This window comes from Mesoplodon densirostris, chromosome 9 (genome assembly GCF_025265405.1).
Source record: "Mesoplodon densirostris isolate mMesDen1 chromosome 9, mMesDen1 primary haplotype, whole genome shotgun sequence".
In the NCBI taxonomy this organism is placed as follows: domain Eukaryota; kingdom Metazoa; phylum Chordata; class Mammalia; order Artiodactyla; family Ziphiidae; genus Mesoplodon; species Mesoplodon densirostris.
Window position 1 is genome coordinate 52,903,367 of NC_082669.1, and position 144,179 is coordinate 53,047,545.

A 144,179-nucleotide genomic window follows, 5' to 3' on the forward strand; every position below is an offset into this window, starting at 1 on the left:
TTACAGTTAAACTGGTTGTGTCTTATTTTAAAAATCCTCTACCACTCCAACATTTTGAAGATATGCTCTGTATTATATTCTTACCGTGTTGTAATTTTGCCTTTAATTAAGAACCTATAGTCAATTCTAGGCACCAAAAAGTTTTTTTTTCCCCCACAAAAATACTCAATTGTCCCAGAACCATTTATTGAAAGGGAGTCCTTTCTCCACCACCATTATGGCAATGGCAGTACCACCATCGCCACCATCGCCATAAACCAAACCTCCATATAATTAAATGCTACACTGTCTTAATGACTATAGTTACGTTACTGACCAGAGTTCTTCGAATCTTTAATCAACAGAAATTAGTAAGAGGCCAGACAAATTCGGGCAAGGCTTTATTGGGACTCGTGCTGCAGCACAAGGGAGCGAAAGCAAGCAACAGTTTCCCTTGATAGCTCTCTGGGGTGTGGGTGAGCTGTCCCTTAAATGGGGTGAGGGTAGGGGCAGGTCCGGGGGTCGGACAGGAGGGGCGGCTTGGGTGCCCACCCCTTTGGTGGTGCTGGGATCATGTGCAGTAGGCTGCTTTTGCTCCCAGCACCTCAGAAGTGGCGGTTGGGTTTTGGTCTTTTTTGTTTCTTGTTTTTCATAATTTGCCCCAAATGTACATGCACGCAGTTACTTTTCAGTCCCTTGTAGTTTTTTTGTATTCTGCTGCTTGAGGAGACGTTTGTCCAGGTGCAAGCACTGCAGCGAAGGGTCCCAGGTCCCAGCCTGTCTCAGTTATGTTTGGATATCTCACAGGCAGGGTAAATCCTATTACATAGTTCTTCTTAGAGTGTGCCTTGGCTATTCTTGGTCTTTGCATATCCATATAAATTCTAAAATGTGCTTGTCAATTAGAAAAAGATCATCTGGAATTTTGATGAAAATCGCAATGAAACTACAAACCATTTGGCGATACTTAAGATATTTACAATATTCAATCTTTAAATCTTTGAGCATGGAGTACAACTTCATTTAAGTCTTCTTTTAGTGTCTTTAAGTGAAATTTCACAATTTTCTCCAGAGAGTTTTGAATATTTTTTGTGAAACTGCTAAGTATTTAATACTTGATATTATTTTAAGGATACTTTCATAAATTTTCATGTTGTTTGTTGCTATATAGGAATGCAATTGACTTTCATATAGAATTTTTGCATCTAACAAACTTGCTAAATTCTCTTATTCATTCTAATGATTTATAGATTCCTTTAGATTTTCTACATATATGATATTATGAGACTAACAGTTTTGACTTGAAGAGCAGTGATGACAGACATTCTTGTCTTTTAAGCTCGGAATTATTTATTTATTGAATACTTGGCAGTACTCATGAAAGAAGTTATTTAGGCCTAGAGTTTTCTTTCTAGGAATATTTATTAATTTAATAACTGTAAAACCATTCTTCTATTTTGGTAAGCTATATATTTCTAAAAATGTGTCCATTTCTTCTACATGATACAAATTTATTGGTTTTTAGTTGCTCATATTTTAAAATCACATAGTTATGTCCTCTTATTCACTCCTGATATTATTTGTGCCCGCTCTTTTTTTTCTTAACTTCACCAGAGACTTATCACTGTTGTCTTTTTTCAAAGAATGAACTAATGCTTTTTAAAAAAAATTTTCTGCCCTTATCTTGATTTTCTTCTTTACTTTGAGATTATTTTATGTTGTTTTTCTAATTTATTAAGTTAGATGCTTCTCTCATTAATATTCAGCCTTTTTCTTTTCTTTCTTTCTGCTAGACACATTTAAGGCTATTAATTTCCTTCAACTACTACTTTAGCTACAACCCACATATTTTATTAAGTATTCCACTAGTGCTCAGTTTCACTTATATTCTAGGATCCATTAGGATTTCTTGATTAATTCATGGGTTATTTGGAACTGTTAGCTTCCTAGAATATGGGGTTGTTTAATCACTTACTTCCCAGGTAAATAACAATTTAAAATGATCCTCCTAGTAAACTGAACCTTTCATTTTATGAAGTTACTTTCTTTAGCAATCTCTCTGCCTTAATCAGTTTTTTTTCAAATATGTATATAACTACATCAGCTTATTTCCGGTTGGTATAACTTTTACCATCATTTTACTTTCAAACGTTCTGTATTTTATGCTTTAGGTGTGGTCTCTTACTGTAGCATATAATTGGTTTCATTTTTTAACCAGTTTAACAATCTGCCCTTAACTGGATAACATAGTCCATTTACATTTAAGATAATTACTGACATTTTGAGTTATATCTCTCAATTTTTATCTCTCTACTTATCTCCTCTTCTATGTTTTTTCTCTTTCCTTATTTTATAATTATTATTTTTTCCTATTTCATTTTTCCCCTCTACTAGCTTGGAAGTTATATTCTCATTTCTATGTAACAACCACTAACATGTTATACAGAAATGAGTTACACACTAGAAATCACATTTCCACTTAGTTAATCAGTACTTTTATTCTCTTCTCAGTCCATCCAAACTTAGAGTACTTATTCCAATCACTACCATACCAACTTACATATTGTTTTCTAAATCCCTCATTTCTTAACCCCAGGAAACATCATTATTATTCCATATGGTAATGTTCCTTTAGATTAATCTATATTTACAACCATCTTGGTCCCTTATTCCTCTTTCATCACCTTTCTACTATACAAAGCACATCCTTTAGAATTTCCTTTAGTAAGAACCTGCAGGTGGCAACTGTGCTCATGCTTCGTTGTCTGAAACTGTCTTTATTCCACCGTCATTCTTGAAATATATTTGCTAAGTATAGAATTTTAAGTTGAAAGTTATTTTTTGCTCACGCATTAGTTATCCAACTGGGTTCTGGCTCCCAAATCAGCTAAAGAAAAGTCTAGCTGACGTAGCTCTGAAGGTTATCCGCGACTTCTGTTTTAGCTGCTTTTACAAGTTTTTGTCTTCAGCATTCCACTGTTTCACTGCAGTTTATCTAAGTGAGGATTTCATATTTATCCCACTTGGGATAGATCTGTGGACTGGTATTTTTCATTGATTTAAAAATTCTCAGCAATGATTTCTTCAAATATTGCTTGTTCCCCATCATCTATTTGAGACTATTATTAGCTATACATTAGACCCTGTTTTAGCACCCAGATAACTTGAATTTGGGGTGACTTCACTTTGCACAAACACTGGAGCAGGTTTGCTTCTGGCTCACTCTTATCCTGATGGTGTAGTCCTTAGTGGCTGGCTTTCTCCACTTCTGGAGGGCTGTATGCTTTGTCCTCTGCCTACTGTTCCAAAGGACTATCAAAACCAAAGCTGAAATTCGCCCTCAGAGCCAAAGGGGCTTCAGCAGTTTCACTTAGATATTGGCCTTGTATTTACTTAATCTCTTAGAATACTGCCAACTCTAAATGCTTCTCAAAAATGCTTTTATATTCTACCTAAAAGTTTTCATTTTCACGAGGAGAAATGCTCAGATTAACAAAGTCTTCCACATTACTGAAAAGGAAATCTAACGTCTTTGTGAAATGTTGTCTATTTTGTAGCATCCTTTTTGTGCTTATCAGTGTCAAGTAATTTCCCATGTCGTTAAAAACCCTTTGTAAATCTAAATTTAAATTGTTTGACTATACGTGTTATCACAACTCACTTAAACTTTCTGATGTTTGGGGAATTTCTGTTCTCAAATTTTGACGCTTTTAAACACCAATTCTAATAATACGTTTATATCAAAAACTTTGTCCACATTTCTAATTTTTCCCCCCTTAGGACAGAATTCTAGAAATAGAGTTAATGGGTCCAAGAGGTATGATAATTTTTAAAGTTCTCAATACACACTGCCAATTTCTATAAACTGTACTAGATTCCCCTCAACCACCACCACCAATGGTAAGTTGATAACTGAACAATCTCTAGATCAGATTTGCATGTCAATAAGGCAATGTTTACAGCCAAATGGAGAATAATATATTAAGGAGTATGCCAAAGACAAGGAAGCCATATATAACTTACTACAGAAAAGGAAAAAAATTCTGTCTGAAATATCAGACTAGGTAGAGAAAAGGTAGTGATTCTGAAATAGTAAAGCAGTAGAGTGTATCAGTTTTAACTATATAACAAACCACCACAAAACATATAGTGACTTAAAAGGACTACCATTTATTTAACTTACAATTGGCAATTTGGGCTGGGATCAGCCGGGCAGTCCTTCTAGGCTTGGCTGAGCTTATTCATGTAACTGCAGTTGGCTGAGAGCTGGCTGGTCTAGGATGGCTTCATCTCTGCTCCACATTCTCCACAAGACCAAGTTTGTTCACATGGTAGCTGGGTAGGTTTCCAGTAGTGCAGGTAGAAGTGTACAAGGCTCTGAGGCCTAGAGCCTGAGTTGGCATACTGTCATTACCCACATTCTTTTTAGCAAATCAAGAAACAAGGCCAGTTCCAGGTTTGGGGAATTCTAAAACACATGGAATTCCTGACGGGAGGAACTGCAAAGTCACACTGCAATGGGCATGGGTACTAGGAGCGATAGAGAACTATGGCTATTCTGCAGCCACCACATGGAGTTGTCAGAATTGAATAATGAGGGGGAGGCCTCCAGGAAAATTGTGAAAATCTAGGCTAAATTACAGAATTCTGGACTGAGTATATGTTAATATCATTCATTCCCTGAGGAGGGAAGAAAAGTAATTTTAAATATGAGTTGGAAAATGCCAAACAATTTTAAACACAGATCTGAAGGTAAGAAATGAGATTTAGGTTGGTCTTATAGATTTAAGAGTATAGCTAATATCTGAAGCAATGGATGTGTAAAGTAGGAGTCCTAAAGACGAAATCCCAGAGAACATCACTTTTTTAAAAATGAGAAAAATTATAACCTAATGGAGAGTTAGGCAGTATACAAACCAAGCAGGAGTGAGTTAAAAGCAGGAGAGAGTAAATAATACTATCAAGCCTCATAGGATAACATATCAATCTTTTTTTTTTTTAATTTTTAAATTTTTGGCTGCATTGGGTCTTCGTTGCTGCGTGCAGGCTTTCTCTAGTTGTGGCGAGTGGGAGCTACTCTTCATTGCAGTGCGCAGGCTTCTCACCACAGTGGCTTCTCTGGTCGCGGAGCATGGGCTCTAGGCTCACAGGCTTCAGTAGTTGTGGCTTGTGGGCTCTGGAGCGCAGGCTCAGTATTTGTGACACACGGGCTTAGTTGCTCTGCAGCATGTGGGATCTTCCTGGACCAGGGCTTGAACCCGTGTCCCCGGCATTGGCAGGTGGATTTTTAACCACTGCGCCACCAGGGAAGTCCCTAACATATCAATCTTATACTGATTAATACCCTATTAATTTTGGCAAGTGAGTGGTTACCTTGGTGAGAGCAGATGAGGTAAAAGGAAAAGGAGACAGTGACATTGAGGGTATTGCTAAATGGCTGGATGAAGTGAAGGATCACAGAAACTAGGGGAGACTGGGATGGAAATGAAGGCAGTAAAGGAATGATACTGAACATACTGAGTGGTCAAAAGACTAATGAGGTCACAGTTACAGACCACTCTCTGACATGCTGCTGATTCCATCAGTTCCCACACTCTTAGTGTCTCAGTATTTACATAGCACACCTACAGCAAACAAAACCCCACAACAGTTTCACTACACACTTCAAACAACTCAGTAGGCATGTAAGTACTAACAAACAATTCAGCACCTACTGGACACTACACAGCTTCTCAAACACTGTAATCATACTGGACATTTTCTGTCACTAATTTTTGTGTGGTATTTGCTTTTCTCACAGCAATTGCTAAAGCCCAGGTTTACAAAGATACATCATTCAAAAGAATGTTGAAATACAACAGTAAAACTGAAATACCTCAAGCTAGTAACTGTGTGGTATCCAATAAATATGGCTGTGATTTCCTGAAAATTTAAAAATATCCTGCAGCGCCGCTGTGGTTCTCTGTGGTGCCCTGGGGCATCTCAGTTCATATTTTGGGAACCACAGCTCTCTCCTCTGTCCTTGCTTTATTTCTTCATAGTTCTAACCACCCTATTTTATTTATGTATTTTGTTTCCCTCCTTTAGAATGTAAATTCCATAGGGATAGACATTTTGTCTTTGATAACTGCTGTATCCCAGTCTCTAAAATGATGCCTGGCATATGAAGGTTCTTTAGTATTTGTTGAAAGAATGCCCTGGTGCAGGAGTAGAAAACTAATCACATTAAAATGCAATGACAAAAGCATGGAATGTAGTAATTCATAATTTCAGAATTGGAGCTTTATTCAGTTTTGAATAAAGCAGGTTTACCTGTAGCCAAGAAAATGGGTGGTTGGATTAGTGAAAGTGAATAATGAACCATCAAAGAACCATCTGGCTACTAGGTAAGTCAACCACATAGATTAGTACTAATGTCACCAAAATGATGGCAAGACATGAGATGAAGAGGTATGAGCCAGGTACTAAAGAACAAGAAAATGTATAACCAAAAAGAAAATACTACAAATGAAAGAATTCTTAAGTAAGGGTGACACAGTGACGGGTTGAAAGGGACAACAGGAGGGGGTTCTATGTTACAGTGAGTTCTAAAGGATCCCCACCTCCCACATCACAAGACACAAAGAAGCAGTGTCGGGCTTCCCTGGTGGCGCAGTGGTTGAGAGTCCACCTGCCGATGCAGGGGACATGGGTTCGGGCCCTGGTCCAGGAGGATTCCACATGCCGCAGAGCAGCTAGGCCCGTGAGCCATGGCCACTGAGCCTGCGCGTCCAGAGCCTGTTGCTCCGTGACGGGAGAGGCCACAACAGTGAGAGGCCCGCGTACCGCAAAAAAAAAAAAAAAAAAAAAAAAAAAAAAAGCAGTGTCCTCACAGGTGTTAGGTTTCTATTAACCAAGAAGATGAAAAAGATAGTACTATAAAGAGTTTGAGGATGTAACATTCGTTCATGATGAAACAGGGTTCCTGAATGCACAGTTAAGACTAACTTCAGGGCAAGTGCTTTATCTTATTCATTGTTTTATTCCTGGAGCCTGTTATAATGTAAAGACTAATTACTGATTGACTTATGAGAAAAGACTCACTGATCAGTCTATAGACTGATCAGAAAGGAATAGAAGAAAGGACTGAGGGACCCAGCAGCTATACACATAGAGAAAGCACAAGACAGAAGAACAGAGCAAATATGAATTAATTTTTTAAAAAGCTGACATAAACACAATTGCATCTGAAAAATGATCACTTAAGAATCTCAGAGTACAGGTCATGAAGAACCTAGGGGTAAGATGGGAATAAAGACACAGACCTACTAGAGAATGGACTTGAGGATATGGGGAGGGGGAAGGGTAAGCTGTGACAAAGTGAGAGAGTGGCATGGACATATATACACTACCAAACGTAAAATAGATAGCTAGTGGAAAGCAGCCGCATAGCACAGGGAGATCAGCTCGGTGCTTTGTGACCACCTAGAGGGGTGGGATAGGGAGGGAGGGAGAAGCAAGAGGGAAGAGATAAGGGAACATATGTATATATATAACTGATTCACTTTGTTATAAAGCAGAAACTAACACACCCATTGTAAAGCAATTATACTCCAATAAAAGTGTTAAAAAAAAGAATCTCAGAGTACACATACATAATTATATATGCAAGTTCTTTTAGTGTACAATATTTTTTTAAATTCATAATCCCAGTCACATTCTAAAATGCTTATTTTTTTTTCAGTGTATAAATCGACTTAAGTGTAAGTAAAAAATGAAAGTGTTTTTATCTCCCCATGAATTAGGCCAAACACCAGAGAAATGTATTAATAAACATTGTAAAATCTAGTAGACAAATGGTAATATGTATAATACTGAATCCTAAAGCTTCTTTTTAACCTTTCATTGTAAATAAACAATGACTCAGGGAGAAGGGACATTTAAAAGAATAATCATAAGTATTATTAAAGCAGAAGTGATGAAATTTTCAGGATAACAAGGTATTTAAATACTAACCTTGCTGGACTTGAGCTCACCTCCTCTCTCAAAAACTCCAAAATCACAATCAACTGATTTTTCAGCAGAAACTCTGCAGGCCAGAGGGAGTGGCACAATATAATTAAAGTGATGAAAGGAAAAAACCTACAATCAAGAATACCCAGCAAAACTCTCATTCAAAGTTGATGGAGAAATCAAAAGCTTTACAGACAAGCAAAAGCTAAGAGAATTCAGCACCACCAGATTAGCTTCACAACAAATGCTAAAGGAACTTCTCTAGATGGAAAAGAAAAGGCTGCAACTAGAAACAAGAAAATTATGAATGGGAAAGCTTACCAGTAAAGGCAAACATACAGTAAAGGCAGGAAATCATCCACACACAAATATATCAAAACCAGCAATCATGAAGAGAGTTACTAATGCAGGATATTGGAAATGCATTTGAAATAGAGACCAGCAACTTAAAACAATCTTGTATATATATAGACTACTAAATCAAAACCTCCTGGTAACCGCTTTACCATGATAAACCAAAACTATGATGCACACACAAAAAAGAAAAAGCAATCCAAACACAACCCTAAAGATAGTCATCAAATCACAAGAGAAGAGCACAACAGAGGAAGGGGGAAAAAAAGGGCCTTCCCTGGTGGCAAAGTGGTTAAGAATCTGTCTGCCAAAGCAGGGGACACAGGTTTGATCCCTAGTCTGGGATATGCTGCAGAGCAACTGAGCCTGTGCTGTAGAGCCTGCAAGCCACAACTACTGAGCCCACATGCCACAACTACTGAAGCCTAGAGCCCGTGCTCTGCAACAAGTCACTGCAATGAGAAGCCCACACACTGCAACGAAGGGTAGCCCCCAGTCACTGCAACTAGAGAAAGCCCACACACAGCAACAAAGACCCAACACAGCCAATAAATAAATAAATAAAAGAAAAAAAATTTAAAAAGAGGAAAAGAAGAAAAAAGACCTACAAAAACAAATCCAAAACAATTAACAAAATGGCAGTAAGAACATGCGTATCGATAATTTCCTTAAATGTAAATAGATTAAATGCTCCAACCAAAAGACAGACTGGCTGAATGGATATGAAAACAAGACCCCTATATATGCTGTCTACAAGAGACCCACTTCAGATCCAGGGACACATACAGACTGAAAGTGAGGGGATGGAAAAAGATATTCCATGCAAATGGAAATTAAATAATAACCTCAGAATTCTATATCTATCAATCATTATCATAATAAATATACTTATAAAGCTAAAGCCATGAAGCTAATGCTTAAACAAGAATAGCATTAAAACGAATTTATACATAAAAAAATTTTTGGCAAAATTTCACAAGCTTGTCCATTTTAGAGCCATTCTTTCTTGTTCAATCCAAAAAACAAATCCTATCCTTCAAATGCTGTTACTTCAATAATGTAAAGTTTCATCCACTTATGATCCTGATCTGTATATTACAAAGAGCATTCATCCCCAGATAAAAGAATATTTCATTAACACCAGGCATTCTCAAAGCCTAAAAGCTTAAGAAATAAATTTTAAAAACCAATGATAGTTAAAATAAGGGGCTCTGAAATGCTTTGTTAAACTTTATTGTATGGACTAAAATTTTGGTTTCCTGGACTCAGTAATACTAAACTGCCTATTGGGTTTAGTGGCTTCTTGCATCAGCTCCTGCAACTGTCCGATTTGCTCATCACGAAAGTCATTAAGTCTTTCTTCTGGTAGGGAGATTCCAAAACATGCTTTTTCAGTTGAATTGTGTCTGTTTTCATTAGCTTGTTGCCATAGCACTGCTGCATATGCCTAGTAAAAAGAAAAAAATTGAAGGTCATAGATATTAAAATGAGATCTGTATTCATTCATTTAATGTTGAAGAACTTAAAGAACTCTATCACTGAGTCTTGTGCATTTGGCAAATAAGACGCGGACAACATAGAGCTGTGTCTTTACTACTCAGTGATAATTTCAAATACATAATCTTATTTTTAGCATTTTAAGAGTTTTATTACCAAAGTCCTGAATCTGGAAATCTAGAAGGTTCAAGGCAGGTAGAAGTGGTCCATGAATTGGCTTCAGGAGCATGCATAAACCACCCAAAAATCATACACAAAATTGTATGTACACAAACATGCACATAGTTCTGGGGCCATAACTTTCATCAGATTTTCAAAGGGGGAGCCATGGGTCTTATAAAGTGGGTCTCAAAATTCTTTAGGTTCATTCCCCTGTCTTCAGTTTAAAAACTAATTTAAATCACACTTAGAAAAAATTTTCAAACCTTTAAGCTTTCAATATTTAACAATCATCTTTGCCAGAAAAAAATTCTACATTTTTCACACTGTAATTTTTCTCTCATTCAGTCTTCACTTTCAACTTAATATTCCAACTACCATTATCTAGCACAGATTAATTAAAAGCAGATTCTCACTCTAAAATCAGTATTTTAATCAAGCAGGAAGTACCACTGTATTTCAGTTCATGAAGTTAAATTATGTGCACCCTCTGGGTAAGTAAACAAATTAGTTAACTCTGGATAATGCTGCTATTGTATCTGGTTTAAGATAATTAAATTGCTTATAACTGTTAGATACCAGCATCACCAAAGAAACTTTAATTTCAGATATTCCAAACCTTTATTTGAATTGGAAATAATATCTTTGTCACATTTTACAGAAACCCATTTCATATAATACCAAAAAATTGCACACACCCTAGGGCTTTATAAATTCCACTTCTAAGTATATGCCCCAGAGCATAGTTTGTCAACCTCAGTACTATTAACAAATTGTATAATTTGGATAATACTTTGTAATGGAGTGGGTGGGAATCTGTTTTTGCATTGTAGGATGTTTAATAGTGTCCCTGGTCTCTACCCACTAGATGCCTGCAGCACCCCTCCTCTTAGTCTTGATAATCAAAAATGTCTCCAAAGACTGCCAAATGTTTCCTTGCAAGCTAAACTGCCCAGGTTGAGAACTACTGTCCTAAAGACACTTTCCAACATGTGGACAAGAGGCATTCAAAGAATGTTCATTGTGGCATTCCTTATAAAAGCAAAACATTGTTTATTAATAAACAAAGTGTTTATTTAGATACTTCTTTATAACCCATTAAGTGAATTAAATGTCTATATTAACATGAATAAATCTCTAAAATAATCAGAATCCAAAAAGCAAGTTAAAAAATTTATTCATTTGTAGAAATAGAAAAACCAATACTCAAATTCATATGAAAATGAGAGGCCTTGAAGAGCCAAAACAATCTTGAAAAAGAAAAAAACAAAGTTGGAGCATACACAGTTCCCAATTTCAAAACTTACTGGCTTTAGGGTAGATATATATAGACCAATGGAATAGAACTGAGCATCCAGAAATAAACCCTTACATATATGGCCAACTCACTTCTGACAATGGTGTCAAGTCCATCAATGGGGGAAAGAATATCTCTTCAACAGATGCTGGGAAAATTGGATTTCCACATGCAAAAGAGTAAAGCTGCATCCCTACCTCCCACCATATACAGAAATTAACACAAAATGGATGAAAAACAAACATAAGAGCTAAACCCATAAAACTCCTGGAAGAAAACAGAGGTAAATTTTCATGACCTTGGATTTGGCAACAAGTCTAAGATATGACACCAAAAGCATAAACAACAAAAGAAAAACTAGATAAATTGGATTTCATCAAAATTAAAAACTTTTGTGCATCAGAAGACACTCAGTGAAAAGAAACTGCAGAATGGGAAAAAATATTTGCAAACTATATGTCTGATAAGCATTTAATAACCAGAATATGTCAAGAATTCTTACAACTCAACAATAAAAAGACAACTCAAAAAATGGGCAAAAGACTTGAGTAGACATTTCTCCAAAGATATATAAACCATCAACAAGGACATGAAAAGAGACTCAACATAATTAGTCATTAGAGAAATGAAAATCCAAATCACGAGATACCACTTAATACCCATTAGGATGACTATAATAATAGACAATAAATAAAAGGAAAATAACACATATGGGTGAGAATTTGAAGAAACTGGAAACTTGTACATTGCTAGTGGGAATATAAAATGGTATAGCCACTGTGGAAAACAGTTTGGCAGTTCCTCATGAAGTAAAAGAATTACTGTATGATCCAGCAACTCCACTTACAGATATATACCCCAAATAAATGAAAGCAGGAACTCAAACAGATACTTGTACATCCATGTTCATAACAGCATTCATTATTCACAACAGCAAATATGTGGAAACATATCCATCAACAGATGAATAAATAAAATGTGGTATGAACATACAATGGAATATTATTCACACTTTAAAAGAATTTGATACATTCTACAACAGAGATGAAACTTGAAAACATTATGCTAAAACTGAAATAAGCCATACACAAAAAAACAAATATTGCAGGATTCCACTCATGTGAAATATGTAGAACAGGCAAATTTATAGAGACAAAAGTGTAATAGAGGACACCTGGGGCTGGGGGAGAGGGAGTGAGGATGTACTGCTTTTGGGGCACAGAGTTTGGGTAAGAAAAAGTTTTGGGTATAGACAGTGGTAACCGATGAACAAGACTGTAAATGCAATTAATGCCCCTGAGTGGTACACTTAAAAATGGCTAAAGTGGTAAATTTTACGTTATATGTATTTTTACCACATTAAAAAAAAAGCTATGCAAGGAGTTCTACTCCCATTAATAGTGGAGTACCTTCTATCAGACCAACCCTCCTGCAGATAACATAAAGTCTACACAAAATATAATCAAACAACAATCCCAAGACACTGGAGAGCAACCAAATCAGAAAGTAGAAAGGAATCGACAGAATGGAGAATGGCAGGGAACACAGGGTTAGATTGCCACTTTTACGGCATTTTTTCTGAGGGAAGATGCCAGTTGGTGCTGCAAGGTTACTGAGGACTCAGAGCACAATGTGGGAGAACAGCAGCAGTTGGAAAGTAAGAAAGGGAAATCTCAGAAAAAGAACTACTAAAGGGGAACCCCAAATTCTGCAAATAAACTCTGCCAAAATCTCTGGCTAACCCCTTAACTAAGCATGCTCACGACAGACTAAAGACCAGCTAAGGCAAAAAGAACTAAATAGACACTTCTTGTCAAGGGGGACACAGAGCTTGGAATCTGAGTTCTGCCAAGTTAACTGCTTGATAAAACAAAAATCAATACACTTTGGAAGAACATAGTGGAATAATGTCTCTACAATGTATCTATCATTCACAGTGTCCAGAAAAAAATCCAAAATTACAAGAAACATGAAGAAACAGAAAATGTGACCCATAATCAAGAGAAAAGGTAATGCCTGAAATGGTTCAGACATTAAAACTAGCAGCAAAGGATTCTGAAGCAGTTATTATTTATGTTCAAATACATAAAAGAAAATGTCATAATAAATGCATAGATGAGAAATCTCAGCAGAAAATGAGAAACTGTAAGAACCAAATGAAAACTCTAGAACTCTAAAATGCAGTTATCTGAAATTTTAAAATCCTCACTGAATGGGCTTAACAGCATACTAGAGATGAGAAAAGAAAGATTCAAACAATTTGAAAGTATGTCAGTAGAAATTATCCAACCTGAAAGTAAAAAATATTTTTAAAATGAACTTAATCTATATTTCTGTTTTTGTGCCAGTACCATACTGTCTTAATTACTGTAGCTGTGTAGTATCGTCTGAAGTCAGGGAGCCTGACTCCTCCAGCTCCGTTTTTCTTTCTCAAGATTGCTTTGGCTATTCGGGGTCTTTTGTGTTTACATACAAATTTGTGATTTTTTTGTTCTAGTTCTGTGAAAAATGCCAGTGGTAGTTTGATAGGGATTGCATTGAATCTGTAGATTGCTTTGGGTAGTAGAGTCATTTTCACAATGTTGATTCTTCAAGAACATGGTATATCTCTCCATCTATTTATATCATCTTTAATTTCTTTCACCAGTGTCTTAAAATTTTCTGCATACAGGTCTTTTGTCTCCTTAGGTAGGTTTATTCCTAGATATTTTATTCTTTTTGTTGCAATAGTAAATGGGAGTGTTTCCTTAATTTCTCTTTCAGATTTTTCATCATTAGTGTATAGGGATGCAAGAGATTTCTGTGCATTAATTTTGTATCCTGCTACTTTATCAAATTCATTGATTAGCTCTAGTAGTTTTCTGGTAGTATCTTTAGGATTCTCTATGTAGAGTATCATGTCATCTGCAAACAATGACAGTTTTACTTCTTTTCTGATTTGGATTCCTTTTATTTCTTTTTCTTCTCCAATTGCTATAGCTAAAAGCTCCAAAACTATGTTGAATAATAGTAGTCTATGTTGAATAATAGTGGTGAGAGTGGGCAACCTTGTCTTCTTCCTGATCTTAGTGGAAATGGTTTCAGTTTTTCACCATTGAGGATGATGTTGGCTGTGGGTTTGTCATATATGGCCTTTATTATGTTGAGGAAAGTTCCCTCTATGCCTACTTTCTGGAGGGTTTTTATCATAAATGGGTGTTGAATTTTGTCAAAAGCTTTCTCTGCATCTATTGGGATGATCATATGGTTTTTCTCCTTCAATTTGTTAAGATGGCGTATCATGTTGATTGATTTGCATATATGGAAGAATCCTTGCATTCCTCGGATAAACCCCACTTGATCATGGTGTATGATCCTTTTAATGTGCTGTTGGATTCTGTTTGCATTTTGTTGAGGATTTTTGCATCTATGTTCATCAGTGATATAGTAATCAAGACAGTATGGTACTGGCACAAAAACAGAAATATATAGATCAATGGAATAGGATAGAAAGCCCAGAGATAAACCCACACACATATGGTCACCTTATTTTTGATAAAGGAGGCAAGAATATACAATGGAGAAAAGACAGCCTCTTCAATAAGTGGTGCTGGGAAAACTGGACAGCTACATGTAAAAGAAGGAAATTAGAACACTCCCTAAAACCATACACAAAAATAAACTCAAAATGGATTAAACGAAAATGTAAGGCCAGACACCCTCAAACTCTTAGAGGAAAACATAGGCAGAACACTCTATGACATAAATCACAGCAAGATCCTTTTTGACCCACCTCCTAGAGAAATGGAAATAAAAACAAAAGTAAACAAATGGGACCTAATGAAACTTAAAAGCTTTTGCACAGCAAAGGAAAACAAGACCAAAAGACAACCCTCAGAATGGGAGAAAATATTTGCAAATGAAGCAACTAACAAAGGATTAACCTCCAAAACATACAAGCAACTCATGCAGCTCAATATCCAAAAAACAACCCAATCCAAAAATGGGCAGAAGACCTAAATAGACATTTCTCCAAAGAAGATATACAAATTGCCAACAAACATATGAAAGGATACTCAACATCACTAATCATTAGAGAAATGCAACTCAAAACTACAATGAGATATCATCTCACACCAGTCAGAATGGCCATCACCAAAAAATCTACAAACAATAAATGCTGGAGAGGGTGTGGAGAAAAGGGAACCCTCTTGCACTGTTGGTGGGAATGTAAGTAAGTTGATACAGCCACTATGGAGAACAGTATGGAGATTCCTTTAAAAACTAAAAATAGAACTACCATACGACCCAGCAATCCCACTACTGGGAATATACCCTGAGAAAACCATAATTCAAAAAGAGTCATGTTCCACAATGTTCACTGCAGCTCTATTTACAACAGCCAGGACATGGAAGCAACCTAAGTGTCCATCAACAGATGAACGGATAAACAAGATGTGGCACATACATACAATGGAATATTACTCAGCCATAAAAAGAAACGAAATTGAGTTATTTGTAGTGAGGTAGATGGACCTAGAGTCTGTCATACAGAGTGAAGTAAGTCAGAAAGAGAAAAACAAATACCATATGCTAACACATATATATGAAATCTAAAAAAAGAAAAAAACAATTGGTCAGAAGAACCTAGGGCCAAGACAGGAATAAAGATGCAGACCTACTAGAGAATGGACTTGAGGATATGGGGAGGGGGAAGGGTAAGTTGTGACAAAGTGAGAGAGTGGCATGGACATATATACACTACCAAACGTAAAATAGACAGCTAGTGGAAAGCAGCCACATAGCACAGGGAGATCAGCTCGGTGCTTTGTGACCACCTAGAGGGGTGGGATAGGGAGGGTGGGAGACGCAAGAGGGAGGAGATATGTGGACATATGTATATGTATAACTGATTCACTTTGTTATAAAGCAGAAACTAACACACCATTGTTAAGCAATTATACTCCAATAAAGATGTTAAAAAAAATGAACTTAAGATCAATTATCTGTGGGACAATGTCAAAACTGTGTTTTAATGGAATCCCAGAAGAAAATGAGGCAAAAATTTTTTTGAAAAATAAATGTACAGGTTCAAAAAGCTTAGCAAGCCCCAAGCAAGATAAATACAAAATGAAGCCACACCTAGGCATACAGTAGTCAGATTGTTGAAAAGGACCCATAAAGTAAAAATCCTAAAAGAAACTTATATAGTATGACCATATGTGTAGAAAATATATATTCTTTAGAGTTATATACATATGTTCAAAATGTATGAAAACAAGCATGGAAACAACAGACACCAATGTCAGGATACTGATTTCCCCCTTCCTGTTTTTCAAGGCAAAGACTGGGGTAAAGTTTTAGCTGTACTTTTAGTATTCTATTTGCTTTTTAAAAGACTGACTTAAGCAAATACTGTAAAATGTTAGTATTTGTTAAATCTGGGTGGTGGATACATGAATGTATTTTATACAATTTTCTTCTTCCTATATTTTGGAAATTTTCATTATTTTACACTTATAAATTTAAGTATACAAAATTCTAGAACATTTCACTGGGGTATAATTTATAATAATTAAGGTAACAATCTAATGCTTATCTTAAATTCTTATGTTTCCTGAGAAAACTAGAAATGCATTTCACACAGAAGTGTGAGGAGGAGGTCCCAGTTCAAGATGACAACAAAGAAGGCTCCTGAACTCTTCTCTTCCCACAAACACACCAAATCTACAGCTATACATAGAACAACTTCCTGTGAAAAAAATCCAGAAACTAGCTGCATGACTCTTACATATTGGGTAAATAAGAAAAAATCCACACTGAAAAAGGTAACAGAGGCTGAGACACAATCTCCCCATAAACCCCAACCCAGCACTGAGGATCTGCAAATAGGTGGGCACCATCCTGGCATGCTCCCATTGCCCTGCCACAGGTTGTCAGTATCTCTATGAAAGAAGCTTGTAAGGCTGGTCTAATAGTGATGAACTCTTTCAGCTTTTGCTTCTCTGTCAAGAATAAGTCCATATCTATCAATAGTTATTTTAAATGTCATGAACTAAATTATTCAATCAAAAAACACAGAGTAGCTGAATGGATTAAAAAAAAACAGACATAACTATATGCTGCCTACCAGAGACTCAATTCAGCTTTAAGGACACAAACAGACACGTGGAAAAAGATATTCCATGCAAGTGGAAACCAAAAGAAAGCTGGGGTAGCTATAGTTACATCAGATAAAACAGACTAAGACAAAGACTAAAAGAGAGACAAGGAAGGTCACTGTATAATGAAAAGGGGGTCCATCCAAAAAAGAATGGCATTTTTAATATGTATGCAGCAAATATTAACAGATCTAATGAGAAAAACAGGAAATACAATAATAGTAGGGGGCTTTAATACCATACTTTCATCAATGTACAAATAATCCAGACAGAAAATCAGTAAGAAAACATTCAAGTCCATCTGGTGTAACATGCACTTTAACAAACATTTACAGAACATTTCATTCAAAAGCAGCATAGTACACATTCTTCTTAAGCCCACATGACACATTTTGCAGGATAGATCTTATGTTAGGACACAGATTAAGAAGACTGAAATCATATCAAGCATCTCTTCCAACCAAAATGGTATTATTATGCTAGAAATCAATTCCAAAAAGAAAACTGGAAAATTCATAAATATGTGGTGATTAAATACCATGAAATTGAACAACCAATGGGTCAAAGAAGAAATCAAAAAATACCTTGAGACAAACAAAAATGGAAATACAACACACCGAAACGTAGAGGATGCAGCAAAAGCAGTTCTAAGAAGGAAGTTCATAGTGATAAATGACTACATTAAGAAAAAAGAAACATCTCAATAAAAAAAACCTAACTATATACCTGAAGGAACGAGAAAAAGAAAAACCTAAGCCTAAAGTTAGTAGAAGGAAGAAAATAACAAAGATCAGAGCAGAAATAAATAAAGACAAGAAAGGACAATACAAAAGTTCAATGAAACTAAGCTGATTTTTTGAAAAGATAAACCAAGTACACATACCTTTAGCTAGATTCACTAAGGAAAGAAGAAGACTCAAATGATATTAGACATGAAAGAGGACAATACAACTGTTCCCACAGAAATGCAAAGGATCATCAGAGACTACAATGAACAATTATCCGTTAACAATTTAGACAACCTACAAGAAATGGATAAATTGCTAGAAACATAAAACCTACTAAATAAGACTGAATCATGAACAAATAGAAAATCTGAACAGACCAATTAGAAATAAGGTGATTGAATCAGTAATCAGAAACCTCCCAAAAAACAAAAGTCCAAATGGATTTACTGGTAAATTCAACCAAACATTTAAAGAATTAATACCAATTCTTTTCAAACCCTTCCAAAAGACAGAAGAGAAGAGAACACTTCCAAACTCATTTTACAAGACCAGCACTATTACTCTGATACTGAAACTAGACAAAACAAACAAGAAAAGGAAATTACAGGCCAATATTCCTCATAAACATAAATGCAAAAATTCTCAACAAAACATTAGCAAGCCCAATATAACAATACACTAAAAGGATCATAAACCATGATCAAATGTGATTTATCCCTGGGATGAGATGGTTCAACATCAGCAAAACAATCAATGTGATACACCACATTAACAAAACTAAGGATAAAAATCATGTGATCATCTGAGTAGATGTCGAAAAAGCATTTGACAAAATTCAAATTCAATTATGACAAAAACTCTCAACAACTGGGTACAGAGGGAACATGCCTCAACATAATAAAGGCCATATATGACAAGCCCACAGTTAATATCATACACAGTGATGAAAAACTGAAAGCTTGTCCTCTAAGATCAGCAATGATAGGAGGATGTCCATTCTTGCCACTTTTACTCAACATACTACTAGAAGTCCTAGCCAGAGCAATCAGAACAAAAAGAAAAAAAAAAAAAAGAAAAGGCATCCAAATAAAAAAAGTAGTAAAGCTGTCATTATTTGTAAATGACATACATAGAAAACCTTAAAGACTCCAAGAAAAAACCTTATACATGAATCTGGTAAAGTTGCAGGATACAAAATCCATATACAAAAATTAGCTGTATTTTTATACACTAGTAACGAACTATTAGAAATATTAAGACAATCCCATTTACAACTGGATCAAAAAGAATAAAATACTTAGGAATAAATTTAACCAAGGAGCTGAAAGACCTGTATACTGAAAACTGTAAGACATGGATGAAAGAAATGGAAGAAGGCACAAATGAAGAGATACTCCATGCTCACGGACCAGAATATTGTTAAAATCCATACTACCCAGAGCAATCTATGTATCCAATGCAACCCCTAACAAGATTCCAATGGCATTTTTTTCAGAGAAATACAGTAAACAATACTAATATTTGTATGGAACCACAAAATACCCCAAATAGCCAAAGCAATCTTGAGAAAGAACAAAGCAAGAGGCATTACACTTCCTGCTTTCAAACTATATTACATAGCTTTAGTAATCACAACAGTATGGTATTGCAATAAAAAACAGAAACAGATCAATGGAACAGAAGTAAATCCGTGCATATGTGGTCAACTAATTTATGACAAAAGAGCCACAACTATACAATGGAGAAAGGACAGTCTCTTCCTGGATAAAGAAAATGTGGTATACGTGATTTTATATATATACTACCATATATAATACAATATATATATACACGCACACACACAAAGGAATATCATTAAGCTATTTACAACAACATGGGGGCATTGTGCTAAGTGAAATAGGTCAGATAGAAAAACACAAATATAGTATAATCTCACTTATATGAGGAATCTTAAAAAAAAAAAAACCTCACAGATTCAGAGAACAAATTGGTAGTTACTAGAGGGAGGGAGCTGGGCAGAGAAGGGAGGAAACGGGTGAAGGTAGTCAAAAGGTACAAACTTCCAGTTATAAGATAAATAAGTCCTTGGCATGTAACGTATACATGGTAACCATAGTTAACAATACTGTATTGTATATTTGAAAGTTGTTAAACAGTAAATCATAAAAATTTTCGTCACTAGAAAAAATGTAAATGTGTGGTGATGGATGTTAACCAACTTATTCTGGTAGTCATTTCACAATATATACATACATTAAATCATTATGTTGTAGACCTAAAACTAATACAATGTTATACAATCATCCCTTGGTATCCACAGGGTACTGGTTGCAGGACCCCCTGTGGATACCAAAATCAAAGGATGCTCAAGTCCCTTATATAAAATGGTGTAGTACAGTTGGCCCTCTGTATTAGTAATTGCAGAACTCACAGATACAGAGGGCCAACTACATGTCAGTTATATCTCGATTTTTAAAAATCTGGTAATTCAAGCCCATATTAGTTTGATAAAATGCCAAAAAAAAAAAAAAAAAAAAAGATCTGGGCTTCCCTGGTGGTGCAGTGGTTGGTTGAGAGTCCGCCTGCCGATGCAGGGGACACGGGTTCGTGCCCCGGTCCAGGAGGATCCCACATGCTGTGGAGCGGCTGGGCCCGTGAGCCATGGCCGCTGAGCCTGCGCGTCCGGAGCCTGTGCTCCGCAACGGGAGAGGCCACAACAGTGAGAGGCCCGCGTACCGGAAAAAAAAAATAAAAGATCTAAGGGGAATGATCAGTGAACATTTTGAGTGTAAAGACTGTCACAGCAGGGAAAAAGAACACCCTTCCCCCCTGCTGTCACCCTCTATTGCCTACCAGTCTGCCCTATGCACTTTCAACATTCCTCTATTGACAGGATGCAAGAAAAATGTCAAACAAAAAACCCAAAAACTTTAAGACAATTTGTATGTGTCCAGATACAGGGAGAAGCAGCAATAAAATATTAATTTTCTGGCTCGATCCCCTGCCAAGAAAACCTACCTAGAGGGAGAAAGACAGAATAGAAAAACATCTCATATGAGCTACAGCACCCTTTGGTTTCAAGCTTGTCATGCTAGCCTCTAAGAATAAAGCTATCCCAGAATTTTCCTAAAGTTAGAAGACTCCTATGATTTGATCTCTTGAACCAAAATGAATGCACAGTGCTTCCTCAGGTAGCAGAAAGCCATCAAAGGAAGACTCTTTGAGTATGGGGAGAGAAGGTGTAGTGGGTTGAATGGTGTCCTCCAAAGATAACAAGTCCTGATTCCTGAAAACTGTATTACCTTATATGGTAAAGGGTTTGCAGATGTATTTAAATTACGAATTTTTGAGCTGAGGAGATTATCCTGGTACCTAAATACCATCACAAATGTTCATAAAGGAGAGAGACTGAGAGAAATCAGACACACCAGAGGAGAAGGTACTGTGAAGATGGAGACAGTTTGGAATGACATGCAACACATCAAGGAATGCCTTCACCCACCAGAAGCTAGGAGAAGCAAAGCACGGTTTCTCCCTGAGAACCTCCAACATCTTGATTAGGACACAGAGCCTCCAGAACAGTATGAGAATAAAATTCTGTTGTTTTAAGTCACCAAGTTGTGCTAATTTGTTACAGCAGCTCCAGGAAACTAAGACAGCAGTAAACTACAGAAACATGATGTTAGAAAAGGCTTGTAACAGGAAAAACTACCCTTCATGCTATGGTAACAACTTGAAGTGTGGCTTGCTAATTCTCTTTCTCACTAGAGTTTTTAAAAAGGCAGAGAACCTAGAGTACCAGAGTACCTAGTCTTATCAGTGACAATAATTAGAAATATTTTAAGAGACTAGTTATGCCGTCACTGTACTTTCTTATTCTTTATGCATTAAACTTGTCTATAGTCTGAATCCAATTGATTACCATTAAATTACTGGTAACAAAGTAGATAGAATCTTTTATAACATGACTTTAACTTAAAAGATAAAAATAAACTGTCCATCTAATAAAATTACCTCTAAAGCAAAGTATCAGCAAAATGCAGGCAAAGACTTTTTTTGTGTGTGTGGTACGCAGGCCTCTCACTGCTGCAGCCTCTCCCGTTGTGGAGCACAGGCTCCGGACGCGCAGGCTCAGCGGCCATGGCTCATGGGCCCAGCCGCTCCGCGGCATGTGGGATCCTCCTGGACCGGGGCACGAACCCACGTCCCCTGCATCGGCAGGCGGACTCTCAACCACTGCGCCACCAGGGAAGCCGAAGACTTTTTTAAGAATAAAAATGAACTGTATTCGTTTTTTTTTTTTAACCAGCTTCGGGACTTAAAAAACTGAAGGAATAACTCAACAAGAGAAACAACCAGATATTATGGGCCTCCTGATGGAAGCACCTAACACAAAAATCTATCTACACTGAATATCCTCTACATTTAACCCAATTTACAGAATATGTTAAATATCACTATGGAAATTCAATCAGCAGAATCCAGACTATGAAGAGCTACAAAAACAAACAACCCCAGTCTTAGAGCTAAGAAAGAAAAAATAACTTTACAGTGGAGAAACCTAGAAGACACCACATTAACCAAATGATCAAGATTAACATTACCAGTAATAAGTGATACTGAAAACATCATGGTGGAGTAAGATGCTCCCTTTGTCTCTCCTCTTCAATCTGCAAACTCTAAAACATATGCCCTCAACAAAGGTACCTCTGCCCAACACATCAGGATTCCAGAGATCCACATATCTGTACATCTAAAGGTGGGTAGACTGGAACACATAGAGAAGACAGAACCAGAAGAAGAGCAAAGGCAGTGCCTGCAATCCCAGCTACCTGGTTGTGGCAGCAGAGCCCACAGCCCCAGGGAGCCCCGTAACAGCAGAGGAGGTAGCACACATGACTCCAGATACCTGGCCCCGTTGGCACTCCTGGCCATGGTAATTGGGCAGCAGCAGCAGAGGGGCCTATGACCACATTCCTCCAGCCACAGAGACACCCACCACTCTGACCCCTTACTCAGAGCAGTGGTGCCTGCAAACACGACAACCCCAGACACAGCAGAGGCAACCTTGCCCCAGCTCCTCCCCATTCCCCTCCCCCCACAGCAGCAGAGCCTGTGGCTTGGGAGATCCTGGACACAGCAGAAGCACTTACCATCCCAGTGCCCCTGGTGGCAATGCCAGCAATAGCGCAGCAGCAAGGCACCAACAACCCTCGAGGCACAAGCAGCAACAAGGTCAACTGGCAACACCTATGACAGGTGGTAAAGGGTGGAAAGTGCCAACTCTCAAATATAACCAGAGGCAGCTAAGGTAAGAAAAACAAAAAACTTGTGTCATAGTGTCACCCACTGGAAAACAAAAGAAAGGACTCTGATTTCTAACCTGTTGAATCCTTAGAATTAAATTAAAAAACCAAAACTAAAACCAATAACTTTAAAGAAGAAAGATGTTTGCTATTTCAAATGCACCAGCAGAGGAACAAGTCATCAAGTACCATGAAGAACCACAGTAACACTATATCAGCAGTCCCCAACCTTTTTGGCATCAGGGACCAGTTTTGTGGAAGACAATTTTTCCATGGACCAGGGCTGGGTGGGAATGGGAATGGTTTCAGGATGATTCAAGCACATTACATTTATTGTGCACTTTATTTCTACTATTATTACATTGTAATATATAAAGAAATAATTTTACAACTCACCATAATGCAGAATCAGTGGGCGCCCTAAGCTTGTTTTCCTGCAACTAGAGGTCTTGCCTGGGGGTGATGGGAGACAGTGACACCTGAAGTGTGTTGCTTATTTCCAGTGTACTCCATAAGATGCAGCTTAATTGTCACTTGCCACTCACTGATAGGGTTTTGATATGAGTCTGCAAGCAACTGATTTATTATGGTCCCTGTGCAGTCAAACCTCGCTGCTAATGATAATCGGTATTTACACTAAGCATCACCGCCTCTGCTCAGATCATCAGGCATTAGATTCTCATAAGGAGCACGCAACCTAGATCCCTCACATGCACAGTTCACAGTAGGGTTCATGCTCGTATGAGAATCTAATGCTGCTGCTGACCTGACAGGAGGCAGAGCTCAGGCAGTAATGCCAGCAATGGGGAGCAACTGTGAATACAGATGAAGCTTTGCTCCCCTGACCAGCGCTCACCTCCTGCTGTGCAGCCCGGTTCCTAACAGGCCGCAGACTGGTACCAGTCTGTGGCCTAGGGGTTGGGGACCCCTGCACTATATCACAAAAAGAGAATGACAATTCTCCAGAAACCAAACTTAAAGGCATGTAATATTGTGATCTAACTGATAGAAAAGTCAAAATAGCTGCCACAAAGAAACTAACAAACTTCACGAAAACTCTGAAATGAGCTCAGGAATAAAATTAATGACAAGAAGGAATACTTTACCAAAAAGATTGAAAGGTAAAAGAACCAAACAAATTCTGGAGATGAGGAACTCAATAATCAAAGTGAACACTGCATTAGAAAGCACTAAAAACAGAGCAGACCCCATGGAACAGAGAATTAGTAAGCCTGTAGATAGAAATCTATAAATAATATAGGTAGAAGAAGAAAAAGAATGAAGATCCAAAAAAATTGAAAAATAAAAAAGAATGCCATTCGCAGTGACATGGATGGACCCAGAGATTGTCATACTAAGTGAAGTCAGAGAAAGACAAATATCATATGATATCACATATGTGGAATCTAAAAAAAATGGTACAAATGAACTTACTTACAGAACAGAAATAGTCACAGATGTAGAAAACAAACTTATGGTTACCAAGGGGGAAAGGGAGAAGGGACAGATAAATTGGGAGATGGGGATTGACATAAACACACTACTATATATAAAACAGATAACTAATAAGAACCTACTGTACAGCACAGGGAACTCTACTCAATACTCTGTAATAACCTATATGGGAAAAGAATCTAAACAAGAGTGGATGTATGTATATGTATAACTGATTCACTTTGCTGTACAGCAGAAACTAACACAACATTGTAAATCAAATATTCAATAAAAATAATAAATAAATATTTTTTAAAAAGAGGAAATTCTCTAAGAACTATCCAACTCTTTTAGGAAAGGCAACATTAGGATAATGAGCATTCCAGAAGGAGAAGGGAGGGAGAAGGAAACAGAGAGTTTATCTAAAGAAGTAATAGCTGAGAACTTCCCAATCCTGGGGAAGGAACTGGATATACAAGTCCATGAAGCTAAGAGAACACCTAATTACCTCAATGCAAAAAGACTTTCTCCAAGACATTCTACATTTAAACTGTCAAGTCAATGGCAGGGCTTCCCTGGTGGCGCAGTGGTTGGGGGTCCGCCTGCCGATGCAGGGGACAGGGGTTCATGCCCCGTTCCGGGAGGATCCCGCATGTCGTGGAGCGGCTGGGCCCATGGGCCATGGCCACTGGGACTGCGCATCCGGAGCCTGTGCTCTGCAACAGGAGAAGCCACAGCAGTGAGAGGCCCACGTACCACACACGCACACACAAAAGTCAATGACAAAGAATTTTAGAGGCAGCTGGGGGAAAATGTATGATAACTGACAAAGTAACCACCACTAGGAAATGAGCAGATTTCTCACCAGAAATTCTACAGTCCAGGCGAGTATGAAATGACCACCTCAAAATTCTCAATGATAAACACTGTCAGCCAAGGACACTCTATCCAGCAAAGTTATTCAGATATGAAGGAGAAATAAAGACTTTCCCATCTCTGAGGGAGCTCATCAACACTAGACCTGCCTTACAAGAAATGTTGAAAGGAGCTCTTCTACCAGAAAGAAAAGGCCAGAGTACACAAAACTTTGCGTAAAGTGATAAATCTGAACATTTCAACTCTACATCAGAATAGGTTTTTTAACACATTATAGAATAAAGGTTAAAGAGGAAAAAAAGCAGCAAAAATAACTATAGCTACTTCAATTTGGTAACAAACTCACAATATAGAAAAGGATAATTTGAGACAACAAAAACAAAGGCAGCAGGGGAGAGGAAAAGGACAGAACCCATATAGGCAAATGAAGACAAGATGCTGTCATCACAAAAAGGACTATTTTACCTATGAGACATTTTATACAAACTTCATGTTAACCACAAAATACAAATCCAGAACACAGACACAAAATATAGAAAAAGAGGAAACTGAGAAAACATAGAAGACCACCAAAGGAAACGTAAGGAAAAAGAAACAATGGAGATAGAGAGCAACCAGAAAACACAGCATAAAATGGCAATACTAAGTTCCCATTTATTAATAATCATCCTAAATATAAATGGAATGAATTCACCAATTCAGACACAGAGTGCACAGATGCATTATAAACACGACCCAACTATATGCTATCTCCAAGAGACTCATCTCAGCTCTAAAGACAAACTTGGGCTCAAAAGTGAAGGGATAGAAGATGATACTACAAGCAAATGGCAGCCAAAAGAAAGCACACATAGCCATAATCACATCAGACAAAATAGACTTCAAGCCAAAAAAGGTAACAAGAGACAAAGACGGACATTAATAATGATAAAGGAGATATTTCATCAAGAAGACATAACAGTTATTAATGTAAATGCACCTAACATAGGAGCACAAAATATATACAGCAATTATTAACAGACCTAACAGGAGAAATTGACAGGAACACAATAATAGTAAGGGACTTTAACACCCCACTTACATCAACAGATAAATCATCCAGACAGAAAGTCAAAGAGGAAACAGTGGCCTTAAGTGAAGCACTAGACCAGATTGATTTGATATGTTTTTATAGAACATTCCATCCAAATGCAGCAGAATACACATTCCTCTCAAGTGGACATGCAACATTCTTAAGGACAGACCATATGTTGGGATGCAAAACAAGATCAATAAATTTAAGACCAAAATCATATCAAGCATCTTTACTGATCACAGTTGTATGAAATTAGAAATCAACTCTAAGAAGAAAACTGGTAAAATCAGAAATATGTGGAGACTGAACAACAGGCTACTGAACAACTACTGGATCAATTAAAAAGTCAAAGAAGAAACTTAAAAATACCTGAATAGAAATGAAAATGAAAATACAACATACCAAAATCTACGGGATACAGCAAAAGCAGTGCTTAGAGGAACATTTATAGCAATATAGGACTACCTCAAGTAACAAGAAAAAATCTCAAATAAATAAACTTACACCTAAAGGAATGAGAAAAAGAACAAACAAATCTCAAAGTCAGTAGAAAGAAGAAAATAAAAGAGATCAGGGGAGAAATAAATGAAATAGAAACTAAAAGGACAAAAGAAAAGATCAATGAAACTAAGAACTGGTTCTTTTAAAAGATAAAATCAACAAACCTTTAGCTAGACTCACTAAGAAAAAAGAGAAGGCTCTGATAAATCAGAGATGAAAGATAAGAAATAACAATGGATAGCACAGAAATACAAAGGATTATAAGAGAACATTATGAACAGCAATATGCCAACAAATTGGACAACCTAGAAGAAATGGACAAATTCTTAGAATCATACAACCTTCCAAGACTAAATACTGAATAAAACAAATCTGAATAGGCCAATTGCTAATTAAGAGATTGAAACACTAATCAAAATCTCCCAGCAAACAAAAGTCCAGGACCAGACAGCTTCACTGGTGAATTCTACCAAACATTCAAAGAAAATTTGATACCTATCCTTTTCAAACCCTTCCAAAAAACTGAAGAGGGAGGAATGCTTCCTAACTCACTTTACGGGGCCAACATTGCTCTAATACCAAAACCAGACAAGGACAACACAAAAGAAAATTACAGGCCAATATCTCTGATGAACACAGATGTAAAAATTCTCATCAAAATTATTAGCAAGCCCAATACAACACAAGGGTAATACCCCATGATCAAGTGGGATTTAGTCCAGGTATGAAGGATGGTTCAACATCATCAAACCAATCAACCTGATACACCACACTAACAAAATGAAGGATAAAAACCATATGATCATCTCAACAGATGCATAAAAATGATCTGAAAAGATTCAACACCCACTTATCATAAAGTCTCTCAATAAAATGGGTACAGAAGGAATATAGCTCAACATAACAAAGGCAAACCCACAGCTAACATCATACTCAATGATAAAAAACTGAAAGCGATCCTTCTAAAATCATGAACAAGACAAGGATGCCCACTCCCAGCACTCTTATTCAACACAGTATTGGAAGTCCTAGCAAGAACAACTAGGCAAGAAAAATAAATAAATAAAAGGCCTCCAAACTGCAAAGAATGAAGCAAAACTGTCACTATTTGCAGATGACATTTTATTTAGAAAACCCGCAAGACTCCACCAAAGAACTATTATAAATAATAAACAAATAAAGTAAAATTGCAAGATACAAAATCAACAAAAAAAAATCTGTTATGTTTCTAACACTGAGTTAGCAGAGAGAGAAATTAAGAAAACAATCCCATAAAAATGTTATAGACAAAAGTTACATGTGCTTTTTCTTTACATTGTTAATTCATGGATTTATCATTTCATACTCTGCTCTCTATTAAATATTTCATCATAAAATTAACCCATATCATTAAAATTCATCACAAACTTAAAGAAAAAAGAAAATCCCACTTACAATCGCAATAAAAAGAATACAATACCTAGAAATAAATTTAACCAAAGAGATGAAAAACCTATACACTGAAAACTATAAGACACTGTTGAAAGAAATTGGTGAAGACACAAGTAAATGGAAAGATAGTCAATGTTCATGGATTGAAAGAACTAACACTATTAAAATGTCCACATTACCTAAAGCAATCTATGGGTTCAATGCAATATCTATCAAAATCCCAAGGACACTGTTCATAGAAATAAGACAAAAAATTCTAAAATACATATGGAACCACAAAAGACCCCAAATAGTCAAAGCAATTCTGAGAAAAAAGAACAAAGCTGGAGGTATCACACTCCCTGATCTCAAACTATATTACAAAGCTATAGTAATCAAAATAGCATGTTAGCAGAAAAACAGATACGCAGATCAATGGAACAGAATTGAGAGCCCAGAAATAAACCCCTTATATGTGGCCAACTAATTTATGACAAAGGAGCCAAAACTATACAATGCGGAAAGGACAGTCTCTTGGGAAAACTGGACAGTCACATGCAAAAGAATCCCTATCTTATACCATACACAAAATTAACTCAAGATGTATTAAAGACTTGAATATCAGACCTGAAACCATAAAACTCCTAAACAAAAACTATAGGCAGTACACTCTTTGACATCAGTCTTAGTACTATCTTTCTGGATATGTCTCCTCAGGCAAGGGGAACAAAAGCAAAAGTAAACAAATGGGATATCAAACTAAAAAGCTTCTGCACAGCAAAGGAGACCATCAACAAAATGAAAAGACTATCAAATGGAAGAAGATATTTTCAAATCACATATTTGATAAGGAGTTAATATTCAAAATACATAAAGAAGGCATACAACTCAACAAACAACCTGATTAAAAAATGGGAGGAGAGGGCTTCCCTGGTGGTGCAGTGGTTGGGAACCTGCCTGCATGCAGGGGACGCGGGTTCATGCCCTGGTCCGGGAAGATCCCACATGCCACGGAGCGGCTGGACCCGTGAGCTATGGCCGCTGAGCCTGTGCGTCCGGAGCCTGTGCTCCGCAACGGGAGAGGCCACAACAGTGAGAAGCCCGCGTACCGCAAAAAAAAAAAAAAAAAAAAAAGGGAGGAGAAACTGAATAGACATTTTCCAAAGATGGCCAACAGACACATGAAAAGATGTTCAGCATCACTAATAATTAGAGATACGCAAATCAAACCCACAATGAAATATCACCTCTTGACTGTTAGAATGGCTATTGTCAAAAACAAGTGTTGGCAAGGATCTGGAGAAAAGGGAACCTTTATACTGTACTGGCAGGAATGTAAATTGGTGCAGTCACTATGGAAAACAGTATGGAGATTCCTCAAAAAACAGAACTACCATATGATCCAGCTATTCTACTTCTGGTATTTATCCAAAGAATATGAAAACACTAATTCAAAAAGAAATAAGCACCCCTAATATTAATGGCAGCATTATTTACAACAGCCAAATATTGGAATAACCTAAGTGTCCATTAACAGATGAATGGATAAAGAAGAAATGGGGTGTGTGTGTGTGTGTGTGTATAACCATTCAGACATAAAAGAGATGAAATCTTGCCTTGTGACAACATGGATGGACCTTGAGGGTATTATGCTAAGTGAAATAAGTCAGAAAGAGAAAGACAAATATATGACTTCACTCATATATGGAATATAAAAAACAAAATAAACGAACAAGCCAAACCAAACAAAAAACAGAAACAAACACATAGGTCAGAGAACAGATTAGTGGTTACCAGAGGGGAAAGGGTTGGCAGGGCAGGGTGAAATGGGTAAAGAGGATCAACTGTATGGTTACAGGTGGAAACTAAATTTTTGGTGGTGAGCACAATGTAGTGTATAGAGAAGTAGAAATATAATGTACACATGTTTAAAACATATATGAACTTATAATCCAATGTTACTTCAATAAAGAAAAATAATACATGATATTAATATCATGACCCTCAGATAATTACACACTGAGATGGGTATATAAGCTCTGTAATATTCGTCTCAGTAATATACAGCCTCAATCTAATCATAAGAAAATATCAGACAAACCTCAATTAAGAGACACTCTAGAGGGACTTCCCCAGTGGCGCAGTGGTTAAGAATCCGCCTGCCAATGCAGGGGACACCACTTTGACCTCTGATCCAGGAAGATCCCACATGCCACAGAGCAACTAAACCCATGTGCCACAACTACTGAGCCTGCACTCCAAAGCTACGAGCCACAACTACTGAAGCCCACGTGCCTAGAGCCCATGCTCCGCAATAAAGAGAAGCCACCGCACCGCAACGAAGAGTAGCCCTCACTCGCCACAACTAGAGAAAGCCTGTGCGCAGCAACAAAGGCCCAACGCAGCCATAAATTAATTAATTAACTAAAAAAAAAAAGACACTCTAGAAAATAACAGATCAGGAATCTTCAAAAGCTTTAATGTCACAAAAGGAAAAACTAAGGAACTATCACACATTAGAGGAAACTAAGGCTGCATAACAACCAAATCCAATGTGTAATACTAGATTAGGCCCTAGAACAGAAGAAGAATATTAGTGTAAAAACTGGTGAAACTGAATATACGTAGTAACTAATATTGCACCAATGTTAATTGCTTACTTCTGATAATTGTACTATAACTCTGTAAGAAGCTAAAAAAATAAGGAAAAAATATCTAAAAGAGATTTAATGGACATATCAACTAATCACAGTACATCAGTTTATTTGGATTCTTATTCAAACGGAAGTGCTATTAACAAATAGACAACTAGGAAATTTAAAAAACTGATTAGATGTTTGATGATACATGAATTAGGAATTATTTCTAATTTGGGAGGTATTATGGTCATTATTTTAAAGTCTCTTAAATATTGAAATATTTGTGAATAAAATTATATGCTTGTGATTTGCTTTAAAATAACCTAGGGGTGAGAGGAAAAGTAGGTGGGAGTACGGATGAAACAAGACTGGCCTTAAACTGATGCTAAAATGTTGGAAGCCAAGTGATAGGTACATGGTGGTTCCTTATATTCTCTCTATATTTGTATACGTTTGAATTTTTTTCCATTAACTAAAAAAAAGTACATATATATACACATATGCATATATTAACATATAACTTAAACAGAATTAACTGTGTACAAATAGCATTAAACTAAAACTATTCCCATCACTTATAAATTTCAACTATGAGTATGAAATTTAACTTACCTCCAAAGCTTCCCAGACACTGAAACGCTACCATTGGTCTAATCTAACCCCAAGCCTGCAACTCTAGAGAGTGCTCTCATGTTGCTTTAACTTCTCAAACCAAAAATCATAGCTCTCAATTCTTTTTGTTTCAATGAGTGAGAGATATTAGGTGTCTTCAATGCTAAATTTAAATTATTTATGAATCAGCACAGAAAAAAGCAAACTTTCATTCAGATTCGAGTATTATTTGTTCTTTGCCGTCTCAACTTCTAAAATACCCTTTGGGGTTTTTGTTTGTTTTTGTGGATTCAGCAGGGTTCATATAAGAAAACTAGTTAGCTTTGAGGGTATCTTTTCTCAGTCCTGAGAACTTCGTTTCCAATGAGGTCATAATGATTACCTGGGTAACAAAGTTTCATCCCTTTTAGTTCTTGTTAATTAATCTTATTTGAGCCTCAGTCTCTCCTGCACCAATTAACCATTTCCTTAGGTTTCTCCTTCTTCTCTATCAAGTGTTCATTAGAGAGCACACTAAGGTTCTTTAATTTTAAAAAACCCTACATTCATCATCCATTTTTCTTTTTTCTGTTTCTGACAATATTCTTAAACACCTTAGAATTACTGTAATTTTTAAGACAGACACATTTTTAAAATCTAAGTAAAACATACCAAAATCATTTTTAAATAGGCTTCACAACAATTTCCTCACCAAAAGAATAGAATTTTGAATTCATACTTTAACACATGCTTGTGACTGTTGATTAAATTTACTTTGTGCACCACTTAATTACCATTTGTATTTATAATTAATGTGAATCACTGAATTTGTGCTACCTGCCCCACAGGCTAGCATCAAAGTAGAATAAAATTCCTTATACACCGAACATACAAAACTTGAGACTGATTGGTTCTTATAAACAAAGCTGGGCCACAATTTTTTAAGATGCCAATGAGAAACACAGTTGGTAAGAAGAGAATGGGATTGAATATGAGATGGTGATAGAATATCAGAAAGCTCAGAAGCTACAGATTTCAGAGAATTGAGACTTTAAGTGCAAGTAACAGGAACATGTGTGCAGAAAAGATACTGGACATATTCATATCTTTTAAAAATCCATGTATATAGAAAAAAATATAAGGATTGGTCAAATTAACTATGGTACATCTATTCTATAGAATAGTATGCAGCAGTTAAAAGGAATAAAGTAAAAAATGTACTGACATAAAGAGCTCCCCAAGACAAGTAAAAAAAGCAACTTGCAGAATATTATGTAAATACAATTCCATTTGCATATGTTTTTAAAATATGTACAAATTTATATATGTAATAGAATTTTTATATATTTATGTAAACACAGAAGCTGAAAGAATGCCCACAAAAGTTTGGGGGGATGTCTTTCATATTTTGTTCTGAACATCTCACCTCTGTACTGTTTTGATCTTTTATAATGAACATTATTTTAATAGTTAATATTATTTAAGTAGTTAAATGGGAGGGAAAGAAAGCAAAGAGAAGCTTATATGAGAAATTTTGGAATGGAGGAAGTTACAACTCTGCTTTTTCATGATTTATCCTAACAGCAGAGACCAAATCAATTTGCCTATTGTGCTTAATGAACTTGGCCATAAAGATTAACAAAAGAAAACTCAAATTCCATTATTTTGTTTAATCACATACATACTACTTGTCCTTCTTTGTTCTTTAGAACAAAATTACAACTAAATATCCCAAAAGCACAGTCAGAAATACTTGTTCTTTCTTTTTTCAGAACACTTTTGATTCTGTAAGAAACCATGATATATGACAATCCAAACCGTCAAACTCTGTAAATAAAAGGATTGCGTCCCAAGAGGATATTCAAACTTAGAAAAGCATTTATCATAGACCCCCTTTAATGAAACCAAATGGTTTAAGATATCTTTCTTTTGAACTATATAAATCATATTATTAATTCCATTACAAGATAGGCATATATGGTGCTGCCATGCCCACAATTTCCTGGAAAGCTAAAATGACAATAATTTTTCAGAGTTTTGGCAAACTACTTATACTCCTTCAGTGTAAACTTACAAAGAGAAGGACAACTACTAGATCTAAAAGGAAAAAATTACCTTTCTGCCCAAATTACTGGATTATTTAAAAATTTTATTTAGCAACATTGAACCAATAAACTTAAGTTTGGAGCATTTAGTCAAGCTTTCCCCAGAGAACTGATTAAAAATGCCTGGCCGCCTCCTCCTCCTCAAGGAACAAAAACAACAAAAACAGCAGCTCTGTAAGAAACCTGAAAGTTACTTGAATTACAATGACTAAATTCAAAGACACCTTGGGGATTTGAAGCACAGCTGCCTAAGTCATTAATACAGAATACTTTATATTACAGGAAAAAAAGGCATCCATGTTGTCAATAATAATAAATTTGATTTCTTGGCTCTCTTTAATCAGGTTTTATGATTTTCAAGTCACTGATGACAGATTATCCCTTTTTATAGCACAAAAAATATCAAATAACCACCTATGCTATTTCTTAGCCCCTAAACACTTTTATTACATCACACTGACTCACAGAATACAAACAAACAAGAATAGAAAGTAGCACCAGGCCTTCACTGGTGGCGCAGTGGTTGAGAGTCCGCCTGCCGATGCAGGGGACATGGGTTCGTGCCCCGGTCTGGGAAGATCCCACATGCCGCGGAGCGGCTAGGCCCGTGAGCCATGGCCGCTAAGCCTGCGAGTCCGGAACCTGTGCTCCGCAACGGGAGAGGCCACAACAGTGAGAGGCCCGCGTACCACAAAAAAAAAAAAAAAAGAAAAAAGAAAAGAAAAGAAAGTAGCACCAGTGTCACCAATCAGTGTATTTCTCAGGTGGCCATGAAGCTGGGCCTCCCTGGAATCAAGGTCCCCAGGTTCCTCTGCCCAGTGCAGTAAAGCAAACTCAGGTCTCACCTATGACTCCAGGGATGAACAAAAAAGGTATTAATTACTACCTAAAGCAGGAAAAAAAGACCGGAACAAGAACATGGAAGATTCTTTGTTAGGAAAATAGTAAGGAAATGTAGACGATCTGGTTCATAAATGCTCCTTACACTTGTTTACTATGAATTCTGTAGACACATACAAATCAAATATGTCATGATGGCAGAAATGAGACATCAGTGCAAATAAATAAGCACATTCCTATTTATGAAATTCATTCAAAAGTTCCTAGAAGCCTAATAATAACAGATTGTACTTAAGGTAAATATTACATAACATTTTACTTAAAGGCAACTCTTCACCACCTAAAAATAGATTCACAAACGTAATTTTAAATATACATTTTCCTGACCATTTAGAGAACTATGGAAGTAAATGGATATGTACATTTTATGCTTTATATAGTAACTTTATTCTTTTGTGATATAATTTGCCTAAGTCTTACAATACTTATGTTATAGATAATAGAATTAAATCTATAATACTGTGGCTCATTAACATGGGACACTGAAAAATGATTTAAACAATGTTATCAAACATTCCAATTAACTGGACATCATTATTAGACCTACCAAATGTGTACCGTACAAGATTATTGTGAGAATTAAATGACAAACAGTATTTTTAAAAGGTGTATGTACCCAGGCTGTAAAATACTGTAGAATTCTCTTGGGGGTTATGTATCTTTGGGAGTACTCTTGCCTGAAATGCTCTTCTTGTGGCTGGCTGCTGCTTCTCCCTCAGGTCACAGGCTTAAATGTCACTTCCTTAGAAAGGGCTTCCTTACTCACCTATATAAACCTGTTACTCTCCTTCTTGGTACCCTAAATTTCCTGCTTGGCACTTACCCTACTACTCTAATATTATTTTACGTCACCCCTGGAATGAAAAATCCACAAAAAAAAATAGGGACACATCTATCTTTTTCACTACTGAATTCCCTTGATCTAGCATGGTGCCTAGATCAAAAAAAGTGCTCAGTAATGATCATCTTAATGATGAATAAATGAATGTTGTCCAAACGTCTAACAGAAACCACTTTTCCAAGCACAATGTCAAATGCCTAATCTTCAAATACACCTATTTTTTAATCTAGTTTTTTTTGAAGAATTCATAATATAAGATTTTGATATTTTCACTTTATGGAAACAACCATACTCCCCTCAGTAATCTATTTCTTACTGATGACATTTTCAAAGATTATCTTCTCTGCTCAGTGGTTCTCAAACATTTTGGTCTCAGAATACCTTTGTACTCTTTTAAAAAAACAAAGAATTTTTGTTATGTGGATTTTATCTATCAATATTTACCATATTAGAAATTAAAAGACTTTAAATTAATTTAAAATAATACTGGCATTAGCCATGAACTCATAAATTTGACAAATAAACTCATAAAATGGCACATTTTTATAAAAAACTTTTCCAAAAACAAAAAACCTCTTAGAAAAGTGGCACTGTTTTCTGGTTCTGCAAATCTAATGTCCGACTTACTAAAAGACAGATGGGTTCTCATATCTGCTGTGATATATAATTGTGGTTGAAGTATATATGAAGAAAATCTACCCTCACACCGACATAACAGTTGGAAAAGGAAGTATAGTATTTTAATACTTTTTCTGATAACTATAGATATTATTCCTTGACACTACACCAAAACTGGACAAGCGGTAGTTTCTGAAATGTTAGTTGCAATATACCGTATCAATGAACATTTTTCCTCTATTACATAAAAATTCATTGCTGTATTTCACCTTTTGAATGAATTTTTTAATCCATACATAATTCTGTAATATCATGCATTGGTCATTTGGAAAACATTGGCTTATGCTGATCTCCCAAATGCTGACATTTTATTATAGTATATTATATATATATATATATTTGTTAATATCACCACTGATAAAATGAGGGAAATCTTTAAGTGTTGGGAACTGTCAAGCTTACAGTGGTAGATATAACCTTTCCAAATCCTAATTTTTACTTGAAAGCTCAAATTTTATCTTTGGCAATAAATGTCAGTTATTTTCCATGAAGTGACTGGCTCATTCCAGTCATTTTTGAGAAAATGCAAATACCCAAGTCCGAATAATGATTGTCACGTTGTTTTTTTAGATAAAAATGGTGCACAATTTAAAAAGTGACTAACATACAATTCAAATATATACATAAATGCTTTTACTCATGACAATCATGATATGTCATGAGTAAAAAACCATGAAACCAAAGTGCTTCATGAGTGCTTCCCATTCTTTGGTATGAAACCAAAGTGCTTCATGAGTGCTTCCCATTCTTCTTTATTAAAAAGACATGCACTCAAAGATCAAAATTTAATAAAATTAATAATCTTTACTGTTTCATTAAGACCAGTATTAAAATCAGCATTGAAAAGCACAAGTGCAAGGCAGATGAACAGAATATTACCTGTGTCCTGATGCAATTGTGCTCAGGTGCCAGCAGTTTTACCCATCATTGGTTTTGCACCACCAGTTCCACTGTTAAGAGACTTTCCCAAAGTATCTTTCATGGATCTCTAATCCCACTATATGCTCTTCCTTAGAAAAGAGAATTCTCTGTTTAGGGGTATTTGGAATATGCTGCACACCATGTGCCATCTTAGAGATTATTCATTAGTACATTAAGGGTTTGAAAAGTACCAAAATTTTTTTTTAAAAAAGGAAAACTATAAAACTGTTTAATATAATGTTCCAAAAACATGTCTATAGAACCTCTTCAATGAAGAGATTAAAAAGATCTCAAAGCACACACATGAAAAAAACATTACTATGATCAGCAACTTTAAAGTGACGATTCCAACTTGCCTCAGAGAAGAGCCACTAGTCTTTCCAATTTTGCATTTTTCTTTCATTAAATGCTTACTTTAGTTGTCAATTATCTAACTGCTATAAGGATTTAACAAAAATAAAATCTAGGAGAGGACCTTCAAGATGGCAGAGGAGTAAGATGTGGAGATCACCTTCCTCCCCACAAATACATCAGAAATACATCTACATATGGAACAACTCCTACAGAACACCTACTGAACGCTGGCAGAAGACCTCAGGCTTCCCCAAAGGCAAGAAACTCCCCACGTACCTGGGTAGGGCAAAAGAAAAAAGAAAAAACAGACAAAAAAATAGGGATGGGACCTGCACCACCAGGAGGGAGCTGTGAAGGAGGAAAGGTTTCCACACACTAGAAGCCCCTTCACTGGTGGAGACAGAGGGTGGCGGAGGGGGTAAGCTTCAGAGGCACGGAGGAGAGCGCAGCAACAGGGGTGCAGAGGGCAAAGCGGAGAGATTCCCGCACAGAGGATGGGTGCCAACCAGCACTCATCAGCCCGAGAGGCTTGTCTGCTCACCCGCAGGGGCGGGCGGGGGCTGGGAGCTGAGGCTTGGACATCGGAGGTCGGATCCCAGGGAGAGGAATGGGGTTGGCTGCATGAAGACAGCCTGAATGGGGTTAGTGTACCACGCTAGCAGGGAGGGAGTCTGGGAGAAGTCTGGAGCTGCCGAAGAGACAAGAGACCATTGTTTCGGGGTGCATGAGGAGAGGGGATTCAGAGCACAGCCTAAACGAGCTCCAGAGACGGGGGCGAGCCGCGGCAATCAGCGCAGACCCCAGAGACGGGCATGAGACGTTAAGTCTGCTGCTGCAGCCACCAAGAAGCCTGTATGCGAGCACAGGTCACTCTCCACACCTCCCCTCCCGGGAGCCTGTGCAGCCCACCACTGCCAGGGTCCCATGATCCAGGGACAACTTCCCCGGGAGAACACACGGCCCACCTCAGGCTGGTGCAACAGTCATGCTGGCCTCTGCCGCCGCAGACTCACACCGCATTCCCTACCCCGCCCCACCTGAGTGAGCCAGAGGCCCAGAGTCAGCTGCTCCTTTAACCCCTCCTGTCTGGGTGAAGACCAGATGCCAGAGGGCGACCTACATGCAGAGGTCGGGCCAAATCCAAAGCTGAACCCAGGAGCTGTATGAACAAAGAAGAGAAAGGGAAATGTCTCCATGCAGCCTCAGGAGCAGTGGATTAATTCCCCACAATCAACTTGATGTACCCTGCATCTGAGGAATACCTGATTGACAACGAAATATCCAAAAATTGAAGCGGACTTTGGGAGCAACTGTACACTAGGGGTGTGCCTTCTGTGTATAATTTGTTTCTAGCTTTATGTTTATCTTAGTTTATGACCTAGAGCTTATTATCATTGGTAGATTTGTTTATTGATTTGGTGCCTCTCTCCCTTTTTTTAATATACATATTAGATTTATATATATTACATTTAAATATTTATATATTTTTTCTTTTCGTGACTGTGTATTGTATGCTTCTTTGTGTGATTTTTGTCTGTATAGGTTTGCTTTTACCATTTGCCCTAAGGTTCTGTCTGTCCATGATTTTTCAGTACAGTTTTTAGTGCTTGTTATCATTGGTGGATTTGTTTATTGGTTTGGCTGCTCTCTTCCTTCTTTTTAAATTACTTTTTTATTTTTTATTTTTATTTTTTTTTTCTTTTTTTTTTTTTTTTTGCGGTATGCGGGCCTCTCACTGTTGTGGCCTCTCCCGTTGCGGAGCACAGGCTCCGGATGCGCAGGCCCAGCGGCCATGGCTCACAGGCCCAGCCGCTCCGCGGCATATGGGATCCTCCCAGACCGGGGCACGAACCCGTATCCCCTGCATCGGCAGGCGGACTCTTAACCACTGCGCCACCAGGGAGGCCCTATTTTTTATTTTAATAAGTTAATTTTATTTTTCCTTTTTTTTTTTCTTTTCTCCCTTTTCTTCTGAGCCATGTGGCCGGGTGTCTGGCCTGAGCCTCTGAGGTTGGAGAGCCGAGTTCAGGACATTGGACCACCAGAGACCTCCTGGCACCTCGTAATATCAATCAGTGAGAGCTCTCCCAGAGATCTCTGTCTCAATGCAAAGACCCAGCTCCACTCAACAACCAGCAAGCTCCAGTGCTGGACACCTCATGCCAAACAACTAGCAAGACAGGAACACAACCCCACCCACTAGCAGAGAGGCTGCCTAAAATCATAGTAAGTTTACAGACGCCCCAAAACACACCACTGGATGCAGTCCTTCCCACCAGAAAGACAAGATCCAGTCTCATCCACCAAACACAGGCACCAGTCCCCTCCACCAGGAAGCCTACACAACCCACTGAAACAACCTTACCAACTAGGGGCAAACACCAAAAACAATGGGAACTACGAACCTGCAGCCTGCAAAAAGGAGACCCCAAACACAGTAAGTTAAGTAAAATGAGAAGACAGAGAAACACAGCAGATGAAGGAGCAAGGTAAAAACCCACCAGACCAAACAAATAAAGAGGAAATAGGCAGTCTACCTGAAGAAGAATTCACAGTAATGATAGTCAACATGATCCAAAATCTTGGAAATAGAATGGAGAAAATACAAGAAACGTTTTAGCAGGACCTAGAAGAACTAAGAGCAAAGAAACAATGATGAAAAACACAACAAATGAAATTAAAAATTCTCTAGAAGGAATCAATAGCAGAATAACTGAGGCAGAAGAACAGATAAGTGACCTGGAAGATAAAAGAGTGGAAATTACTATAGCAGAGCACAATACAGAAGAAAGGATGAAAAGAATTGAGGAGAGTCTCAGAGACCTCTGGGACAACATTAAATGCACCAACATTCGAATTATAGGGGTCCCAGCAGAAGAACAGAAAAATAAAGGGACTGAGAAAATATTTGAAGAGATTACACTTGAAAACTTCACTAACATGGAAAGGAAATAGTCAATCAAGTCCAGGAAGTGCAGAGAGTCCCATACAGGATAAATCCAAGGAGAAACATAACAAAACACATACTAATCAAACTGTCAAAAATTAAATACAAAGAAAAAATATTAAAAGCAGCAAGCGAAAAGCAACAAATAACATAAAAGGGAATCCCCATAAGGTTAACAGATGATCTTTCAGCAGAAACTCTGCAAGACAGAAGGGTGTGGCAGGACATATTTAAAGTGATGAAAGGGAAAAAATTACAACCAAGATTACTCTACCCAGCAAGGATCTCATTTAGATTCGACAGAGAAATTAAAACCTTTACAGACAAGCAAAAGTCAACAGAATTCAGCACCACTAAACCAGCTTTACAACAAATGCTGAAGGAACTTCTCCAGGCAGGAAACACAAGAGAAGGAAAAGACCTACAATAACAAACCCCAAATAATTAAGAAAATGGTAATAAGAACATACATATCAATAATTACCTTAAATGTAAGTGGATTAAATGCTCCAACCAAAAGACACAGACTAGCTTAATGGATACAAAAACAAGACCCATCTATATGCTGTCTACAAGAGACCCACTTCAGACCTAGGGACACATACAGACTGAAAGTGAGGGGATGGAAAAAGATATTCCATGCAAATAGAAATCAAAAGAAAGCTGGAGTAGCTATTCTCATCAGACAAAATAGACTCTAAAATAAAGACTATTACAAGAGACAAAGAAGGACACTACATAATGATCAAGGGATCAATCCAAGAAGAAATCACAATTGTAAATATTTATGCACCCAACATAGGAGCACCTCAATACATACGGCAAATGCTAACAGCCATAAAAGAGGAAATCGACAGTAACACAATAAGAGCAGGGGACTTTAACACCCCACTTTCACCAATGGACAGATCATCCAAAATGAAAATAAATAAGCAAACAAGAGCTTTAAAATGATATATTAAACAAGAGGGACTTAATTGATATTTACAGGACATTCCACCCAAAAACAACAGAATACACTTTCTTCTCAAGTGCTCATGGAACATTCTCCAGGATAGATCATATCTTGGGTCACAAATCAAGCCTTGGGAAACTTAAGAAAACTGAAATCGTATCAAGTGTCGTTTCCAACCACAATGCTATGAGACTGGATATCAAATACAGGAAAAAATCTGTAAAAAATACAAACACATGGAGACTAAACAATGCGCTACTAAATAGCCAAGAGATCACTGAAGAAATCGAAGAGGAAATCAAAAAATATCTAGAAACAAATGACAATGAAAACACGAAGACCCAAAGCCTATGGGATGCAGCAAAAGCAGTTCTAACAGGAGAGTTTATATTAACACAATCCTACCTCAAGAAATATCTCAAATAAACAACCTAACCTTACACCTAAAGCAATTAGAAAAAGAAGAACAACAACAACAAAAAAAACCAAAGTTAGCAGAAGGAAAGAAATCATAAAGATCAGATCAGAAATACATGAAAAAGACATAAAGGAAACAATAGCAAAGATCAAAAAACTAAAAGCTGGTTCTTTGAGAAGATAAACAAAATTGATAAACCATTAGCCAAACTCATCAAGAAAAAAGGGAAAAGACTCAAATCAACAGAATTAGAAATAAAAAAGAAGTAACAACTGACACTGCAGATATATAAAGGATCATGAGAGATTCCTACAGCAACTATAGGCCAATAAAATGGACAACTTGGAAGAAAGGGACAAATTCTTAAGAAAGCACAAACTTCCAAGACTGAACCAGGAGGAAATAGAAAATATACACAGACCAATCACAACCACTGAAATTGAAACTGTGATTAAAAATTTTCCAACAAACAAAAGCACAGGACCAGATGGCTTCACAGGTGAATTCTATTAAACATTTAGAGACGAGCTAATACCTATCCTTCTCAAACTCTTCCAAAATATAGCAGAGGGAGGAACACTCTCCAACTCATTCTACAAGGCCACTATCACACTGATACCAAAACCAGACTAAGATGTCACAAATAAAGAATATTACAGGCCAATATCACTGATGAACATAGGTGCAGAAATCCTCAACAAAATACTAGCAAACAGAATCCAACAGCACATTAAAAGGATCATGCACCATGATCAAGTGGGGTTTATCCCAGGAATGCAAGGATTCTTCAATATACACAAATCAATGTGATAGAGCATATTAAAAAATTGAAGGATAAAAACCATACGATCATATCAATAGATGCAGGAAAAGTTTTCAAAAAAATTCAACACCCATTTATGTTAAAAAAAAACAAAACCCTCCAAAAAGTAGGCATAGAGGGAACTTACCTCAACATAATAAAGGCCATATATGCAAACCCACTGCCAACATTGTTCTCAATGGTGAAAACTGAAATCAATTCCACTAAGATCAGGAACAAGACAAGGTTGCCCACTCTCACCACTACTATTCAACATAGTTTTGGAAGTTTTAGCCACAGCAATCAGAGAAGAAAAAGAAATAAAAGGAATCCAAATTGGAAAAGAAGTAAAGCTGCCCCTGTTTGCAGATCACATGATACTTTACATAGAGAATCCTAAAGATGCTACCAGAAAACTACAAGAGCTAATCAATGAATATGGTAAAGTAGCAGGATACAAAATTAATGTACAGAAATCTCTTGCATTCCTATACACTAATCATGAAAAACCTGAAAGAGAAATTAAGGAAACACTCCCATTTACCACTGCAACAAAAAGAATAAAATACCTAGGAATAAACCTACCTAAGGAGACAAAAGACCTGTATGAAGAAAACTATAAGACACTGATAAAAGAAATTAAAGATGATACAAACAGATGGAGAGATGTTCTTAGATTGGAAGGATCAATACTGTGAAAATGACTATACTACCCAAAGCAATCTACAGATTCAATGCAATCCCTATCAAACTACCAATGGCATTTTTCACAGCACTACCACAAAAAATTTCATAGTTTGTATGGAAACAGAAAAGACCCCAAAGCGCCAAAGCAATCTTGAGAAAGAAAAATGGAGCTGGAGGAATCAGGCTCCCTGACTTCAGACTATACTACAAAGCTAAAGTAATCAAGATAGTGTGGTACTGGCACAAAAACAGAAATATAGATCAATGGAACAGGACAGAAAGCCCAGAAATAAACCCATGCACATATGGTCACTTTATCTATGATAAAGGATACAAGAATATACAATGGAGAAAAGACAGTCTCTTCAATAAGTGGTGCTGGGAAAACTGGACAGCTACATATAAAAGAATGAAATTAGAACACTCCCTAACACCAACACAAAAAGAAACTCAAAATGGATCAAAGACCTAAATATAAGGCCAGATGGTATAAAACTCTTAGAAGAAAACATAGGCACAACACTATGACATAAATCACAGCAAGATCCTTTTTCACCCACCTCCTAGAGAAATGGAAATAAATACAAAAATAAACAAATGGGACCTCATGAAACTTAAAAGGTTTTGCACAGCAAAGGAAACCATACAGATGAAAAGAGAACACTCAGAATGGTAGAAAATATTTGCAAAGAAAGCAACTGACAAAGGATTAATCTCCAAAATATACAAGCAGCTCATGCAGCTCAATATCAAAAAAACAAACTACTCAATCGAAAAATGGGCAGAAGACCTAAATGGACATTTCTCCAAAGGAGATATACAGATTGCCAACAAACACACAAAAGGATGCTCAACATCACTAATCATTAGAGAAATGCAAATCAAAACCTCAATGATGTATCACCACGCACTGGTCAGAATAGCCATCATCAAAAAGTCTACACACAATAAATGCTGGAGAGTGTAGAGAAAAGGGAACACTCTTGCACTGTTGGTGGGAATGTAAATTGATACAGCCACTATGGGGAACAGTATGGAGGTTCCTTAAAAAACTAAAAATAGAACTACCATATGACCCAGCAATCCCACTACTCTTTTTGAATTATTGTACCCTGAAAGAACCATAATTCAAAAAGAGTCATGTACCACAATGTTCATTGCAGCACTATTTACAACAGCCAGGACATGGAAGCATCCTAAGTGTCCATCAACAGATGAATGGATAAAGATGTGGCACATATATACAATGGAATATTATTCAGCCATAAAAAGAAATGAAATTGAGTTATTTGTAGGTGAGGTGGATTGACACAGTCTGTCATACAGAGTGAAGTAAGTCAGAAAGAGAAAAACAAAAACAAATACCATATGCTAACACATATATATGGAATCTAAAAAACAAAAAGGTTCTGATGAACCTAGGGGCAGGACAGGAATATACAAGCAGACGTAGAGAATGGACTTGCAGACACGGGGAGGGGGAAGGGTAAGCTAGGACAAAGTGAGAGAGTAACAGTGACATATATACACTACCAAATGTAAAATAGATAGGTAGTGGGAAGAAGCTGCATAGCACAAGGAGCTCAGCTGGGTGCTTTGTGACCACCTACAGGGGTGAGATAGGAAAAGTGGCAGGGAGACACAAGAGGGAGGGGATATGGGGATATATGTATATGTATAGTTGATTTACTTTGTTATACAGCAGAAACTAACACACCATTGTAAAAAATTATACTCCAATAAAGATGTTAAAAAAATAAATAAAAAGAAATAAAATCTATAAAAACAAAACAACTGAAGTCTTTTTGATTTCTATTTGGGAGGAAACATATCAAAATGAGATGTATGGGCAACTCAGTAAGATATAAAATAAATGAGATAAAACTATTAGAAAAGAGGAAAAGTGATTTGTATATAATATAGTTATCAAGAAAACTTTAAAAAACTGACTAAAACTATTAGGATTAATACAGGCACTCAGGAAAAAGGAGTTAGTACCAAAATGAACAGCACCACACACACACACACACAAAAAAATCAAACACATACCTGTGTTAATTCTCCCCAAACTGATTCACAGATTCAATGTAATCCCAATCAAAATTACAGCAAGGTGTTTGTAGGAATTGACATGTTGATTCTAAAACACATTTGGAAAGTCAAAGGAACTAGAAAAGTTCAGTTTTGAGAAAGAACAACAAAGTTGAACGACTTGCTTACTTGATTTCAAGACTTCACTATGAAAGTACAATAATCCAGACAGTGTGGTACTGGCAAAAAAGACAGACACAAAGAACAACAGAATGAAATAGAGAACCCAGAAGTAGCCCCAACAGCCAAATGATTTTTTACATGGCACAAAGGAATTCAATGGAAAAAGGATCATCTTTTCAATAAAATATACTAGAACTGAACATTTATATGCAAAAAAGTGAAAACTCAATCCTTCCATCACACCATGAGCAAAAATTAAGTCAAAATTAATCATATACCCCAAAGTTAAAACCTCTAGAAGAAAAACCAAGGAAACATTTTTGTGACCTTGGGGTCACAAAACTTTCTTATATACAACACTAAAATCAATCCATATAAAAAAAATTGATAAACTGGGCTTGCTTTTCTAAAGGCACGGTTAGAAAAATGAAAAGGCAAGCCATAGATTGATGAATATGTTCATCAAAACACATCTGACAAAGGACTTGTATTTAGGACATTTAAAGAATTCTCATAATTCAGTAATAAAGAGACAACTCAATTTAAAAAGGAGGGTGTGGCCGAGAAAGGGTTAATTTCCAAAATATACAAACAGCTCATACAACTCAGTATCAAAAAAATAAACTCAATCAAAAAATGGGCAGAAGACCTAAACAGACACTTCTCCAAAAAAGACATACAGATGTCCAACAGGCACATGAAAAGATGCTCAACATGCCTAATTATTAGAGAAATGCAAATCAAAACCACAATGAGCAATCACCTCACACTGGTGAGAATGGCCATCATTGAAAAGTCTACAAATAATAAATGCTGGAGAGGGTGTAAAGAAAAGGGAACCCTCCTACACTGTTGGTGGGAATGTAACTTGGTGCAACCACTATGGAAAACAGTATGGAGATTCCTTAAAAAACTAAAAAAAAACATGATCCAGCAATCCCACTCCTGGGCATACATCCAGAAGAGACAAAAACTCTAATTTGAAAAGATACATACAACCCAGTGTTCACAGCAGCAGTATTTACAACAGCCAAGACATGGAAGCAACCTAAGTGTCCATCAACAGATGAATGGATAAAGAAGATGTGGTATACATATACAATGGAATACTACTCATCCATAAAAAAGAATAAAATATCGCTATTTTCAGCAACATGGATGGACCCAGAGTATATCCTAAGTGAAGTAAGTCAGAGAAAGTCAAGTATTATATGATATTACTTACATGTGAAATCTAAAAAATCATATAAATGAATCTATTTACAAAACAGAAACAGACTCACAGACATAGAAAATAAACTTATGGTTACCAACGGGGATGGCAAGGAGGAATAAATTAGAAGTATGGGATTAACAGATACACACTACTACTATATACAAAATAGATAAGCAACAAGGATTTACTGTATACCACAGGGAATGAAGTTCAATATCTTGTAATAAACTATAATGGAAAATAATATGAAAAAGAATATATATAACTGAATCACTGTGCTATACACCTGGAACTAACATGATATGGTAAATCTACTATACTTCAATTTGAAAAGAGGGGAGGGGAAGGAGGCAAAAGATATGAACAGATACTTCACTGAAAATATAGGGATCGCAATAAGCACATGGAAAGATGCTCAAAATCATTAGTTATCAAGGAAATGCAAATTAAAACCACCCTGAGCTATAACTACACACACATCAGAATGGCTAAAATGAAAAGGACTAACCATACCAAGTGTTAGCAAGGATGTAGAACTTGAACTCTCAAACAGTGCTGGGGATGATGTAAAATGGTACAACCACTTTGGAAAAGAGTAGGGTAGTTCCTTAAAATGTGAAAAAAATGACCCAGCAATTTCAATCTTAGATATTTACCCAAGAGAAATAAAAGCATATGCCCACACAAAGACCTGTACACATATACTCACAGCTGCTTTGTTTATAATAACCAAAGTTGGAAACAACCCAAATTGTTCAACAAGGGGTGAATGAATAAACAAATTCTGTTATGGCCAATGTACTATTACTCAGCTACAACACTGATAAATCCCCAGAATAATTATGCTGAGTGAAAGCCAGACAAAAACAAGTACTTACTGTATGATACCATTTATATAAAATTTTAGAAAATATAAACTGATCTGTACTGACAAAAAACAAACAAACAAACCCAGTGCTGTCCTGGGCCCAAGAGGGAAGGTGGAGTGCAATAAAGAAAATAGAATAAAGTAAGGCACAAGGAATCTTTTTGGAGTTATTTTCTACATTTAAATATTATTTGAATGAGCCAAATGAGGGAGTGTAGAATTATCATTATGACAATTATGTTACATGAGTTACCCAGAATCTACATATCTATAACTAAACCAAAAAACAAAAATAACTCAATCACTAAAGGAGACTACATGATTAAGCATACAAAAAATGAACTTAGGATATTTATTCATAGGTTTAAAAAGACATAACAGGAAGAGGGAACAAAAATTAGTAATCTTTTGTTACTTTAGTAGTGGTGATGGCTTCATGGGTATATACATAGGCCAAAATTCATCCAATTATACACTTTTAATATGCGCAGCTCACTGTACATCAATGGTACCACAGTAAAGCTGTTAAGAAAAAGGAACTAGCCAACCCATCCTTACCTACTCCCTATTCGCAACCTGATGCCATTGGAGGGGGGAGGGTTCAGAAAATTAGCACGGAAATAAAATTAACTATAATAAAGATAGCAAGAATACAGTGAAATAAGAATGCATATAGCCAATTGATGTAATAAATCATAGGGAACAGAAACAGCTTACATCACTGATACACTGATCAAAGAAAATAGAAAAAAAGGAAGATAATAATATACAGAATTCAACATTATACTTTGGTTTTTCTTCTTAAATTGATACATCCCCCCCCCAGTTATCTCATTTATAGAAGGTAAAAAAAAAATCACAAAAACATACAAGAACTAAAATGATAAATTTTTATAATTCATTTCTTTTTCACTCTACAGACACGTATTTTGTAAAGAAAAAGCTGTATAAATTCTATATATTTTTCTAAAACTCAATTTTCTGTATTTACCAATAGAGGATTTTTTTTTACTATCCGTTTACCTACAATGCAGGCTAATTCCATATTTTTTTTAAAAAGAGAATAAACAATTATATAAACTAAGAAAAATGATGCATTCAAATTATACTTTCGTGTAAACTTTTTAGAAAATCTTCGAGATTTTATCAAGAAAATAAAACGAGCAGTATGTTTTCTAACTAATTACTGCTTAATATTCTGGGTTGCATGAAAAAATCCATAGCAACCTACAAAATTCTCAGACACTCTCCAAAGCAATCTATTAAAAAATCAAGTGAGTTAGTCTATCAAGTTAAACAATGTATTTTAAAAATCACAGATGAAATTGACAGTAATTCCACACTTCAAATTGGGGTTGTGTGCCATGATCCAAAGCAGGCTATTATTACATTAAATACTACTTATTTCTGAAAGATAAATTTTAACAGAAAATTAAAATACACTATGTCTTAACAGTTATTTTCTACATTTAAATATTATTTGAATGAACCAAATGAATGAGTGTAGCATTATCATTATGACAATTATATTACATGAGTTACCCAGAATCTACATGTCTATAACTAAACCAAAAAACAAAACAAACAAAAATAACTCAATCACTAAAGGAGACTACATGATTAAGCATACAAAAAATGAACTTAGGATATTTATACATAGGTTTAAAAAGAAAAATAACAGGAAGAGGGAACAAAAATTAGTTTATAGGGCTATGATTTTTAAAAAAGTAATAAAAGGCATGAGGAAAACACAAAGCCAAAGTGTAAATCCGTCTGAACACATCCCTCTTTAACTGCTCTGGCATGAAAAAAGGCACTGAATATTGTAAAATGTTACCAAGTATTTTCAAGTGAGAGGGTGCCTAGATCAGCCAAATGAGTATTTTTATCCTTGAACACGACCTTCGAGTGGAAGAAGGTTTATCACTGTAAAAGCTCTTTTACATTGCTCTGAGTATGCTTAATGAATAACTTTCAGACATGCATTTGATTCCTCAAATTGCAAGAATGGTAACTATTATTTCTACTAATCTATAAGATCCTTCATCATCTGGCCCCTGCTGATGTCACCAGCCTCATTAAAAACTGCCTATAGTTCCCAAATATATTCCTGCTCATTCATGCATCAACATCCATATATTCCCTCTATGTGGACTGTCCTTATTTATTTCATGGCATACAACTTCAAGACTCAGCTCATCACCTTCTTCTCCATGATGTCTGTACCCTCACTCTAGGTTTGCCTTTAGTGCTCTGCTGGCACTCTGTACACATTTCCTATAACACACATCTTAAGGAAGTTCATATATGTTATGTTGTTTGTGTTAGACTTTGAAGGTTTCACAAAAGAAATGGCCAATTTAACACCACAGTCTAAATTACCACAAAAACACAGAGAACTTGACAAATCTGAATGAACTTGCAAATTTAAACATCAGATTTCAGACCCTGATTTATCCCAATAAAATGAGGCTATTCCGTGAGGATTAATATAAACATGATTATTTGAGAGTGGTTTTAATTTCTCCTTTATACTGTTTTATAAAATCTCCCCTAATATCTATCACTTTAGTTTTTAATCAAAAAATATTATTAAAGAGGCAGAAAGTTCTCTTTAATCCCACATGTGAAAGTCAAATGTTATTTTTCAAATAAATAAAATACTTAAAAAACTGCCTAACAGAATACTAAACAGTAACCAAAATGAAAGTGAAACAGGCAACAAAACAAACAGGAAAAAAGTTTCAGATACTCTAATTTGAAATCAAGAAATTTATTTTGCCTGTTTATAAATACAAGTGTATGTAGTCTGATCTCTTAAAAATTCAACCTCAAAGCAGTTCTAAGGATGTCCATGCCTTCCTCTTCTCTTTCTCTCTATACATGTAAAACCTACATCACTAAAAATAAGTCTCTGTAGTAAATAATTTATCACATCAGTTTCCTTTAGCTTTTATTTAAAGGATAGTATCAATGTAGCCACTCTGTATATGTGTAAACTTTTTCAAATGATGACAAATCTAAAAGACTGCTTAACAAAAAACCATTGTTTACAGATGATGATTCTCATGGAGACACTGTCTCTTTGCATTTCAGCCAGCTACAGTTTAATCTTTTAAAAAGTGAGTTATTCCAATTGTAAATATTTATGCACCCAACATAGGAGCACCTCAATACATAAGGCAAATACTAACAGCCATAAAAGGGGAAATCGACAGTAACACAATCATAGTAGGGGACTTTAACACCCCACTTTCACCAATGGACAGATCATCCAAAATGAAAATAAATAAGGAAACACAAGCTTTAAATGATACATTAAACAAGATGGACTTAATTGATATTTATAGGACATTCCATCCAAAAACAACAGAATACACATTTTTCTCAAGTGCTCATGGAACATTCTCCAGGATAAATCATATCTTGGGTCACAAATCAAGCCTTGGTAAATTTAAGAAAATTGAAAGTGTATCAAGTATCTTTTCCCACCACAATGCTATGAGACTAGACATCAATTACAGGAAAAGATCTGTAAAAAATACAAACACATGGAGGCTAAACAATACACTACTCAATAACGAAGTGATCACTGAAGAAATCAAAGAGGAAATTAAGAAATACCTAGAAACAAATGACAATGGAGACACGACGACCCAAAACCTATGGGACGCAGCAAAAGCAGTTCTACGGGGGAAGTTTATAGCAATACAATCCCACCTTAAGAAACAGGAAACATCGCGAGTAAACAACCTGACCCTGCACCTAAAGCAATTAGAGAAAGAAGAACAAAAAACCCCCCAAAGCTAGCAGAAGGAAAGAAATCATAAAGATCAGAGCAGAAATAAATGAAAAAAATGAAGGAAACGACAGCAAAGATCAATAAAACTAAAAGCTGGTTCTTTGAGAAGATAAACAAAATTGACAAACCATTAGCCAGACTCATCAAGAAAAAAAAGCGAGAAGACTCAAATCAATAGAGTTAGAAATGAAAAAGGAGAAGTAACAACTGACACTGCAGAAATACAAAAGATCATGAGAGATTACTACAAGCAACTCTATGCCAATAAAATGGACAACCTGGAAGAAATGGACAAATTCTTAGAAATGCACAACCTGCCAAGACTGAATCAGGAAGAAATAGAAAATATGAATAGACCAATCACAAGCACTGAAATTGAAACTGTGATTAAAAATCTTCCAACAAACAAAAGCCCAGGACCAGATGGCTTCACAGGCGAATTCTATCAAACATTTAGAGAAGAGCTAACACCCATCCTTCTCAAACTCTTCCAAACAATTTCAGAGAAAGGAACACTCCCAAACTCATTCTACGAGGCCACCATCACCTTGATACCAAAACCAGGCAAAGATGTCACAAAGAAAGAAAACTACAGGCCAATATCACTGATGAACATAGATGCAAAAATCCTCAACAAAATACTAGCAAACAGAATCCAACAGCACATTAAAAGGATCATACACCATGATCAAGTGGGGTTTATTCCAGGAATGCAAGGATTCTTCAATATACGCAAATCAATCAATGTGATACACCATATTAACAAGTTGAAGGAGAAAAACCATATGATCATCTCAATAGATGCAGAGAAAGCTTTCGACAAAATTCAACACCCATTTATGATAAAAACCCTGCAGAAAGTAGGCATAGAGGGAACTTTCCTCAACATACTAAAGGCCATATATGACAAACCCACAGCCAACATTGTCCTCAATGGTGAAAAACTGAAACCATTTCCACTAAGATCAGGAACAAGACAAGGTTGCCCACTCTCACCACTCTTATTCAACCTAGTTTTGGAAGTTTTAGCCACAGCAATCAGAGAAGAAAAGGAAATAAAAGGAATCCAAATTGAAAAAGAAGAAGTAAAGCTGTCACTGTTTGCAGATGACATGATACTATACATAGAGAATCCTAAAGATACTACCAGAAAACTACTAGAGCTAATCAATGAATCTGGTAAAGTAGCAGGATACAAAATTAATGCACAGAAATCTCTGGCATTCCTGTACACTAATGATGAAAAATCTGAAAATGAAATCAAGAAAACACTCCCATTTACCATTGCAACAAAAAGAATAAAATATCTAGGAATAAACCTACCTAAGGAGACAAAAGACCTGTATGCAGAAAATTATAAGACACTGATGAAAGAAATTAAAGATGATACAAATAGATGGAGAGATATACCATGCTCCTGGATTGGAAGAATCAACATTGTGAAAATGACTCTACTACCCAAAGCAATCTACAGATTCAATGCAATCCCTATCAAACTACCACTGGCATTTTTCACAGAACTAGAACAAAAAAATTTCAAAATTTGTTTGGAAAAACAAAAGACCCCGCATAGCCAAAGCAATCTTGAGAACGAAAAACGGAGCTGGAGGAATCAGGCTCCCTGAATTCAGACTATACTACAAAGCTACAGTAATCAAGACAGTGTGGTACTGGCACAAAAACAGAAAGATAGATCAATGGAACAGGATAGAAAGCCCAGAGATAAACCCATGCACATATGGTCAACTTATCTTTGATAAAGGAGGCAGGAATGTACAGTGGAGAAAGGACAGCCTCTTCAATAAGTGGTGCTGGGAAAACTGCACAGGGACATGTAAAAGTATGAGATTAGATCATTCCCTAACACCATACACAAAAATAAGCTCAAAATGGATTAAAGGCCTATATGTAAGGCCAGAAACTATCAAACTCTTAGAGGAAAACATAGGCAGAACACTCTATGACATAAATCATAGCAAGATCCTTTTGGACCCACCTCCTAGAGAAATGGAAATAAAAACAAAGATAAACAAATGGGACCTAATGAAACTTCAAAGCTTTTGCACAGCAAAGGAAACCATAAACAAGACCAAAAGACAACCCTCAGAATGGGAGTAAATATTTGCAAATGAAGCAACTGACAAAGGATTAATCTCCAAAATTTATAAACAGCTCATGCAGCTCAACAGCAAAAAAACAAACAACCCAATCCAAAAATGGGCAGAAGACTTAAATAGGCATTTCTCCAAAGAAGATATACAGACTGCCAACAAACACATGAAAGAATGCTCAACATCATTAATCATTAGAGAAATGCAAATCAAAACTACAATGAGATATCATCTCACACCAGTCAGAATGGCCATCATCAAGAAATCTAGAAACAATAAATGCTGGAGAGGGTGTGGAAAAAAGGGAACACTCTTGCACTGCTGGTGGGAATGTGAATTGGTACAGCCACTATGGAGAACAGTATGGAGGTTCCTTAAAAAACTACAAATAGAACTACCATATGACCCAGCAATCCCACTACTAGGCATATACCCTGAGAAAACCATAATTCAAAAAGAGACATGTACCAAAATGTTCACTGCACCTCTATTCACAATAGCCCAGAGCTGGAAACAACCTAAGTGTCCATCATCAGATGAATGGATAAAGAAGATGTGGCACATAGATACAATGCAATATTACTCAGCCATAAAAAGAAACGAAACTGAGCTATTTGTAATGAGGTGGATAGACCTAGAGTCTGTCATACAGAGTGAAGTAAGTCAGAAAGACAAATACCGTATGCTAACACATATATATGGAATTAAAAAAAAAGTCATGAAGAACCTAGGCGTAAAACGGGAATAAAGACACAGACCTACTTGAGAATGGACTTGAGGATATGGGGAGGGGGAAGGGTAAGATGTGACAAAGCGAAAGAGAGGCATGGACATATATACACTACCAAACGTAAGGTAGATAGATAGTGGGAAGCAGCCGCATAGCACAGGGAGATCAGTGCAGTGCTTTGTGACCGCCTGGAGGGGTAGGATAGGGAGGGTGGGAGGGAGGGAGATGCATGAGGGAAGGGATGTGGGAACAGATGTATATGTATGACTGATTCACTTTGTTATAAAGCAGAAACTAAAAAAAAAAAAAAAAAAAGACTTGAAGAAGAAACACAGCGAAGGAAAAAAAAAAAAAAGATTTGAAAGGTGTACTTGGGCCGGAGATTGTAGAGAATTGGGGTGCCTGATTTAAAATTAGTTAAATGGTGCAAACGAACTTATTTACAAAAGTGATATAGAGTCACAGATGTAGAAGACAAACTTACGGTTACCAGCAGCGAAAGGGTTGGGGAGGGATAAATTGGGAGATTGGGATTGCCATATACACACTACTATATATAAAATAGATAACTAATAAGGACATACTGTATAGCACAGGGCACTCAATAATCTGTAATGACCTATATGGGAAAAGAATCTAAAAAAGTGTGGATATATGTATATGTATAACTGATTCACTTTGCTGTACACCTGAAACTAACAACATTGTAAATCAACTATATTCCAATAAAAATACAAAAAAAAAAGTTATTCGACTGATCAAAGAGCTCCAAGCTATTGCTTTCCATTAAAATTTCCTCATAGCCATGATACATCATTTTAAACTATGTTCCCTAATATATTTATTTTGCCATCTTTCCTGTAGTTTAAGTTCACCATATAGTTATTTACACGATAATAATACATTGCTTCAGTAGGCAGCAAATTATAAGAAATTATGTTAGTCTGTCCTCCCTCCTTTCCCGAACTGGTAGACTAGTTTCACTCTAAAACTTCACCCCCAGTTATTCACTGTGAACGACTCAAAACAATTCATCAAGATGGCTGGTGGCCTAACTGTCAGAGCTATACAAAAGAACCATGAATCGCCCTGTGTTTAGTTTGGAGGTAATTATTACCTTTCCACTATACATTTAGAAACAATGACATTAACACAGTCATTCTCTTATGTTAGAAACCACAATGGTGTCCTAGTTCGAACTGGATCAAATTTAAATTCTATCAACCAACCCCAGTTAACCAGTTCAAAATTACTTTCAACTTAAATTTAATTGGTATTCCTTACTCCCACAGTTATTTATTTATTTATTTATTTATCTATCTATCTATCTATCTCCAACTCTACTCTGGCATTTATCAGTTTTATTAATGTTTTTATTTATATACCTATCACAGATACTGGACCTAAAGCTCCTCCTTGGAAGGGAAGATGTTTTATTCACATAATAGACAATGAACAATCAATGAATGAACTAATAAGCAAGCAAACACCAAATCACCTTTCTCATTTGATCCACCTCTATATCTGCTTTATCCTGCTTCTACACTTTTACTCCAGCTATTCTCTCCACCTGAAATGCCATCTCTTTTCTTGTTTATTAATCTAAAACCTTACAGGATGATAGGGAGACCAAGACTGAAACTGCAGCTATAAAAGCCCTTTGTGTTTTGGGATTCATACTTTAAAAAGAACAACAATACTAGACAGCTAATTAAATAAGGTATCAATGATATATATGTTAAATCAAAATTATTTATTCAATCTATTTATTTGCATATTAGAAATTTTTATGCTTTCCCCTTTCCCTTTTCTGTACTTCAACCAGATGCTTACCAATTTTTCTTCGTTATAGGTAATATGCATACAGTAAAAAGGCATTTTTGTGTTTATATGTAAGATCTATCAGCTGAACATCTAATTATGTGACTTAAAACTTAATAAAAATTGATTGTCTTGGGCTTCCCTGGTGGCGCAGTGGTTGAGAATCTGCCTGCCAATGCAGGGGACATGGGTTTGAGCCCTGGTCTGGGAAGATCCCACATGCTGCGGAGCAACTGGGCCCGTGAGCCACGATTACTGAGCCTGCACGTCTGGAGCCTGCGCTCCGCAACAAGAGAGGCCGCGATAGTGAGTGGGCCCCGCTTGGCACAACCACAGAAAGCCCTCACACAGAAATGAAGACCCAACATAGCCATAAATAAATAAATTTAAAGTAAAAAAAAAAAAAAAGTGATTGCCTCTGGGAAGCAAAAATGCAGGAATGGAGAAGGATAAGATAGGGTAATGATTTTTTTTTAATTATAAATGTTTTGGTACTACTTGACTTTTGAAACTATGTAAACTTAAAACTGAAAAAAAAATTTAAAAGAACATGTGATGATATTGCCTCTCTGGCAGGTAGGGTAGGTGTTTGTGAACTAGAACCAATTTTTCCATAACCCTATATCTAATTGCCTCTTAGATTTCCAATCTGCCTTCATTTTTAAAGTGTAGTCTTCCTTCTGATTTTCCTGTCAGCCTTATCTGTCTTAAGTCTATGAAACAGGAAACAGTCAGCGCCAGCATCACCTGGGAACTTGTTAAATACGCAAATAATGTCTCATCCCAAATCTTCAGAGCAGACACTTCAATTGGGATCCAGCAATCTGTGTTTAAGAAGCCCTCCACATGATTCTTATGTACACTAAAGTTTGAGAATGACTACTATAATGGTTCAACATTCTCTTTTCCTGACTCCTTCCTTCACAAAGGCTGCAATCTGTCAATTTCCACACAACCATGTATGTAAGTGCACAGCCCACACAGAAGATCAGTTCTGCTTAACATAAATACCTGGGGAGAAGCCACCAATTATGATAAACACTGCTCTTTATTCTGCCCTCTAATATCCAGGAACTGATAGGTGTTTAATGATAAATTTGAAATGTCGTGTTTAATGAAAAGAAATAGTACGAAAAGGATGCCCTGAAGAACTTGTCACCAAATAAAAGTATCCTTTTTAACTGGAAGGTACAACAAAGACAACTACTCTAACAGTAAAAAACTGGGTGTACATAAAATATCACATTTTTGACCACTTTTACTTACCTTCTCTTAATTCTTACAATCAAATAAAACCACAGAACATATCCTATAGCATATGTTCATAAATGCTAATAAACCAAAACATAGCTTCTAAGGATTATTTTTAAATTAAAATTTTAAAACTTTATAATAGCAAAGAAAGACAGCTTAAAGTTAATAAAGGATTCAAATAAAAATGCTATTTTTTTAAATGTCACATCATAAAGTGTGTTCAATACTTCACAACAATAAATATTTGGAAAAGTCAACTCCCATTCTAAAGATAAAAAGCTAATATGGACCCTGGAATATTACTGAAATCAACTGAATGTCTGCTGGAAAAGAAAGTAATATAGTTAAATGGACCTTAACTTAGTACCAACGTAAATTTCAACAGAGGTACTGTGATCATAATGTTGGTAGTTTTAGTTTCTAAAAAACTATCAGTATAAAATTAAAGTGACTCTAAAGGCCAGAGTCTTACTTAGCAAGATTTTTTTGTAATTTTATTCTACTTTGGTATATCTTAAATTTCAAAAAATTTTAAACAAACACAAAAATATTAACATTCAGATACTATCAAGGGCTTGGAGAAGGGTTACTTTCTTCAATAAAGTCTTTATTCAATATGTTAAAATGGCAATTTAACATATTCAATATGATCTCAGGATGAAAATAACAGACGTATAATTCATTATTAATGTAAGAACAACATTCTACAATATACACATTTCTATATATCATATTTAGCACAGGAAAATTTCTGGGATATTCATGGACATAAACATGTTAGCCTAGATTTACTAGAAGCTAAGAGGTGCATGTTACGTTACATGTATCAAATAATCCCACCATTATTAAGTAAAAATTCTACACTTTAATCACAATAAAGAAAAACTGGACACATTTGCATGATGGTCAATCACTAAAATGACTCAAGACGAAAACCATGAAAAAATTTCTGATTATTTATAATGCATGCACCTACTCAAGCTCAACTGTAAGTTCTGGTTTACTCCTCATAAATGTTATACCATACTGTAGTAAAATCAGCTTAAGAAAAATAATTCTCTTTTACAAAACAAAAGTGCCATTTCGGGCCTTCCCTGGTGGCACAGTGGTTGACAGTCTGCCTGCCGATGCAGGGGACACCGGTTCGTGCCCCGGTCCGGGGGGATCCCACGTGCCGCAGAGCGGCTGGGACCGTGAGCCATGGCCGCTGAGCCTGCGCGTCTGCAGCCTGTGCTCCGCAACAGGAGAGGCCACAACAGTGAGAGGCCCGCGTACCGCAAAAAAAAAAAAAAAAAGAAAAGAAAGTGCCATTTCATATAGTCTTATCCATTCTTTTTAAAGAAAATAACTTCTCAAACAGAATTAGGAACCTATCTTTAAAAGCCTCTTAAATACAACTATAAAATTTCGAAGTGTAAAAATTATTAATTTCCATAACAGCAATTCTTAATCATCAGAATAATGAAGAGACATACAGGTCACACAGGGTTAAATTTGATGTACACTCCTCCTAGGTGAACTGGACCTTAGGATCTTTTTCCAAAGGCAGCCTGCCCTGCTAGACCACAATTTTAAACAAGTTGAGATCAGAACCACTACAGCTACTAAAAATCTTAGTCCCTACAGGTTCCAAGAAGAATGAGACAATGACTGAGTAAGTAGGCTGGACCCGTCTCCCATGCTGCCAAGTGAGTAAAGGGGAACGCTGCCAGCATGCTGTAATTGTCACCTTCCTTATTTCCCAGTTAAGCTCATATTAAGACAGTAAGAAAATGCAGAGAACTGGAGATGCTGCACTCCACAGGATTCCTGCCCCCATGTCCCTTAACAAGTTTCCCCATTTCACTGAGTTAAGCCCTGGGCTTATAATGAAACCAGCCTTCAAGGCGTGCACATATTCTCCAGTGCATACAGATTAATGTAAGTTTTTATACTACTCCTCATACAATAGAGTAAGAATACTTTAAAGAATACATATTCACAAAATTGGATATTCAACTCTAAACAAAATTTCCTTAAAACCCCTATACTTCATTAGTCGATATATAAATTAACATGTTCTAAACCAATATGCTAGGGGAAAGGCTTTTGGTGTTTCTCCTTTAAACAACACAGTCTAGAGTATACTGTCCTATTCCAATTTTTTTTAATGTTATTACTTTGGTAAAATACACATAGGGAGCAATTAAAACTTTCATGACCATATTCTTTCTTTTACAGTCTAATTATGGATTGATTTTTAAAAGACAACTTACGAGTCACTAGAGAGAAATTATTTTGCAATTCCCAAGAGGTTATGATTCAGTCTATATTTATGAACTACAATTTTGAAATTTAATGGGATTTTTGGCAGTTGCAAATAATTAAAGCCTCTGGTATTTCACCCTGGAAATTAGTGACGTATATTGGAATTTTTAATAAATTTCATCTCATTGCCTTTTCATAAATGCCTATAACCTGTAATAAACGGCGTTAACTATGAGAGAAGTAAAAACTGGAAGGGAAAGGAGAATGAGAAGAAGTGGAAAACGGGGTAAGATTGGGTTGAATACTTGAAGGACTGGCTAGATAACAAAGTTTTGCTAAATTGGTTGTTCAAGATGATTCAGCAGAGATTAAAAAACTCTGGCATTAATAGTAACTACAAATAATCTACCTGAGTTTGAGGAGGGCTAAGAAATTGGGAAAGTAAAAGAAAGGTAACAAATCAGTGATTCTCTGATAAAAACTAAGCAGAGAAACACTACTATTGATATCATTCCTTCTTCCAATCCCAACCAATGGCAGCTAATTGTGAAGTAGAGTCCCAAAGACTCTATACACTAAATATCTTTTTCAGAAATGACAAACTGGCACAAGGAGAAATTAATGTGTTAGTTTACACCAAATTCCAAAAATAATTTTCCCATTTGAAAAAGTTCTACTGCACCGCACCAATTTCAGTTTCATTTTACACAACTATAGACTGTTCTCCAAACCTAAGGCCTATTCTTTCTACAAATTTGCTTCTGAGTTCCAGAGGTTCAACATTACCAAATCCAAACTCTAATCTCAAACCCTGACACCTCTGCCTTTCACTACAGTTCCACATTTACAACTGCCTACGGTCCATCTCCATTTGGGTACTTTTCCATTAGTATCAAATGGGTAACATCTCCTTGTCATTATCACCTCTTCTTTCCCAATGTCCTCAGGATAGAACCATTCTTAAACATTAAAAATCATAGAACCAGATGTCAGCAAAAATGGTGGAGTAGGGAACCCCCCAATAGTTAACTCCTCCACAAAAGCAACAAATACACTGGCAAAAATTGTCAAAACCAACTTTTCCAGAATTCTGGAAACGAATGGAAAGCTTGCAGTAACCAGGTAAATGTTTAGTCAAGGAAAAATAGCTGAATCTCAGTCAGAGAGCCTTGGGCTGGTCTTGAAGACAACAGCTCACGGTCCCAGAACGGGTACCCAGTATCAGAGGGAACAGAACAGACCTTATTCTCAAACAATTGGGATTATTTTTGTGAACTGTTTGGTGACTCCCTGGAGGAGCAGCCTTCCTTTATCTCGTTCGACTCGGAAATCACCCAGTGCTGGGGGACCACCAAGGCACGTTTGTCAAAAACATGTAAGGCAAATGTACACTGATACCTGGGGCAAGGGATAACAGTTGAGGCAAGCAACAGACTAACCAAAAACCCTAGGAGGAAAGGCTGAGGAATGAGATGCCTTTGGGGAGTAAGGGTTTTGAAAAACATCCACGTATTTCTGAGAATTTAAAAGGTCATGCAAATGGCCACATGTCTAAAATGTTGATGGAGTTAAGATTCCAGAGTCACTGCTTAGAGGAGATCCTTCTGGGAAAGCTATCTGAATAGGAACATCTACACAAACTTCTTAGGAGCAAGACATAAATTTTTATATTAAGCCACCGAGATTTGGGGATTATTTGTTACAGAAGTTGGTGTTAATTCTATGGGTAATTCAGACCTAGAATCTAAAAAACCTAGAAGATATGCATGCTATTTTGCTGTAAAATAAAGAACTTGTTTAAAGAAAAATGAGTGACTTCTTTATACTATGTTCTTGTTTAATTAGGCTCTTAGCAAATATATTTTATTTATATTGTTGACTAACAAAAACATTAAAAGGAAAAAAATACCAAAAAATAGGCTGTTTAAATGTGTTTACAGATAGATATACTTTCCAATAAGTTACTTAGAGCAGTGTATGTTGGCCAGCCCAACCAAATCTTATATTTCATAATATAAGTCATTAGGTAAATGGATTATATGTGCTCAAATGTAACTTTGCTAGAATCTATCTTACAAGGTGAGTTTCATCTGAATCAGAGTTTTTTTTTTTTTTATATATATATATATTTTTGATTTTAATGCTTGGCTTATTTATTTATTTATTTAGTTATTTATTGGCTGTGTTGGGTCTTCGTTTCTTTGCGAGGGCTTTCTCTAGTTGTGGCAAGCGGGGGCCACTCTTCATCGCGGTGCGCGGGCCTCACACTATCGCGGCCTCTCTTGTTGCGGAGCACAGGCTCCAGAAGCGCAGGCTCAGTAGTTGTGGCTCACGGGCCTAGTTGCTCTGCGGCATGCGGGATCTTCCCAGACCAGGGCTCGAACCCGTGTCCCCTGCATTGGCAGGCAGACTCTCAACCACTGCGCCACCAGGGAAGCCCCTGAATCAGAGTTTTAGTATTAACATCTGGCAGAAGTAACTGTGAAAATAATAACTATGACTAGTTTCAAGCTAAAATTGTAGAGTAACATAGTCAATACAAATCTATTCAAATCCATTCAATTACTCTTCTGAAAATGCTTTAGATGAGGAATATATGACAAGAGAATAGCTCTGAATAATAAAAAGAGAATCATTTGAAACAATGGGAAGGCAAAGTAACGAATGGAAAAACATGCAATTGTTAACAGTTTACCTGGAATGACCAAAACCTGCATTCATCTTAAATAAACTTTTTTTTTTTTTTTTTTTTTTTTTTTGCGGTACATGGGCCTCTCACTGTTGTGGCTTCTCCCGTTGCAGAGCACAGGCTCCAGACACGCAGGCTCAGCGGCCATGGCTCACGGGCCCAGCCGCTCCACGGCATGTGGGATCTTCCCAGACCGGGGCACGAACCCGCGTCCCCTGCATCAGCAGGCGGACTCTCAACCACTGAGCCACCAGGGAAGCCCCTTGAATAAATATTTTTAAACCAAAAAATTAACAAGTTTCACAAAATTCACTAAAACATATACATAAAAAAAAATTCAGGAAACAGTATCTCAAAAATGTCAAACAGACATAAAATACTAATAACTTCCTTGAGCATGCTGCCATATGTCACACTTGAAAGTATCATGAGAGCTTCCCTGGTGGCGCAGTGGTTGAGAGTCCGCCTGCCGACGCAGGGGACACAGGTTCGTGCCCCGGTCCGGGAAGAGCCCACATGCCTTGGAGCAGCTAGGCCCGTGAGCCATGGCCGTTGAGCCTGCGCACCCGGAGCGCTCCGCAACGGGAGAGGCCACAACAGTGAGAGGCCCGCGTACCGGAAAAAAAAAAAAAAAGTATCATGAATTTCTTCTCCTTACAGCAGCATCAAAATGCCAGTTACTGAATTTTGCAATTTACCTTTCATATTTAGAGACTTAGCATTTAGTATTATATAGTTAATGTTAGGTTGGAATTTTCAGACTATTACATAGACCATAAATGCTGAAATAAGTAAAAGTCACATAGAAATATTATATAATGCTTGTAATACTGTATAAAATGGAATATATTATACTTATTTTCCTTAAAAAGATTATGGATACCCCCAAGATCCCCCCGAACAAAACATGTATCGTTAACTATTACATTTGTGAAGTATAATAATATATAGTAGCATAGCTTGCCCAAATATTGCTTTACATAGAATCCATTAACTGGAATCCCTTAACAACAGGAATCAGTCATAAATGCCTAGAGATATATGCCTCACTTTATAGTAGAAAATTCTGAAAAAGTTTCATGAGTCAAATTTTGATAAGTTGAAATATATTAAATGAACTACAGAATGAAAGGGTTTCTTCCTAAATACTTTGTTAATGTTTAAAAATCCCTTCGGAGATAAAATAGTCCTAATTAATCATGATTTAGCTTTATATGCTATACACTGGATTTCCTTAAAATGATCTTGGTCTATATTATTTTCTAATTTTTTTTCCAGTGTTACAGCACATGCATCTTCCCATTTCAAAGAATTACTCATAAACATTGGGAAAATAGGAGAGTGTTTATAAGATGAAAAGAAATGAAGACTTGTTTTGAAAAAAAGGCAAAAGAGCGAAAGCATTCATCTATATTCCTGGAGAATATACATGCCAGCCTCCTACAAGTACCCTCCTAATTAACCCACTCCCCAGAAGAAAATTTTTAAGGCAAGTAATCTAGCAATGGCTGGGATTTCTATATGGATTCCCAGGTTCTAACTAACTGGAATGTAGTAATGTACATCTAGTCTTGTTATCAGAAAACAGAAGGAAATGTCATAACAAGGAAACTGTGCACAAAGGAATAATAATGTGAGAAAGTCTGGAGAATATAGAAAAGAATCAATTTAGGGAGGCAGTAAAATGATCTCTGAAATTCTTCCAGTAGATCATTCGTCTCCAGAGCAGATGTGAGCACCTCAGGGATACAGGGATTACAGCAAGGCAATCCACTGGGGTAAAGGAAGAAAATATCAGAATTTCTATTTAAGTTTTTCATTCAAATATAAGAGAAATTTTATTTTATTGCTATTTAAATTACAGGCTGTCACTGGCATCCTCATAACTGTGTAATACAGTCAAGGTCATGCAGGATTCAGGCAAAAAATAATATGAGGTTAGTTCTCCAGTTCCCCCATGTCACCAAACTGACAGAGACCTCTCCCTATAACCCGTGCATCTGCTTCTGGTATACAATATTTGGATGTGCTCCAGTGTGATGGGTCAGTTAAGTAGATTTATCATTTATATTATCTAGTTTAATTAACTCATAAAATGAACAATGGCTTTAAGAGATGCCTATAGAGAAACTTCTGGTTGAAGACAATATTAATAATGCAAGCACAAGCAAAGAAGATAATGGAGAATGGACACTTTTCCAATGACGAGTACAAGCTCATCAGCCACATTAACAAGGTAAAAACAATGGCAATAATGTACCTTGATATGATGTGATGAGAATGGCATTTACTTCTTCTGTGGTCTTCCCCCACAAAACCTGTAATTTCAAGTCTATTCATGAGGAAAATATTAGATGAATCCCATTTGGAGGACATTCCACAAAACACTTGACTTATACTCCTCAAAACTGTTAAGGTCATCAAAAACAGGAAGAGCCTGAGAAACTGTCACAGTCTTGAAGAGGCTAAGGAGACATGTAATATGGTCTCCTGGATGGGATCCTAAATCAGAAAAAGGTCCTTAGGTAAAATCTAAGCAAATATGAATAAAGAATGGACTTAGTAAGCAACAGTGTACCAAGACTTGTTCATTAGTTGTGACAGAGGTGCCATACTTTTTTAAAAAAATGGAAATATAATCAGACCTAAAAAAAATCAGCCACAAATTTTCAGAAGTATCAAGACTATTTGAAATTCAAATTGACATCCACTGTTGTTAATGATGAATGCTCTACCCTAAGTTATAATTTGCTGCAGATATTAGCTAACCATAAGACATGTTCAGATTTTATAATAAATATATATACACATATGTAATACATGCTCCAAAAGCTGAGACCACAATTCTAGAAAATAAGTAAATTAACTAGATGTGATACTACTATTCATATCTCACCAATTATTTACTGAGCACACACTTAATGTGAAGTACTAGAGATACAAGGATAATAACACAATTTGATTCAAGGCAGCTTATAATTTAGTGATGAAGCAGACAAGTAAGAAAGGTAATTAGCATACAACATAATAATGAAGAGCAATGAGTACATAATAATCGCCATAAATAGAAATGAACAGAGTTCAATGGGAGAACTTGGGCTGAGAAACGAGACATGGGGCAGAGAAGGTGTCTAGGACAGGGTGCCATCTAAGCTGAGTCTACAAGAATAAGAAGTTGATTAAAGCTAAACAGGAAGAAGGGTTCCAGAAACAAGGAACAGTAGGCACAGGAGTCTAGAGCTACGTTGTCCAACAGAGTAGCACAAACCAAAATGACTACTGAGTACTTGAAATATGATTACTGAGAATCTGAATTCTTAATTTTATTTCATTAAAATTTAAATTTAAAAACGGAAGCAGTTCAGCTTGGTAAAGATGTCAATGCTCCCTAAATTGATCTCCCCAAGTTTTAACACGATTCCTACCAAAATCCCAGAAATTTTTTTTTTTTTTTACACATAGACAAACTTATCCTAAAATGTATATGGAAAAGGAAGGGCCCTAGAATGGCCAAAACAGTTTTGAAAAAGAAAAATAAAGTGACAGGAATCACACTTCCTGATGTTAGGGCTCACTATATCGCCATAGCAAACAAGACAGTGTGGTGAAGCATAGACACAAAGACCAATGGAAAACAGAGAACCCAGAAACAGACTCACAGGAACATACCTAATTGATTTTTTAGGTACAAAAGCAATTCAATGGAAGAGAAACAGTCTTTTCAAGAAACGGTGCTGAAGCAACTCGACATCCATAGGCCAAAAAATGAACCTTGAGTTAAACCTCATACCATATGCAAAAGTTAATTCAAACGAATCACTGCCTTAAATGTTAAATGTAAAACTATAAAACTTTCATTAAAAAAAAAACTGGAGCAAATCTTCAGGACCTGGGAGTAAATGAGGAGTTCCTAAACTTGACACCAAACATATGACCCATAAAAGGAAAAAAACAGTAAGTTGGACTTCATCAAAATTTAGAACTTTTTCTCTGAAAAAGATCTTGTTAAGAGGATGAAAAACAAACTATAGAAAAAATATGTACAAACCATGTATCTGACAAAAGACTAGTATCAGAATATATAAAGAATTCTCAAAACTCAAGAGAAAGAAAATCTAATTAGAAAATGCACAAAAAGGCATGAACAGACATTTCACCAAAGACAACATACAGATGACAAATAAGCACATGAAAAGATGTTCACCATCTTAGTCTTTAGGAAAATGCAAATTAAAACACAATGAGATATCACTACACACATATCAAAATGGCTAAAATTAAGAACAGCGACAATAAACACTAATAAGGATGTAGAGAAACTGGTCAATTATACATTACAGATAGGTATATAAAATGGCAGTCACTCTAGCATATAGCTTGGAAATTCCTTTCAAATGGACTTACCATATACCCCAGCAATTGTATTCTTGGGAATTAACCCAGAAAAATGAGGACATTTTATATAGGAGTTTATATACAAATGTTCATAACAGTTTTATTCATAATAGTCAAAAACTGCAAACTACCTAAATGTCCTTCAGTGGACAGTGTTTTAACAATGGTTAAACCAACTGTGGTACAACTACACCATGGAATATTACTCAGCAATAAAAAAGGAACTGTTGCTACACAAAGCGGTTTTGAATTCCCTCAAGGGAATTGTGCTAAGGGAAAAGGCAAACCTCAAAAAGTTACATGATACCATTTATATAACATTTCTGAATAACAAAATTATTAAAATAGAGACCAGATTAGTGGCCAGGGATTAGGAATGGGGTAAAAGTGCCTACAAAGGGGTAGCACAAAAAAGCCTTCTAGTGATGGTACATATCTATCTTCATTGTGGTAGTACTTACCTATCCATATGAAATCGCACAGATCTATAACACACACGCACACACACACACACACACACACACACACAAAGTGCATTTGTAACTAGAGGAATATGAATAAGTTCTCTGAACTGTAAATAATGCCAATTGCTTGGTTTTGATATTGTACTATAGTTATACACGATGTTAACACTGGGCAAAGATGGGTCAAGATCCCTGTACATTTCTTTGCAACCTCCTATGAATCTATAATGAATTCAAAATAAACTTTAAAAAAAACAACTAGCATAAAATATCTTCCCAGTAAACACAACTTTCTTGTTTTGATTTCGGTTTAACAGTTGCTTTGTGTAAGATATCATTATTGTATTATACTAAGGGAAGGGGAGTGCAAGCATTATTTCTAGTATTACACACAAGCATATTAACCAATCCAGTTAGTGTGAATGGATTGGTTCAGCTCAAGTGATGTTTTTATAGGCACCAAGGTAACGTGTATTAGAATACTTTACGCAAGACAGAATGACTTACAGTGATACCTATTAATTGGTAATTAAATCAAAATACTTTTAAAGTTAAAATATAATTAAATTTGTTTTTTAAGCTTAAAAAATTTAGTATGGACAACTTTTAAAATTTAATAGAAACGCATATTATTGATGCAGAATCGAGTAGATGCAAAAGCTAGTACGATAACCAAAACATTAAAAAAGAAAAAAAAAAGGACTGGAAGAAGGTACTACAAATTTCATGATGAATGGCAACTGCAATTTACTGGAGCACAGCAAAATGAGAAGGCTGTTTGTTTTTGTGCTGCTTATTAACTTACAGCCACAGCTCCCAATTCGCTCAAAGCCTGCTCTGTGAAATGCATCTGGGCCCTTTAACTATTCTTCCTTTGCCAGCAGGCTGGATGTTAAGCTGTGTCAGGAGAGGGCATGGGAGAGAGTGCAGGAGGAAGGTTTTGCCTCCTTATTCTGGAGTGCTTAAGCGTGCACAGTTTTCTCTAGATCTGCTCCTGTAGCACTTGCATCTCCTGCAGTGCCTGGTAGCCAGCAACAACCAGCAGCCCACAGCTCCTCTAGTCACCCCCCTCAGAGGCCCCCAGTGAGACACCTCCCTGTAAACAGCTTTCCTCAGCATCCTTAGGTGCTAATTTCTGGCAAGTTCTGCCAACAGCGCACCACAGCAACTTCTCTGCCATCCAGACAGCTATTGCTGTGCCCTCTCCAACAAGGTCTGGCTCTCAGCTGGAGTGGGAGGACATGGCTTTGTGCACTCTCCCTCAGCCCTGAGGGGAGCAGTTGCTCCTTTTATGTTACTCCTATTCTCTTCACTTCTTCCTAGCCAATCTCTTGTTATTCCAATCTCCTGTTATAATTACTAATGCTTTATATTACACTTTCCTATTCAAATTACTGTGTGGTTTCCCCTGCTGATTGGTCCCAGTCATGTAAAAAAAAAAAGTATTTTTAAGATAAGAGACAATCTAAAGAGACATTTTTAGTAAACAGTGATTTTGATAAGTTTCCTTTGAAAAGTTAAAAAAGAACTGATAAAATTAGTTACCTAAAATCAGAATTACATGTCAAGTAAAGAAATTTTAAACAATTTTTAATAGGATCTGAGCCTGTAGCTTTGGCCAGCTATGAAAGAAATAAAATCAAGTGCACTGAGGCACAGAGGGTCCAGAGATATAACTCCTTCTGGTTGGGAGTAGAACAGTCAAGTAAGTTTTTGACTCTACTTCCCTTACCAGATACTTAGTCTACCAGGCAGTTGTGCTCTGGTCTGTGCTTCACCCAAATACAAAGCTGCCATTCTGTAGGCTCAGCAGGAAACATGGGAAATTATAGGTTAGGTACATGTGAAATATGTTAAGGGAAATAGAGTATATAAGGAAAAAACATAGAGTTCGAACGTACCAGGGTAGTTTCGTCATTTAACATACAGCACAAATCTACAACTATTTATGTATATTGTCTGGCAACGCTTTTTTATTTTGTCATCGACTCTCTTGGCACCAATGTTAAAAAAAAATGCATCTTGAATAAAAAATTAAGTACAGAATTTCCATTTCTTAAAAAAATTTGATAATAAATGTGCAACATGGACACTACTGCAGGCAATATCACTGACCACATGAAAAGCAGCAGATACAAATTCACTGATTCAGCACTGGTATCTACTTTAAAGTTATAATGAAGTATTTTAAGAAGACTGTGCATGGAGACAACCTAACGTGTAGCTAGAGATACTATGTTTACACATTACACTAGAAGCATTTTTTAAAATTAGATCAAATCCCTAATCGTCTAAATTAATTTTACTCATTTCTACTCTAGATTATCATATGCTTAAATAAAAAGCAATCACTGTTAAACTGTTTGCCAGAGAGTAACTTTGCAAAAAGTTAAATGATGTTAGCTTGGTATCAGTGTTACCAGATGCTTCAAATAGAAAACCAATTAAATAATAGCTTGATTTCTTTATCCAATTCATGGAATCAAAGTAAAGCTATTAGAAATTCATTCTTAAAGGTGAAATATCTGACACTATTGAGCTCCTATAAATTCTGTTTAAAGTTCAACACGAGGGCTTCCCTGGTGGCGCAGTGGTTGAGAGTCCGCCTGCCGATGCAGGGGACACGGGTTTGTGCCCCAGTCCGGGAAGATCCCACATGCCGCGGAGTGGCTGGGCCCGTGAGCCATGGCCACTGAGCCTGCGCGTCCAGAGCCTGTGCTCCGCAACAGGAGAGGCCACAACAGTGAGAGGCCTGCGTACCGCAAAACAAAAACAAAAACAAAAACAAAATTTCAACAGGAAAGATAAAATTACTTGTTTTTACAGTGATAACATGAATATAAATTTTGGTAGAGCAAAATGCCAAGAAAAAATGTTATTATTAAATTTAGAGACCCTTAGAGAAGCAATGTACTTGGCATTGGTTGTGGTATGTACATAATTTATAACTATGCCCAAACTGTGATATTCTACTAATCAAAGCAGAATCTGTTGTCAAAACTGATACATTTTTTTAAAACTCTGTAGTTTATACAGAAAGAATAATCTACAAAATCTTTATAACAAGCCTGACATTGAATGCAACAATTCAGCACTGCTGTACGAACTTTCTCTTTGTGCTATCACGTACGAATTTTAGAAATACTGGACCTTTTAAAAACCTCAGCCCTCCAGGGCCCCCCTCCAGCTGAGTGGGTCCTGGGGGCATGGGAGTGAGGGAGAGGGGGAGGAAAAGTGGAGGTGTGAGGGGACCGGCACCCATGAGGGGTGGTGGGGAGGGGTGGTGGCGGGAGGAGTTCCCACACTGAGGGGCCCCATCCACAGAGCGGGGATTCACAGGAATGATGAGAGACCATCCAGGGATCAGAGGGGAATGCAACCAGCGTTTCCCCTGTCCACTCAGGCCCCCACGAGCCTGCTGGGGTCCCAGGACTGAACCTCTGCCCTTCAGGGCCCCCTCCATCTGTGCTAAGCCTAGGCCCCTCCCCCCCCACCTAAGCCCCACCCTGCCTGAGCCCCACCCTCCCACCCCCCACCAAGGCCTTTTCTGGTCTTTTTGTCTCTTGTTTCATTTATATTTTTATTTCTTCTAACATATTTTTTGTTTTTCTAATTTTATTTTATATTTTATTCTTTGTCATTTTTTTTTTTCCACACGGCTTACAGGATCACAGTTCTCAGGCCAGGGGTCAAGCCTGAGCTCCTGTGGTGGGAGCACTGAATCTGAATTGCTGGACTAACATAGAACCTCAGACACCAGGGAATGTTAATCGGTGTGAGGTGTCCTGGAGGTATTCATCTCAGCACCAAAACCCAGCTCTACCCAAATGCCTGCAAACTCCAGTACCGGACACCTCAGGCCAAACAACCAGTAAGACAGGAACACAGCCCTACCCATCAAAAAAAAAAAAAAAAAAAAATGAGATGACAAAAAAATGTTACAGACAAAGGAGCAAGGAAAAAACTTACAAGATCAAATAAATGAATACAAAACAGTCAACCTACCTGAAAAAGAATTCAAAGTAATGACAGTAAAGATAATCCAAAATCTCAGCAATAGAATGGAGGCATGGATTGAGAAAATACAAGAAATGTTTAACAAGGATCTAGAAGAACTAAAGAACAAACAGTGATGAACAACACAATAAATGAAATGAAAAATGCACTAGGAGGAATCAATAGCAGAATAACTGAAGCAGAAGAACGAATAAGGGGGCTGGAAGATAGAATGGTGGAAATAACTGCTGAGGAACAGAATAAAGAAAATAAACATAAAAAGAAAAGAGAACAAACTCAGAGACCTCTGGGACAACATTAAACACTAAAACATTTGAATTATAGGGGTCCCAGAAGAAGAGAAAGAGAAAGGGTCTGAGAAAATATTTGAAGAGATTAGAGTTGAAAACTTCCCTAACATGGGAAAGGAAATAGCCACCCAAGTCCAGGAAGTGCAGAGAGTACCATACAGGATAAACCCAAGGAGAAACACATCAAGACACATACTAATCAAACTAACAAAAATTAAATTCAAAGAAAAAATATTAAAAGCAGGAAGGGAAAAGCAACAAGTAACATACAAGGGAATCCCCATAAGGTTATCAGCTGATTTTTTCAGCAGAAACTCTGCAGGCCAGAAAGCAGTGGCAGGATATATTTAAAGTGATGAAAGGGAAAAACCTACAACCAAGATTACTCTACCCAGCAAGGACATCATTCAGATTCCACGGAGAAATCAAAAGCTTTACAGACAGGAAAAAGCTAAGAGAATTCAGTACCACCAAACCAGCTTTACAACAAATGCTAAAGGAACTTCTCTAGGCAGGAAACAAAAAAAAAAGACCCAGAAAAACAAACCCAAAACAATTAACAACATACATATCAATAATTACCTTGAATGTAAATAGATTAAATGCTCCAACCAAAAGACACAGAGTGGCTGAATGGATACAAAAATAAGACCCATATATATGCTTGTCTACAAGAGACCCACTTCAGACCTAGGGACACATACAGACTGAAAGTGAGCAGATGGAAAAAGATGTACCATGCAAATAGAAATCACAAGAAAGCTGGAGTAGCAATACTCATATCAGATAAAATGACTTTAAAATAAAGACTGTTATAAGAGATAAGGAAGGACACTACATAATGATCAAGGAATCAATCCAAGAAGAAGATATAACAATTACAAATATTTACACAACCAACACATGAGCATCTCAATACATAAGGCAACTGCTGCCAGCCATAAAAGGGGAAATCAACAGTAACAAAATAATAGTAGGGGACTTTAACACACCATTTACACCAATGGACAGATCATCCAGACAGAAAATAAATAAGGAAACACAAGCTTTAAATGACACAATAGACAAGATAGATTAACTTGATATTTATAGGACATTCCATCAGAAAGCAGCAGAATACACTTACTTCTCTAGGGCACACAAAACATTCATCAGGATAAATCACATCTTGGGTCACAAAACAAGCCTTGGTAAATTTAAGAAAACTGAAATCGCATCAAGCATAATTTTCGACCACAATGTTATGAGATTAGAAATCAATTACGGGAAAGAAACTATAAAAAACACAAACACATGGAGGCTAAACAATAAGCTACTAAATAACCAAGAGGTCACTGAAGAAATCAAAGAGGAAATCAAAAAACACCTAGAAACAAATGACAGTGAAAACACAATGACTCAAAACCTATGGGACACAACAAAAGCAGTTCTCAGAGGGAGGTTTATAGCAATTCAATCTCACCTCAAGAAACAAGAAAAATCTCAAACAACCTAAGCTTACACCTAAAGCAAACTAGAGAAAGAATAACAAAGAAAACCCAAAGTTAGTAGAAGTAAAGAAATCATAATGATCAGAGTAGAAATAAATGAAATAGAAATGAAGAAAACAACAGCAGAGATCAAAAAAACTAAAAGTTGGTTCTTTGAGAAGAGAAAGAAAATTGATAAACCTTTAGCCAGACTCATCAAGAAAAAAAGGGAGAGGATTCAACTCAATAAAATTAAAAATGAAAAAGAAGTTACAACAGACACTGCAGAAATACAAAGCATCATAATAGACTACTACAAGCAACTCTGTGCCAACAAAATGGACAACCACAAAGAAATGGACAAATTCTTAGAAAGGTACAACTTTCCAAGACTGAACCAGGAAGAATTAGAAAATATAAAAAGACCAATCACAAGTAATGAAATTGAACTGTAATCTAAACTCTTCCAGCAAATAACAGTACAGGACCAGATGGCTTCACAGGCGAATTTTATCAAACATCTAGAGAATAGTTAACACCTATCCTTCTCAAACTCTTCCAAAAAACTGCAGAAGGAAGAACACTGCCAAACTCATTCTATGAGGCAACCATCACCCTGATACCAAAACCAAAGATATCACTGAAAAAGAAAGTTACATACCAATATCACTGATGAACACAGACACAAAAATCCTCAACAAATTTCTAGCAAACAGAATCCAACAACACATTAAAAGGATCATACACCATGATCAAGTGGGATTTATCCCAGGGATACAAGGATTCTTCAATATGTGCAAATCAATCAATGTGATACACCATATTAACAAACTGAAAGAAAACCACACGATCATCTAATAGATGGAGAAAAAGCTTTTGACAAAATTCAACACCCATTTATGATGAAAAATGGGTTTCTCCAGAAAGTGGGCATAGAGGGAATCTACCTCAACATAATAAAGGCCATAAACGACAAACCCAAAGCAAACATCGTTCTCAATGGTGAAAAACTGAAAGCATTTCCTCTAAAATTAGGAACAAGACAAGGATGTCCACTCTCGCCACTATTATTCAATAAAGTTTTGAAAGTCCTAGCCATGGCAATCAGAGAAGAAAAAGAAATAAAAAGAATACAAATTGGAAAAGAAGAAGTAAGACAGTCACTGTTTGCGAATGACATGATACTATACATAGAGAATTCTAAAGATGCCACCAGAAAACTACTAGAGCTAATCAATGACTTTGGTAAAGCTGCAAGATACAAAATTAATGCACAGAAATCTCTTGTATTCCTATACACTAACAATGAAAGATCAGAAAGAGAAATTAAGGAAACAATCCCATTCACCACTGCCACAAAAAGAATAAAATACCTACAAGTAAACCTACCTAAGGAGGCAAAAGACCTGTAACTCAGAAAACTACAAGATACTGATGAAAGAAATCAAAGATGAAAGAGACAAATGGAGAGATATACCATGTTCTTGGATTGGAAGAATCAATATTGTGAAAATGACTATACTACCCAAAACAATCTACAGATTCAATGCAATCCCTATCAAATTACCAATGGCATTTTTTACAGAACTACAACAAAAAATCTTAAAATCTGTATGGAGACACAAAAGACCCCGAATACCCAGAGCAATCTTGAGGGAAAAAAACGGAGCTGGAGAAATCAGACTCCTTGACTTCAGACTATACTACAAAGTTACAGTAATCAAGACAATATGGTACTGCCACAAAAACAGAAATACAGATCCATGGAACAGGATAGAAAGCCCAGAGATACACCCATGCACCTATGGTCAACTAATCCGTGACAAAGGAGACAATGATATACAATGGAGAAAAGACAGCCTCTTCAATAAGTGGTGCTGGGAAAACTGGACAGCTACATGTAAAAGATGAAATTAAAACACTCCCTAACACCACACACAAAAATAAACTCAAAATGGATTAAAGACCTAAATGTAAGACCAGACACTATAAAACTCTCAGAGGAAAACATAGGAAGAACACTCTGACATAAATCACAGCAAGATCTTTTCTGACCCACCTCCTAGAGTAATGAAAATAAAAACAAAAATAAACAAATGGGACCTAATGAAACTTAAAAGCTTTTGCACAGCAAAGGAAACCATAAACAAGACAAAAAGACAACCCTCAGAATGGGAGAAAATATTTGCAAACGAATCAATGGACAAAGGATTAATCTCCAAAATATATAAACAGCTCATGCAGCTCAATATTTAAAAAACAAACAACCTAATCAAAAAATGGGAAAACCTAAATAGACATTTCTCCAAAGAAGACATACAGATGGCCAAGAGACACAGGAAAAGATGCTTAACATCACTAATTATTAGAGAAATGCAAATCAAAACTACAATGAGATATCACCTCACACTGGTCAGAATGGCCATCATTAAAAAAATCTACAAACAATAAATGCTGGAGAGGGCATGGAGAAAAGGGAACCCTCTTGCACTGTTGGTGGGAATGTAAATTGATACAGCCACTATGGAGAACAGTATGGATGTTCATTAAAAAACTAAAAATAGGGCTTCCCTGGTGGCGCAGTGGTTGAGAGTCCGCCTGCTGATGCAGGGGACATGGGTTCATGCCCCAGTCCGGGAAGATCCCACATGCCGTGGAGCAGCTGGGCCCGTGAGCCATGGCTGCTGAGCCTGCGCATCCGGAGCCTGTGCTCCTCAACGGGAGAGGCCCGCGTACCGCAGAAAAAAAAAAAACTAAAAATAGAACTGCCATATGACCCAGCAATCCCACTACTGGGCATATACCCTGAGAAAACCATAATTCAAAAAGACACATGCACCCCAACATTCACTGCACCACTATTTCCAAGAGCCAGGACCTGGAAACAACCTAAATGTCCAAAAACAGATACCGGATAAAGATGTGGTACATATATACAATGAAATATTACTCAACCAGGGCTTCCCTGGTGGCGCAGTGGTTGAGAGTCCGCCTGCTGATTCAGGGGACACGAGTTTGTGCCCCGGTCCGGGAGGATCCCACATGCCGTGGAGCGGCTGGGCCCGTGAGCCACGGCCACTGAGCCTGCGCATCCGGAGCCTGTGCTCCGCAAGGGGAGAGGCCACAACAGTGAGAGGCCCGTGTAACGCAAAAACAAAAACAAAAAAAAAAAAAGAAAGAAAAAGAAATATTACTCAACCATAAAAAGGATGAAATTGAGTCATTTGTAGAGAGGTGGATGGACATAGAGTCTGTCATACAGAGTGAAGTAAGTCAGAAAGAGAAAAACAAATATTGTATATTAACACATATATGTGGAATCTAGAAAAATGGTACAGATGAACCTATCTTCAGGGCAGGAATAGAGATGCAGACATAGAAAATGGACATGTGGACACAGTGGGGGAAGGGGAGGGTGGGACGAATTGGGAGATTAGGATTGACATATATACACTACCATGTGTAAAACAGATAGCTAGTGGGAACCTGCTGTATAGCACAGGGAGCTCATTTTGGTGCTCTGTGATGACCTAGATGGGTGGGATAGGGTGTGGGGTGGGAGGGAGGTCCAAGAGGGAGAGGATATATGTATACATATAGCCGATTCACTTCGTTGTACAGCTGAAACTTACACAACATTGTAAAGCAACTATACTCCAAAAAGAAAAAAAGTTAAAAAAAAAAAAAAGACCTCACACTTCCACTGCAGGGGGCACAGGCTAGATCCCTGGTTGGGAAACCAAGATCCTGCATGCCGAGCGCCACGGCCAGAAAAAAAAAACATTTATCAAAAAGAGCTACTAGAAATGGAGATAAAAAGACAGTACCTGTTAAAATATTGTGGCTTAAATATTTATACAATTCCAATACAAAATATATTGATTTGAAAATATCCTCCATCGAGCAGAATTTGCCCTGAGCTCCTTTGATATCTCAACATTTATAGAAAGTTTTCTCAATTAAAGAAGTCAATAATTCAAATGCATTAGTCATAAAATGTAACCTTTTTTTTTTTTTTTTTTGCGGTATGTGGGCCTCTCACTGCTGTGGCCTCTCCCGTTGCGGAGCACAGGCTCCGGACACGCAGGCCCAGTGGCCATGGCTTATGGGCCCAGCCACTCTGCGGCATGTGGGATCTTCCCGGACTGGGGCACAAACCCACGTCCCCTGCATCGGCAGGCGGACTCTCAACCACTGTGCCACCAGGGAAGCCCCATAAAATGTAACTTTGATAAAGCTTGTTGCAAGCAATTTTAAGAAAAAAATTTAAATAACAAAACCATATTGCAAAACCTATATTCTTCAGAAAAAATGACACATTACAGACAACAACATCTAAAAAGAAAGTACTTTAATATATCCCAAGAGTAATTATTCTGTTTATGTTCTTTTTGTAATGGTCATATAATCATTATAAAGGTGATTTTCTTGGCCTTAAACAGATATATATAATTTTCACATTTTAAAAACTTATTTTTGAGAACAGTTTTCATAAAGAACTATTTTATAGCTCTATCAATATAATAAACCAAATCTATAAGTCAATAAATATACATTTCAGATGTGTGTGTTTTATGATTTTATTTTAGTACTTCTAAACTTCCAAGTGTCCCAATTTTAACAAATTATACAATCAAATTCAGACATAAGATAAAACTGCATATTGAAAAAGACCAGATCAACTATACTTCAATAAAAAATTTTAAAAAGCTTAATGAACATCAATATGTAAAATAGGAGGAACGGGGAAGATGGTGGAAGAGTAGGACGCGGAGATCACCTTCCTCCCCACAGATACATCAGAAGTACATCTACACGTGGAACTGCACCTATAAAACACCTACTGAACGCTGGCAGAAGACCTCAGACTTCCCAAAAGGCAAGAAACCCCCCAGGTACCTGGGTAAGGTAAAAGAAAAAAGGAAAAAAAAAGACAAAAGAATAGGGACAGGACCTGCACCAGTAGGAGGGAGCTGTGAAGGAGGAAGGTTTCCACACAATACGAAGCCCCTTCGCGGGCGGAGACTGAGGGTGGTGGAGTAGGGAAGCTTCGAAGCCGCGGAGGAGAGTGCAGCGATAGGGGTGCGGAGGGCAAAGCAGAGAGATTCCCGCACAGAGGATCGGTGCCAACCGGCACTCACCAGCCCGAGAGGCTTGTCTTCTCACCCGCCGGGGTGGGCGGGGGCTGGGAGCTGAGGCTCGGGCTTCGGTTGGATCCCAGGGAGAGGACTGGGGTTGGCAGCATGAACATAGCCTGAAGGAGTTAGTGCACCACGGCTAGCAGGGAGGGAGTCTGGGAAAAAGTCTGGAGCTGCCTAAGAGGCAAGAGACTTTTTCTTCCCTCTTTGTTTCCTGGTGCGCGAGGAGAGGGGATTAAGAGGGCTGCGAAAAGGAGCCCTAGGGCTTCCCTGTTGGCGCAGTGTTTGAGAGTCTGACTGCCAATGCAGGGGACACGGGTTCGTGCCCTGGTCCGGGAGGATCCCCCATGCCGCGGAGCAGCTGGCCCCGTGAGCCATGGCCACTGAGCCTGCGCGTCTGCTCCGCAACGGGAGAGGCCACAACAGTGAGAGTCCCGCATACCGCAAATAAATAAATAAATAAATAAAATAATAAAAAAAAAATAAACAAATGGGACCTAATGAAACTTAAAAGCTTTTGCACAGCAAAGGAAACCATAAACAAGACCAAAAGACAACCCTCTGAACGGGAGAAAATATTTGCAAATGAAGCAACTGACAAAGGATTAATCTCCAAAATTTACAAGCAGCTCATGCAGCTCAATAACAAAAAAACAAACAACGCAATCCAAAAATGGGCAGAAGACCTAAATAGACATTTCTCCAAAGAAGATATACAGATTGCCAACAAACACATGAAAGAATGCTCAACATCATTAATCATTAGAGAAATGCAAATCAAAACTAAAATGAGATATCATCTCAAACCAGTCAGAATTGCCAACATCAAAAAATCTAGAAACAATAAATGCTGGAGAGGGTGTGGAAAAAAGGGAACACTCTTGCACTGCTGGTGGGAATGTGAATTGGTACAGCCACTCTGGAGAACAGTATGGAGGTTCTTTAAAAAACTAAAAATAGAACTACCATATGACCCAGCAATCCCACTACTGGGCACATACCCTGAGAAAACCATAATTCAGAAAGAGTCATGTACCAAAATGTTCATAGCAGCCCTATTTACAATAGCCCGGAGATGGAAACAACCTAAGTGTCCATCATCGGATGAATGGATAAAGAAGATGTGGCACATATATACAATGGAATATTACTCTGCCATAAAAAGAAATGAAATTGAGGTATGTGTAATGAGGTGGATAGACCTAGAGTCTGTCATACGGAGTGAAGTAAGTCAGAAAGAGAAAGACAAATGCCATATGCTAACACATATATACGGAATTTAAGAAGAAAAAAAAATGTCATGAAGAACCTAGGGGTAAGACAGGAATAAAGACACAGACCTACTAGAGAATGGACTTGAGGATATGGGGAGGGGCAAGGGTAAGCTGTGACAAAGCGAAAGAGAGGCATGGACATATGTACACTACCAACCGTAAGGTAGATAGAAAGTGGGAAGCAGCTGCATAGCACAGGGAGATCAGCTCAGTGCTTTGTGACCGCCTGGAGGGGTGGGATAGGGAGGGTGGGAGGGAGACGCAAGAGGGAGGGGATATGGGAACATATGTATATGTATAACTGATTCATTTTGTTATAAAGCAGAAACTAACACACCATTGTTAAGCAATTATACCCAAATAAAGATGTTAAAAAAAATCTAGAAACAATAAATGCTGGAGAGGGTGTGGAGAAAAGGGAACACTTTTGCACTGCTGGTGGGAGTGTGAATTGATACAGCCACTATGGAGAACAGTATGGAGGTTCCTTAAAAAACTACAAATAGAACTACCATATGACCCAGCAATCCCACTACTAGGCATATACCCTGAGAAAACCATAATTCAAAAAGATACATGTACCAAAATGTTCATAGCAGCTCTATTTACAATAGCCCAGAGATGGAAACAACCTAAGTGTCCATCATCGGATGAATGGATAAAGAAGATGTGGCACATATATACAATGGAATATTACTCAGCCATAAAAAGAAATGAAACTGAGCTATTTGTAATGAGGTGGATAGACCTAGAGTCTGTCATACAGAGTGAAGTAAGTCAGAAAGAGAAAGACAAATACCGTATGCTAACACATATATATGGAATTTAAGAAAAAAAAATGTCATGAAGAACCTAGGGGTAAGATGGGAATAAAGACACCGATCTACTAGAGAATGTACTTGAGTACGGGGAGGGGCAAGGGTAAGCTGTGACAAAGTGAGACAGTGGCATGGACATATATACACTACCAAACGTAAAATAGATAGCTAGTGGGAAGCAGCCGCATAGCACAGGGAGATCAGTGCAGTGCTTTGTGACCACCTAGAGGGGTGGGAATAGGGAGGGTGGGAGGGAGGGAGATGCAAGAGGGAATAGATATGGAACATATGTGTATGTATAACTGATTCACTTTGTTATAAAGCAGAAACTAACACACCATTGTAAAGCAATTATACTCCAATAAAGATGTTTAAAAAATATGTAAAAATAAAATAGCTTCTTGATACACATCATTTAAAAAAAAAACAGAGGGCCTCCCTGGTGGCGCAGTGGTTGAGAGTCCGCCTGCCGATGCAGGGGACACGGGTTCGTGCCCCGGTCCGGGAAGATCCCACATGCCGTGGAGCGGCTGGGCCCGTGAGCCATGGCCGCTGAGCCTGCGCGTCCGGAGCCTGTGCTCCGCAACAGGAGAGGCCACAACAGTGAGAGGCCCACGTACCGCAAAAAAAATTAAAATATAAATAAATAAATAAATAAATAAATAACAGAATGTTATTAGCCAAAATAAAAATTGCCATGTTATTCCCCCCTGTCTTTTTTAACTAGATCATCTATCACTTAGTGTTCAAAAAACAAACAAAATACCTTGGTCTATTTACATTTTCACAAAATTTCCATATCTTTATTTTGATGTTTTTCAGGTCACTGTTCATCTAATTCATGCTTTCAGAAGTAATCTACCATAACTATGTAAAAGCCGCATACTCTTTATAATTTTATGCAAAGTATACTGCTTTATAAGAACCACAAACATCAACTCAAACACAGTAATGTATTTGGTAGCTATCTGCCTTGTAAGACTGTGAACTCCAGCAAATGAAAATTACATCTGGTGAAATTTTTTTTTTAACACTATGAATTATCAATGTTGAGGGCAGTATATGAAGCATAATAAAAATTTAACAAACATATACAGAATGAATGAATTTCTCTTTTTTTTTTTTTTTTTTTTTTTTTTTGCCACACTGTGCGGCATGAGAGATATTAGTTCCCCAACCAGGGACTGAACCCTAGCCCCCTACATTGGGAGTGTGGAGTCTTAACCACTGGACCGCCAGGGAAGGCCCCAGAATGAATGCATTTCTTAAATTAAGACAGGGAAGATTTCAGAGAAGACCTGACACTGATAGAGAAGGGAGGCAAAAAACAAAACAGTCAAGAGAGCATGAGGTGCATTCACACAAAAGAATGTACGTTGTATCAGTTCCTTAATTTCTAAAATAAAGTTGAACAAAAGTCCACATATTTGGTTTCACACATTTATCTATAAATAGTAAATAACTGAACTCAATCTCCGCTAAACCGGCTTACTAAGAAAAAAGACATTTACCAAAACAAGTATTTAAAACACTATTCAGGGGAAACCCATGAAACCTTCAAAAATGAATTTAAATTATATAAAGAAATTGGGAAAAAAATTATTCTTTTTAAAATTTTAAAATTAGTGAAAACATTTAAAATGTTCTAAATAGCAATAACCATCTCTATCAGACAATACAAGCATGAAAATTACTAGTAGAAATATGAAAAGACACTATTTCAGATAAAATTGAAATACAAAGTTTTCTGAATTTCATTCAATAACATGTTTCCAGATATCTTCTGCCATCATGTGGAAATTTTTGAAATTACACTTAAACACAAAAAAATCCTGTATCTGACTGGAGTATTCCAGTCAATACTAGAAGGAATGAATGAATCCGGTTGTAAACAAGGTAAATATTCTTAGAAGAATTTAGTGAAAATGACCATGCACAGTTGCTCCTAGTTTCTCTCTTCTTCCGGAGAGAAGATGGTGTTCATTGTAGCTTAAGGAAACTGCATGACAGACACTCAACTTCTTTTTCTGTTTCCAAGATTCTTAGCAATTATGCCTGTCCTAGGACTCTCCCAGTTCATGATCTTAAATTTCCTAAATACTCTTTAATTATCTCTCTCCATTCTTAGGCACTTAAACCACTATATTAAATGGAAAAAGAAACAGATATTAAGCTACTTTAAATTGTCTTGAATCATTAGGAACCACAGACGCTTGATACAAGTTTTACACATAGCAAAAAAATATATATAGAGAGAGAGAGAGAGATAGATATAGATATATAGATATATATATAAACTGAACCAGGACATCCCTGGTGGTGCAGTGGTTAAGAATCCGCCTGCCAATTCAGGGGACACGGGTTAGAGCCCTGGTCCAGGAAGATCCCACATGCCGCAGAGCAGCTAAGTCCGTGTGCCACAACTAAGCCTGTGCTCTAGAGCCCGCGAGCCACAACTACTGAGCCCGTGTGCCACAACTACTGAAGCCCACATGCCTAGAGCCCGTGCACCGCAACAAGAGAAGCCACCACAATGAGAAGCCCGCTCACCACAACATAGAGTAGCCCCCACTTGCTGCAACTAGAGAAAACCTGCGTGAAGCAACGAAGACCCAACGCAGCCAATAATTAATTAATTAATTAATTTTAAAAAACTGAACCAGCTATTCATGCGTTCATATGCCTAGTGACTTGACAGCATATCTAGATAAAAACATGGATTAAAGTGCTTGGAATAAGCCTAGTACACTATGAAATATAACACTGAATTCTCATTTATTTATGAAATACAATTTAAGAATTCCCATAATCAGGCTAAAAGTCTTTGCTTAAGCTATTAATCTTTATAAACTATAATTCACATATTTGGTTAACTTTTTATCCAACATGTTTGGTCTTCATCTGAAAAATCACACATTTTTCTTTTGAAGGAAAAAACCAAGATTTACTGAGCATCTATCATAAGCAAAATACTGTCCTAGGAGCTTTAAGGTACACAAAGATACGTAAAACATAGTTTTCGTCCTCAAGGAATTTACCCTCTACTAGCACCAAAAAGGATGTACACAAATAATTATAATACACTGTAGAAAGCATGAAGAAAACAAAAATACAAAATAATGTTTTAGGAAATTAGAAGACAGAGTTTTGCTTTTTACTGGGAGAATTAATCAAGAAACGGTTGATAGCAAAGGATTGGAGCTGTTATGAAAGACATTTTAGGATTTGCCTATACAGAAAAAGACAGGAAAACATTTAGGGCAAATGAATAGTGAGGCCAAGACAACTTAAGGCCACATTCAGAGAACAATGCTCAGTTGAGTATGACTGGAACTTAGGAAACTTGACAAAGAATACTGAGATGTAAGGTAGGAAAAACATATTCAAGTCAGATTTTGCATAGTTTTGAACTTGGGTTCAAGAGAGGTCAGTGGGAAAACAGTGATGGCTTTTTACGAGGGCAATAATATGATCAAAGTTGTGTTTTATAAGCTGACATTTAAAAGGGACTAAAGGCAAGATTATTTATGAAATTACTACAAACATCCAGAGGCAAAGAGAATGGAGACAACAGCTCAGAGTTCTGATATGGTAAAAGGAATCAACCAGATTTGGCAACTAATTGGATATGGAAGATAGGAAAGAAGGAAGAATTAAGAATAATGAAATTACAAAATTTGTTTTCAGTACCTTCAAAACTCCTTCCTATCAAATCTCCTTCCTACCACACGCTACAGCTAAAATAGTTAACACTTATTGAGAACTTACCATGTACAAGGCAACTATTGTGCCTATATTATCTTATTTAATCCTTAACCTTTGAAGTAAGTGCTGCTGGTATTCCCATTTCACTGATGAGGAAACTGAGGCTTGGAGTGGTTAATCAAAGTATCCAAGTTCACACAGTAAGTAGCTGGATGTTAATCAATGTCACTGTTAATCATTAAAGTGTTAGCTGCCAATAATTTAAAATGGAATCTCTCATAGGGTAATTATATTTTAAAAAGAAACTCAAAGATAAAAAGATATTCAAAATCCAACAGAACAGAGTCAGATTAAGGAACAGCAAGTGACAGGGTAGATATACTGGTTAGAGAACTGCCTAACAATCATAAATTGAATGGCTAAGGGAAAGAGAAGTTTCCTCCTGTAATCACACCACTCTTTGTTTGCCCTGCTGCCAGAAGACCAACATTCTCATCTACTACTCTTTAGAGTACAGTGAGTCTTCTTCTATCTTATACAGACTTGTACCACACTTATGAACTCCTTACGGATACTGACCATTAATCTCCGTATCCCCTGAAAAATAGTAGGCACTGAATGAACCAGTGAACAAATAAACTCAGTTGGGCTCCTCCTGTCTAGCCCTCCCAGCCTCACACAATTCAAGACCTACATTTGGAACAATTTCTCCATGTCCCACCTTGAACTTGTTGCTGAAACCTCTCCTCCTGATTCCTTGCTTTCTTTCCAGTTTTTGTCCTTAATAATGTCTTCTAGATTATCCCTGACACTCAACTTGGTAAGGCCATGAACAAACAAATGGCTGGCCTTATTTATATTACAAGACGTGTCTCTACTAGATCCCAGGACATTTCCAAAGGTTCTCTAACCCACTGACTTCTTTCTCAGTTATCGAGGAAAGGCTTTACTTTCCATGGAATCAAATAGTACCCATGTTAAATCATCAGAGGCTTCTCCTTCGACTGACTATCCAATAGGTTGTGCAGCTGGTCTAAGAGATGGGGCCAAGTTCCCAATGCTCTAGACTTTAATTTGTATATACTTTCCCAGAGAAACAGTATAACAAATAGTAGTAAGGCTCCCAGACAGCCCTGCAGAAAAAGTCTATTTAACCACAGTACAGTTAAAATATTACACAATGGCAATTACATTTTTATTTTTTCATCATAAATATACCATATTTATGCTATACTGTGGACTAAATAGCTGTTTATGGTTAATACTGGTTAACAAGATTTCAGTATCCAAACTAAAAGAAGGATGAGTTATCTATCATCCAAGTATCAAGGAAAGGAGTAAACTGCTGGGTATCACGAAACTACAGTTAAGCAGAAAGCTAACAAACATAATTAAAAGCAACATATACATCTACCTCTATAAGTACAGACTAAGATAAAGCAAAATTTTTAAAGAAAAAAATCATTAAGATTTGAGATTCCAGTTATGCTTTTAAGAAAGAAAAGATAAAACTACTAAATAACTTTTTAAACTTTATATAACTTCACACTAGCTCTATTACTATTTAAGAAAATATAGTTTAAAAATATACTACAGGGCTTCCCTGGTGGCGCAGTGGTTGAGAGTCCGCCTGCCGATGCAGGGGACACGGGTTCGTGCCCTGGTCCGGGAAGATCCCACATGCCGCGGAGCGGCTGGGCCCGTGAGCCATGGCTGATGGGCCTGCGCGTCCGGAGCCTGTGCTCTGCAACGGGGGAGGCCACAACAGTGAGAGGCCCATGTATCACAAAAAAAAAAAAAAAAAAAAGAAAGAAAAAAAGATAAAAATATACTACAGTTCAATCTTAACATATGAACTTCTTGTCACCCCTTAAAGGTGTAGAGCATATTTTGATAGCAAAATGCTATCTAAAATATGCTTTAGTTGAAAAGAATAGAACTAAAATAATCTGGTATGTCTTACTTATCAAAAGTGCCACATCTGAATTTGTTCTTCACAAACAGAAATTAAATTTTCTTCTTTTTAGACACATGTATCGACATTTGTAGACAAACCCTATTTAAAACAAATTTCATGTATGCAAATGCAGGTTTACACAAAGAAGGAAATTATCGGCTGATTATTCATTTTACAAAACGATTAACAAAAGAATTTCTTTAAATAGTTAATCTGCCAGTATACTTAAAATACAGTTAAAATTTTTAAAAATCAACTTATAAACAATTTTTCAGAAATGCACTCATAGCATAAAAGTAGTTGCAAAAGTATCAAGCTTCCAAAATGTTATTATTACAATCTTTGTCCCAATCGCTTGACTAACCTAGCACGTGACACAAAAAGATTAAATACAATAGCTGAAAATGGCACAGAAAAGCAAATTTTATATAGTTCTTAACTATATACATGTATGTCTATCATAATCATTAATACTGGTTTCTTGTTAACTGTTTCTTTACTGTGTGCAGTAAAATTGCACACAGAGCCTAGCAAACAATGAATCAATATGGCTGAAGGTGACCTAAGAAACGACAGAGCAAAGGGTCTTCTCTGCCTTCATTGTGCAGGCAAGCCAGAGGTACAAAAGAAGAAAAATCCAAGAGATCCCATCAGCGTTGCAGCTTGTTTTTGATTTTTCCTTTGCAGTTTTCTAAGAAGTGCTCTGAGATATAGAAGACAATGTCTGGGAAAAGGAAATCCAAATCTGATGATCCAGAAATGGAGCATTTTGGAACAACTAAGAGAAGCAGGAAGTATCCTAATGCTCCCGAGTAGCCTCTACTGGGAGTGTTCTGTTCAGAGTTCCACCCTGAGATCAAATCCACAAACCCTGGCACCTCCACTGAAGACCAAACAGATGTGGAGTAATCTGAGAGCAAAAAAAGCAGCCTTACAATAATAAGGTAGTGAGGTTGAAGGAGAAATAGGAAAATGGTTTAGCCAACTCAGGAAAATCTGACGGTGCAAAGGAGACAGATGTTGCCTAAAAAAAGGAAGATGAAGAGGATGACAGGAGGAGGGAAAGAAGAAGGGGGTTGTGAAAGAGGAGGATAGAGAAATAAACTTGAGTATCTAACTCCACATGAATTCCAGAGTAGGGAAAAACACAATAAACTTCTTTGAGATGGCTCTGCCCTCATTACATTTAATTACAAAATTCAAATATAATCATATTGCAGTTTCTAGAAGTGCACTAGAAATTTTAAATAGTTTACATGAAGTAGCCAAGGGTGTTATTAGTACCCTGAAACTATATCAAAGTTGTATATATTTCCAAATATTTTAAAATAAGACGTTTTTCTCACTCTGTGCATCTTGCTTAGCCTAGTAAAGACATTTAAATATGTTCATGGTGTTTTTTAAGTGGTGTTAACTATGGTTATTGGCTAGAAATCCGGCATTATCAACTGTACGTATTTATACCTTATAGAATAAGTAGGCAGCTAGGCTGGGAAGTGTGAGGCAGTGAACAAGCTACCTTTTGGAGGGGTTAGAGCTTTGGGTCTGTGCTGTGAGGCTAGACCCATTGATGCTGCATGCTGATGTTATTATAGCTGTTTGTCTGTTTGTTTATAAATTTATTTATTTATTTATTTATTTTGGCTGCATTGGGTCTTCGTTGCTGCGTGTGGGCTTTCTTTTTAGTTGCAGCGATCCAGGGCTACTCTTCGTTGCGGTGTGCTGGCCTCTCATTAAGGTGGCTTCTCTTGTTGCGGAGCATGGGCTCTAGGTGCGTGCGCTTCAGCTTTTGTGGCACATGGGCTCAGCAGTTGTGGCTCACGGGCTCTAGAGCACAGACTTAGTAGTTGTGGCACACGGGCTTAGCTGCTCCGCGGCACGTGGGGTCTTCCCCAGACCGGGGCTCGAACCCATGTCCCCTGCATTGGCACCACTGCGCCACCGGGGAAGCCCTATAGTTGTTTTTATATATACGTATTTGCCATGCCATCAGCTGCCATTCTTAGTGTGGAAAGGGGAAAGTTCCTATGAGAAGTGTGTGATTTTTTTTTATTCAATGGGATAGTTTTAAACAAACTAGACAACTTCATCTTCAGCAAAGTGAAGAGTCACTGCAGCAAAGTCCAGAAAGCTTTGCTACTTAAACATACAATATATACAACATTCTGCTATTTTTTATGTTTATAATGATGAAATGTTTTTTGGAAAAAAAATAGACCATGTATATATTTAAAATCTATTCAAATAAAGCATAAGTATTTTAGTGTTTGAAAGCTTAGGAGTCAAAATTCAATTTATTTTAGAAATGCTTCAAGTTCTACTAATTTAGGATTAGGGAAGACCAAAAACTTCTAAATAAGATAAATATGATCCTCCCTTGGGAACTGAGCTAAAAAAATCCACACACAATGAGAAACATCTGAATTCTCTCAGGCCCAGAAGACCAATTAGGTAGCTTAATCTGTCAACACACTGATAATAATAATAATGCTTTGGCAGGAAAAAATGTGCTTAAAATAAAAATAAAGTATCAAGAGGGGGCAAACTTCCTAATGTGTGTTCAGCACTGTCCAGGAAAAAAGGGCAGTGAAGCATGAGGACCCACAATGTTTTCTACTGTAAACTAAACGGATGTTTTCTACTACAAGGCCTGATGAAAAATCTCTCATGCCTACCCAGTTCCCATTATTTTAATTCCGTGTTTACCAGGCAACCTTCTAAACATTAATTCAGTTTCCTAGAAAGCTTAATAGAGGTCCACAATCCCTTATTTGCAATTCTGAAGTCAAAGAAGTTTCAAAAAACAATAGCTCTTTCAGAGCTCATCTGGTAGCAAATCCGGACCTAAATGGAATTATGTGAAGCGTTTATTTACTCTGCTTAATATGAACAGTCAAATGCTTTACTGCAGAAATATTAATGTACTTGATTACAGGGTACCACTCCAGATCCCACAGGGGTGTGTCTTAAAATTCAGTCATACTCCTTCTCACCTTTCTAAAATCTAGAAAATTCTAAGTTCTGAGACACCTCTGAAAGAAGTGTCCCTGGATCTAAATATGAATATTCTGACTCCTGGAAAAGGAGAGCCCTCTTCATCAGCCCCCACTCCCCAACCCACAGAAATCAGCATTCTAGCTTATACTTCAGTATTACATAAATTTAGTTAGTGTGAATCTGAAGTCAATATTCGATCATCTCTGGGTATGTTGATAAAGTCCAATTCCAAATGTACAAGATCAATTACCAGGACTTACAATGACAATCTTGGGTGGCACAAACCTACCTAGAATTTCCTTCCTAAGCCTACTGGTTTCCAAGCCACCTTCCATCCTCTCTGTCTCACTTGCCAGAAGACAAACCAACAGTTAACCAATTTCCTCTGCCAGTCCTAATACACTGTCAGCCTTCATGCAACCTTCTACAATACTTAGACAAAGAAAAAGTAAAAAATTAAAATAGATTTCTAACAGTTATTAAGTAGCAACTTAATTTTCATTAAATTAAGTTATTGGAGAATTATGACTATTTAAGTATGATCTCTAAGAAATTAACATGAGAAGATTCTTCACATTGCTTAAAAAGACTTAAAACTATACCAGATAGATGGCCCTGATGACTCTTTTCTGATCTCAGTTTAGAGCCCTAAAGATTCTAAATTCTAAATATGTCTTCTAGTGGTTAAGGAAAAAACAGTAACTAGATAAAGTTTAATTTTTAATCTATACATGTTTATTCTTTCTCAGCAATGCTTTGTAGTTTTCAGCGTAGAGGTCTGAACATCCTTTGTCTGAATTTTCCCTAATCGTTTCATATTTTTTGATGGTAAGTGATATTTAAAAAGTTTAATTTCCAAGTTTTCACTGCTAGTATATAAAAGTACAGTTAATTTTTATATACTGATCATGTATCATACAACCTTGCTAAACTGACTTAAATTCCAGAAGTTTTTTAGTAGATTACATCAAATTGTCTACATAATCATATCTGCTGTGAATAAAGGCAGTTTTATTTCTCTCTTTTCAGTCTGGATGCCTTTTATTTCTTCTCTTATTTCAGTGGCCATTTACAATACTGAATAAAAAAGTCTACACATTTAGATTGTTTTAATTCTACAAAACTCAGCAAGAAATAATTAAAATATATAGCTGACGTTATTTATTAAACATGAAGAAGTCTAAGTTTAACCTACAAAATTTAAAGGGCAAAATTAGGAACTATATTTATAAGGTGCTAGTTGACTCATGTATGTGTTTTCCTGTGCTTTGTGACACAAGACTGGTAACAAAAATGCTGAGTATATCCAACTGCATTGTTTAAAATCACATTTATTGGCTTTCTTATAATTACTAAAGTAGCACATGATCTGGAATTCTGAGGTACAAGGAAGAAAATTATAATCATCCTTAATCCCAGCACCCAAAGATAAACACTGTTTATTTTTAATTGTATCATGAGCAGTTTTCTATATCATTAATTCTTCTGAAACACCATTACTAAGAGCTGCATACTAACCCATCCATCATATGGCTAAATTATAATTTCATTCTTCTACCATCACTGGACATCTATACTGATTTAAATTTTTCACTATTACCATATACATTCAACACAGCAGTTAAATTCATATATAAATCAGAGAATGACCTCTTACTAGAGTCCCTTTTGCCCATTCCTGTATTAAAGCTGTTAAGTGTTTTCCCAGTCCAAGCTAAGTTCTTTTTATACTAATGCTATCAATCATCTATCACATTAATCCCAAATACATTCCATTTGCCTTTTATTTTAACTATTTTTTAATTCAGGAATTATTAATTTTATGTTAATGGTAAGTATTACAAAGAGAAATAAAATGTACTGCATTTTTATTGTCCGTGGTATTACTATGGTAACACATAACCCTAAAACGAAAAGATTAAAGAGAAAAATCAGTGGTGCCAATGAAAAGTGTAAAGTGGATTAAGCCGTTTGATATAGTTTTAACTCCTAAAATAATCATATCTTAGACGTAAAAGAGAACTTTCTGGTCCATCTGTAATTTCAAGGGTAAAATATTACTTCCCCTACTAAGACAACTGAAGCCAAAAATCACACAGGAAATATATGTGCCTGACTAGCACAACAGTTTAACAGTTACATTGCAGCAACTTCTATTCTCATGTCATTAATGAAAAAAATCTTTGAGAAAGAAATGTGTCGCAATTAGCACCTTGAGCTAATAAACATACAAATAAATCATTACCTAAACAATACCTAAACATTTCCTAATTATGCTAGAGGTGTAGTAGATAGAAACATGATTTAAAAAATCTTCCCTGTCCCTTAGGAAAAATACCAAAAATGGAAAACAAACCAAATATACAAGTAAACTGTAGTAAGTAAACAAGCAAAATTCGAAGAAAAAATATATAATCATTTTACATTAAACAAAAGTTGAACAGTCTTTTGGAAACATTAATTTCCAAAATCTTAACTGATTTTCATGAGGTGAGAGCACAAGATTTTCATCATACCTAGTTGTGTGGCATCAAACAAGTCATTTTATTTCTACAGGCCTTAGTTTCTTCATCTTTAAAATGAAAAAACTGAGAATCCCCAGTTTGAGATGGCAGATTGGAGAAATCACAGAAGCTTAATTCTTATTTATTCTCCCTTCCAAAACTCCACTGAACTGATAATAGAAAAACTTTTAAAGGAGCGATCCATAATGACTAAGAAAGGAGCCATTAGAAGCCAAGAGATTTCAATAAGGTTCTCAAAATGGAAATCAGGTGGAGAAGTTTAACTAATAAAACAGCCTCAGTAGAAGCAGCCACAGCTTAGAAATCAAAACAGAGAATAACAGCTGAAGATAAAGCCAAACTGCCAGAACCAACTGAACACAAACACCAGGGAGGTAAAGAAAATGAGGAGCAAGAAGCAAATCGAAGGGAGATTTACTGAAACTCTGTAATCCTAAAAGTAATTTTCTAATCAACAAGCCTACCTATATGCAGAGTTCTCAGTTTCTTACTGCTTTACTTGTAAATTTGGACAGATAACCAAATTCACAAGATACTTGAAACCTGAAAGACACCAAAATAAAATGAAAAATGTCCCCAGAACAGATAAATTAAGGAATAGAAAAGAATATATTGCTCTTTATTATAAGCCCTCCCACACTAATTTTTTTAACCACATACATACATTACTTTGGTTTTTCAAAAAAGCTTAAGAGCATTAACCTAAAAAACAAGTTTACTGAAGCAATGTGAAGCCCCTTTCAATCAATTCTAATACTCCCTATGTAAAATTTCAGACATCTGTTCTTATTAAGTAACCGTAAAATAATTTATCTCATAAAATAATAAGTAAACCAGTAAAATCAATATTATGCATATACATATAATCCTTTTATTAAATTCTATGGAAAAACTTACTTCAAATTCTTAAGTCTGTGTGGTATATAGACATACACACACCCCTACACACACACAGATCTGTTTTAGAACCATAACTACTAGCATATTAATACTATCATTCTATTACCATTATTTTAAATCTATAAATTCCAATAACTTTAAAATCACTTAAATAAAAGGACGTACCTCTGTGTTCCAGTAATATAGTATAAAGTCAATAATATATGCAATGTTGATCAAACTATGATTTTTAAAAACGTCTTAAGTTACTTTATAACATAAGCACTGTTATAACACATCTGACACCAATAAAAGTTAAGTATTTCTAATCAAAAAATATCATAAAAGCTTCCAAATACTTCAGAAATGAAAAAAAGAAAAAAAAAGAAACATTTTATGTTCCAAGGATATACTGTTTCAAATCCTCACCTTCACCCCTTTTTTAACCATTAGTTAAGGACCACAGTATGGCTAAAATTTTTTAAATGGTAAAGCTTAATGTAGAAAACGCACATGTGTGACATATCACCATTCAATAAACCATCACCATCCAATAAACCATCACAAAAACACCACACTGAGTAACATGCAGAATAAACAGTACAACTAAGAGGTTCCCAGATGACTCCCTCATACTTGGTAGATGATCCCCCACACATACAATCCATCTATTGAACAGAGAGGTAATTCATTCCTTTTCTCCCACAAACTAAAATACAAAGTTCAAATCAGGATGTTCAAAAGCAACCAAATGAGGTCCTCAAATTAGGTAAGAGAGACATACAATTATAAAAACTGCAAAATACCCAGCCAACCTTAATTATATTAAGTTAAGGAAACTCTAAATATAGATGGCATGCAACGTAATCATACATTTTTTAATCTGATGATCCACTTCAAACTCATAAGATATCCCACATGAGTTACAAATGGACAGTTACATGAAATCTGAAGCATTTCCTCCTCTCTAAAATGAATACAACAAAATAAAACAAAAAAGCAAATATTATGATAAAGACTATCATACAAATCTAAAGACTTAAACATAATCAGGAAGGGAAAAAGTATGTTCCCTTGGAGAAGTAGCTTAGGAACAACTGAGTACAGAAAAAGAAAAGAACAGAACAGTTCCAGCACTACACTACTACCTTCATTCTCTTTAACTCCTAAATGTTAGTGGTCTATCTTTGACCACTATCTATCTAGCTTCCCCCGTTATACCCAGCCTGGGCACTTTAATTCACACCTTTGGACCATCAAGTACAAATAATGAATTCCAAATCTCTATCTCCAGCCACAATCTGCCTCCTGAGTATCAGAGTAAATATATCTCAGAACATCTCCACTTGACTGTCCCACCACAATTTTTAACACAAAAATGTACCATACTGAACTCATCCCTCACCTCCTCCTCCTAGATACTTATTCTGGTTATTGGTATTGTATTCCAAAACTTGAGAGTTATCCATTCTATGGCCTCCCCTCTAATTAATCCTGTATCAGTCACCAAGTCAAACCCCATTCTACCTTAAAAAGGGTAACACAAAAACCCATACTCTCCATCCTCAACACCTCTGTCTTGGTTCAGGCACATACATATTTGGGATTACTACATCTCTCCTAACAGTTCTCCCTACCTTCAATCTGTCTCATTCTTCAATCATTCCTTTCTATTGCTGTTTAAATGATCTTTCTAGAATATAATTTGAATCATTTTCACCACTGCTTAAAATCTTTCAATGATTCAAAATAAAGACCTAACATCCTTAGCAGAATATCCTGTCTCTTGTCACCTCTTTAGCTTTATCTCTTATCTCCCATGTAATACACTAAATTCTAAACACATCATTGCAGATCCTGGAAAAAGTCATACTGTTTCTTACCTCAATACCTCTGCATAGGTTATTCCCTCTTTCTAGAGAGTCTTTTTCTTGACAAGGTAACTCTGACCTGCTCAAACCTCAGCTCAGACATTACATGTGCCCTCAGCTTCTTCCATTCCCTCCTTGCCCCTATAGCACTTCAGAGACACTCTTTCATACTATAATCGTCTATTATACTCTAAACTTGGACACCATAAAAGTAAAATACATATATTATTCATTGTTGTGTCCTACAATGCCTAGCACTTTGCCTGGCAATAAGTGATCAATAACTATTTAAAGAATGTTTAAGCATTTTGCTTTTTCCAGAAACTTCCACTATAAACCTCCCTCAAGAGACACAGAGCAAAGCAGCTACTTAAGGAAAACAATGGAAACCAGGCAAGAAAGCAACAGACATAAATAAATGGGGCAAAAAAATGAAAAATTAAACACACGGATTCTTTTCAAAGTGGCTCCTAAGGAGCTGTGTTTTGTCTCACATTCTAACACGAACGTCTTTTACTTGCTATTTAATTTTCAACATTTATTCTAATTTCCCAGAAAATAGTGGTAAGAAGTTCTTCTCTCCACAACTGGGTCGGCACAGAAAGAAAAACGGAAAGCATTACCTAAAACAGCTATTCTTCAAAACTGAGCATAGTCAGAACTTTAAAAATGCCATAATAAGTAAGACCCCCTGATCTACCCAGCCCCAATTCCACTTTTAACAGTTGTCCCCTAAAAGGCTTGGGAATAAGATTACAAGGGGTATTTTACTAACCAGTTATCAAACATCCCTCCCTGAACTTAACATTTTTTCTCTATGGTAAGGAATTATACAAATTCACTATTTACTCTGTAAATATGCATTTACATTTTTATCCTTAAAATAGAATGAAATACTTTCCTCTTACCTTCCCCCAAAGGTCCTTGAACAGAAATTTCCCCCGATGAATTTGCTCTAATATTTGCCACAGTTTTCTGTGATCAGAAGGGAACAGATGAAAGGGAATAGAGAACTCTCCTCCCAATACTGAGTCCTCTCATATTCCTGATCCTTCCCTTCTCTTCTCCAGTGGTATCCATACCCAACTTTTCCTTTTAAAGTAAAGCAAATTCAAGTTCATAAGTAATTTTAGAAGTGTGTGAAAGAATCCCAGAGACCAAATGCCACATAGCACTAGGATAGTTTTTTGTGGGTTTTTTTTTTTTTTTTTTTTTAAGCTGAACTCCTGACACCAAGTCTCCTCGGTTGATCAACACTTTTTTTTTAAACCAGTTTTTTATAAATGTCTCTTTCCTCTAGCCTATTATCAACTTATTCTGGGTTGTTACTCTTTCCCTAAAAAGCTTCCCAGTTCTTAGGACCTCCCAAAGTGCCCTTATTTCTTCCCAACATAAAGCTAGACTTCTTCCTGTCCTGCCACAAACTGAGTTGGCTTAAAAGATGTCACTTACATTTACATACACTAATTTAGAGGTGCATATTGTAAATACTGTTATGATTTTACAGATAAGAAAATAAGACTAGGAAAAGTGATCTGACATTTAATAAATGCCAGTACCTGAATTTGAATCCAGTTCTTCTGGCTTCAAGACCAAGTTACCATATTAAAAGAAAGCAGTCTGCAGCAGTCTGCATTTTAAGATTCAACTTCCCTGGCTCTAGGCAGCCTCACTACATCTAATACACATGATTTTTAGGCAAGTTCTAAACTTCACCGTTGTCCTAAATGTCCCTCTTGCAAGCGTCAATGAGTCTACAATAAAAAATTCTGCAATTCACTGAAAAAGTTCGGTGTTCACCCTAATGTTCACCCTGTGTTCACCCTTTATGATTTTTTTAAAAAAACAGACTTCAATAATCTCTATAGTCATCAACTTTTTAGGCTGAAGAATTACTTACCTCAGTTCTTAAACCAACACCGCTTCATGCTTTCAAATACCTGTCGCTCTAATTGCCAATTTCATTCATTTCTTGATATTTGCAAATAACTAGGGGCAGTGCTGCATGGCTCCCAACCCCACGAAATACTCTAAATGAAATACTCTGAATATCATTTGACTTCACTCAAAAAAGGGAGGGAAGGTCAAAGGGTTAATCCCTAATGCATGTGTCTGATTAAGATTTAGTGCAATGATGCAGAGCAATTCAACAGAATAACGTGATTTGAGACTACGAAGAAACCAACTTTCACCTGACTTACCTCTGACCAGCATTTTTGCCCACCGCTTGTAATTACCCCCAGTCTTATCCGATTTCTGTATCAGTCAACTGAGAATATTAAGACCCAACAAAGAGCACTGGGATTTTAAAAATAGTAATTATAGAAACAAGCCTCTAAAACTCTGAAAACTAGTAACGAGAAAACCATTCATTTATCAACAGGCGTTTGCTACGTGCAAGGCATTGGAGGAGACAAAAAAGCTGCCAAACGGTAAGCTCTTTAAGCACTTGACGGTGACTTACTCAATTTTGTAACCTCCATCCTCACCCCTCCAGAGCCTGGCAAAACTTGAACTGAATTGGACACGCTGTTGTAACGGGATGTGCTCCAGCGAGGAACCCGTGGGATAAAACAGACCAGCTTGGGACGTAACTTTGTGAAGTGTTGTTTGAACGGCTTTGCGCTGTTTAACTCAAACGGAACAGGCTGCCGCTGTGTTCGAGCTCGTGCGGCCCGGGGAAACCAGCCGGGTCAGGCGGTCTCTCCCAGAGACAAACCGGGACACCGCTGAGGGACCTCAAAGATCTGGGGCGAAGAAAAGGGGGCAGTTACTTGCCTCCCATTCCTGCAAGAATCGCTCGGCCTCGTCAGAACCAACGGTCTTATGTCTCCTAAATTCGTCCTTCACGTACTGGTCACCAAGGGCTTTGAGGTCTGGGGGCAGAACCCGGTGCAGCAGCAAAATGCGCCGATACAAGGCCCGGACACGCGAGACGTGCCGAACAGGCATAACTCCGCGCGTGGACCACAGGCCCGCCTGCGCAGAGAGACCGCGCGCGCCTGCCTCTCCTTACAAGCCGGGTATAAGTAACCCAAATACAAGCGGAAGAGGGCGCGCAACTTTCATCCGGTTGGGTCCGGTAGAATATCAGGACCTCCCGGAAACGCGAGCGGCAGCGGCGGGCAGAAATGGGCCGGTCCTTCTCTGAAAGGGGCGTAGCTTTCGTGGAGCGCCAGCGCAGCGACTACTTAGGGGCTGCGTCTGGGGCGGAGGGGTCGTCCACCAGGAGTCTGGCTTGGGTGCTTGTCACCCCTCAGTTACACCCCATATTCTTTTCCATTCATCTTACCCCTTTCCCTCCTGATAAAGGCTCAAGAAAGGCTTCGTCAAAATCGGGCTCCTCCAGGAAGCCTTCCATGGTTGGCTACACACTTCAGTTGTCTTTGCAGTGTTCCTGCGTTCTGCGAGAGGGATCGGAATGGGATTAATCTCTCCATTCACGAGCCCACCCACCCACGTACCTTGCACAGAGCTGTGCTCCTAATTTGTACCCTGAAGGCGTGGCCTGTTTCATGTAACTCAAGTGAGACCTGAGCCAGCAGGTTTCAATCCTTAGCTCATGTCAAGTTGGCTTTAGAAGAATAATTACAGAACATTTTAAATGTATTGTGTCCAAGGCCACGATCCAGGAGATTCTGATTAAATAGTCTGAGATGAAAACGTAGAATCAAAACGTTCACAAATCTTCACCTTTTACATCGGCGATACTGAGAGTGTGACAAATCAAAGCTGGCAGCAGTTTAGCCTCGTTCTTTCTGTCCCCTCGCACCTTTGGACCTTCAACAAATCCTGATGGCTCCACCAACAAAATGTATGCGGAACTCGATCATTTCTCACTACTCCCTATTCCACAATCGTCTCTCTTTACCGGATGCTGTCGTCACTTTTTGTGTTTCTGCTTCTGCCATGATCAACTTTGATCATGATCCACCTAAACTGTAAAAGCCTCTGCTACTGGTAGTATCTGGCTGCCTTAGAAATCCTTGCTGGTTCCCATCACTCTGACCACACCTTTTTACATAGCTTTTTATTAAATTATTAATAGGCTTAAAAAAAAATGTCACTACTCTGCTCGCCAAAATCCTCCAGTGGCTTCTCATTAGAGTAAAACGCAAAGCCTCTCCACGTCTTAGCTCTCTAAATTTTCTCCTACTGCTCTTTCCCTGGTTGGCCGATTCCAGCCACACTGGTCTTCAAAGCCCCTAATTCATCTTTGAACAGGCCAGGCACTCTCCCAACTGAGGGCCTTGGTATTTGCTCTTCCATCTGCTTGGAATGTTCTGCTTCAGGTATCTTTCTTGGCTAACACCTTTATTTCACTGAGCTCATTACTTCAGGTCTCTTTCTGATTAAGATCCTCCCTGGCAAGCATATTTGATATTGCTACAACATCATGCTAAGAACTCCCTAAGCCCCCTCTCTGCTTTATTTTTCTCTGTAACACTTACATATTTTACTTGTTTGCTTATTGCCTGCCCCCGCCTTGCCCCCACTAGATTACAAATTCCCGGAGGGCAGGGATTTTGTGATTTTAAGGGTGTCAAGTGATTTATATGACCTGCCGGTGATGAAAGGGCAAGAATGTGGGAAAATTTATGTGATTCCCTCCGAGACCCCAGATTTTTGTTTACGCAAAGACTTCTTGAAAGACAAAAAGATACACACCCCTCTACCAAGGGCAGGGACTTAACTCATTTTAGTATTCTTTTCAGGGTCCACCGCAGTGCCTTACAAATAGTAAGCACTCTAATATTTATTACCTTGAATGGACTCTCTTCCTTTTGCTTAAATTGTAGAAAAATATTTGTTTAAAAGAACACAGAACATTTTTTAAATGGATTTAATTTGGTTTTTTGACAAACCACATTCATGGCAAGGATTGAATGGCAGCATGGTTATTTTACTTCAGGAAATTTTTTTTCTAACCATACTTCATCTTTTAATATCCCTGTAAATTAAAAATTAATTTCTTGTTCCAGTTTACTTTTTTCTGGTTTCCTTTGGGGTTAAAGTACATGTATAATAAATGCTTCTTTTAGAGCCAAAGCTCTTATAAAAATGTGGGAAAAAATTCTGCCAGTAAATTAATAAAACATAACAATAAAAGAATTAATTCAGCATAAAGGGAGCAGAAAAGGTCCATAAAGCTTTGGGTAATCAATGCTCAAAAATGACAAATGATGGGTAAGAGAAAAGCCAAGACATAATGGTGTGGTTAGGCCTTGCGGAGAGGAGTCAAGAATAACAGTGAGAATAATGGTAGATGACCTTTATTTTTTTACAGTGGGCTGGACAATGAGTTATGTTTTGAGGACAAAATTTTCTGTTTCTTTGACCTTCCAATTTAGGCTGACCAGTTTTCCTCTTGTGGTCAAAATAGCCATGAACTGAAAATAAGATCTGAGTTCTATTCCTGGCCACTAATCCAGATCAGTACACTTCATGCAGGCCTTTTCTTTATCCTTCCTGCATGTAATTCGTTTTCCTGTGTTATTCAGCAAGTCACTCAACCAATCTGCACCTCGATTTTCTCACGTGTCAAATAAATTGGGTTAGGTAATTCTCAGTACCTTTCAACTCTGCTATTCATGATTTGTCCCCAGTCCCCTCCAAAATTTTGTGTAAAAGGAGCAGCAGATATGTACCCACTCTGAAATAACTGCTTTGAAAAGATTTTTGTTTAAGAAGGGGAAACTCCTCAAAATTTGAATCAAAGAGGTTTCCATGTTTTCCTTTATGGAAGTGCAATTGACAAAGAAAAATCAGGAGGGAAAATTACTTTTGGAAAGGCATTTTACTTTAGTCATATTGAGTTTGCAGGGACAGCCTATGTTAAATGACGCATTGAACAAGTTGCCTAATAGTAAAAGTGCTGTTGGTCTAAGTCAGTGGTTTTCAACTTTGGCTGTATATTAAAATCACCTGGGAAACTGGTTTAAAAGAACTGATAAGGCCCACTCCAAACCACTTGAATCAGCATCTTTGCGAGTGGGGTGAGGCATGCCTATTGCTTAGAAACCCCTCCAAGTGATTCTAATGTGCAGCCAAGATTGATAACCAATGGTCTAAGTTTCCAACTTGGAAACACCTGGGTTCCAGGAATAGTACCCAAGTTATTGACACTGTTAAAAACTGATTACTAAATACCAGTCCTTCAATATTAAAGTGTTCCTGCAACAATGAGGATAAAGATTTTGATATAGCTAAAAATATTTTAAACATAAAAGTAAAATGGGGGGATAAATTGGGAGATTGGGATCGAAATATACACACTACTATACATAAAATAAGTAACTAATAAGGACCTACTGTATAGCACAGGGAGCTCTACTCAGTACTCTGTAATGACCTATATGGGAAAAGAATCTAAAAAAAGAGTGGATATATGTATATGTATAACTGATTCACTTTGCTGTACACCTGAAACTAACACAGCATTGTAAATTAACTACACTGCAATAAAAATTTTTAAAAACATAATCAAAAAGAAAGAAAAAAAGTAAAACATCTCTGAGAAAGAGAATGTAAGAGTGAAAAATAAGTTATATAACTCCAGGCTATATGCACATTTATCAACAGGAGGTGATTAATAACTTAAGGGCTATCTGAAGAGCTCACTCCAGAATCATCCCACTTCCCACATGCCACATCCACAGCACCACAGTGTCTCCCAGAGGACATGGTTTAAGCTTTCCAAATAAGTAATGAACATTCAGAACACAGCTTACTTATGCAAACTTGGCACTCAATAAAAATCCACAAAATCTCTATCATCTGTACTCTCCTCCAACCCAAGCCTTCCACTAGACCTCTTGATTGTATCCCAACTCTTCTAAGAGGTAGTTTCATAATTATCCCCTCATTCTTTCTCTCACTGGCATCTTCAATTATTCTCTTCATAAGACTAGTCCATTCAGCTCATAAACATTCACAAGAACACTTCACATTAAAAAAAAAAGTTCCCTCCATCTATTCTACCTCCCCCTCAAACTACCATCCTATCACCCTGCTTCTTTCGTTGGCAAACTTGAAACAAATATTTCTCCATTTCCATTCTCATTCCCTGCTTAATCCCTTTTAATCTATTGTCCCCACTACTCCTCTAAAATCACTTTCTTCAAATTCCCTAGTTCCTTGCTTCTGTTCACACATCTACTCTCCCCTGACCTTCTAGAAATCTTTCCATCTTTCGGCTTCCATATGTTTGTACTGTCCAGGTGATCCACCTCTAGGGCCCCCCTGTCTCTGGGTCCTTAGCTAGCTGCAGTTCTTCCTGCCTCCAAATGAGAATGCATCAGTCCAAACATCAGTGTCAGTGCCCTTATCCCGGCCAGCTGTCCTCAGCAACTGGTGATGCTCTGCTGCCCCCACCTGGCCAACCCCATTTTAACCATTTTGGAGGCCCTCGCTGGACCCTTACCTGGAAAGGGCAAGGACATCTTAACCAACTCTCACACCCACCCTGGCCTCTCTACAGTTTCAACCTTCCTTGTTAAGCACTGGATAAATTCAAATTGGATATCCTGTCATTCCTTCAGAGTCTATGTCCCAAATTAAACTCATCATTTTTCTCCAAAGACCTTTCTCTCGCCACCGTTCTTAAATTTACCTAGGCTCAAGACTTAGGGTTCTGTAACATCTTTCACCCTCTTCATGTATCTTGTTATTGAGGAGCCCTTGTTGAGACTTCTTTTGTAAATCAGTCACTTTTTTCCCATGTCATTGACCCACCTGCCTTGACTCCATATCCCTCGTTTAAATGACAACAACAGTCTTCTGATTGGATTCCGTTTCTTCAAAATTCGAAAGATTTTCCATTGTCTTCAGTGTGAAGTATGTGCCCCCAGAATATAAAACTGTATTTAAAAAATCACATTGCAACCAAAGGCAAGACTTGCAGCTGAGCTATTATTGATCTACTTTTTCATTATATTATACATGTATAAAATTATATTTTCATTATAATATACAACTATACATTATACAATTTACTTAAAATTGAAGGAAAAATTCTAAATGATAACTTCAGACAGATTTCAATTTTATAATGCCATTACACTTTTAACCTGCAGAAAGCAAAAGTAAGTAAATAAACAAATGCAAAAAGTAATTGTCTTACAAGAGAAGGCATTCCTCTCCCCACCCCCCAAATTAGAATAAGTTCACAGTATGTGTTCTTCATGCTCACAAATTTGAAGTGAGTAAATTATATTCATATACCATTAGGTTCCAGCTTTACCTTTTCTTAACTATGTGGTATTGGACTAGTTGTTTAAGCTTTCTGAGTCGCAAGTTTCCTTCTCTTAAAATGAGAATAATATTATGTACCTAAAAAGCTTCCTGTGTGCTTTAATGGTTTGATATGTAAAAGGAATTTAGACTAGTTTGTCTGCAGCATATAGAAAGTGCGCATAGTGTTAGCAATGATGATGATGACATAAAATGATAGCCAGGGGACTTCCCTAGTGGTCCAGTGGTAAAGAATCCACCTTACAATACAGGAAACACGGGTTTGACCCCTGGTCAGGGAACTAAGATCCCACATGCCACGGGGCAACTAAGCCCACGCACAACAACTACTGAGCTCACAAGCCTCAACTAGAACCCGCGTGCTGCAAACTACAGAGCCCAGGTGCTCTGGAACCCGTGAGCCACAACTACAGAGCCCACGTGCCCTGGAGCCTGTGCACCACAACTAGAGAGAGAAAACCCGCACACCACAACTAGACAGAAGCCCACGCACCACAACGAAGAGCCCGCATGCCACAACTGAGACCCGACGCAGCCAAAAATAAATAAATAATAAATAAATCTTTTTTTAATTTAAAAAAATAAAATGATAGCCAGTAAAAACTGTGAATCTTAGTTTAAGGTTTTTAAAAACTATTTCCCGCTTCAGAATACAACAATCTTAGAGGTATGAAACTTAAACTAACTGAAATGATATAATGCAATTACACTGTGACACCTAAAATTATAAACCAACATTTGTGCCTGAGCCCCTACTATACACAAGCATGATGGCTTTCCTTTGAGCAACAAGAACAGTTGCTCTTGAGGTGAGAATCTCCTGTAAATCTGGACTGTGTTTATTGATTCAAGATAAATCCCGCAGTATCTAGCAGACCCTCAGCATCAACAATGGGAACGGAACTTTTCAGTCTTGGGCTTGTGTTGTGAAATCACTTGAATTGCTATTACTCATGATGGCTGGGAATGACTAACAAATTAAAGGAAAATTAGTGTTTAGTCTCTGTCTACGATACTGTAGCCATGAGGATGAGGAAGGAGGATCATTTATCTACAGAATAAAGAGTGGGGGTTGGATAATTCTTGAAACTACATAATTCTGAACCAATAACTTATTAAAAATTAATTTCAAGATTGCATTGAGTGGTTAAACAAAGAAGCATTTGTTCTTCCTTCATTAGACAAGACTTTGGCAACAAAAGATTACAGTATTTCTTTAAAAATATAACAGCAAATATCATATACATCTTAAATTCAGCTCAAGTTTTAGAACAAATCATAAATTTATTTTAATTACTTTGTTTAATCGAACCCCAAATGGCCTTTAAGATAGTACACTAATGTTCTTAAGCAGATGAGATTATTTTTAAATTGGTACATTCTTTCTCAAGAATGTGACAACACATGCAGCCAGTGATGAAATATCCATTTCAGTTAGATCAAATAGGGTCTATATTAACGAAAAATTTAAAAAGAAGAACATAACTCTAGTGTTCCTTTATGGATATATGATGTGATTATAGCCTTTTTCAAAATCTGTGGCAGAATAAACATTCTATAGAGAAGCTACTTTGCCACATATAGGTATATAATATTAAAGAAAATTTTTTGTTCACAAGTACCCAATTTAAATGTATTCATAAATGAATAGTAAATCAATTTTTAATGTACTAATTATAGTCCAGAACCATTATAAATTAAATTCAGACATAATTAAAGGGGAGACAAAACCTTGTGCAGTGATTCTTCATTTTTATTCTATGTAGCAGACTTCTAATGAGTCCATAAAAAGGCCATTCAAGATGCCTAAGGAAGAATCTAACCTGAGCATACAGAATGTTTTCCACAGTCTTCCTACTGGAGAACCTACATAATGTCTCAAGGAGATGAGTCTGAGGGAATTGGTGCTCCTCCAACTGTAATGTACTCACTAATCATCTGGGTATCTTATTAAAATGCAGATTCCAGTTCAGTTGGCCTGGGGATGGCCCTGAGAGTCTGTAGCTCCAACAAGCTCCCAGGTGATGCTAATGCTGCTGGACCACTCGCTTTAAGAAGTGAGGTCCTAAAACATAATACATATCAGAAGCAAACAGAGGATGACATTTTAGTTCCCCAAACTTCATCTTCTTATTTAGATATATATCGAATGTGGATATTTTGGCTGACTTGTAAAAATTTCTCCAAATTGAAGTCCTATTTAAAATATTTGCATTGCCCTCAAAAAGAAGTGGTATGAGAAGCAAAGAGAAAGGAGAGTTCTTCTTTGTTAAATAAATATATCATCTGAAAGGATAACATAAATTATTGAGAGCAGAGAAGAACAAAAATAAGGCTCAAGTATGATAACCTTGAGTTAAAGAACCAAGGCAGGAGAGAAAGGAGACTACAAAGGGAAGATGAATCAGTCCAGCCTCAGACGTATTGCCTTCAGGGGTGGGGCTCGCCCAGCCTCAGTGGATAACCTTGGTATGGGGTATGGAGGAGATTAAGTCTTAAGTACTTAAGGCTCAAAGTATTCACGAAGACCTACAGTTGCCTAATCAAACTGCTTTTATGCCTTTGGATCAGCGTTACATTACCCCACAGGGAACTTAAACACAACATAAACATGTATTTAAATGAACTTAAAAGAAAGCTTGTTGTCCCGTCTCCTGTTTTAATTAGATATGTCTTATATAAATGCAGACTCTGTGGTTTCCCTGGCAAGGCTACAGCACTAAGTAAATCCACAATAGCATTATTTTGTTTGCTTTTTTCCCCTTAATTAAGTTTTTAAAGTTTCCTTAGCTCTCTGTGTGGCTGCTTCAGCTTAGGCAGCCGGGTTTGTGGTGAAGGGTTGGGAGAGCACATACCAGCCACCTCATACCCCTCCTGGGCGCCTTATCCCACCTCCTGTGCAGCTAGATAGAAAAGCAGGAGGAAAAGGAGGGCAAAACATCCCAACTGCACAAGTAAATGCCCTTCATGGAAACCCCCTTATATCATACCTAAGAAAAGCCCATTATCTTCCTAGCATATTGACAGAGTGGGGATACTCAAAACCCTTAACGTCAAGTACGTGGACAGCCTTCCAAGGCTTATGGAAAACAAGGATACTGTCCAATTTTATAGTGCCAATGTATTAAAATATTTTTCTGGCTCCTGTGCTATCTTCACCATAGATCTCTGGCCTGGAGGCTCCCTCTACAAGCCAATTTCAGAGGCTGTAATCATGTCTTAGCAAAATAACCAACAAGGGGGCAATCAATACACAGGCCTCTAACATCTTTTGTGCAAGCCTTAGTGAGGAAGGCAAGGTCTGACTAATGGTCACACGCTGAACAGCTGCCTAATTAGAAGACTGAATGGCCCCAAAACGTTGTGAGTTTTTGTCTGCCTTTTTGTTTGGGGTTTTTTTTGTCTTTTATTTTTTGCGGTACGCGGGCCTCTCACTGTTGTGGCCTCTTCCGTTGTGGAGCACAGGCTCCGGACGTGCAGGCTCAGCGGCCATGGCTCACGGGCCCAGCCGCTCCGCGGCATGTGGGATCCTCCCGGACCGGGGCACGAACCCGTGTCCCCTGCATCGGCAGGCGGACTCTCAACCACTGCGCCACCAGGGAAGCCCCGGATTTTGTTTTTAGTTTAATATTAATTCGACTTTAAATGAATGCTGCTAAAATCGAGAGCAAAAAGGAGCACATGTATAATATGACGTGTGTGTTGATACAGCAGGCTCCAAATGTGTGATTAAGCTAATGGTGACTCACATAAAATATAGGTATATATTTACATATCTGTTTTATGTTTTCAGACTATAGCAGAGAAGACAATATATCCATATAGTATTCTTTAATTTATGCTTCTGTTCTTCAGGTTATATACTTGGTTTAAATAAATTACAATTTACATATGAACAAAGATATACATAGGAAAAAGACTGGAAGAAATATACCTACATGTTGAAAGTGATTACCTTTGAAAAGTGAAATGAGAGGTGATTCTTTTTATTTTTTATGTGTTTCTTCTCCCCTCACCCCCCAAATTTCTGAGCTGTTTAAAACAAAAACAAACAAACAAAGAAGACTATACTACAAGCAGAAACATAATTAACAATTCTTCTTATTGATACTTGTTTCCACAGCTATTTTACATAGGTTACTTAATTCAGTCATTCAACGCAATTTATTAAGAATCTCCTATGTCCCAGACATAGGAGATTGTGCTTGGCACTGCAATGCACTAATATACATACATTACATGTGTTTATCAAACAAACATTAGCCAAATCCTCTTCATTGACCTATGGAAGGGTGCTAGAAATGCAGGCTCCAAGTTACACCTGATCCTTACTCGCCACCTTTTCTTAACGTCACTGAGAGTAGACTTACTCTGACTAAGCAAACGTTTTTTAATCACTTTGTTTTGATCTTTAGTGAAAGTAATGTCACTTGATGTTAGCAGCAGAACCACCTTCAGCCCTGAAGGCACAAGTGCGCAGGCCTCACGTCTGTCTTTTTGTGGCTCTGTGCTAAGAACAGCAATGGCACAGCAGCTCCCACACGCCCTTGAGGCAGAGGCAGGCTTGGGGAGATGTCTGTGAACCCCAGCTCCTCTCCCTTCTGAAGACACTCATACTTAGGAAGCCCCAAAGAAAGCTCTGTGAGAGCAGGCTCATCAAACAGAATAAACAAAAACTGATTAAACACTCAAAGACCAAAGTCTGGAAAAGATGCTTAGCTAGTTAAATATAGATCTCTTCAAAATGGAACTTTTGTGTATGCCCCCAGGTTCCAGAAGAAACCACTGTGATTAACAACTTCCAGCTAACATTTAAATTCCAATGTAGCTAAGTGGTGTGCCTGCACTGTCTAGGTGTAGCGTGTTATTTAAAAACATCTGTTGCCAAGCCCAGCCTGTTGCTTTCCACAACAGACAGCATATTAGAAAGATTTCTTGTCTGGGCATTCACGGTCCTTCATACACTGATCCCAGCCCTTGGTCCTCACATTCTGTGTCTGCATGACCTTTCTCTCTAGTCAACTGTCATAACTAGCTAGTCCTAGAACATGCCTCTCATTTTCCCTTTTTTGTCTCTTAATCTCAAAAGACTTCCTTTCTTTTCTCTATTTTATCCATTCTCCAGGTGACATTTACTTCTTCAGGAAACTTCTTAAGAGGACTTCAACCTCCAGAAGGCCCTCTATCCTTGGACTCCATTGTGCTTCTCTCTATAGAACTCATTAGGCCATGAGTGGGACTAAGCGGGTAGATGGTTGCGATTGGGTGAGGCTGTCGATCCCCAGTCTACACTCTTAGAGCATCTTCTCTCTCCAGCTCCTTACTGTTGTTTTGGCTTTCTTGTCTTTGGCCTGCATAAGACAGCCCACCTAATAGTGAGCTTAGATGGATCTTCAATGGGCCATAGGGTTCTTTTGTGTTACAGAGCACACGAAGAGTAACCAAAGAAATGTTAAATCATCATTTTATAACCTCGTGGCTCTTTAACTTTTCAAGATTGAGTCTATGCAAGTAGACTTCGTGTTCTTTGGAGACAAGTATCACCTCATACTCCTTTTATCTCTCAGGTTCCCAAGGCAATGCTCTGCATTATCTTTGGTGCTCAACAGATTAGTGTTTCTTTATGTTTTTATTCAATACTATCAAAGTGGTCCCCTAGAAATACCACAAAGCAAAATACCCAGGACATTTTTCACAGAACTAGAACAAATAACAGTAAAATTTATATGGAACCATAAGAGACACAGAAATGCCAAAGCAATCCTGAGGAAAAAGAACAAAGCTGGAGTCATAACCCTCCCAGACTTCAGCCAATACTACAAAGCTACAGTAATCAAAACAGTGTGGTACTGGCACAAAAATAGATATATGGACCAATGGAACAGAACAGAGAGACCAGAAATAAACACACCTATGGACAATTAATCTTCAACAAAGGAGGCAAGAATATACAATGGGGAAAAGAGAGTCTCTCCAGCAAGTGGTGTTGGGAAAGTTGGACAGCTGCATGTAAATCAAGGAAGCTATAACACACCCTCATACCATACCCAAAAATAAACTCAAAATGGCTCAAAGACTTAAATATAAGACAAGACACCATAAAACTCCTAGAAGAGAACATAGGCAAAACGTTCTCTGACGTAAATCATAGCAATATTTTCTTAGGTCAGTCTCCCAAGGCAAAAATAAACAAACGTGACTCAATCAAACTTATAAGCTTTTTCACAGCAAAGGAAACCTGAAACAAAACGAAAAGGCAACCTACAGACTGGGAGAAAAAATTTGCAAATGATGTGACCAACAGGGGCTTAATTTCCAAAATATACAAACAGCTCCTACCAGTCAATAACCAGAAAAAAACCAAACAACCCAATCAAAAAATGGGCAGAAGACCTAAATAGACATTTCTCCAAAGAAGACATACAGATGGCCAATAGGCACATGAAAAGATGCTCATCATCACTAATTATTAGAGAAATGCAAATCAAAACTACAATGAGGGGCCTCCCTGGTGGCGCAGTGATTGAGAGTCCGCCTGCCGATGCAGGGGACGCGGGTTCGTGCCCCGATCCCGGAGGATCCCACATGCCGCTGAGCGGCTGGGCCCGCGAGCCATGGCCGCGGAGCCTGTGTGTCCGGAGCCTGTGCTCCGCAGCGGGAGAGGCCACAGCAGTGAGAGGCCCGCGTACAGCAAAAAAAAAAAAAAAAACTACAATGAGGTACTACCTCACACCAGTCAGAATGTCCATCATTAAAACATCTACAAATAATAAATGTTGCAGAGGGTGTGGAGAAAAGGGAGCCCTCTCACACTGTTGGTGGGAATGTAAACTGGTACAGCCACTATGGAGAACAGTATGGAGGTTCCTAAAAAAAACTAAAAATAGAGTTGCCATATGATCCAGTAATCCTACTCCTGGGCATATATCTAGACAAAACTATAATTCTAAAAGATACATTACCCCAATGTTTATAGCAGCACTATTTACAATAGCCAAGACATGGAAACAACCTAAATGTCCATTGACAGATGAATGGGTAAAGAAGATGTGGTACATATATACAACGGACTATTACCCAGCCATTAAAAAGAATAAAATAATGCCATTTGCAACAACATGGATGGACCTAGAGATTACCATACTAAGCGAAGTAAGTCAGAAAGAGAAAGACAAATACCATATGATATCACTTATATGTAGAATCTAAAACATCTACAAAACAAAAACAGACTCAAAGATATGGAGAACAGACTTGTGGTTGCCAAGGGAGGGGAAGGGAGGGCAAGGGAAGCATTAGGAGTTTGGGATTAGCAGATGCAAACTATTATACATAGAATGGATAAACAACAAGGTCCTACTGTACAGCACAGGGAACTATATGCAATATCCTGTGAAAAACTGTAATGGAAAAGAATATTTAAAAGAATACATATATGTTTAACTGAATCACTTTGCTGTACAGCAGAAATTAACACAACCTTGTATATCAACTATACTTCAATAAAATTTGAAAAAAGAAATACCACAAAGTAAAAAATGTCCCTTGTAAATCTGGAGCTGATCAGCTATCTGGCTCCATTCTTTTTGGACCCTCAGTCAGACCGCTTTTATAATCTGGATATTCTGCAAATATACTCGGACTAGATATGGTTGCAGTGGCTCAGACAAGAGTGAAGAGGGCACAATATCATCATCGTAATCATATCTTCTACCAGCATTTCTATGTGGACTCTGTAACTCCATGATAATTTTGTGGCAGAGACTATTTATTGTCCCTGATACTATCCTCACATCTCCCTTTTAGAAATAGAAATCTCACATTTTAACTGAACCCATGGCTGCCAAGCTGGCATCATACTGTCTAGTTCTCCTTGTACCTAGGGAGAGGCATGTGACTAAGTTCCAGCCAGCATACAATCTCAGATATAGCTCCCACCCAGTTTGCTGAAACACTTGTGTTGAAGCCCTGAGATGCCATGTTAAGAAGTTCTACCTTTCAGCTGCCATGCGGTGAGGAAGCCCATACTAAACCTACACAAAGAGTCCACAGGGAAAGGCCTCTAGGGCTATAGGAAGAGAGAGATAACTGGCCAGCTTCCAGATGTTCTAGTCGTCTACTATTCCAGCTCCAACCACTGTCTAACTATAATTAGATGGGAGATTCTGAGACAGAACTACCTAGCTGAGCCCTTCTTGAATTTTTGTCCCATAAAAACCACAAAACATTATAAAATATGCTGTTATTTTAAGCCACCAAGTTTTGGGGTGGTTTGTTACATGGCACAGATAACTAGAACAGTCACCAAAAGTACAGAGCTCACTACCCAGTTTTGCTGAGGCCATGAGGGAAAAGGAGTTTTTCTGGCCAGAGGCCTTGCTGCCTGAGAATTTTAGCATACAGACCACAGGATTTGGAGGTAAGAGTCTTAGTCTTTCCCCTTTGCCCCAACTTGCCTGAAAAGGATGAGTTTAAGCAATTCACCTGAGTTTTTGGATTCCACAGACTCTTCTACAAAGAGCCTATGTGGCTTTTAGGAAGGCTATGAGGGTCAACAGGACACAGGAGGAACAATCCTCCCAAGGCAAGTGTTCAATAACTGTCACCTGTGGCTTGATACCCTCATGCCCACTCATCTTCATGAAAATCTATGAAGAAGCTGAAGCTGCATGACGTAGGTAACAATTTGATGAGCAGACTTCCTCTAGTGCATCTCCACAGAGTCAGTAGAGCCAATGGACTCCAGGTCAATGTCAGTTACCTCTGACTTGTTAAATTACAGATGAAAGGCACTAGCCCTTCCATGATTTGCAGAGGGGAATGCTGCTTCCCATCCTAAATCTCTCTTCCGTAACTCCACAGGGGCAGGCCCCATTGCTTTTCAATGGGAGGAACAGTAGAAAAAGTCTTCTCTAAATGGCCTCTTCTTCTGGGCTTTGCTCTCTGTGAGATCTCAGAGAACACATGTGGTCAGGATCATTTCTTCCAGCACCACAGCTCTTTTCAAAATTTCTTCTTGGGCAGCCAGCACATCTCTTATAATCCCCCTGGAAATAGCTTTTCCCTGAGAATAATCGCCCTGGCAATGAGGCAGGGAAGAACACATTACAGTGTCCCAGGAAAGCCCTAAGGCCATCATTTAATGGCAATCCTAGCATGGTATGGTGACCACTAAAGGAAAATAATGCTTTACTACAGAAATCAGGGTCTGTGGCTTCTCAGCATGGGTGGCCAGCCAACCAGGTGGGCAGCAACTGCGGGGACAGTCCTTAACCTAGGATATTTCTAATGTTCAATGGTTAAAGGAAAATACTGAAAAATAATTATTTTTACTATATATTTCAGTATGTATCCTGCCTGCAACCAGACAGAAGCAGAACCAGAAATAGCTGCTACCCTAAAAGCAAAAATTGAGACTATTTTCTGAAAAATGTATGTCTATACTTCTACACATATGCAAAATGAATTGTTTAATCATTGTAATTTTTGAGTGAAACTCTTGAGCAAGCTACTTATTAATAGTAAGGTGAGCCAAGCTCAGTATTTTTGAAAAAAGAAAGACGGGCACAGATCATTGATATTGCACTACTTAGGATTCTGGAAATGTAACTAAATACTTATGTTGAAATCGATTTTGATTGCATCAGTATAACTGATAACATCCCATAGAAAGGTATAAATTTAGAAGAACAGGCTGTATTTCATAGGCTATGTTTCAGGTAATATTTTTCTCATCTTTCGATCTGTTCCCACAACCCCATTTTTGCCAGAGCAGGAACACAAAGAAATTCTGTTTCTGGCTTCAATTTTTAAAAATCTAGTCAAGCAAAAGTCAGTTCTGAAGGCTACTTTGCCTCTCACTTTTAAAAATGTTAAAAATACTAATTATTGGACATATGAAAAGATATATGCTTTTGAAAAGATTAATAGATTCAAAGCAATTTTTAAATCAGCCTTTTTCCTACTATTATAATTTTTAAGTGTTTCAGGCTTTTTAATGGAAGCTTTCAGAGCTGTATCCTGAGTCATTTAATTTCTGTTAACAGATCTGTCCTGGCTTCTCATTGGCATTTATTCCTGTGCCACCCACGTAGAACTCCAAATGTGGATCCAACGACTGCTGAGCTGTGAACACTCTATTTGTGTAATTCTGCCAATGACCACCCTTAAACCTCAGAAGAATCAAAGGAAAGCAAAGATATGCTGAAATGTTAAAAAAAAAAAAAAACACACACCAATTTTGAGGACACAAGCAAGAATGTGAGTTCTTCTATACTGCACCCTGTCAAATAGGGCTCCTAAGGGTCAGGACCACCAATGTACAGTTTTTAGCTGTGAAGGGCATGATCTGTGGCAAAGCTGTATATGCATCTGTACCAGCCTGCCCAGTGCTCCACACAGAAACCAAGACTAACCACAGCTGAAAGAGGAAACCTTCATTTGGTGCAAAGAATAGGTGAATTGTGAGCCCTGGGTCAAAATACCTTCTTTTACCTTCCTCTGTCCTTAAATAGGATTTGTGTCTGTGTGTGCGTGTGCGCGTGTTTGTGTGCACACGCACGCACATGCTTTTTACCTTAAATCACAATAAAAAGACATCAGACAGTAAGGCTCAGCAACTATGGATTGGGCAAAAGCTAAACAAAAAGAATCTATAGTAGTCATTTGAACCTTAACTACCAACTTTCTTGCCAACATCACTAACACTACAACCTTTGTTTCATTTTGATTTCAATTTGTAATTTCAGTTTTATTCAGTGCTCTAAATTAAAGTGAAGGTAACATCAGTTAATTATAAGTTAATTTTGGCATAATCTGGAATAAATTAGAAGATTGCTTAGTTCCCATAAATATATTGTAATCATAAATTGAGACTTTAGACTCTGAAGGGCGCTTTGAAATTATTTCCTGTCTAAACCTCTCATTTTAGAGATTAAAAAATATATATATATGGAGATCCATTGTGATTAAGTGACGTGCCCAAGGTCATACAGCTAGTTAAAAGTTGAGAGAACTAGGTTCCATGTCTCCAGCTTCCCCACCTGCTGTTAGTTTTTTCTATTACACCTCAACTTTTGATTCATCATAGTAAGAGGTAGCAATGAGCTGGATTAAACAAAATAGCAAATAAACTCGGTGCCCCCTTTCCTTGTTCCTGGGCTCCTTGAAAATGGGGTTTTTTAGATTTGTTTGTTTATTTAATTATTTTTATATCCTCCATAGTATCTAACACAGTATAGGTTTTCAGCAAAAACGTGTTGAGTTAAATAAGCGCTGAATAATTGGGGGAAATCAACTGAGATATCTTTCGAGAAGCAGCAAATTAAGGTTAACATTAGCATTATAGATGGTGAAGGAAGTCTGCCAGAGAGATGGAGAATGATGGGGGAAGCTGGTCTGGAATTTACATTTTTCCATTTCTATACCACAAAGAATACACTTCATGGAGGTAGCAGAGATTTAACAGGAAAATACAAATAGCAGTATTATTTATATTATGTGAATAAGCCATTCCTTTTTCTCATTATCCTCCTCAAGTTGCTAATGAATCATATTCTAACACGTATAACTCTGTTTGTTCTTATTTCTCAGATATAACTTGTCATCTCCCCATTGTGTATAGTACAACTAGCTCTGAGCTTATGAAGATTCAAAGTAGGTTGCTAATTTAACTTGTAGCAGAAGGGGTATCATACATTATAAAGAGCATTTGAGCTGGAATTTGGAGACGTGGTTTCTAGTCCTGAACCTGTCAATAAGCTGTGTTACTCTAGACCAGTAGTGCAAACCCACTTCTCCCATCTTTCTTCCAGCTTTAAAATCATAGGACTCAATATCCTTTCTTAATGAATCATAAATATTAATCTAAGACTAGGTATGTGTTTATTGCTCTAAATAAGGTAACTACACCTCATTTGGAGAGAGCAAACTTTACCATCATACACAGAAGACTCAAGTCACATGTTAGGCAATGACAAGGTGATGATGAGGGGCAAGGGGATTGAAGAAGTATAAAACAGGGTCTCTATCCTCCAAGGCATTAACAAGGCAGCTGGGGAGACAGACTTTCACGTAAGAAAATAAATAGATAATGTTCACATTGGTCTTCTCCACGCTACGGGTCTAATTGGTGTCCAGGTAGTTTTACTGGGGCAATGTTTTTTAATAAGTACTAAATTAGGTTATATAATCTTAAATGCCATATGCATACAGAGACACAGAAATGTGACCTAGACTGGAACCCCATACCCTGAAACTGGAAGACTGCGGCAAGATTAACTAGCCCAGGTGCCTCCCACAAAAAGACAGGGCCGCGAAAGCAGCGCAGTCACACAGGGCCAGGTGCTGGAAGGGTCCCACAATTGGGGTTTAATGCTCTGTGGTTGCTGTCTTGAAATTCTTAATAATGTTACCTTTGGATCGGGATTTTGTGAGTCAAGTCCAACGAGGCAATGGAGCATGCGCCAGGATCTTAGCGCCTCCGCTCCAGCGTGATCCCGCCTACCTCCATCTTCCCGGGACTGGCTCTCAACGGCCTTCTCCCCACACACGCCCACGCCCCACACACTAGGCAGTCCGACCTCCCCCTTCCCGCCCCAGGACTGCTAATGCCCTCTCCGCTGGCAGGAGCCCGGGCGCAGTGTGGGGACGGAAGGGATGAGTGGTGGCCATTGCTCTCCCTCGGCAGACAGCAGCATCTGCTGGGCAACCGGCCAGAGGCTGCGTCTGGGCGTGGGCGAGCCTCTTCCCCACCCTCATCCAGATCCGGAGCACCTGCAGGCCCTGAGGTTTAAAGATCTCAGGGGTCATCCATCTTGCTGTGGCCTCAATTTCCCTAGACCCCGCCCCCAGCCGAGGCACCTTGCCTGGGTTGACAGCTGCCAGAAGCAGAAGCTGGTAACTGTCAAGCCCAAGCACACACGACCTTGGGCAGCTGTGAGGGGCTGCACTCACCCCACAAGTACCCCCAGCTCCTGTCTGGGGGGGCCCTCTCTTCCTCCTTCCTCCTGTCTGAGTACCGCTGGTATTTGCTCTTCTGGTCCCCGAGAGCCAGGAAATATTTCCACTTCATTTTTATACTGTGCTCTGATATTTATTAAAATTGACATTGCACAATATAAAGATAAGTGGGAATACTCATTTAATATCTTATTTTTATTTAATATCTAATTTTTTCTTTACTTAGAATGACATTAAATAGTAAATTAAAAAAACACACACACCATGGCAATGTCAAGAGAGAGAGGATGGTAAAAAGGAAAAAGCTTCTCATATACCTTCTTTTTTAAAAATAAATTTATTTATTTATTTTTGGCTGTGTTGGGTCTTCGTTGCTGTGCACGGGCTTTCTCTAGTTGTGGCGAGCAGGGGCTACTCTTTGTTGCAGTGCGCCAACTTCTCATTGCGGTGCTTTCTCTTATTGCAGAGCACGGGCTCTAGGCGTGCAGCCTTCAGTAGTTGTGGCACACAGGCTCAGTAATTGTGGCACACGGGCTTAGTTGCTCTGCAGCAGGCGGGATCTTCCTGGACCAGGGCTTGATTCTGTGTCCCCTGCATTAGCAGGCAGATTCTTAGCCACTGTGCCACCAGGGAAGTGCTTCATATACCTTTACTTTTCCACCTGCTTTCTAAACAAGGGCTCCACACTTTTCTTTTTATCTTGCAAATTATGTAGTCAAAGAGTTTTTATTATGTAGTGTATTATGTACGTATTATGTAGAGATTTTTTTTGTTTTTATTATATATTACAAATTACATAGCCAGAAAGAGTTATTTTCTCACAGAGAGAGGAATTCTGTCCTAAAAATGTTTACTCACTTGTAGTGATGTGTATACTTTCGAAAGGTTGAAGGATTTCCACCAACCCCTAATTTCCTGATCCTCTTTACTTTATTTTATTTTTATTTATTAATTATTGCCTCTGCCATTTCCCTGAAGACTCCTCAATCTTCCAGAAAACTTGAGTTTTAACATCTGATGCTTGGAAACAGTTGCTCCACTCCTAGTTGCACACATCTTGTCAACCATTTTGAGATAAAACTATTCCCTAAGTACAAACTAAATGGCAGGAAGAGAGACCCTGGAAGAATAAAGAGCATCCACTGCACAATATACTGAATGTGGGCGAGCTGAAGCTAAAGGTCTTATAGACTCCACTAGGTACCACTGGCTGAGACAGCACATTAGCACTTGGGATATGGGGGAAAAGATATTTAAAGTGACAACAGTTGAGTGTTTAATATATATTATAAAGGAAAATATCATAGAGACAAATCATATTTATAACAAATCAATTATAATTATAATATAAATGGCATTTAGGGACTATGAGTTTACAATTTTTTATTCTTTCTTCACTTGACTTCAAAATGTCAAATGTGGGCTTCCCTGGTGGCGCAGTGGTTGAGAGTCCGCCTGCCGATGCAGGGGACACGGGTTCGTGCCCCGGTCCGGGAAGATCCCACATGCCGCGGAGCGGCTGGACCCGTGAGCCATGGCCGCTGAGCCTGCGCGTCCGGAGCCTGTGCTCTGCAACGGAAGAGGCCACAACAGTGAGAGGCCCGCATACCACACACACACAAAAAAAATGTCAAATGTATCTGCTATAATTTATTTAATATTTTCTTGTCTTTGGACATTAGTTGTTTCTGGTTTTGTGTCCCAAACTCTTCCGTATTTAGAGTTATTTCTTTAGAATAGTTTCCCAGTTATTGGGACAAAGAATACGATATTGACAAAGAATATTGATAAGTATTTTCAATTGCTTTCAAAAAACATTACAGACAGCCACTATGGAAAAGAGTATATGTTTCAGCAATTGCACTCCTGGGTATTTAACCAAAGAAAATGAAAATGAAAACACTAATCTGAAAAGATATATGCACCCTATGTTCATTGCAGCATTATTTACAATGGCCAAGATATGGAAGCAACATAAGGTTTCATCAACAGATGAATGGATAAAGAAGATGCTTTATATATGTGTGTGTGCATATATATATATATATATATATATATGTATATATATGCACACACACAATGGAATATTACTCAACCATAAAAAAGAATGGAATCCTGCCATTTGTGACAACACAGATGGACCTAGAGGGTGAAATAAGTCATAGAAAGATGTACTGTATGATTTCACTTATATGTGGAATTTAAAAAACAAAACAAATGAACAGACATAACTAAACCGAAACAGAGTCATAGGTATGGAGAACAAACAGATGGTTGTCAGAGGGGAGGGCGCTGGGGAGGGGAACGAAAGAGGTACAAACTTTCAGTTACAAAATAAATTAGTCCTGGGTATGAAAAAAATTACAGAAATTTCCACCCTACAAACTTATGTCTTTTTACAAAAATGAATTTTAAAAATGAATAGACTATGATGGCAAAGATGGGCAATATTAGCTTTAGGCTTACATCCTACTAGCACAGCAGTGCCAGCAAAAAGAGCCTCTCTTTCCCAAACTGACTGTCACTGCCTGGATAGGATAACACACACACACACACACACACACACACCACTGAACCAGTCACCACGGGTAAGGGATAGAGTGGCACCTTTATCAGTGAGGCCTGGGCCATGTGCCAACCATAATGCCAGGGGATAGAGTCAACCCAGTTGAACTGGGAGCAACAAACATCACAGCCCTGAGCTAGACTAAGGAAAACTACACAGTCCCCAACTTTAGACATCATGGCATATGGCTTAAATGTATTTCCATGCCTTCAACTGGGGTAAATGCTCCCAGGCTAAAGGGAATTGAGGAACAAATGATCACAAAGTGATCATTTGTAAAAGGCAAAATATACTTGCAGATGATCAATTATCAAGTACTTTACTGCCCACAGACAAAAACTAACGCTCTCTTTTAGAACTAGGCATCTGCTAAAAGCAAGCACTGGACTAGATCTATTGTGCACGGTATTTTATGAAAACATCAAGTTGTATCCTTAATGCATGCCCAAACAAACTTTCTTTGACACATCAGTCACTATTATCTTTTCCTCTGAATGAAATTTGTCAGGCATGAAATAGAACAATAAAAACCTTTGCAAAAAATAATAATGGAAAAGTATCTCTTAAAAAGAGAGACACTTTCAGCTTATGGGGTTCAGATAGATATAAACCAAGAGAAGCTGACTGAAATGAATTTTGAAACCTTGAAGTTCAACAATGCAGGGAAGTATATAATAAAAGAGTCCTCTGAAAGTGTAAATAAAAGGACCATGTTACATAAGATGACTTCTTAATCACACTCTTTTCTTTTTGGATCACAAAGAGACAATGTATCATGAAGCATCAACTCAGAGTTACTTATGTTGGCCCTGAAATGTATGTTAGTATCATATTCTTCCCCTCTATTTTTCACTTCCCCTTTCATTGCTGGGGGAAAAGTGGGAGAGGGGTACACAAAGAAGCTAAGTAACTTGTCTGAAGTCACACAGACATCACTAACAGAGCCAGAAACCAAAACCCCATTTCCTTTAGTCTAATCCACTAAATCCTTCCAACAAGCATCACAACCTCAGCAACTGGATTTTTTGGGGTGTGTGTTCCAATGGCTAGAAATCAGGCAAACTGTAAATGCCACCAGCAAGTGCTAAATACGAACTTGTGAGCACCCAGAGCTGAACCCAAATCCCTACTCTAAACACTCCATAGTCAACCCATTTTTCACATACTTCCCTGAGTTCTCCTGGATATTATTACAGCTCTGTAAAGAAAGTTGGTTGGAAAACTTGGCATCAACTGTGCAAATAAAATGAAATGAATAAGTTTTTCTTTAAAGAGAGTTTGTTTCTTCAAAACATCAGCTCAGAAGCTGTGGAAGCAGCCGTATTTAATTAAACAAATGCTAAGAAACCTCATGTTTTCAGTAGAGCAGACATGGTTTTTGCCATCTGTCTTTTTGCAGTTGTAGAGTCTCCACATAGTAGATGTGGTAAAAAGAAATCATGATGGGTTTCTTCCCTAACAAACATTTTTCATGAAAATTGTCATCATCTTAACTACTGTCAGAACGAACAAAATATGACAAAATAGATATAAAAGGAGTAGAATTTCCGAGCAGGTTTTTGAAAAGGTCCTGATTTCTGTGATATGCTTTCCGTTTCCTCATTGAAAATGTATATACAGTTGTCTTCCATTCCAAAATGAACAACATAAAAAAAAATGGTGGCTTTTAGACAGACGGATGAACACGTCGTGATTTTAAAGGTAGCAAGGTAACTGGAAGTGCCTTGAAAACCTAAAGTTAAGAAAAATGCAGAAAAATGAGATACCACATGTGCTATAACACAATATAAAACAAGTTGACAACATAAAAGAAGGTGACAGGATTCCATTTTCATCTTGTAAAGTTCTAAATATGTGCAGGTTTTCTTTTTGTATTTGCAGAGTTGTAGTAATAATAATGTTACTCATACTCAGAGGGACATTTTACAGTACCAGGTAAGAGGATTTTAAAAGCAAATACTTCATAGTATTATTACAGTCATTTCAGATTCTCACTTCGAAAATTATTTACAATGTAGAATCCTATAAATCCCACTTCCAATATATCTCTTGAATCTACATATTTGTCCTCATCTCCATCATCATAACCCTAATTTAAAATGACTTGGGACTTCCCTGGTGGCATAGTGGTTAAGCATCCACCTGCCAATGCAGGGGACACAGGTTCGAGCCCTGGTCCAGGAAGATCCCACATGCCGCGGAGCAACTAAGCCCATGCGCCACAACTACTGAGCCTGCGCTCTAGAGCCCACAAGCCACAACTACTGAGGCCTCATGCCACAGCTACTGAAGCCCACGCACCTAGAGCCCATGCTCCACAACAAGAGAAGCCACCGCAATGAGAAGCTCACGCAATGCAACAAAGAGGAGCCCCCGCTCACCGCAACTAGAGAAAGCTCGCACGCAGCAACAAAGACCCAATGCAGGTAAAAATAAATAAATAAATTTATTTTTTTTAAAATGATGATCTCATATCAAGACTGCTTCAACACTCTCCCAACTCATATTTCTGCCTCCTTTCTTGCTAAGGGCTGACTCCAAGTCCTGAAAAGATTATGGTTCTCTCTCCCAACCCCATGTAATTTGACTAAAATTGTGATTTATCTTTGAAAAGACTTTAGCATGTGACTCTGGAAAACTGTTTACTTTTTTCTGGTTTTCAAGGTAGGCATGTGACTTGCATTTATATAAGAATAATGTTTGATACAGAAGTACCTCTGTGTTTGAGTGTCTGCATTCTGGACCATATTAATTAGAATCTAGAAGTAAGTACTGATGGGTAAAAAAAAAAAAAAAAGCCATGACAATCATAGTTTCATAGGCATGAATCTTAATCAAAATTTCAAGCTCAAGAATCACTGTGCATAGTACAACGGAAATGCTACTTATGTGGCACTTTATATTTTTGCAAGTGAAGATGCTTTTGAGAAGCGCACATCTGCTGTTTTTGCCCACTCAGCATCTACTAACTGTTCCTCTTTGGGAGACCAAGTCTCATTCATTGGCTATGCCCTTGAGAGGACTGAAATCAAGGAAATGAGCATGTGATCAAGACTAGGCCAATGTGAGGCTCTCTTCCTAGAATCTGAATCTCGAGCAAGTAACAAGAACTAAGATAAATTCAAGTTCATTCATTCTGATGGCAGTGACCTTAAGAACTGTCCTCTGATTCCTGTTACCTCTACTCCTGGAGCTATTCTAATTCCCATCCTCTTAGAGACCAGGCACTTTGAGTTCTGGCAACAATATCCTTCTACTAATTTCCTTTTTTGTTTAAATTAGCCAGAGTTGGTTTTCATTACTTGCAACCAAAGAACTGTACTAAGGACAGCTGTCACACCTTTTTAATTTAAATACTAAATTAATTTACCTAAATAATGCCTAAATAGTACTGTAAACTTAATTTCACAACAAAGAAAATTATAAAAATAATATGATTAGGAGAAAATCTGTAACACATGGTTCTGGTCACCCTTTTCTTCAGTATCTTTTTAAATAGAAGATGGTGCTAAGAATATTCAAAGTTTTTTTCACTAAACACACACACACAACATACACACATGCCCTTTGAGTAGCCATTGAACTTGCTATTAGTACAGAGTGAGGCAGCTCAAATACACATTTCTCACTTATGTTAAGAGCATCTACAACTGAGGATTCTTGGCTACTCCCCAGTAGCTCCAGTGTGCTAAGATTTCTTTTTACAACTCTTCCCATATCTGAGGGTCTGAATGCCTTCTGCCAGGTCACCAGAGGACCTTCAGATGAAGAGGAGCAGGAGAGACTGGAGTTAATAAAGCAGTGGCCATGTCCAGCTCAGCTGCTACCCAATCAACGCTCCTTTCATGATTTTTCTTAGCGACAAAATTCCTCTAGCTTCACTGGAGTCTTTCAAGTAAGTACTTTATTTTCCAGCTTATTCGTTTTTTGTTTTTTTTTGTCTTTTTTTGGAGTATAGTTGCTTTCCAATGTTGTGTAAATTTCTGCCGTACAGCAAAGTGAATCAGTTATAGGTATACATATATCCCCTCTTTTTTAGATTTCCTTCCCATTTAGGTCACCACAGAGCACTGAGTAGAATTCCCTGTGCTATACAGTAGGCTCTCATTAGTTATCTATTTCATACATAGTGGTGTATATATGTTAATTCCAGTTTATTTGTAATATCAAAGTTTAACCATAAAATAATGAGACTTTGAAAAATACACAGCAAATGCATACATCCAAAAGAATATTATTTAAAGTAGACCCCTTAAGGTTCTATACATTTTGTGAACAGGGCAAAGAAATATTTTTCTAAATCCTCTGTTAGAGTTAGGTAGTCTCACTATCTTTTTTTTTGTGTGTGTGGTACGCGGGCCTCTCACCGTTGTGGCCTCTCCCGTTGCGGACCACAGGCTCTGGACACGCAGACTCAGTGGCCATGGCTCACGGGCCCAGCCGCTCTGCGGCACGTGGGATCTTCCCAGACCGGGGCATGAACCCGTATCCCCTACATTGGCAGGCGGACTTTCAACCACTGCGCCACCAGGGAAGCCCAGCCCTCTCACTATCTTTCTGACCATCAAAACATCTAGTGCGGGCTTCCCTGGTGGCTCAGTGGTTGAGAGTCCACCTGCCGATGCAGGGGACACGGGTTCGTGCCCCGATCCGGGAAGATCCCACGTGCTGCGGACCGGCTGGGCCCGTGAGCCATGGCCACTGAGCCTGCGTGTCCAGACCCTGTGCTCCGCAACAGGAGAGGCCACAACAGTGAGAGGCCCGCGTACCCCCCCCCATACACACACACACAAAATATGTATATATATATATAGTGCTATTTTTTCTGTCTGAAAATCAAGTTTATCCCCAAAGAAAAAAATACAGTCATTCAAAGGAGGCAAGAATATTCAAGAGAAAAGACAGTCTCCTCAGCAAGTGGTGTTGGGAAAGCTGGACAGCTGCATGCAAATCAATGAAGATAGAACACTTCCTCACACCATAAACAAAAATAAACTCAAAACAGCCTAAAGACTTACACATAAGACATGACTCCATAAAATGACATGACTCCATAAAATGACATAACATGATTCTATGACTCCTAGTAGAGAACATACGCAAAATGTTCTCTGACATAAAATGTACCAATGATTTTTTAGGTCAGTCTCCCAAGGCAATAGAAATAAAAGCAAAAATAAACAAATGGGACCAAATCAGACTTATAAGCTTTTGCACAGCAAAGGGAGCCATAAACAAAACAAAAATACAACATACAGAATGGAAGAAAATATTTGCAAACAATGTGACCAACAAGGGTTTAATTTCCAAAATATATGACTGCTCATACGATTCAATATCAAAAAAACAAACTAATCAAAAAATGGGCAGAGATGTAAATAGACATTTCTCCAAAGAAGGCATAGGTCAATAGGCACATGAAAAGATGCTCATCATTGCTAAATATTAGAGAAATACAAATCAAACCTATAATGAGGTATCACCTCATACCAGTCAGAATGGCCATCATTAAAAAGTCTACAAATAACAAATGATGCAGAGGGTATGGAGAAAAGGGAACCCTCCTACACTGTTGGTGCTAATGTAAGTTGGTGCAGCCACTACGGAAAACACTATGGAGTTTCCTCATAAAAACTAAAAATAGAGTTGCCATGTGATCCAGTGATCCCACTCTTGGGCATATATCTGGACAAAACTGTAATTCGAAAAGATACATGCACCCCAATTTTCATAGCAGCACTATTTACAATAGCCAAGACATGGAAACAACCTAATTGTCCACCACCAGATGAATGGATAAAGAAGATGTGGCATATATACACAATGAAATACTACTCAGCCATAAAAAAGAATGAAACAATGCCATTTGCAGCAACATGGATGGACCTGGAGATTATCATACTAAGTGAAGTAAGTAAGAAAGAGAAAGATGAATACTATATGATATCACTTGTATGTGGAATCTAAAATATGATACAAATGAACTTATTTACAAAACAGAAAGAGACTCACAAACAAACTTATGGTTACCAAATGGGAAAGGGGGTGGCGGAGGGATAAATGAGGAGTTTGGGGAGTAGCAAATACAAACTACTATATATAAAACAGATAAACAACATGTTCCAACTGTATAGCACAGAGAACTATATTCAATATCCTGTAATAAACCATAATGAAAAAGAATATAAAAAATAATATATACGTATGTATAACTGAATCACTTTTCTGTACACCAGAAAAGAATACAACATTGAAAAACAGCTACATTCAATAAAAATTTTTTTTAAAAAAGAAAATATTGTTATTTTCCAAAGAATACTCAAAGTTTCAGAACATTGTGTATATAAGATCCCATTTTAAGGAACTAGAGAAAGAACAAACAAAACCCAAAGTTAGCAGAAGGAAAGAAATCATAAAGATCAGAGCAGAAATAAATGAAATAGAAACAAAGAAAACAATAGCAAAGATCAATAAAACTAAAAGCTGGTTCTTTGAGAAGATAAACAAAATTGATAAACCTTTAGCCAGACTCATCAAGAAAAAGAGGGAGAGGACTCAAATCAATAAAATTAGAAATGAAAAAGGAGAAGTTACAACGGACACCACAGAAATACAAAGCATCCTAAGAGACGACTACAAGCAACTCTATGCCAATAAAATGGACAACCTGGAAGAAATGGACAAATTCTTAGAAAGGTATAACCTTCCAAGACTGAACCAGGAAGAAATAGAAAATATGAACAGACCAATCACATGTAATGTAATTGAAACTGTGATTAAAAATCTTCCAACAAACAAAAGTCCAAGTCCTGGACCAGATGGCTTCTCAGGTGAATTCTAACAAACATTTAGAGAAGAGCTAACATCCATCCTTCTCAAACTCTTCCAAAGAATTGCAGAGGAAGGAACACTCCCAAACTCATTCTACAAGGCCATCATCACCCTGATACCAAAAGCAGACAAAGATACTAGAAAAAAAGATAATTACAGAGCAATATCACTGATGAATATAGATGCAAAAATGCTCAACAAAATACTAGCAAACAGAAGGCAACAACACATTAAAAGGGTCATCCACCAATGATCAAGTGGGATTTATCCCAGGGATGCAAGGATTCTTCAATATATGCAAATCAATCAATGTGATACACCACATTAACAAATTGAAGAATAAAAACCATATGATCATCTCAATAGATGTGGAAAAAGCTTTTGACAAAATTCAACACCCATTTTTGATAAAAACTCTTCAGAAAGTGGGCATAGAGGTTACCTACCTCAACATAATAAAGGCCATATATGACAAACCCACAGCAAACATTATTCTCAATGGTGAAAAACTGAAAGCATTTACTCTAAGATTAGGAACAAGACAAGGATGTCCATTCTCGCCACTATTATTCAACATTGTTTTGGAAGTCGTAGCTATGGCAATCAGAGAAGAAAAAGAAATAAAAGGAATACAAATTGGAAAAGAAGAAGTAAGACTGTCACTGTTAGTGGATGACATGATACTATACATAGAGAATCCTAAAGATGCCCCCAGAAAACTACTAGAGCTCATCAATGAATCTGGTAAAGTAGCAGGATACAAAATTAATGCACAGAAATCTCTTGCATTCTTATACACTAACAACGGAAGATCAGAAAGAGAAATTAAGGAAACAATCTCATTCACCATTGCAACATAAAGAACAAAATATCTAAGAATAAGCCTACTTAAGGAGGTAAAATACCTGTACTCAGAAAACTATAAGACACTGATGAAAGAAATCAAAGGTGATACAAACAGATGGAGAGAGATACCATGTTCTTGGATTGGAAGAATCAATATTGTGAAAATGACTATACTACCCAAAGCAATCTACAGATTCAATGCAATCCCTATCAAATTACCAATGGCAATTTTTATAGAACTAGAACAAAAAATCTTAAAATTTGTATGGAGACACAAAAGACCCCCAAGTAACCAGAGCAATCTTGAGGGAAAAAAATGGAGCTGGAAGAATCAGGCTCCCTGACTTCAGACTATACTACAAAGCTACAGTAATCAAGACAATATGGTACTGCCACAAAAACAGAAATACAGATCAATGGAACAGGACAGAAAGCCCAGAGATAAAGCCACACACATATGGTCACCTTATCTTTGATAAAGGAGGCAAGAATATACAATGGAGAAAAGACAGCCTCTTCAATAAGTGTTGCTGGGAAAATTGGACAGCTACATGTAAAAGAAGGAAATTAGAACACTCCCTAACACCATGCACAAAAATAAACTCAAAATGGATTAAAGAGCTAAATGTAACACTGGACACTATAAAATTCTTAGAAGAAAACATAGGAAGAACACTCTTTGACATAAATCACAGCAAGATCTTTTTTGACCCACCTCCTAGAGTAATGGAAATAAAAACAAAAATAAACAAATGGGACCTAATGAAACTTAAAAGCTTTTGCACAGCAAAGGAAACCTGAAACAAGATGAAAAGACAACCCTCAGAATGGTAGAAAATATTTGCAAACGAAGCAACTGACAAAGGATTAATCTCCAAAATATACAAGCAGCTCATGCAGCTCAATATCAAAAAAACAAACAAACAAATCCAAAAATGGGCAGAAGACCTAAATAGACATTTCTCCAAAGAAGACATACAAATGGCCAAGAAGCACATGAAAAGCTGCTCAACAATGCTAATTATTAGAGAAATGCAAATCAAAACTACAATGAGGTATCACCTCACACCCGTTAGAATGGGCATCATCAGAAAATCTACAAACAGCAAATGCTGGAGAGGGTGTGGAGAAAAGGGAACCCTCTTGCATTGTTGGTGGGAATATAATTTGGTACAGCCACTATGGAGAGCACTATGGAGGTTCCTTAAAAAACTAAAAATAGAACTACCATATGACCCAGCAATCCCACTACTGGGCATATACCCAGAGAAAACTATAATTCAAAAAGACACATGCAGGGGCTTCCCTGGTGGCGCAGTGGTTGAGAGTCCGCCTGCCGATGCAGGGGACACGGGTTCGTGCCCCGGTCCGGGAAGATCCCACATGCCGTGGAGCAGCTGGGCCCGTGAGCCACGGCCGCTGAGCCTGCGCATCCGGAGCCTGTGCTCCGCAATGGGAAAGGCCTCAACAGTGAGAGGCCCGCGTACTGCAAAAAAAAAAAAAAAAAAAAAAAAAAAGACACATGCACCCCAGTGTTCATTGCAGCACTCTTTACAATAGCCAGGACATGGAAGCAACCTAAATGTCTATCAACAGACGAATGGGTAAAGAAGATATGGTGCATACATATAATGGAATATTACTCAGCCACAAAAAGGAATGGAATTGGTTCATTTGTAGAGACGTGGATGGATCTAGAGACTGTCATACAGAGTGAAGTAAGTCAGAAAGAGAAAAACAAATATCCTATATTAACGCATATATGTGGTCTCTAGAAAACTGGTATAGATGAACCAGTTTGTAAGGCAGGAATAGAGACACAGATGTAGAGAACAAACGTGCGGACACCAAGGGGGGAAAGCTGGGTCGGGGGTGGGGGTGTGATGAACGGGGAGATTGGGACTGACATATATACACTAATATGTATTAAATAGATAACTAGGGCTTCCCTGGTGGTGCAGTGGTTAAGAATCCGTTTGCCAATGCAGGACACAAGGGTTCAAGCCCTGGTCTGGGAATATCCCACATGCCGCAGAGCAACTAAGCCCATGTGTCATAACTACTGAGCCTGCACTCTAGAGCCCGTGAGCCACAACTACTAAGCCCACGTGCCACAACTACTGAAGCTCAGGTGCCTAGAGCACATGCTCTGCAACAAGAGAAGCTACTGCAATAAGAAGACCATGCACCGCAATGAAGAGTAGCCCCCGCACGCCGCAACTAAAGAAAGACCATGCAGCTACGAAGACCCAGCACAGCCAAAAATAAATAAATAAAATAAAAATATACTAAAAAAAAATAGATAATAAGAACCTGCTGTATAAAAAAATAAATTAAATAAAAATTTTAAAAAAGATCCCATTTGTTAAAACATTTATGAATATGTTCAAGACATATTTCTTCCCCCATTTTAATGTGGAAGTGTTTTTTCAATCCCCCAAACTTATTATTAAAATAACAGTTCATCATACAATCATTGGCATCTGAGAAATGAAAAATATAGATAATCCATATAACCCCAAGTCATATAAAGAACAAATTAATGGTTACCAGTGGGGAGAGAGAAGTGGGGAGGGGAAATATAGGGGTAGGGGATTAAGATGTACAAACTATTATGTATAAAATAAGCTACAAGGATATATTATACAACACAGGGAATATAGCCATTTTATAATAACTATAAATGGAGTATAAACTTCAAAAGTTGTGAATCACTATATTGTGCACTTATAACATATAATATTACACATCAACTATACTTCAATTAAAAAAATTTTTTAAGTTAATCCTGATTTGAAAAAAAAAATCTCCAAGGCTTCCATCCTACTTTAATATCCCTTTCTAGTAATATCCAAATAGAGGGGCTTAAATTTTTACCCAATTTCTACAGTATCTAGTACACATCCCAAAGTGTCTTGGGATTCCTTTACAGCAGTTATCATCACCATCTCTGGGCCCAAGTAACTACTCTGGCTAATTTTTTTTTTTTTTTTTTTTTTTTGGCTGTGTTGGGTCTTCGTTGCTGTGCGCAGGCTTTCTCTAGTTGCGGCGAGTAGGGACTACCCTTCGTTGTGGTGCATGGGCTTCTCATTGCAGTGGCATCTCTTTGTTGCAGAGCATGGGCTCTAGGCTTGCGGGCTTCAGTAGTTGTGGTATGTGGGCTTCAGTAGTTGTGGCTCGCGGGCTCTAGAGTGCAGGCTCAGTAGTTGTGGTGCATGGGCTTAGTTGCTCCGCGGCATGTGGGATCTTCCTGGACCAGGGCTCAAACCCGTGTCCCCTGCATTGGAAGGTGGATTCTTAACCAGTGCGCTACCAGGGAAGCCCTGCTCTGGCTAACTTTTTGATCTACATTCATCATCTTGCTCGCCCTCCTTTTCTGCTCATCTTCAAGTGCTTCTGCACCGTTAGCCATCTTCATTTCCCAAACATCATTAACACAAAGTTTCACAGATATTCCCACTTTTACTAGAATTTGAGGGAATTGGAGACATATTTCAAATCAAATAGTAAATAACATTAAATAGAATTTTCTAAATCTTATTTATTCTTACCCATCCCAGTCCTAAGGAATTTCTCAATGTCAGTTTTTCTCCCTGGGCTCCACTTTCCACCATACTTGGGGGGCATCTATTTCTCCTTGATGCATACATCTTTTTCCAATTTCCTCCTCTTTCAGGCCTAAGAGGGCACCTTAGACCCTCTCTCCCCAGCTGCGAGAGGAAACTCAATAATTCTAACATTGTCTATGCAGAATAATCTCTTAACCTCCACTCCAGAACAGGTACACAAAACATTTCATACCAAAAAACAAAGCCATTGATTTACTTCAAATCAACTGTATCATGGTGGGGGGAGTGATGTACATGGATGAAACAGATTGGACATATGTTGATTATCGTTGAAACTAGGTGATGAATTCATAATACTAATAGCTCTACACTTATAGATATAATATAATCATAAAAAGTTTCTAAAAAGATAACAATTGTGGGGTAAATATAAATATGAGTTGTTGTTTTTTTTTTCTGTAGAGGTAGATATCTCTTTTTTGGAAGTCTATACGTATCTATGGGGCAACTCCTACAAATGGTTAGAAGTTGTGTAGAAGCCCAATCCCACTCTTTAAAAAGACCTGCTACAGTGGTTTTATAAAATACAAAAATTTACAATTTATGTGAACTGCGAATTCTCTCTCTCCTTTCTGAAGTTTTGCACATGCTAGTCCCTTTACCTAGAAGACTGGCCTCGTCACCTTCCCCTCACATTTACCTCCTAAGTTTTATTTGTTTTTCCGATCTCAGCTCCTTTGGAAGGCAGTTTTCCCTGGGCTAACTTAGGTTCTCCTGTTATGTGCTCCCACAGCACTCCTAACCTCCCCTTCCCAACACCCATCACACATTGTATGCGCATGTTTATGTCTAGATTGTATGCTCCACGAGGGCAGGGACAAAACATGTCTTGTCCTTGGGTATATCCAGGGTGTTTAGCATGGTGCCCAGGATATAGGAGTCACTCAATAAATGTTCGTTGAATAAACAATTGGGTGATTGATTCAATGAAACTGGGTAAAAGCACTATCCCTGTTTCTGGTCAAACAGCAGATATAATATATGAGTTGAAAGAAGGAAAGGATGGAGAAAAGCAGATTTAGAATCAGGGTTGTACAGAAAGGAAATGTATGTAGATATAAGTGGAATAAAATGAATACACAGCACTGAAGCTAGATAACGCTGACTTCCTCAGTGAAGTAAGAGATTAAGAAAACAGTGAGTAAATGGCAAGCAATAAAAACAAATCACATACAAACAAATGTTGATTATTTTCAGATCTATTATATTTTCTTTCAATCTATTGTCATTGCTTTCATGCTTGACTTATCTGTACTTAAATGTCTAGCAGTCCTACCATCACCTAATATTATTATTATATTTAACCCAGGAACAAAGCACGTTGACAGTATATTATTTTAAGATAAACCTATTTTTCCGTGTTCATTCTGTGAAAGAATGAGCCAAGATGGTATAGGAATGGGTAATTAAATATCTTTTTCTTTTGTGATCTATGTCTCTGTGCATCTTTGTGTGCATCTAATACGTGTTTTTATGACTTCGGGTGAAAATAACCCCCTCATTGGACTGGTGTGGTAGACATTATTTAAACATTAAAAGTAACATAAAAATTCCCTGCTTGTTTTTTTCCTTAGAATTATGGAGTTGTCAGGGTTTTCTCTGGTAATTTTCTAATATTCCCCCAACCATCACAGCAGGACTGATATCTTTATCCCTAACTCAGAAAAAGCATTAGGCCTAGCCTTGAAATGAAGGTTTTCATAATATTTAATCCTTTTTTTTCCTTCCTTTGCTGTAGCTTAAGTCCCATTACTCCTGGTCCCATCCTTGTTGACTAATGAGGATAATTGGTCCCTTTCCTCCTGAAAACATCCTTTTATGTATTTTGGAGAGCTATTATAGCCCTTTTCAGGCCTCTCTTCTCTAGGCAGAACCAGCTTGATTCTCTTCACCTTTCCTCACAGGGCTGATTTTCCAAACTTTTGATCATTTTTGTTCTTCCCCTCTGAACCCTCTCCAATTTGTCTATCTCTTTTAAAATGTGGTGCCCCGGAAAGAATTCAACCCTTCTGTTGAATCTTAACCAATATGTTACTAACCTGGTCAATGCTTACAGCATGTGTAATAGAATCTCAGATATTACTTATCCAAATTCTGGTATGGAGGTTCCTTTTATTTAAAAAATAATAGAAATTAGGGATTTTAACTTGACATTCAAGTGCTCTTTAGGTAGGCCACATGATAGTATACGACAGTATTTGAAAAGCAGTGAGATGTCAAACAACAGCGAACAGAGTTGGAGAGAGAGGATAACATTTTTAGAGCAGATGATGTTCCTAAAGGAAAATAAATAGAGCTCTTCAAATACTGAGAAAGATTTCCACACTATTCTATGTCATTCCACTCTGTCTGTGTAGGATCCCATGTTTGTAAGAGAATTTATTTCATGCTTACGTTTCCTTGAGAATCTCCTGAGAATAAACTTTCATAACTCAAGTTGACCTAAGGCTTATTTTACTGACTCGTGTAACAACTTAGCATCAAAAACTATAGTCCTTCAGCTGGTTGGACAAAAGGAAATAGAACTTTTCCACTGAAACATGAGGAAAGTTTAAGGAATGGTTTACAAGAGGATATGTTTTCCTTATTTTACACCATTAAAAAACTGAGATTGGGGGCTTCCCTGGTGGCGCAGCGGTTGGGAATCTGCCTGCCAATGCACGGGACTCGGGTTCGAGCCCTGGTCTGGGAGGATCCCACATGCCGCGGAGCGGCTGGGCCCGTGAGCCACAACCACTGAGCCTGCGCGTCTGGAGCCTGTGCTCCGCAACGGGAGAGGCCGCGACAGTGAGAGGCCCGCGCACCGCGATGAAGAGTGGCCCCCGCTCCCCGCAACTGGAGAAAGCCCTCGCACAGAAACGAAGACCCAACACAGCCAAAAATGAATTAATAAAAATTAAGAACAAAAACAAAAACAAAAAACTGAGATTGTACCAAAACATCTGCCTAAGTTCTTCCACTTGTACCATTCCTTCAAATAAAGTAATTCGGCACCCCTTACCCCCGAATTCAACAACAAACCTAAGGAAAATACAAAAATACATATAAGACATCAACCATTGCTTTTGCAGGATTTGAACTCTAGCAAATACAACAAGATAAAGAAGCATGAAATACTAGAAAAGCAGTTTAATGCTAAACAGTGTGGTACTAAGTATAAATAAAATAGGAATTCAGAGAACAGAGAGATCAGTGTAGATTTAAAGAATAAAGAAGATATAGCTTCATAGAGGAGATGAGCTTACACTGAGCCTTGAAAGATAGGCCGCAGAAAAGAAAGGGAGAGAGAAGAACAAAGGCAGGAAAGGAGAAATTAATATGATGGGTCCAGAGGACAGTGAGGAAACTAATTTGACTGAAATAGAGAAAAGAGTTGACGAGCTGTGAGCAATAGGTGAAGTGGATTAGTCTTATGGGTGGTTAAAAGCTAGGCAGGCATGCATGAGTTCAGTGTGGCGGGCAACTGAAGGACTGAGGAGAGTTACTACGCAGGACGATTAGTCTGGTGGCAGCTTTCCGTGTGGATGGGATGAAGCGGGCAGGGGCAGTGCTGAAGCAAATGGAGCACCTGCGAGCATTCAATCCATCACCATGTGCTTTGGGCTGTCAAACTTGTCCTTTTAAATACTTGAGCCCAATTATTCTCCCTTTACTATACAGCTAGGTGACTTTCGTAACAAGTCGAAGAAATAGTCAGTTAAACATTTCACTCTTAATCCATCAACACATGTATTTGAAGCATGCGTTGGAGACCCAGAAAGACCATTTAAGTGTGGATATTAATAGAGAGATTCAACTTGAAATGCTTAACTCTGATAACATTGTTTCTTTAGTGGGGGGAGTCAAGGAAAGAGAAAGAAGGGAGAGGGAGAGGGAGAGAGAGGAGAGAGAGAAGGAGGGAGGGAGATGACCACTAGATGTCACTGTTGCTAGCCTACCTCAAGGTTAGAAGTACAGTGCGTTTGAAATAGCTTTCAAGGCAAGAGAAAAATTTTAAATCCATAATACTTGCAGCCAAAATGCTCCAAAACCCAGATCTCCCCCACATCCAGTCTCTGCCCAGGAGGCAAATTCAGGCTACCTGAGGGTATATTATAATTTCTAAAATAGGCTGGCTGCAATTGTTGCATTCTTATTTTTAATGTAGCTTTCTTCCTTAGCATTGAGCATACTGCAGTGCTGTGCTTAGAACTGGGATGTCGTTTCTTAAGCAGTATACGCAGCCATATTGACTTAGTGGGTTAGTTCTTTTTCAAGTGATTTTTAAAATTTTTTAATCACTTAATATCTGACTTTGAGCGTTCCATTTAGTTACATGTGTCACAGGTCTATTGCTACATCAGAATCCCTGAATTCTGTTTCACTGTTTCATAATGTGACTTTTAATACAGTGGGCAATTTGGAAGCTCAAAGCACACTCTCTCATGTGTTTACACAGTTCTCATTACTGAGCCATTAAAGATATTTTGGATATTTTAGTTATTCGACATGTATAGGCTATAGCTTATGTTCTGAACATAGCATCTTATAACAACATTTTGTGTGCCTAACAAAGGCTCTTAAGTAGCACTGTATGTCTTTTTTGTAAATAGATACTACATAAAATACCCTATGAAATATTTAATGACCATCCTCTATGGTAACCAAATTGTATTTAACCCAGATTCTTGGAGTTTTTTTCCTACTCCTTAAAGATACTATTTAAATTAAGATGGTGGGAAGCCAGCCACACACGAAAGTGGAAGCAAGGATTCACAAGCCTGCCATCTTAAGCATCTGGGTTCTTCTGCAGCTCCTGTTTTTTTCAGGGTAACAGAATCATGTGATTCCAACTCCTGTTCCGTTTCTGATTGTAATTTCATAAAGGAGCTAAAGATGGGGATATCACAAAATACCATTTCATTGAATTAAGGGATTATAGATGCATAATTGTTCTTCAAATTCATGAGAGTGGGTATAGATTTTTTTAATCAGAAAGTTTTGTTTTGTTTTTTAATTTTTGATGTGTCCAAACCTCATTCTTTTTCAGGAATTTTAGGAGGCATATGCGGCCAGGTCCTCCATGCCTTGTAGGACAAATTACCTTTTTTTTTTCCAGTCATTTGCATCTTTGGGGAACTACTTGGTCACTTCCTCAGCTGGACTCCTAAGAGCACAAAATCTGAGAGATTCATCTCACACCGTGTTCCAATTCATGTTGCACTGTGATTTCAGCACACCAGACATTCCAGTTTCAGGGCAATGCAGAGAATTCAGGAGATTCTGAGGGCAAAGGCCTTCTATGTCCCAGACATAATGTGCTGGTCCAGCAGTGTGCGAGCAGCCAGCTTTCTGAGGGCACGGCAATATACAAGAGGAAGATGTTCTTTCTATTCCCTTCATCCCCTCCAAAGAAAACTTGCTTTCCCTCGAATCTAGCTCACCACAAGGGACAGAGTCAGGCTGACAAATTCCTTGAGCAGCTAGAAAGCTTAAGCAATCTGAAAAAAACTGATATTGTGGAATCTATATTTTATAAGGTAAAATGTTTAGCCACAAAGAAAGTTTACGTATTTTCCATTTGGAATCATGTTATTACTTCTTTGGGGAGTTTGTTAATTCATTGTATGCTACTTCAGAGCAACTAAAAGAAACTACTAGTATTCCTCTATTCTATCAGAAGCCATGCAAATTTTCCCTAATTTATATGATGCAATAATATTTGTAATGTAAATGGTTATTCCCATTTGAGGTCAAAATGTGGTAACAATAGAAAATCAGACAGTTGGTGGAAATCCCAGGTTTAAGCTTAAAGAAACAGGAAAACTTTTTGATCACTAGTAACTAGAAAAAAAAACCTTTGTGTTTAGTTATATTAAAAGGTGTTTGCAAATTAACAATTTGTTATTGGTAGTAAAGTTGGTGGGATGCTTTAATCTGAACTAAAATTTGATAGTTCAGATGGAAAGCCCAGATTATAGGGGAAAAAATTCAGTTACAACCCTGGGCAAAACGTCCCAGGAGATCTGTGTTCTGAATGATGACTTGTCTAGAGTTCTTTTTGGAAATGCTCTCTGTCCGGATGCTCCCACACTCCAACGTGGGACCTGTGCCAGTTGCACACCACATCCGAGCAAAGAGAAGGCATGTGAAATCAAGAGTTTGGTTTGGCTTTCCCAAGCCAAACCCTGCACAGTCAATAAGAGGGGAGAAGGAGCCTGTGGCTGTGCAAGGCTCATCTCATAAACTGGTTCAAATCATTTAAATATATTTTACATATATTAATTTCTACATTTACATCTGTTTATCCTTTCAGGTGTTACTGTTTGAGGTTGTGTGGTTGGTTGCCTCCCTAAAGACACCCAGACAAGGGTGCTCAGGCATGAGCAGGCTGAGCACTGGCCAGGGCCGTGGGACCTAAAGGAAGGAGCTCCGTGCTCTAACTCCAACAAGGGCCTTCCAGGTGCTAGCAGCAGCCTTTCATCCTGTCTACTGTGCTCCAACCTCTCTCTCTAATGCCACCCCCCACGCCCACGCACCTTAGGAGAAGAGGCAACATTGTATATTCCCCTGTGTCAACTACAGTAGCTTATTCCCCCCACCCCTCCCATAAGTGAATAACTGAACAACTATGAGATTTCAAGAAATCAGTACACTTTAGAAAGTATATTTTCAGGCTCTGTCCTCACCTGTGAATGTAGACAACAAGAACCAAGGCAATAACCACAGAGGAAAGAAAGAGCTGGGCTTTTTAGGCAGTCAGCAGCTGCAGTAGAAGAACTTCTCCATGATGCTGTGCTTGGAGGAGTCTGAAATGCCTGAATAACCACCCAAACATCTCCACCACAGCCTTCTTGCCGAACATTAAAAGTTCATCTCCTCGGGCTTCCCTGGTGGTGCAGTGGTTGAGAGTCCGCTTGCCGATGCAGGAGACACAGGTTCGTGCCCCGGTCCGGGAAGATCCCACATGCCGCGGAGCGGCTGGGCCCGTGAGCCATGGCCGCTGAGCCTGTGCGTCCGGAGCCTGTGCTCCGCAACGGGAGAGGACAACAGTGAGAGGCCCGCGAACCGCAAAAAAAAAAAAAAAAAAAGTTCATCTCCTCTTTTGGCTGAGACACACATTCTCAGTGGGAGTGATATCTCCCCCAAGCGGAAGAAAATTGGTTCTTGAAGGGAGAAAAAAATCTTGCTCTTTTTATGTATGGATATACAGATATTCCATAAAGAAATATACTGTTAATCTGTGGCATTAAAACTTCACGGTAAAGGAGATCAGAAAAAGATGCCTGTAAACGTTCCTGCGGGGAGGACTGTGCAATAATGAAAAATGTTGAGAAACACTGGATTCAGGCATTTTTCTCAGAAAAGCTCCGTCAAGATTATGTGAGCAGGAACAACACAGAATCAAATGACTGACCAACAATTATTGAGCAACATTATACGTGGCCCACTTTATCATTTATTATAAGAGAACAAAAGAGATACAAAATTTGATTCCTTTTTTAAAAGTACGTATAGATGAGTTGGGTAGTGAGGATCTAGCACAGGATAAATAGATGCTGATGTGGATATCAACATCTGAAAACAAAGAACTATTTAAAAGATTTTTAATAATGTGAAACAGTTTATGGAAAGGGCTAACTAACTGCACAAACAATAAGGTCAAGGGGAGCTCAAAGGACAGAAAGATTAGGGTGGTGATCAGGGAGGGTTTCATACAGCAAATGGGATATGAACTGGACCCTAAGAGATGAGGGGGGTTGACTCAGTGGAGAAGAGATGGGAAAGTACCCAAACAAGAAAGCGGCTCTGGGCTGAGGCCTTGCATCAGAACACAGAGTAAGACTCTCAAGCCCAGAAGGAAAACAAAGTCTCAGGGGATCTAGGAGAGAGTTTAGAGGCCTGAGCCAAGTCTTGGCCAGTTCGAAGGTCTCATTGGGACAGTCTTCATTTTGTTTCCATTAAAAAACTTTTTTATGATAGCAATCTTAGTGCATGTGATGTGGTACCTCACTGTGTGTTTCTTTTAAGTTTACATGTTTTTACTTAGTAAAATAAACATAACATAAAATTCATTGTTTTAACTCTTTTTAAATGTACAGTTCAGTGGCATTAAGTACACTCACACTGTTGTGCAACCGTCACAACGATCCCCCTCCGGAACTTTTCCACCATCCCATACAAAACTCTACTCCCATTAAATAATCACTTCCCACGGCCTTCTTCTCCTCACCCCTGCCAATCACTGTTCTACATTTTGTCTCTGTGTATTTGACTTTCCTAGGTACCTCGTATAAGTGCCCTTTTGTGTCTGGCTTATTTCATTCAGAATAACATCTTCAAGTTTCACGCATGTTGCAGCATGTGTCAGAATTTCATTCTTTTTTAAGGCTGAATAATGTTCCATTGTATCCAGCCCTTTCTCCTTGTTCCAACTTCCTTGATAATGTAGCTGAGAGACTAGAAGTTCAGGTATCCTTTCAAAGGTCTTAGGGTACAATGCTATAGCCATGGGAGGCCGTATTACTCCAGGTTGAGCTGTAGTCACTGAAAAGACCCTCTAATCATGGGTACATATAAACTCTGTCAGGAAAACTTCCCTTCAGAGACAGGACTGGGGGAGGGTGGTACAAAGCAGAGCACACAGAACATGTCAGACCAGCAAGCTGCATCCCTGGCCCCAGGTGGGGAAGCTCTTCTGGGAGCTACCACAGTGACTGAGGAGGGCCAAGAAGTACTGAAGGTCACAGCAAGAGGAGGAAATAGTATCCTTGGAAATAAAATCAGGGAGTGACTTGGTGTCAAATATCACTGTTATTTTGATTCCCAGGACTCAAAGGAAAAGAAAGACATGCAGAAGGCTTGACCTGGCTTAGAGTTGCAAGATGTGTTAGAGAGGGAAAGCACTAAAAGGTAAGAAGATATGGTGGTTATTGCGACACAGTGTCAGAAAAAAAAGACACAGTGGGTAGTAGTCCTTCTATAGGTGTATCTGTTAGCTACTGCTGCATAATAAACCACCCCAAAATTTAGTGGCTTAAAATAATTGTGTATTATTTCTTGTGACTCTATGAGTTGTCTGGAGGATTCTGCTCGGCTGGGCCAAGCCTGGCTGATCTCAGCTGGGCTCACTCATGAATCATCCGTTGTATCAGCTGGAGGCTGGCTGATCTAAGATGACATCTTCTGAGCTGGCTTGAGTCTTCATGTGGTTTTCTTCTCCAGCAAGCTAGCCAGGGTTTATTTTCATGGTGATAGTAGAGGTCTGGGAGAGCAAGGAGAAGCAATGAAAGGCCTCTTGAGGCCTATGCTTGAAACTGGCATGTCATGATTTCTACCATGTTTTGGACAAAGAAATCCACAAGTCCAGCCCAGATTCAAAAAGTAGATTCCACTTCTTGATGGGAGGAGCTGCAACTTCATGTTACAAAGGGAATAGAGCAGAGAGGGATGGAAAATTTGAGCCATTTTTGCAAGCAATCTTTCCACAGAAGGAGAAATGAACCAGGGCTTCAAATATACAACACATATGAAAGAAAAAAAAATGTGTTTCTTCATTTCCTATAACCAAGCTTATCTTTCTCATGAGACCCCACTGCCCTAAGTATGACTCTGGGGTCAAGAAAACTTCAAGTGTCTTAGTCTCCCTGTTGTAAAGTCACTTTGCAATAATTCAATCTCTTTTTGAAAGCTGCTCCTTTAGATTCTCTCTCTCCCTGTTCCTCCCCAAGATGGCATCCCATTGTTAGTAAGGCTCATGTGACTTCATGGTAATGGGGTAGAAAAGACTTGGAGTCAAGATGTGGAAACAACATAAATGTCCATGGATGAATAAATGGATAAAGAAAATGTGGTATATATACAACAGAATCTTACTCAACCATTTAAAAAAGCTTTCCTCTTTCTCTCAGTTTAAACTCTTCTAGGTCATATCTCTCTTCTACCCTAGGGCAGAATTTCACAGCCTACCTATCACAGGTAGAAGCTAAATCTTCCTGAGACTATGGAGAAAACTCTAAGGTACACATTGGCCAGACATGGATGTGAGATCTGTGGCTCAGCTAGGAATTAGGGATTGCCAAGGATAAAATACACCAGTTTAACACCCTCCCCATCCCAAATATCATCCCTGTTACAGAAAGAAAAGAGAAGGGGTCATCAAGGTTGATTGCAAAATTTTCCACCTTTGTGACTGGGAGAATTTTGGACTCCTCGAAGAAAGAGGAAAATCAGAAGAATGAAGATAAGGTCCATCTGCCTGAGTCGGAGGTAATTATGGAATCAATTGAAATGTCCACTTGAAGGTATATAACTGGACTTTAGAAGAGGTTTGAAAAAGAGAAGTAGAATCTAGGCTCATGTGCATTAATAGGCTCCTATGCTGAAAAATCTCAGCACTAAAAGAGCCATCTCAGAAACAGGACACTGACAGTCTCCGTGGGTGGGGAAGTCAGAGAGATGGATGATCTAAGAGTAAGGGAAGACCCACTTGAGGGCAGGGGCCATGCCTTTATCACCTATCAGCTGACTGAGGCTGACTTGAGCACTGTGATAAGAAGGATTCTGAGGCCAATTCCAGGCCGAGTAAATTTTGTGCTTTAATCTTGCTATTCAAGTGAGATGACTGTCAGGGTATAAGGAGGCAGGGTGTGGCTATGTGAACCACATATTTACCATCTCTGCAACGTGGTTCAGGGTGACTAGGAAGTATAAAGATCTACCATTGACATTGCTTGCTATTTTCTGGAGGAGGAGACGTTTGAACTGAACCTTGGAATAAGTAAATTTTGGTAGAGAAGGAAGAAGGCAGACCTTGGTGTTACGTTATACATGATATCATAGATCATGTATCTAGGAGAAGTAAGCAAGAAGCAAGGACTGGTGTTAAAACCATGGACTAGCTCTCTCAAACTTCATTCACCATTTTTCTAGTTTCCCTCATGTACAGAAAGACTTCTTTTCAGTGAGGATTCAGGCTGCAAAGACATGCATTTTTTTTTTCCCATGTAGAAAGCAGACATGAAGGAAAGGCCATTTTCATACCCCTTTGGGCTCCTTACGCTAGCTACAGGTTATGGAAATGAATTTTTGTTTTTCTCCCCCTCAATCACATTCTGGTGTTTTTTCCTCAGCTTCTTTGGTTAAGAGGCAACTGCAACAGCAGTGACAGCAATAGTTCCTGATCCCTGGATTGTTGCAGCGTTTCTTGAATTAAATCTGTCTGTTAGCAGCCTCTACAATGCTCCAGGGGTCGTCCTTGGAGGCCCAGCCTAGACTCCACTTTTGTAAGTACCCAGCTGCCTGTATGAAATCCCTTGCTGCCTCAAACATCGCGAATGACTTCTGTTTTCTACACTGAGCCCCAGCTGGGATCAGGATAGTCAAAGATGGTGGAAAAGTATATGCTATGATCAGGAAACAAGGAGGAAAGCTGCTTGACTGAAGAAATGGGATTGTTTGGGGAGCTCAAGGAGATGGAAATATACTGGACTGATGGGGTCAGAGCCAGACTGTAGAAGCCTTTCATACCATGGTATGGAGTTTGGGCTTGATCTCACAGGGAATAGCTATCATTGGTGAGGCAGACTGAGGGTGAGGCTGGTGGAGTGGAACACAGAGAGACTGAAATTGAAGGTGATTGCAATAGCAGTGCTTGAGACAAGGAGGACCTAGGATAAGGTAGGCTGGGAGTGAAAAGAAAAGAGTAAATTCCAAAAGTATAATGAAAAACTGGAAGTTGTGCATAACATATAAAAGATGCAGTATTCCTGACCTCAAAAGCTCATTTGAGGGGCTTCCGTGGTGGCGCAGTGGTTGAGAATCTGCCTGCCAATGCAGGGGACACGGGTTCGAGCCCTGGTCTGGGAAGATCCCACATGCCACGGAGCAACTGGACCCATGAGCCACAACTACTGAGCCTGCACATCTGGAGCCTGTGCTCCGCAACAAGAGAGGCCACGACAGTGAGAGGCCCGCGCTCCGCGATGAAGAGCAGCCCCCGCTTGCCGCAACTAGAGAAAGCCCTCGCACAGAAACGAAGACCCAACACGGCCAAAAATAAATTAATTAAATAATTTTTTAAAAACTCACTCACTTTAAAAAAAAAAGCTCATTTGATTAAAAATATTAGTTTGTCACAAAATTGATGTGATGGTTAATAAGTCAATATATATGGACATATGTATAATTCCAGGAGTTATGACTTTATTCGTTTAAAGTGAAAATTTGTATTCTTCTCATTTGGTTTCTCCCTTTTACAGGAGGGTGGGGAAAGATTTGGTAAAATAATATTAGTTAGTCAAAGTTAGACAAACTGGTTCTGATCCATCTACACAGGCTCATCCACTGACGCTGCTCCCTTTCACTGCTGAATCATTGCAGAGAGTGGCCAAGTAAAATAATAATCCCTGAGATTCTGGAATATTGCCTATCCTAGCAGTATAAACCTAGCAGAAGAAGGCCAAGAGTGAAGAAATGTCCCCTGAGAAGTCCCGCTCCCAAGCCACCAAAGTTTCTGCCCTAGTTCCCAGGCCAGTCAAGCTCTCTCAAGTTATAGTAATTGTTCCTCTTTATCAAGTGTCTACTATGCCCAGGCTCTGAGCCAAGAGATTTACATCTGTCATCTCATTTTACCAACGTGATAATCTTTACAATAAATATTTTCTTTGTAATTAGTCAAATTACAAAACTGGGGCTCAGAAAGTTTATAAAACTTTTGACCAATTCATACAACCAATTTATTTTATCACCTTAAAATTGGATATCATGGTAAATCGTGGGATTTAGGAAAAGACAATCAGCCTATCCTCGCCTACCCAGATAATACCAAGTCTCCCAAGTCTGGTAAGGCATTACCCTTGTGAGATATTTTAGAAAAAATATGATGGAAATATTGAGGCTTTTCAATGATCCAAATTTCTATAGCTCTAAAGTTGTTTCTATATCAGCCTTTGACCACATGATTTCCTGATTAGTGATTAAAAATTAAGGCCTAAGGAAAAAGAACAAAGTTGGAGGCATAACCCTCCCAGACTTCAGACAGTACCACAAAGCAACAGTAATCAAAACAGCATGTTATTGGCATAAAAACAGACATATGGATCATTGGAACAGAATAGACAGTCCAGAAATAAACCCACACACCTATGGTCTATTACTATATGACAAAGGAGGCAAGAATATACAATGGAGAAAAGGCAGTCTGTTCAGCAAGTGGTGTTGGGAAAGTTGGACAGCTGCATGTAAATCAGTAAAGTTAGAACACACCTTCACACCATGCACAAAAATAAACTCAAAATGGCTTAAATATTTAAACATAAGACATGAAACCATAAAACTCCTAGAAGAGAACATAGGCAAAACCTTCTCTATTTTTTGCCAAACATAAATCATACCAAAGTTTCCTTAGGTCAGGCTCCCAAAGCAATAGAAATAAAAGCAAAAATAAACAAATGGGACCTAATTAAACTTACAAGCTTTTGTACAGCAAAGGGAGCCGTAAACAAAATGAAAAGAAAACCTACAGAATGGGAGAAGATATTTACAAATGATGCGACCAACAAGGGCTTATTTCCAAAACATACAAAGAGCTCATACAGCTCAACAAAAAAAAAACAAACAACCCAATAGAAAAGTGCACAGAAGACCTAAATAGGCATTTCTCCAAACAAGACATACAGATGGCCAACAGGCACATGAAAAGATACTCAACATCACTAATTATTAGAAAAATGCAAATCAAAACTACAATGAGGTACCACCTCACACTAGTCAGAATGGTCATCATTAAAAAGTCTACAAATAACGAGTGCCGGAGAGGGTATGGAGAAAAGGCAACTCTCCTACACTGTTGGTAGGGATGTAAGTTGGTGCGGTCACTGTGGAAAACAGTATGGTGGTTCCTCAAAAAACTAAAAATAGAGTTGCCATATGATCTAGCAATTCCACCCCTGAGATCCAGACAAAATTATAATTCTAAAGGATACATACAGCCCTATGTTCATTGCAGCAGTATTCACAATAGCCAAGACGTGGAAACAACCTAAATGTCCATCGACAGATAAATGGATAAAGAGGATGTGGTATGTATATACAGTGGAATACTATTCAGCCATAAAAAAGAATGAAATAATGTCATTTGCAGCAACATGGATGGACCTAGAGATTATCGTACTAAGTCAGAAAGAGAAAGACAAGTACCATATGATATCACTTACATGTGGAATCTAAAATATGACACAAATGAACAAAATCTACAAAACAGAAACAGGCTCACAGACATAAAGAACAGACTTGTGGTTGCCAAGGGGGAGGGAAGGATTGAGAGTTTGGGACTAGCAGATGCAAACTATTATATAGAGAATGGATAAACAATAAAGTCCTACTTCATAGCACAGGGAACTATACTCAGTACCTGTGAGAAACCATAATAATGGAAAAGAATATAAAAAAGAATGTATATATATGTATAACTGAATCACTTTGCTGTACAGCAGAAATTAACATGACACTGTAAATTAACTATACTTCAATTAAAAAATTAAGGGATTTTTCTCAGACCAAATCTATTCTATTTTGTTAATATGGAGGCTTTAAATAATTCCAGATTACATATCAACCAACATTCACAACACCTGGAATTGATTCTCATTAATTGCCATGATAATCATGTAAATGGAAAAGAGGGAAAGTAGAATTTCTAAATGAAATTTTCTCACATGTCTGGCCTTTAAAGACAGTGATCAGTTACTGTAAATTTTTACATCCAACTTTTTTAGG

General features: G+C 37.8%; 1 protein-coding gene across 3 annotated transcripts; it reads right to left on the bottom strand.

The window, feature by feature from the left end:
* Nucleotides 1-9,542: 9,542 nt before the first annotated feature.
* On the bottom strand, nt 9,543-97,361 carry SDHAF3 (succinate dehydrogenase complex assembly factor 3). Of its 3 annotated transcripts, none has more exons than XR_009533378.1 (3): nt 96,802-97,109; nt 95,246-95,312; nt 9,687-9,772 (listed from the first exon to the last, which is right to left on the bottom strand). XR_009533378.1 is itself a non-coding variant. In XM_060108484.1 (3 exons), exons 1-3 carry the CDS (start codon nt 97,287-97,289, stop codon nt 9,741-9,743), a joined length of 273 nt encoding a protein of 90 aa, XP_059964467.1. In that variant the 5' UTR covers nt 97,290-97,361; the 3' UTR covers nt 9,687-9,740. The 3 variants fall into 3 exon arrangements, 2 of the variants coding, with proteins under 2 accessions (XP_059964466.1, XP_059964467.1); XM_060108484.1 differs by lacking the exon at nt 96,802-97,109 and adding an exon at nt 97,116-97,361; XM_060108483.1 differs by lacking the exons at nt 95,246-95,312; nt 96,802-97,109 and adding an exon at nt 97,116-97,361 and having other exon boundaries at nt 9,543-9,772.
* Between the last annotated feature and the right edge of the window lie 46,818 nt (nt 97,362-144,179).

Bases quoted from the DNA above. Each gene is read 5' to 3' on its own strand.
- SDHAF3 (XM_060108483.1), bottom strand. From the start codon at position 97,289: ATGCCTGTTCGGCACGTCTCGCGTGTCCGGGCCTTGTATCGGCGCATT. The intron at 9,773-97,115 runs GCAAGTAACTGC...TCTTTTTACTAG, and splicing joins GATTCTTGCAGGAATGGGAG to GCATATGCAGCAGTGCTATG.